The sequence below is a fragment of the Nymphaea colorata genome, chromosome 10 (assembly GCF_008831285.2).
Source record: "Nymphaea colorata isolate Beijing-Zhang1983 chromosome 10, ASM883128v2, whole genome shotgun sequence".
Taxonomy (NCBI): Eukaryota; Viridiplantae; Streptophyta; class Magnoliopsida; order Nymphaeales; family Nymphaeaceae; genus Nymphaea; species Nymphaea colorata.
Window position 1 is genome coordinate 17,576,766 of NC_045147.1, and position 144,179 is coordinate 17,720,944.

The following is a 144,179-nucleotide window of genomic DNA, read 5'->3' on the forward strand; positions in this document are numbered from 1 at the left end:
CCAAAGCTAATTCTCTCAAAAAAGAAGTTGATCGTGCCGTGAATGTGAGCAACAAGATTATAAGAATTTGTAAGCGGGCACAAGACATTGTCGGCATCTAACGAAGCCTTGGGACTTGAAACCGGGGATCTGAAAGCAGGGGCGGAGTCAGACCTCAAATGGAAGGTGGGTTTTGTGGGTTGGATTTGGGTAGAGCCAAACTTAACTCACACTAAAAAAATACATGTAAGCAAAAAAAGAAATTCAATTTTTACACTAGATATGGCAAAAAATTCCACACACACACACATATATATATATATATATATCATTGTACTAAATCATCAACTCTTAGAGAGAGAGAGAGATCCAGAAAAATCAAGGTCCAAGCCCATGTTGCAAGGGCCCAGGTCTTTTTGGACCAACTCCAGCATTAATGGAACGTCAACGGGTCAGATACAAGGACGTTACCTTGTCCAACTAACTGTATGTTGGATAATTGGCCTTGGAGACCGATTCTCATTCGAAACACAAAATACAAAATTCGAGTCTGAATTTTAGATGGCATGTCCATCAAAATCGGACAGCCAATATTACGAAACATGAATATGATTCCATTGACATGACCAGATTTGGATAAGAAACTCATTATATCATATTATATCCAAATGATCCATTCACATTCCTATCCTTCTGATTTTTCTTTAGTTCTATGCTTGACCTTATAGATTAGAACAAAATTGATCTTTCAAATAATGGGTTTAGGCGTTCATTTTCAGGCAAGTAACTCCAATCTACAAACTATAACGTGCAACCGTTCAATGATGCAGAAGCTTGATTTACAAATCTATTGAGATCATTGATTTTTCTTTCATATGTGGGCTTGTGTGGGCAGTTGCCCACATAGTCCCACAAAACCTATTTATATGCAGTTGATTAATGGCCTCAACCATTCTTCTGACTTATATATTCGTGTCGTTCGTACATCATGCACCATAACGATCGTATTTCGTATGGTTAATATTTTGAACAAAGAAATTTTATTGATCAACTTCGACGGAATGGTTTCATTATATTGTGCAAAATTTATGTCAGGTGCATGGCTTTTATGACCGGGTGGTAAGAGGGGAATCTCAAGTGTTAAGTTGAAAAACTTTAATGAATTTCTGACTCCGTTAATTTGATCGGGCTGGCGTTGGAGAAGCCCTACATGGTCAGTTCTCACTTGGGCGCTATATCTTTGTGCTAAAGGAAAAATTTGTTCAAGATATCAATATAAAAAAATACATATATAATTTGTAGCTCTGTGTGGGCAATTGTCCACACGTTGCCCATACCTGCCTACCATCTACACCGTTGCTGTTTGTTGTTAAAATCGGCCTGAATCTACGGGTAATTAGTGTTACAGTTTAGGCCGCAAGAGTAGCAAAACAATAGGGTTGTAAATGAGTTTGTTTCAAGTTGAACACACACTCTTTTTTCATCTTGCTCCCATAGCGAGACCAACATCCACCCAGTTGGAATTGGGTCCAAGTATATAGAATTTAGTTTTTTTTAATACAACTTGCTACCAATTTCCTTCACTTCATCACCAGCACTTTGGATGCTAATGGGCCATGCCCTTGGTTAAATCACATTTATTATTAGGTGCCAAGACTAGACCAAATCTGCCAGCAGTTGAGTCGCATCAAATGCAGATGAACCCTTTGGATTAAGTCGGATAGATGCCGAGGCTGATGCGGAGTCAGCTTGGGCTGGCCCAGAGCTTGTGCCCACGGCCTTGGCAAGAAAAATGAATAAAATATTTATATTTAATATCAAATATGATATTTTTAATAAAATATATTAGACATAATTATATAACCTATGTCAAGCCTTTATTTGAGGGCCCGAGCACAATTGGTTCGGTCGCTCTTGTGGCATACGTTTCTCATATGGAAAAGAAATCACAGTGAAAGAACAAACATGCGGACAAGGAAAGAGACCGAACTTCATTTTCAGCAGCAAAAATGGAAAATGACCACTTCGTAAGAATGGCGAGACCTGTGAAAGAGAAGACAAGCCCATCTTAGTATCAGATCTGCAATTTGAGCAAATGCTAAGTTAACACAAGTTTCCGTGTGATGACTTTTTCTACAGAAGTTGCAGCCGTAATGCTGCAACTTGACTGACTTTCATAAGAAATTTTTCCTTGATTTTCTTTGAGTCATCCACTGTGTAACAATCAACAGCCAAGATAATATTTAATTTTTTGAGGGCCTCGTACCTACCCATTTCTATATATATATATATATATATATATATATATATATATGTATGTAAGTATGTGTGTGTGTGTGTGTGTGTGTGTGAGTGAGTGTGAGAGAGAGAGAGAAAAAGAGAAAGAATATGTTCATGTGAGATTGTGAGCTGTAGACAGCAGCACATGTAGCCACCTCTCAAAGTGAGTTGGAGGGTTGGCAAATCCTGGTGACTTTTCCCAACGCTTCCACACCCACCAATCTATTCTTGTTTGGGGAACAACTGAACAACAGGCCAACAGCACATTTGAAGAGATGGCGTACTGATGGGCTCCATTGAACCCCACTTGCTGCAGATGGACTCCACCTGACATCTTCTCTGTTCGGAATTTAGGGCCTCTGATTAATCCAACCATCTTCCGCAGCGACTCGATGGTTTCTACTTCGGGCCTTCCTGCAGAAGAAATACGCAGATTTTTCCTCAACAAATATGGAACCAAAAGAACTGTTGTTTCCTTCCTTAACAACTTCTATGAACATTGACATCATATTTTTAAAATCTTCATTCCCTTCTCGAAAGAAGACCAGGTCATAATGGGCAGTTGGCAAAGGTAGGAAACGGAGGACTGGACGAACGATGACGCCCGTGAACACTTAGATTTCTACCAATGGCGGAAAAACGCGTCCCCGCAGAGAGCGCCCCCCTCAAAAAAATTTTAGAGTTCCAGAGGAAACACAAAAAGCTTGCTCCTTTATAAAAGTGAAAGGCCAACAGAAAGCAAGAAGAGTGAATGGTGCAATGGCTCCCGAACGATCAAAAAGGGGAACAAAATTTTTGCTCGTTTGGACGACAACCCAAAATTCAGAAGGCCTCAGAAAAGAAAAATCTCTAGGCGCATTATTGCTGTATATACGCACCGAGCCCTATGGCCCCTCTTCCTTTTCAAATTTAAAAACCATACGAGCCCCACATAAACGTTTTAGGTTTTAAAAGGAAAGACTATTTTTTTCTCTCTGAACCAACAGCACATGGCGAAGGCACATGCCACCAATCTTAATCTCTCCCTGCCATGGAGGTGAATACTGTAACGTCAAAAAAAGCATGATTCCATTAAAGGAGAAGGGGAGAATATTTAAAAGAAGTCACAGAGGAGGAGGGAGAGAGAGACGGCAAAGAAAAAAGGCAAATGGGAGGAGAGAAGGGAAAAAAATAAAAACGGAAGCAGACGGCCATGTGAAGCTTTGTCCACACATTGAGGGCCCCTGAGGAATACACACTCATACTTCATATCACATGACTCCAGCTGTCCACCACCACGCTAGGAGACAAGGCCCCGAAACCACCCTGTCCCCCACAGATAAATCGGGGAAAGAAATTGTATCTTAACATAAAAATTACAGATCTTTCTAGATCCTTTTTTATGTTTTTCCTTTTGGTTTCTTGTTTGGTGTTTTTGTTTTCCCTTCTTCTTTGTCCAAGTTCAAACCCTACCATCGTCACCACTCCACCAAACGCACCAGTCCCGCTGCAAAGATTCGTTTTCACCACAACCACAAAACGCATAAAGTTTCGATTTTTGCCCTCTGTCATTCAAGATTCTCGTGGGGTTTCCGCCATTACGGAGAAGCGGAGAATTTATTCATCTGCCACAAGGAATAATGGTCGACATGACATTCACTATCAATTACAGAGGAGGTGGTGTGTGAGTCTCACAGACAGTTCAACCATTAATAATAACGCGTGTGAGAGAGAGTTCGGTAAATGAAAGAAAAGAATCCCTGAATAGTAATCGACATGAAAGTCCAGTACAGAAATAAACCATGAACAAGGAGGAGAAGAAGAACAATCCCAAAAGAAAAGGCTAACAAAGAACAGAAGAAGTGAGAAAATGGAAAGGAAAAAATAGCATCAGATACAAAACTCCCGACTCCCAAGGCACAGCCCAACCATCTCCAGCAGGAGATGGTTCACATATATGCATGAGTGGAGCTAGAGGCGACGAGCTCAGAAGAGGAAGACGGCAGCGGCACCGAGCAATGCAGATCCGGCGGCGGCGACCCTGTGGACGGAAAGCAGCTGTCCGGCGGAGGAAGCTGGAGACGATGGTGGGGATGAAGGAGCAGCCGAGCCGGGGGTGGAGCTGGCGGCCGGTGGGCTGGAGCTTGGTGTGCTGGCGGGAGTGGGAGATGATGGTGGGGATGGAGGAGAGCTCACGGAGGGGGAGGAGGCAGGGGCCGCGCTGGAAGGAGATGGGGATGAGGATGAAGGTGCAGGGGAGGATGCAGGAGTTTTGGTGGGTGGGGGGGTGGAAGGCGGGGAAGCAGAAGGTGGGGAGACGGTGGGAGCCTTCGTCGGTGGGGTAGAAGGCGGGGACGAGGAGGATGGTGGAGAGGCGGTTGGCGCAACCTTGGGAGCTGCCGTTGGACCCTGGGCAATGGCTGTCGCAGCAAGCAGAGTCAGCATCAAGAACACAGACATCATAGAGGAAGCCATTTCTTCTCCTCCTCCCCTCTTTCGCTTCTTTCAGACAGACCTCCACACAGAGAGAGGGAAGAGAGAGAGAGAGAGAAATAGAACTCCAACGAGAGAAGAGAAGTGGAGGCCGAGTAAGGGGGAAGAAGGAAGGAGGGGGAATTATAAATGTGAGCAAAGTCGGTTTTGAGAGACTCCACTGATCATCCATCAATAATAAAAGGACAACTAAGCAACCGCTGGATGCCCCTCCATGTCTTACCGAAGGCGGTCCCCACCTCAATTATTTTTTAATTTTTTTATGCTTTTTTTTAATTACAAAATTTTTTTTATAAAAAAAGAAAATATTTAAAAAAATGAAAATATTCAAAAATAAAAAAAAAATAAAGAAAGAGAGAGTTTTCTTGTATCACGCGTTAGGGCAACACAAAGTTTCAGAAAGAAGGAAAGAGTTTTGGTCTCTGATCAACCGCTCTGCTTTTCGTAACACGATGTTTGTTCCATCCATCGTCAGAAGGGCATTTTAAGAAACCCCAACTTTCTAACGTTCACTCACTACTCCCTCTGCTTCGTAAACCGGGTCCTCCTATCCGTTGATCGAATCAAGTTTAAAAAATTAAAGAACTCCAAAAAAAGGACTGAGCTACAAAAGATTCTCCAAAAGGGGGCGTGAACTCGTTGGATAAACATTTCAAGGTTTTGCCTCCGTGGTTGCACCGAATTCGCTTTCTTATGTATTTACGTGATCCGAACTCCTCGAGTTGGTGTACCCAATTTCCAAATGCAGAAGACCCATTTACATTATTATCAGTTTCTGGATCTGAATTCTAAAAAATTGGATTTCGACCATCCAATATATATATATATATATATATATATATATGCATATATAAACTTAATACTGTTATGCCATATAATTATAAATTGACACACCATAAACCTTTACGAAGTCAAAAATTTTATAACTTCAATTTTTGAAAGCATTTATATGTATTTAAAACAAGTGCTGGTGTGAGCACCGGTCCACTCTCACCTTCATGTGACTCCGTCACTCATATAAACCGTAGTTGGTATCAATTGTGTGATTATTTTTTGTGATAATTTTTTAATCATTTGAGACACTAGCAATCTCTCTCTCTCTCTCTCTCTCTCTCTCTCTCTCTATATATATATATATAAAAAGTTAGCGCCATCCATGGGAGCAGCTTCCATTTTGAAATATAAAAAGAAGACAAAAACGTAGGTTTGGTTTGAAATTTATGGGGTGCTAGCATTGAAACATGCACTACCCACCTTCATGGACTTTTATTTTTTGGGGGTCTATAATTTGACCGTTTTCGTTAATTTAATTTCCAACGGGAGTGGGAGCATCGATGTTCCTAATCATTTGACCCATTTTTCTTCTAAAAAAACACAAGTTTTTGAAATTTTTTAAACGTTAGGGAGCGTTGGGGACAGCTCGACAGTAACGTGGCGGTGGCAAGTGGACCATGGATTTAACCAGGGTTACGCCCGAGTTAACCACTGTTGGTTTAATTATTCCGTTTTATGAGGGAGCCATCACCATCAAGGGCTCTTGACCTTGGGTTGGGTCTCTCCACTAGGATTTCCGCAAAAGGCTAACGGCTAGTTATCGTTTTTACTGGACGGAAGCTTCCTGTTCCTCCTTTCCCCTTTTTTTCTTTTCTTACTGCTAGCTTTTCTTCTTTTTTTTTCCTTCTTCTTCTTCTTCTTGGAGTTTCGCCCAAGCAAGGGAAAAAGAAAGGCTGATCGCAGGCTTCACAGAAAGGACGGTTGAACAGAAGCCTTTCCCTTTTCTCTGCATCTCATGTGGTTCTCAGTCTCCATCGTTTTAGAATGATGATAAGTGGAAGCAAGCATCGAGGGCTTGAAGTGATGAAATTGGCCTTTGGCCAAATCGAAACAGAGAGAACAGCGATGCTGCGCTATTGCCAGCTTCTCCTTTTGGGTTTCTTCTTTAAATCTCTGGTTTGTGGCCACAGATGGATTTTGTTGCCAACTTTTAGTTCGAAAAAAAAAAACTCCTCTTGCGAATGTGGACGATTTGAATCGAATCGGTATCAGAGCAATTAGATCCGTTGGCTCGTCATACATTTTATCCTTCTGTTATTTCTAAGGTATTTTGTATTTTCTTTAATTTACGAGATAAAAAATAAACATAATAGTTGTAGTTGGGAGCGTGGACGATTTGATCCAAGCTTTCATTTTCACAACATTGGTTCTAACATTAACTAAATGCGAGTGTACTTGTCATTCATTTACGATGATGAGTATTTCGTTCTACTATTCATACCAGAGCCGAAGCTTTCACTCAACCCCTTATTCTGTTATGATACATCGTTGTTCAACTTTGGTTTTATTTTGTAATGCAAAGAGTTTGCGCCCTAAAAATTTGAATCGAGTTACGGCAAATGTCATCAAGATGCATTGATTTAATTTGTTGCCTTCAAGGGATTGCACATCGAGATAAGACCCTTCTCAATCGGAAGCTTCAAGAAAACTTCACTTGGGAGAACTCAATTGGCTCGGACGTCCAATTCATTGCCAGTTGAGTTATAAAAGTTTATCTTAACAACTTGATCAGAATATCGTGTTCTTATCTAAATAATATTTCTTTGGTTTTGCACCTTCATATTTTCTTTCCTTTTCTTTTTATATTTCAAAAAATGGATTCTTCTTTTATACCTTAAGTATGTGTTGAAATTTTTTCTACAAAAGCAAAAAGACGAATTATCAAGAGATTTTCTATTGTCCGGATGTTTCTTGGAAACTGTGCTGTAATTGCGAACAGCCCTTTAGGTGGACAGGTTTTGCTTGAGGGAGTGGGAAATGTTTTCCTCTCTTGGGCGTGGTGAACAGCGTCTGCATGGATCATCATGACCACCAATTACTTGGGCAATTATTTTTCACAGCCCCAATTGAAAGAAAAGTCTTTCCCGGGAAATGTTTTCTAATTTCTTCTCTTGAATATGGTGGATGGCGTCTATATTCGTCATCAATGCTGCCAACCTGGGGCAATCTTTCCTCACCACCCAATTGAATGAGAAAGCATTTAGTCATGATATTTGCCAAGTATGACGTCTGATTGTTTATTTTATGACAAAAAATGTGCATCCCTCTATTTAATACACCTTCCGAAGTTGTCATTTATGTTCCTTTTTTCCTAGCTCTCATGTGCTTCGCTTTTCCACCGCTGTTCTCGAGGCCCCTCAGATTCCCTCCTCTCTTCCTCACAGGAATCAAACAAGTAATTTGCTGTTTGTCTTATGCAAGGAAGTTTCCTGGGAAACCACAACAACTCTACGTCATAAAAGATCAGTGGTTGGATGCAGTGGAAACTGCTGTGAATGTCTTAACTCTGCAGCTTCCGAGAGGGCTCATGTCAATAGGCAGTCGTGATAAAGAAATTAAGATTTGATTAGAAATCTGATCTGAGATTTAATTTTTATCCTTTCATTTATGGATGTCGAAAAATTTCAAATCGGATGTGCCCTTCACCATATCTAATTCATTAGATGTTCATATTTGAATGTGCCTTCGAATTGGAACGAAGAAAAGTCCATGCATACCTGAAACTGATTTAAATTCAGAATCTGAATATGGCCCAATCTCAAGACTTTATCCTACTTTTAGATATACAATTGAATGTGAACTACGTTATCATATGTTAAAGCTGACTTTCTAAATATATGGATATTGGAAATGGAATGTTTATTTAAAGTTGAATTTGAATGTGAATCCAATTAATCCAGGCATAACTGCATGTTTATGTAAAACCAAGTCTTATTCCTATCAGACTTCACTTATTAAATCCCAATGTGATCCAATTTCTCAATTGGATGTTAACTTATTTTCTATATCCCATTCTTTTTTGTTTTTAAGCTGGTTCAAGTAGATATCAGATCTGCATCGGATCCATTGTATTGTTACCTGCTTTCAACGATCCAAATCAAAAATTTAATTGACAAAAAGCCTGACCCATTTACGGTTAAATTGGATCTTGATCTGGTTTGCTTTTAAAAAGCCAAATCCCTAGTCTCAATTGTGTTGGAACCCTATTAGGTCAGATCTGGTGTGGTCATTTTCCCGCAAACCGAGGTCCTGGCCATCCCACGTCCCCTGGCATTTATTTTGCGATGACATGAAAAAAGAATGAAGAATTTAGGTTGCAAGAAGTAAATGTCACAATGACATAAGAAACCGCGGCGTGCAAATGCGGTCCGATTTTTAAGATTGGTATGTGGACCAAGTCTTCTTGGAAATTAATTTCTTTATTGTTTCTAATATTTGAAGCCTCTTTTTAACAAAGTCCGAACCTGACATTTTTATTTCGTCGACTTTTACTTGCTGTTGCACTTTTAGGGCTTATTGATGGTCCATCTTCTGTTACAATAAAATCTTTTTACAGCTAAATATATAATCGTCATGTACCAGTTATGTTCGGGAATTCTATGTACCCATCACAATATCCCACTCGTTTTTCCCCAACATTAATGGTCTGCATCGCAAATAACTGTGAGCATAGTATATATATATATATATATATATATATATATATATATATATATATATATATATATATATATAATCACTATTTAAATGAGATCAGTTAGAGAGATTAAGCTGTAAATATAAAAGTCAAATTGTTTTCAAGAGTTCCAAATACTTTTTTAAAAGAAATGATAACTTTTGTTTTAAAAAACTTAGGGTGCATTTGGATGACACATTTCTCGAAACTAGTTTTGTAACAACTAGGTTTTATGAAAACCAAAATTTTTAATAAGTTCTAAAAGCTTTGTTTTTTTGTTTGGCAAAACCTGGTTTTTGAATAACTTAAAATGAACAAGGTTTTTCACTCCCTTTTTATAAAACCCCAGTTTGGTTGGCACCCAAACACTTCAGAAACCTGGTTTTGAAGTGTCACTCAAACACCCCCTTATTTGTTTCCATCATTTTATTTTATCTTTCATCACTTGAGGGTATTTTAGATTCTTGAAAAAACAACTCACTTTTTGTTTTTGTAATTTAGTCTCCACCATTTTTTTTGTCCCTTTACAATCAACTGCATAGACGATTCTCATCAAAGTCTGGTACTTCTACCTACCTGTTTTTCATTAGTGTTGGGTTATCTAAATGAAGGGATGTTTCGAGGATTCAGCGTCTCAGAGTTTTAAACAGTAAATTTTTTAAAACTAAAAATAAAAGAAAAGTAAAATAAGTGAGAAATTAATAACACAAACATCAAAAGATAAGCACATTTACAACAAATAAAAAATAGAAAGTAAAAAAAAACTGTTTGGCATTAAAAAAACTGAAAAAAGTGAAAAAAAACACATTTTTAACTTATTTTTTGTTCTTAACGTTTTTTTAAAAAATGCGTTTTCTTTTTAGTTTTAAATGACCATCTAACTTATCACGTTTTTTTTCAAGCTTTTTTCCAATATATATATATCACGTAAAAGCCACATTAACTTTGACTAAACAAGTTTACCTTCCGGAAGGAATGATAGCAGCGTTGAAGCTGCATGTGGCCGTCCAATTCCGAACTTAATTCAACACTTTAGTAGCGTACGAGTTAACGATGATTACCGATCGCCATTAAAACATTTGCGGTTCAAATCCTAGCTACCACTCTCGTAAAGAGACTTGCTGGTGCTTCTTGATTGGTACGCAGCTCCCACTTTATCCACCCTACCCTATCTGCTTTTCCTTCATCGCCTATTGGGTGGTGCCTTCTTTCCCCCGAACCTCTTCCCAAAGGAACATCAGTGAAAAAGAAAAAGGTAATTCTGCTTTTTTCCTCTCTCCACGAACTACGAACTGTCGTCAACTTTTCCATAAAATTTTTTATGGTTTGACAATATCTTTCCCCTTAATTTGGCGGTTGCTTGGAATGTGTGGTGTGGCTGATGCCCACCATCAAGAAGCCATTGTGCAAAACAGAACAGCAAGCATGTATTCGGCCATGGAGTTTGTTTTCATGAAAATGTAATCCGAAATGAGCAAAACCAAAAGAGGATCTAATTTAAGTTTAAACGATATAGAAGATCTTTTGTCCGATTTGCAGCTGTGGTCTGTAGACGACGTTGCTACTGTCGGAGAGTACTGTTTCTTCTCCTGTTGCGGTGAAGCGGCATGATCTGCTGCAACTGCTCCTCTTGTCTGCCGCTGTTTGCTGGCTACCTTTCTGGCGCGGATCTTGCTGTGTTGTGTGCTAATTCTGCTTGCTATACGAAGAAGATAATTTCATTTAGCCTTTCGGAAGAGGTGCCTTTAAGAAGCGTTTGCCTTCAATTTGTAGCAACTTTAGAAGAGGTTATACTAAAACATTGAATGGATTGTAGGCGGATGCGAAGCGACGGTGGTGGTGGCAACGGTTGCGCCGTCAGCCCCCAAAGCTGACAGCGTCGGCCACCTTGTCAATGATGGTGGTGGGGGTGCCGAATGATGGGGGAAGTAACAGCGGTGGTGCAGTCACGGTGATGATGCTGATGGTGATTGTGATGGTAGTAAAGACGATATGAACGGCGGCTATAGCATAGTAAACATGCTAAAAAAAAATTTGAATTACAATTAGCAGTTTCTGAAACAAAACCAATATGCATTTCATTTTTTCATTTCCTTGCATATGTACTACTTCGTAAAGAAATCTACCCAATAATGTTGTCAGACTCAAGAAGATTGCAGTCTGAAACTATCTGTGACCAAGACTTGCTACGCGAATAAAGAATTATGTATAGGTCCAGTTTCTTTTTTCTTCTAACCAAGGATGTGTATGAGGTTGGGCACCAACCACAAAAGTGAAATTCAATCAGATTAACGTATCATTGATTATGCATTTGGGTTTACTCAAATACTAAATGAAGTTCCCAAAATATCCGATGCATAGCTTCCCATATTCTAATCTGAGCCGCAGATCAAGATAGGAACGGTAAGATGCAATCCAATTCTGCTGAATCTACTATGCTTTAGCCGCAACAACTTCAAATTGAGTAATTGGAAAATTAAACCATTTTTATCTATGGGATAGTTTACACCCTCACTAGAACAATGTAGGCTTAGATGTGACCCGCCAGCCAAACATGCTCTGCACGCCTAGTTAGCTGGGGGAGTGAATGATGCTGAAAACGTCAAGTAAATATGCTAGATACCCTTTGCTTAAAGCTGAAGAACAGGGTGCGGCACATTAAGTATATATATAGTAGAGAGAGAGAGAGAAAGGGAGAGAGATTCAGAAAAACTGTCCTCATGACCTTGTACATAATCTGGCAGGGTTCTGCTTTAGACCAACTTGACAGAAGCAGGCATCGGCACGGAGGGATTCACATGGCAGCATAGAAGGGGGCGATACTTGAATAGGGACATCACTGGACAGCCTACAGGTACTTCCTCTTTGTTGAGCAGAAGGTCATTTTTCCTGCACAAGTTTACCAACCCCCAATTTGCTGAGTACACAAGAGTCAAGTCGTCCATTAATAGATGAAATTCATTAAAGCAGGTGGCACCACGCGCCACCGTCCTCATGCCTTGGATGCTTCTCTCTGTAACAATCTACCAAATTTTGGAGTTAATTCTGAGTTTTCTGACTCTGTAGCTATTCCGTTTGGATAAACTCTATACCACCTGATCTCTGCTTGTGTTGGCTGCATATTTCTCTATGTTAAATTATTTATTGGCCGCGCTGGCAGACTGGCTCTGGAGATCTTAAGGATGGGTGCATTAAAACTTGGTGAAGCACAGTCCCACGTGGGAAGTGACTATAAATCATCCTGAGCACTGCCAAAAACATGGTGACAGGAGGTTTCCTTGGACCCGATCCATAGTCTCTGAACAAATTAATGCAGAATCCCTTTGCTTGACGGAAAATGCAGATTTGAATATTTTTGTGGGATCATAACCATGGCAACGACCTCCATTTTCTTCCTGTTTCCCCATCAGATTTTTCTTGCACCAAGTCCAGGTGGATAGTGATCAGTCCAACTCGATATGCCTGCTAAGGAGTTTGAGTTAAAGGCCTTCGAGTTCAAGAAGATCAAGAGCTCAAGACCCAGGTTAAGTCTCTGTTCTTGTAATTTACTAAGCGGTCTACCCAACACCAGCCTGTCTATCAAAAAGGGGCCCTCTATTTAACTACAGTTTGGCTTTTCTATATCAAGCCTAGATTTGGTCTGTTACGACGGGCTGTGGTGAGAAAGATCAGGGCAGAGTTCTGCGGTATGATGGCGCGCGTTAACCAACTTTGCATAAACCACCTGGGCGTAGGTTTTCATTGAAGGTCAGAAGTAAATGCATGTTTTACTGCCGCGGGGTTAATTGCAGTAGCCCTGGCTTACCATGGAGTAAATAAGAAGAAAGATGTGACAGAAAATTCCAGACACCGTTCTTAAGACAGTGAGCTGATACATGCTCAGCTTTTTCACTATGTAAAGAAGACGGGCAAGCCTACAATAATGCAAGCGATAGAGGAGGGTTATGGAAGGGAACATAGTGGGATCATATCTGCCACTTTAAGGCAAAACTCATAAAATGGTAGTGCAAAATAGTGAATTGCTAATCTGTTGAGGCAAATGAAGATTGACTGATGGCAACAAGCATAGTCACAGTTGTGTACTATCCTCCATGACAGTCCTGCTCTATTGCAGCCTATGAAAGCGTAGCAATGTGCTGCTTTTCTAGTGTAGGTGCTAACAAGCACTTAGGGCACTGTAATTTTGTTTCCTTCTCATCAGCATATGCATAGTTCCTAATGCCAGTGGTACCTGACAGTTTCTAAACCAAGCTTCTTCAATGACTCGCCTAGGTTGTGAGTGGACAAAAGAGATAAGAGGATATAGAACTGGTGATGAGAATAAATGACATAATTTGTATTCGGCAATCTCATATTAATTTGTACCCATAATTCAGTGTTAATGTTATCAATTGTAACAAGTCACCTAAAAGATTAAGGAGACAACATAATTGTCCCTTTTACATCTTCCTTTATCACCATATCTTTGATCTTTTGTCCTTCACTTTGCTCATGCAGTGCCGAAAAGGCATGGCAGTCGTTTGACAATTAATGAAACTTATTTGCTCCTCTTGCTTCTTCTTCATCTTCTTCAATCCTTCACTTTGCTCATACTGTGCGTGAAAGGCACAATAAAACTTCTATCACAAGACCCAATCATTTGAATCTTACTAAACAATATTATGGAATGTGTGTCATAATTAGGAAAATGATTTGCTTACAAAACAGAGGGGTCACGCCAGTAAAACATGAACTTTCAAAACCCAACAGGCCAAAATCATTGTAGACCTAATTCAACCGGATCTTACCTATCCTCATCAACCCTAAGGTATATCTTCTCTCCTTCAGATGTACGACCAGCTTGTTCATGACAGTTGCAATGAGGCTAGCAGATACTCATCTACCTTATCGATCTGCAAAAACTAAATCTATGGTCAGTAGACTCAGTACAGTGAAGCCAAACCAATATTTTATTTTATGTGCTCTTAGTCTCGTGCGCTATCCTCTTTTGCTAAAGTCGCCTATTCAGAACTGAAGGACTCGAGTTGCTGCCAGAGCACCATGAACGAGTTAGCCTTCATTACCAAATGGGCAGGAAGGTTATTGACAATAAATGGATTTCTATGCATAATTAAAGGGTGGTGCTTGCTTAAAAGGTTGAAAGAAGTGTTGCTTTTAATTAAAATTTTGTTGCCCAGTTTCTCGAAATGTTGTGACCAAATGATTAGGACACCAACTCTCTGTGATTTATGTTATGGCCAACATGGCAAATGCCAAATTGGACATTAGAAGTATTTTTTTTATGGATATCTCACTGAAGTTTTACTAGATAACCACTTGCATTGTCATGCTTTTTGGAATGAACTTTGGGTGGAATATAAGTTTAGGGGGCATGATGTGCCAGCTTTGAGGCATTATTGCTTTCAATGAGTTGTTTCTTAGTTAGCACATATGTTCCATCTCTTTATTGGCAAATAACGCTGAAACGACCCAAATGTTTCTAAATGTATACCGCATTATTCTGATTGGAATTAGTCCTTGGTTCAACAGTTCAGATCACCTAACAAATAGTTCAGAGTGAAAGATCTCAGATATCTTCATCAGTTTTGACATAAAGTCCATAAGACCTTTGGAGGTGCATTTCTTAACCAGAAGGCATATGCGAATAAATTCCTTCCTGGTACCCGATATTCTATTGTAATATCAAAACCTATGCAATCAATTCTTACTCCACAGGGATGGTAACCTCTTTTTTAGAAGGAAAGGAACTATAATGTCATAATATTACATGCCTAGGCAGCCATTAACTTTAATTATGTTCATCAAGTTCCTTACTTCTCTTCTAAAAGTTCAACCTCCACAGTTAAGAGCATATGTCCAAATTTAGTATTCCTCTCTGTGCCATCATTTATGTTGGTAGTTTTGACTCACAAGGTTGTGCATCTGAAGCACTTCATGTTCATTCTGCTGCTAACGATACCCCATGGAATGACAAGAAGCGGCAGCAAAATATTACCTTCTGTAGCTCATAGAATTGGCTTCCGTTACACACACACACACACACACCCCTTTTTTTGTAGTTGATATTTTTTCAAAGTAGTTTATGTAGCAGACAGAAGAAAACCAGATCAACAACTCGATTTTACGTGGTTCAGCCAGTTTGGCCTACATCCACGAGAAGGAAAGGAGCAAATTATATTCAGAGTTCACTACATACAAATGCAAGGCTGCATAACAATATGGAGGTCGAAGAAGCAGCCAAGAGACAGTTACCAGAAAAATACTGAACCCACGTCCCAGCAACTGCTCACCATGGCACATAAAGTCTTATAAAATATGTGGACACCCGACCTTCTAAAGAAGCACTCTTTAACGGTAGTGAATGAAAGAGCTGTATGGTTGAGATCCGCCAATCTAACAACACTATTTCTTTTTTTTCTTGTGGTTTTAATTTTACATGTGAAGCAATTTCAGAGAGTATGAAAACAACCTAAAAGAAGAACGATTTTATTGGTCGGAGGCATCTCCATCATTCAAAGTATTAAGTAATAATTGACGCAATCGACACCATATGTTGCATTCCGCCATTTATAATCATGTAGTGCTGCTCGGCCAGTTTGACTAAATTTTGCTTGGTTTTTTAAATCTGGCACCATGGTTACATTTGGGAGATTATAAGCTTTTAAATTGTTTTCTACTTATGAAAATCGGGAGCCCTAAAACTCAAACCATGCATCTGATTCCAGACCTTCTTTATGCTCATAAATTTGAGATTTCTCAGTTGATTGGTAAAGTTGGATTTCCAAAAACCAGCAAAAAACAGTGGGGGTTTTTCAATCCTGTATCCTCTCAAGCAATATCAGCATCAGCTCATAAAACTCCAATCTTCCAGTTGATTGTGAAATGCTAAAATTTATAACTCGTACAAATTCATGCGTTGTGCATCTATCTATTTGCACCTGCCAAGGTGACCCACGGTCTCCCTTTGGCAGGCCAACGTATCGATTTAACATATGCAGCAGTTGGGGTAAGGAATCAACTTGGGAGTAGATGACTTTTTCACTGGTTTTCTTTTTGAGCATTACCATCGGACGCCTGGATGGCGGACCTTTTATTTTAGATGTCTCCCTCCACGTTCTGACCACGAACTTGGCTGACAAAAAAAGAAAACAAAAAAAACACACAGCTGCCATTCATGTATTGGGAGTATCAACAAGATAAACTAAATATGGGACGGTGAATTCTTTAATGCAACTGGGTCTCTTCTGTCCTGTCCTCCCTTTCAAAGTACAAGATGGCTACAGCAATTTATTTTTGAAGAAATTATTATATATTCTGTAAGTTTACTTCTTTGTAAACATTTATTTTCATGTTGATTTCGTACATATATCTTTGTTAATAAAAACATGATTATATATATATATATAAGAGAGAGGGGCGCACCACAAACACCACAACTTAGGTGTACAGTATAGATCTCTCAAGAGAAGTTTTTATAGTTTTTATATATATATATATATATATATAGCTTAAAGTCATCCAAACCTTATGTACCTCTTTACGACGTATGTTGTCATATCAACATATGGCGCTCCTCTCCCCTTCGTTACAAAAAGGTTTGTCAGCTCGTAATGTATATAATTATATTTGTTTATATATGGAGATTAGATTGTGAATTCTAGCGATTTAAACAATCTTGACCTTTGAGTCTCTATTTCGTTTAATGAATGCTTACTGTTGAGCATTCAATAAAAAGAAAAGTAAACACAATTCTCGTAGTACGACATTTGGTGGACTAAATGTCTAGCATCCTTGTTATAGGAAAATTACATCCTATAGCTTCCGAAACCTCTCCGTTTTTCTTCTCATCTACCATGCTTCTTTTAAATTGCAGTGTATTGAAGGGACAAATAGAGAAACAAAGATAAAAAGATTGTTGGAGCTGCTGGTTTGTCAGGATATTATCTCTATTTCTTGATCATTTCTAGTATTTGTGTTATATACATAGTTCAAATCTACCACATGTTGGATGTCGTCAGATCTCTAAAAAAGTTAAAAATTCAATAAAACACTGTCAGAATAAGAAAATTAACATTAGCGACAATCTTTAGTAGAACAACGGTTCATTGTGCCTAATTTTAGCAATGGTTTATGGGGTAAACGCATTATATATATAATGGATTAACCTTTCCTAATGTCGGCTTTCCAACAGTGTAAAAACTTTGGAGGAGGTTTGAACATATAGGCAGCCACCTACACTTAGGGCAGTTCCCGCTGTGCGTCTGGGACTCTCTCTCTCTCTCTCCGGGTACGTTTTAATGCGATATCCTGACTTCTCATTTATGCCGACCCTAGTTTAAATTTTTGGCTCCATCCCTCCTTAACTGTGGCAGTTTGACATTGGAGCATTCTCTTGAGGTACCTTTTAAATTATGAACAGCGCTTTTGACATAGTTGATTTGACCTTACCTAGAAGCCGAAGGTTCATGTCTCAACCCCAGTTTTACCAGAAGTGAAAACAGGGAAGAGGGATGGAAAAATGAAGAATCTATACATGAAACAAGGTTTTAAAAGGCTGACCGTTGCACCTGCCATGCTCCCACAATGGCCGAGTCGGACATCTGTTGCCTGCTTGCGCCAGTCATTGTCTTTGTGCCCCCACAGCCACGTGAACAACGGAGGTCCAAGACATGGCGCCAAATTGACAGGGAGGAGTAGGACAGCTCACCTTATAACTAGAGATCTGTTTCTGTGCTGTGTACCACACACCAAGGTGGCACTGATTTCTGAGTGACTCAGGCGACCAATCTGAGGCAGATGAGACGAGCTGTCTCATCTACCTTGGCCACCCATGAGGCAAGCACAAGAGTTTGGAAGTTCAGGAATCTTTGCGTCTTTTTGTACTCATGGACAACAAACCGCCCCAATTCAGCAGATCAGGTTGAGTTCATTTTATAAAAACTGGAAAAAAATAGAAGAGGTTAGATGAACCTGCCCTCCCTGTGTGTTTGTTTAGTTTCGTTTGACAATGAAAGATGTAAAAGTACTTTGAAAAGGTGCTGCCAAACTGTCTCTATTGTGGAGTGGTTTGTCCTTAGCTGATTGTTATTAGTTATCGATTTTATTTTTATTATGCTTCTAACCAAATAAGCAGGAAACAAACAAAGAAAGACCATTTAGTACGTCTAAATATCTTGGAAAAGCTTCCTTGTAGCGAATGTTAGAAGCACGTTATTACTCGAACAAGATGAAGCCATTTGCTATGGAGAAGTGTTTTTCATCAAATCCAAGCAATTTGTGACTTTTTTATGGATTTAACCAGGAGTGTAAAACAGTTCCTTACCAACCTACAGATGCACCGCAAGACATTTCTGCCCAATCGGATCCAAACACTTGGATACAAATGGTCCAATATGCTTTTGAGCTTGCTAACAGGCCGTGAACATGATCATATGATTGATTTAATAGAAAAAATATATTAAATTATGATTAACCTGGTTTGCTTGTTTGGATGACAAGGCAAAAAACCAGGTTTTCACTTTTCAAAACCTGGTTGTGTTCGGATGACAAAAAGTTTGTGAAGATACTTGTAAAAAAAAATAAAAAATAAAAAATAAGATAAAAACCCAAGTTTATACAGTTATGTTATAACTATAACATTAAGAGCATTCTCAAAAATAAATTTCATTATCTACAGTCTTAACAAATTGGGCATCCTTACACTATGTCATCTTATCTTACCAAAACTGACGTTTGGATGAAAAATCTGAGGGTGTCCAGGTTTTTCATCACCATATCAAAACTCACTTCTGTGAAAACTGGGTTTGCATGTTATCCAAACACCACCAAAACTTTGTTTTGGGGTGCCATCCAAACAGCCCCTTAATGGTTTATAACAAAATTTAGCGATTCTTAAAATCACTTAATTGGGTTGGCTAGACCAGAAAAAAAGCGTAATTCAGCTAGGCCCGATCATTCTGAAACCATGTCCTTTATGAACCAATTGATCTAACAGAATACATAGGCATATCCTTTGCTTTTCATGTATAAAATGTTGCCTTTGATACGTACTAGTATGGCAGCCCGCAATAGAATGTATACCGAAGAAGTGGGGACATCGTAAGCCCATATCACGTGCAAGCAATAGTGCTTTTTAAGACTTTGCAATAAGAAGGATGGAGGAGTATGGTGCGACATTGTAAGTTGCTTTGACGCCAGGAACACCGTCGCGAACAAAGTCATCAGGAGCTGGAAGGTTGGTATCAACCTGCAGTGCATGAGAGAGACAAAAAATTACCAAAAAGAAAAAGAAAACCCAATACCCCATTTATTCAATCCCATACAAAGCGTCCATTGAATTGCACACAGGAAGATTTTGACATTTCCTTGAATTGCCTGTCGAAGTTGGGACGTAAAAATCTCAAAACCCAGCCGAAAGCCTACATAGTTAACCCTTGGTCAATGACAATGACCAATGAAGGCTTACATAGGTTAGGAGTGAGAACCACACAAAAGAAGATGCCAGTTTATCTATCTTCCCTCATTCCAGATGTTGGAGGAAAAAAATGGAACTTTAAAAAATATTAACCAAATCACGAAGCCAAATTCCGGAAGAGGTCAAACGTCAAAAGGAAGTTTATCCTACTGAAACTCCTTGATATAGGACTGTTTGCTACGCAATGGAGGAGAAACACTAACCAATACTAGCCAATAAACCACAAATTCTAAAAGAGCTTCGCTGAATCAGCACAACAGAACGACAAATCAACTTATTATTTCTTCATTTTTACTTTTTAGTTGCTAATCTCCTCGACGAGTGGACAACAGATTGGGCTTGGCCAGACCTGGGCCATGATTCTTGCAACCAGATCTAGGCTCAGTCTACCTGTCAGGTAGGCCAACATAGGGAGCAGGACAACCATCCGCATTTCATGTAAACAGGCTCCAAATAGCCATGGTCCGCATGGAGCCATTAATATTGGCAAAACCAGCAATTTGTTTATAGAAACAATCAATCAGCAAACATATTGACCAAATCACGTAGGTAAGCCAAATTCCGGAAGAGGTCAAACGTCAAAAGGAAGTTTATCCTAGAGAAACACTAGCAAATACTAAGCCAATAAACCACAAATTCTAAAAGAGATTCCAGGTGAATTTGCCAGAACTCATCAGCTGAACCAGCACAACAAAACGACAAATCAACTTATTATTTCTTCATTTTTACTTTTTAGTTGCCAATCTCCTCGATGAGTGGACAATATATCGGGCTTGGCCAGACCTGGGCCATGATTCTTGCAACCAGATCTAGGCTCAGTCTCCATGTCAGGTAGGCCAACATAGGGAGCAGGACAACCATCCGTATTTCATGTAAACAGGCTCCAAATAGCTATGGTCCACATAGAGCCATTATAATTGGCAAAACCAGCAAATTGTTCAGCAAACAATCATCAGCAAATCAACATAACTCAGTCTAAGATATATCACTTCCATTTGCATTATTTCTTCTGAAATTGTTCAGGCAATGCAAAAAAGTAAAAAAGCATTATCAGACAATAGAAGCATACCACGCGGAACCATTTCCTCTTATGAGGCGGCGAAGGGATGGCAGCAGTCACAAAATAATGGTGTGCATTAAATGCCACGTATATGTCGCCTCCAGTACGTGGATGATGTAGCCTAGGAAATTTCCAAATATATCAGCAAGACAGGCAGAAATGAGATAACAGGACAGAATTTAAAAACATGAAATTTCAACTGCAAATTTGCAGCATCAGACTATAACTTAGCAAGGAAGAAGCTTCTAGCAAGGAAGAAGCTTCACAGTGCAGATCACGGTAAAAGGTGACAAGGAATAATACTCATCCATTTTTGAGAGAAAAACTGAGAGTAGGCTTAACAAGCATACAGTCATCGCCTACTCTCTACTACAAGTCTACAAGAGAACAATTACAAGCTAGTTTAAGCGAAAACAGGTAGATCAAAGAAAACAAAAAAATTAAGTCTGAGTAAAGCATTGCACATACGTGAAAGCAAGAAACTTGCTGTCATGGTTGTCCCAGTTATCTTCATGCCAAGTAATATCATTCTGCACACAAATGGAATCAGTTCTTTCTTTTTGTTCCCTTTTCTTAAAGAAAAGGCCAACATAAGCAACTACAAGTTATGCTATAAAAAATTATCTAGAACCTTGGTCGTTCATGTGGGACTTGGTAAAACTATGGAAGGCAGTCAGAATGCAAATAACACACTTTGAATCCACGCACGAGGAAATAAATGGAGTAAAAGCAGTCTCTTTTCTTCTTTCCTTAGTAGATTTTAGGCTTTCAAACAAGAACTTGGCCATAATTAAGATTATAGTTCATGAAAAATTGTCTGGAATATGACGTAACAAAGCCAGTCCAGAAAGGACCAACCATCAGCTGCAGGTCCAGGGAAAGAAAGTATTGCTTCGACCTCCGTCGTAGCTTCAGAGATCGAAATGCAACTGATATTTGTTTAATCAACATTGTTTGTGCTATATTGCTTGGTATGAAAAATAAAAGATGATTTGGATTCTAATGCATCTGGCTTTTGTTTTCTTGATATTTTTATTTGTTATCTTCTTTCTTTTTCTTTTACTATGGTTTTGTTACTAATTGTAATACGAATAATTGATGCTAGATTTCTGATCTTCATGATATTATACTGCTGTGAAGTCTTTGGAGCTGCTTCTTGGTGATGATTAGTAAAGGGCCACAACCTTTACTAATCAAGCCAGTTATGAATCTGCCTTGCTATTTATATGCATATTTTCTCATATATTAAGACTTATCTGAAGATTGTCAATGATTTGAACGTCATAACATATTGATTCCTGATAAGCTACACTGTGTGCCTTCTTATTATTCCTTGGTAGAGCTGGTTAATCTATGCATTTCTCACTTCACTCAGAACTAACCTGCTACTATGGAAGAACCTATGACAGTGAAATTAAATTTCATTGTCGTTTGGATTCTTCCTCTTTTCATAGTCAAACTCATGTACACAAACATCTGTTTCCATGATATCTTGGCAAGTTTTTGCACTTACTAATTGTTTGATCAATTCAGAAAAAATAGGCAATCACACATTCACGTGAAAAAAAAGCAGAAATAATAAGAAGTGCATATATTTAGTAAAAGGAATTTATTAGATAAAATGAAAGAAATGAGTTAAAAGTAGAATAAAGAATGGAAAATATCTAAAAGTATAAAAGGTCCTTCACATGTGTCAAAGATGAATAAAAGAATATCATGAACAGCATTCAAGGACCACACCTTGGTAAGAAAATTCTCACGTCCCAAAAGGTGATGATCTTGACGAAATTTTATCACTTCTGAGAAGAACCGAAAATGACTCTCCTTTCTTGACTCTAGCTGCTCTCATAATCCAAACAAGTCTGTCAAAACTCGGAACGATATAATGATCAGGCAATGGAAGTACAACATTTACGTCACCTTATCCCATTGGAAATGGTTCATAAGAGTATCATGCCCATAGCTGTTGTTATTTCCATAGCGAGTATGACCATATTCATCTCCCATTAGTATCATTGGTGTGCCCTATCAGAAAATCAATGAAAACGAAATGTAAAATACATGCCAGACACATAAATACATAAGCCAGACAACCATATTCCCATATACTTTTTATATGGAACAGCAAAAAAAAAATTCGGTTGGGCATCTTGGCATGCTTACGAAAACAATCTGGGATAAGCAAACCGAAATCTTACAACTACCTTTAATTGAGGCAGTTTCCAGAAGCCTCCAGAAGACGAAAGTTTGAAGACTGCTTCTATTAAAGAACTATGTTATTACAAGAATCAATCCAATTAGATGAGCATGAAACACTGGAGTATGTTACATGGACACTTTTATTAGCATGAAGTGTCCATGCCCGACACATTCAGACACCAACACCCCATTGGTGCTTAATGGTTGTGCCTCTTTTTTCTTTTCTTACTTGACAGAAAAGGAGGCTCTCCCTTTTCTATCAAATTAATTAAAGAAAAGGCAGACATTGAGGTGCTACTCTTTCACTTTTTCCGGACATATAATAGTTGAAAGAAAAGTATGCACACCATTTCTTTTCTTGTAATCTGTAATCTGGTCTTGTATCCAAATGTAGGTACATAAATATATTTATTTACGTATTTATGCTCTTATTTCTATATAGTAACCTAAACAAGGACTAAATATATATATATATAGGAATCAAATATGTCATAATGGATGTTGGTTGGATGACTAAAAATTAAAAATCTGTCGCTAAAAGTACTACAAACTATTGCTAAAAGCACCATGAACCATTGCTGCACCACAAACCAACAGTAATGCTCTTGCAGCAATGGTTTTTCTAGTGGCAGATGTTTATTTTTAGTCATCTGACAGATTTGATTTCTCTCTCTTTTTCTCTCTACATATATATATATATATATAGAGGGAGAGGGAGAGAGAAAGAGAAACTGGTAGGTACATGATGCTTAGGTGCATGACCTGTGGCTATAAGGAATTATCTTGGCCATTCATCTTTTTAAGATGAAAGACCGAGAGAAAATTAAGGAAAAAAAAGGAGTTAGAATATTTTAGTTATCCACCAATAGTTAACTTTTCTCAATTTTTTCTCAACCTTCCATCTTAGAAATATCAACAATCAAGATGATTCCTTATGAATCATGCACCTAAAGGTCACATACCTACCAATTTCTCTCTCTCTCTCTCTCTCTCTCTCCCTCCCTCTCTCTCTCTCTCTATATATATATAGACACACAATTATTTATGCATGTATGTACGTGTGTGTGTATATGTGTATGTGTGTTTGTGTGTGCGTGTGTGTAAAGCAAGGGGGCACTCTTTTATTACCTGGGATACCATTAAAGCCAAATGGAAATTCTTCATTTGCCGTGAACGCAATGAATTAATAGAAGGATCCTTAGTTTCACCTGCAGATTGATATGGCCACCGTAGCATGACAGAGATATCAATATAAGTAGAATTATGTATGAAAACCGAACGTCAACACCTCTTCAAAAAAATTATTGATAACACAGATGAGAAGAAACTCAATCTTTTCAAAATGCTGAGGAAGCAGGAAAGCTTCCATGAAAGAAAGTGCTTAATACTCTTCAGAAAAAAGTAATATGCATCACAATCTTGTCGATCCATGTTCAAGTCAAATTCGTGCTTAAACTGGAAGCCTCAAATTCTAGTACCCTAACTTGACAACAGCTTTTATCCTTGCCTTGTTTTACAAAATTAAAACTGAATTATACTCACAATAGTACCTAACAATTTTCCAACTCATCATTTTGCCATATTTAAATGCTTTTAAATTCAAAAGAATTGCCGTCATCATCCTACGCAAATTTTTTGCATCGCCAGTCTTGCTAACCATAAGCTAATCCCACCAAAATCCAACTTTCAGAAATACATATCCAGCCATTATGGATTCATTGAGAACAAGCTCACACAAGTACGTCAAGAGCCACTTGCATGCAAATCTTGCATAACTTGCATTGGACACATAGTCCCAAAAGGTGATTAAGAAGGGGAATGAGTAACACCAATCTAATGGCAACTACTAAATAATAGGCAGGTAAATTACACATTTGTTTGCTCTCATTTAATTTTCTGTAATAGAACCATTCACAAAGATATGCTACTACAATTAATGTATTTCTTGATTCCAAACAAAGTCCTCCAACTTGGTGGGATGGTACAAGTTTATGAGTGGCTAGGGCTATCCTAATATCCAGATCCCAAAATTATGTCCTTCACACCTTATATAGCCCAACAAATGCCACTCTCACTTCATAAACTTTGCTTCTTTCCTACTCCCAACCAACCTTTGTTAACCATACATTACACTAAAATAGGATAGACTAGCAAATGCCAGATTTACTATCCTGAACCTACCATGAGATCTTTAAATCACCCTCCTAGGCCACATGAGTTGAAAAGCAACTACTTACAGGGATATCTTTAAATCAGCCTCCTAGGCCACGTGAATTGAATAGCAACTACTTCAGTCACCTTCCTCCTGCTCTCAATATGCTGGAGGATATGAATCCATCCTCATGTAGGGAGTGAACAATCTAATTCCAAATGGTCCTAATAAAAAGAAACATGTCAGACAAATAGTAGCACGGTCATCTTAGATGCTCAAGTGAGTTTACGTCTTCAAACTTTGGCATTAAGTTCTAGAAGAAGCTTTTATATTGCTAACAACTTCATCTAGTCATTAGTCCATAATAACAACAAACCAAAACGGATATTTTTCATATTGCTCTGCCTTCGAGAAAGTGCAAAAAGATACAGCAAGAATGAACAAAAAGGCAAGTGCAAAAATATGCCAACAAGGACAGCATTGGTTGACATTGAGAAAAAGATACATAAAGGACAATCATTCAAAACACTACCTTCACAGCCACAATTCCAACTAAAATTGTCATTGGTTCCATCAAGTCCACCTTCTCCATTTGCCTCGTTATGCTACAAAAGCATTAGCATGAGATCAAAAAACCATTGGAAAGATGTAATAAAGTCTTAATTTCAAGTTCCAACCTTTTGCTCGTACCTTTGAATTGTAGGAAACAAGGTCATAAAGTGTGAACCCATCATGTGCAATCACAAAGTTGATACTGTGATAAGGTTTACGCTTATTAATCTACAAAGAAAGCAGAGATATTACATAAGATGACCATGGAAACAACAATAAAAAAAAAAAAAACTAAGAAAATATTCATATCTTCATAGGTGCAAGTGCAACACATCTTCTTATTGACCATGCTGACCAACTCATAACAGACCATGCAAATCAGCTCAACTCAGTAACTAGAGCATTTCTATTGCAAGACCTTCAAACAAGTTGCAAATTAGCCACTCAAGCTGGTAGTGGAAATTAGTTATCAAAATCAGGATTTAGTTGGCCAAGTTGCTGATCGACCGACTTGTCTACAGTCACTAGCAATATAATTTCTTTGCTGTTTTTATTCCCTTTTAATCTCGTCTCTCTCTCTCTCTCTCTCTCTCTCTCTATATATATATATATATATATATATATATATATATATATATATATATATATATATATATATATATATATATATATATATATATATATATATATATATATATATATATATATATATATATATATATATATATGTTATCCCTCGCATACTTCTGACCCTTGAGTGAGAGCCCTTCCACACAGGACTCTAGTATCACTATGACTGGACTTTATCAGAATTTTCTTTCATTCACATTTTTTTCCAATACTGCCTGTGTGGTTTCATTTTTTAGATTTTCCCTTGATCACTTTTCAGTCTCAGTATGTGTAATAGTGCATGTCTATATGTGTACTTTCTGATATTTTTCCTTTCCTGTACAGCATTTATTTTCCTGCTCACTGTTGAATCTTACTAAATTTATATCACAGCTGAAAGATTTCAAGAGAAGAAAGGACAAGAGTATTTACCAAATAAAAAAATACTAAAAAGTTAAAAACAGGATATTTAAAAAAATGAACTATCCAAATTGCAGAAAATATGGCATAGGGTGCATTGGCTGATTTATCTCATGCACACGTATGTTTGAACTTTAAAGTAATGACAAGGGTCTGGCTCCCTTTTGGCCATGTCAACATGATGTAGGTATGCAAAATTGCAAACATCAGGGCCTTCCCAGTGGAACTATATTAGCCCAACACTTTTAAGTATATAAACTTTTGTTAGATGATCTCACATAAGAGATGGTAAGCTGAAGTAAATTTTCACGTAGACCTAAAAATTTCATGTGAAGTTGGTCCACAAAAACCAAGACCTTCCCATCATAGCTATGTTAGCCCAACAAGCCTTTTTAAGTATATAGACCTTTGTTAGATGACTTCAGGTAAAAGATGGTAAGCTTAAGGGAAATCCAAAATACGCCCAAAATTTTTGACAAAAATAAAAAAACGCCTTTGTTTCCAACTTTCCAATAACGTTAGAAAAACCTAAGTTTTGCATTGTTAATATTAGATCATAGGTTATCATTAATTTCTGGATTAGTAAAATAATTAAAACACTCTCAATGCAGAAAATTTTCATGTTATTAATTTACATTGCCCTTTTTATGATACCTACTAATATTATTAGCTCAATTACTTGTTTATATATTCCCTAGTCAGAATTGAATGCCTTTTCTAGATTACTTGAGAAATTTTAGTCATATTCACAAAGATAAGTTTATTTTTCTTTGTTAGAGGCCAAAACGGTAAATCTCACTTATTTAACAAGGGACTTGACAGAAACAAATTTGTGGGCCTTTTTAGTAAAGTGTGTTTTTAAGAATATAAAAAACTAAGGTGCATTGTGTTATTAAAAAGTCTTTAGGAGCTATGTTACAAAGACACTTCCAAAAGCATGAAACATCCATATCTGTCACTTTGACGCACTGACACTACTTCAACGCATGCTAATGGATGTGCCTCTTTTTTATTTTTTTTTTGTGATTTTGGTAGAAAAGGAGGCTGACCCTTTTCTATTAAATCAGAAAAATGAGAAGGCAGGGATTAGGAGCTTTAGAAAGCATTTATTATCAGAAAGCCCAAGGAAATTCGAGAATAGTCCCATTTAATTAGCCATTTTTCATATTCATGTTTTCCGAAGTCTATAAATTCAGCAAATGAACTTTTTTTATTGAAGAAGAGAAAGACAGCATTCGGCATAGGAGGAAAAAAAAAAGAAAAGAAACCTATCGGTTGAATGCTTTAAAGCATAATGAAAGATATCTTCCATAATGCAAGCCTCTTTAGTGAGTTATCAAAATAAAATAAAAAATCACAATCAAAATTTACAGATTCTAAGGGCTGCTGCAAATAAAACCAGATGCATGTTGGCCTACTTCCAATTCCAACAAAAATGATGAAAAACATTGAAACATTTTAGTCTTAATTGCCTCCCACGCATATAAATATAATGTAATATACTATACACCCTTATTGAAATTAAAAAAGAAAATCAGATCAACATGATAACTTCCTTTTTGGTTTGAGATTAGGTATAAGATGAGGATCAAATATAACAATATCCTGAATGAACAAGTTCAGATCGGATCATAATTTGGATTGGTGAGAGGGTCTTGTTTAGTAGAACCTATGCCTGAGAAACCATACAACTTTCAGTTAATAAGCCTGATGTAGTAAATCTTGCTTTTGGACAATTCATTTTCTGAAAAATAGACACAATCAAAAGCAATCGAATCCTTTCAGAGTTGCAACACCATACATGCAACCTAATATTCTAAATTGAGAAGATAAAAGTTTATTATATTTTTGGACATGCAAAATTATAGGCATGTAAAATATGGTTGTATTATCTCAATTTGTGACTTTCACCAATCTCTGAATCCTTAAAAGTTGAGGGCCTTACGCCCAATTAGCCTTTTGAACTTGATAGTTGTTTAGAGTTCAGTCTTCGTCGTGTAAGAGATTAAGAGCATCAGAATAGGGAAAAAAAAACCTTAAAATATTTTCTTTCCAGCTTCATAGAGCCCAATCTCAGGCATAACATTTAGAATCATTACTACTATATGAATTCAAAATATTGGTAACAAAAACTTGGATTAAAGTACATACTATGAATATTAATAAAATTTAGATAAAGTATAGCAAATTCATTAACAAAACCCACTCCTCAACCAATTATACCTGGTATAGAACTATTCTTAAGATATAAGATACTGATACAAAGTGAACTATAGATCTCAATTTGCTGTGACTAATATTTTGATAAGTTGTATTCGATGAAATATAACCAAATTGAATTCAAAATATGTGAATATTGATTTGAATATGCAAACAATGTATTTTTATCCAAATGTAGATCGATTATGAACTACAAAAATAAACCAAAGTAAATTTTAATTTGCACACGCGAGCATCATCTCTTGTCCAAATCAACTTGATTATGAACTATAAAATCTAATTACACTTCAGACTCCAAACTGTACAATTACCAAAATTAAATGTGGTTCAGAATTTTTACAATGGTATTTTTTTCAAGGCAAAGGCAGGCAACCTAACTTGTCAGCTTTTTGTTCATGTCATAGTACATGCACATGTACCTGAATGCCAAGACACTGTGTGTGCGTGAATACCTGATACAGATCCGAAGAGCCTGATATACGGGTTGCGAATTTTCCCTTCATGCCAGAGTCACCCTGAAATGTTGACACCAAGAAAAAAATTGAAAAATAGCTCAAAGTACATAAATAAGTCTAAGGGTGAACTATTTTAGTTTTGTGCATTCAATTGCTTTACTAATTCCTTACAAGACATATTTAGATGCAGTTGAGCATCTACAAGGGATTTTGACAAATTACAACAAAGTTAAGAACATGCTAAACAGGACAAGAAATCACAGTAAGACGTGCTTAAGGAGAATGATATAAGTAGAGTTTCCTGAAGAGCAAACTGGCCACTACAAACAAAATAACATAGAATTTCGTGCAAGCCAGCTAATATTGACAAGGACATGAGTAAATAACTTAGTTCTTGCTTCTTTACTCATATGAGTTTGATCCAAGAATAAAAGGTGAAACTTTTTTAGTCATATTGCTATGGACTCATATGCACTACTATGAAGGTAAACCACAAAAATCAGTACAAAGCTGTCATTTTCATGTTTGCATCTACCATTCTGCGAGTGTGCATGTGTGTTCTTTCGATATGAATGTGAACATAAGCATTTTATTAACACTTTTCACCTTAATAAATCTTCTCACATCATCACGATATTTTCCATTCCATTCTGCCCATCTGCAAAATTAAATTAGATAGTCAATTGTTATTAATTGCATCAAAACAAAAAAATATCTTTAAAAGTTCAGCAGTAAAATTAATAAAAAAAATTCACATATAGAAATGTACAAAATCAGACATACTTATGATAAAGCAAGAAAGTTTGATTTAAAAGAGGAACACATATAGTATGTCATCACCAACATAGCTGTGATGTAGGCCAATCCTAAGCCTTAGCCACTAAAAATTGCAATACAAAAACACAAACAGACGTCTATCTTAGCTGAAGAACATTTAAATCCCCATGAACAGCCATCATATCAGCAACAACTTGCAGCAGCAGCAGCAGTTCTACCAATAGCAGCATCCATAAAAGCCACTCAATAAATCTATTTGTCATTCAATATAAAACTTCCAAGAAAATAAACAGCAGTGTTACTCTCAGAGTTTGACATGGAAAAGGACTGGTCCCATCTCAATATTGTTTCCATTCAGGTCAGTTAGCATAACTTCTGGTACCTTTCTCATAAAAAAGTTTTTAACCTCATAGAAACATTGTTTAGGAAAATTTACTATATTTCAAAGAAACATTCATGTCATCCACAAAGGCCAGAATGGTGTGCTTCCATAACATAGTCTTAGATTGACCATCCAATTATGCATTATGTACCCAAGCACTTCAGAAGTTGTGTTCTAATGCTTCTCATTATACTTTATAGCTATAGCTGTTCGCACAAGTGACATTGGCACTACAGTTAAAGCTGGGCATTGGGCCATGTACCCGACGGGCTTTTGGGTACCTGGCCCAGGTCAGGCTGGGCCCGGGCCATTAAAGAAGGCCTCGAGCTGGCCAGGTAACTTTTCGAGCCAGGCGGGGACCAACTTGGCCCCATAATAGTATATAATATTGACCATCCAATTATGCATTATGTACCCAAGCACTTCAGAAGTTGTGTTCTAATGCTTCTCATTATACTTTATAGCTATAGCTGTTCACACAAGTGACATTGGCACTACAGTTAAAGCTGGGCATTGGGCCATGTACCCGACGGGCTTTTGGGTACCTGGGCCAGGTCAGGCTGGGCCCGGGCCATTAAAGAAGGCCTCGAGCTGGCCAGGTAACTTTTCGAGCCAGGCGGGGACCAACTTGGCCCCATAATAGTATATAATATATATATATATATATATATATATATATATATATATATATATATATATATATATATATATATATATATATATTTTTTATTATAATCAGGTCGAGCCTGGGCCTTGATGGTTGGGCACGGGCCGCAGCACATGCTTTGGCTGGCCGGAGCCTGACTTTGAATCAGGCCGAGCCCAGGCTGGCACAATGCCGACATCCAATGTTCACAAGATGAAAGAATCAGTTCTTGAATTTCTGTATTCACCTTTATTGCTGGTTGTCTAAGCCAATGTTCTAGTCCTACATAATGTACCATATTGTATGACACATTATGCTACATAATCTAACTATTGTCAGAACCAAGACAAAATACCACTAAAACTAGTTTTAAAGGTATAACAAAGGAGTAATTGGAAGAATGAACTCCATCTTCACTATAATAAAGGCGAAAGACTTGAAGATCTCTCAAAATAATTTTTTCTCAGATTCCACACACAAATGCAACTGAAAGACTCAAACAAATTCCAAACTTAAAAAGCACAAGTGCCCTGTCAGCTGTCGGACAAACATAGAAAAATACTGCTTTATTGTTCAGCTCTCTGCTTAGCAAAAACATAATAAACAAGAAGGTCATCCCTCCTCATATGCAAAAGACAGGTTGAACGTAGCCGTTGGAAAGGTCCCCAACTGATAGAATTCTAAATTTTGGGACTGGTCAATGGTCCAAGCCAAATTGTCAAAGCACAATTTTGACTATACAGCAGAAAATTGCAAGGACCTACGAAGGAAAATACACAAAAGGAATATAGAGAAAAGATCAACTGAATATGAAATACAAGAATACCATTACAGAAATACCTATATACAGTATGTATAGGACCTAGGTGTCAGACCCTTAGGTGCTAGTCTGCTAGATCAATCAGGAGTTATCTTAGCCATTGATTTAGTTCAATTTAACAGTTGAGAGACAAAAAGGAGAAAAGAAGACATGGCGTATATATGCATATTAATTAATATTTACACATATAAATAAAATATATAGGTATTTACATATAAAAATCCAACAATAATGCCTATATCACACGACAAGATATGGTTTATATTGTAAGTTATGAAGCTGGCAAGGAAAGTGGGGGTCTGAACTCCCTTTTTCTCAACTTTGGGCTTTACACCTGAGTCCAACAAACTCTTAACGAGTTGTATGTGAGGGTAACCTTGCATATTTGGAGAGAACACCATGGGATAATTTTTTGCATGGGAGACTGGTCTTGTGTTAAATGTAGAGGTCTTTCATTAAAGGTATAAAATCTTCAATTTTTACCATAGAATTTCTATTTGAGAAAATATTGCTCACTAAAATCTTTTCTCTTTTGTTAATCTTTATCTTAGATTTAACAGTAGTTGAATTCACTATACGATCTAATGGTCTTGTACATCAATATGGTCAGTTGACATGTTCAGAAGAACTACAACATGCTTTTTTGTAGTTGGCATCTGCGAGGTGGACTCCATGTTTAAATTGCACCTGGTTGGCTGACAAACTCATGGTCCATGTGTTGTGTCATCATACTTTACATGAAAAGGCACCTGAGCTGTGTAAATAATTTATAAGAGTTCACCTAAAGAATAACAAGGACTGCAGTTGCCGACCCATGTCCACCCCTGCCAAATATGTTCCCAACTATGGCGATCAAAATGGTACAGTAGAAATTGTTTGTTTCTAATTTTGAAGATGAGGACATTGTATCACCAACATCAGCAGCATTAGCTATACGATCACCACAGGGAAAGGAACTTAGAGAAGAAGGAAAAAAATAGTGGAATAGGATAACCTAGTGAAGCAGAAGAATAAAATGAAGCCACTGAGTCTTTACTGTGGATACCTTTTCCTTCTTATTTTGAGTAGTTCTGTAATCGGCCACATCAAGTATTGCATTAACATTGATTTTTTGTGATCCACATATCTTGATCTTGTCCCATTGCCACATATTCATGCAATGAGACACAAAGTAAAAGTGGAAAACCTGAATTCATTTTAGAGAAGAATGTAGACAAGAATGAACTTGAAATATATATATATATATATATATATATATATATACACATATATATACAAATGTAACAACTTACTTAACTTTCCAATTTGAAACTCTTATAGTAGGAATCATATTCTGGTCTAGATATAAGTACCTATCCCAATTAGGGAAACTTCCAACAAGATAAAGTCCGCCACAGTCCCATGGTTCAGCAATTATTTTGCACCTTGACAAGACACTGTCTTTAGCAATTGCCTAGAAAAACAAACAAATAACCAAGTCAAAGTACCTTGACCACAAGACTAGACAAATTGATGCAGACTCGAAAGACAATTCAAATCTTACACACAACTTTACAACCTTAAAAAGACAACACAGACACACAGATGGTGCATATATTAGGCCTTATGTCAAAACACGGACCATTGTGAATACTTGTGCAACTCCTGTACGAGCTTATTATTTTAGTGGTAACATGCTCAAACTTTTGTCCCGACTGTCTGTCAGAACATAATGGCCTCCAATATTAGTTATTGCCAACAATGGTAGATAAGCAATTATGAAAGGTTAATGGGATTTTTCCCAGGGAAGTCGGAAAATCATCAAAGTCAAGCAGTGATGGGCCTGATCTCCCAATATCGATATCTGATCCCAGTGCAGGATCTGCATTAATCAATTTCCGGAATGTGATTGTGCTTTTACAAATAAAGGAACCTTTTAACATCTTTATGCAAATAAATTGGAACCTTCCCAACAGTGAATTAACTCTGACCTGGAATGCATGGAAACCCAAAAATTTATGCTCGTTTACATGCACCTCACCTCAGTCCAAGGTGTCAGCCAAACACAAAATGTGGTGCATAGGTAGTAATGACCTTATAACAACACTAGAAAATGTAGAATAAGAGAAATGGTGAAAAAAAAAATCAAGTGAAGACAGGCCAAAGGAAAAAGTAACAACTCAAAGTAGACTTCTCAATCACACAAAGTTGCATCAGAAGCATGTGGACAATGTCCATAATACTCTTAACAACCAACTAGTGGCCTCAAGAACTTGAAGATTAAGAGAGAGTTTTTAGTTTCTTTGTTTATTTAGAAGGAAAAAAAGGCAAAACCTAGGGGAAAACATTGTTTTCATCAATATGGCTCGCTCTCTCTCTCTCTCTCTCTACACGTGGACATAATGACAAATTTCAGAACTTCCCTCTTCTCATCTACAACTTAACTCACCCCAATCCCCCACTCCCTCCTCCTCCAACACAAATGACTAGTTGGTCAACAATTCGTTGTAATCCAGCTTTTAAGACTTAGCGTAAAAAATAAAGAGTTTGAATGATTCAGAGCATAATAAGAGGTTCAAGTAATTGTAAGTGAAGATGACCAGCTTCCACCACAATTAGAAACATTTCTCCAATCAAGATGTACCATAAGTGATATCTTTCAAAAACCTCAGAAGTTGTTGTCTATAAAAGTTTCAAGTTAAAAATAACAATAGCAGTTAAGCACAACTAAAATGCTTGGAAAGTAAATAATTACAACTTAGTAAATGGACATATTGTAGAATATAGGATTAATCACAAGGACTTGACATGCTACAAAAAACATGTTATTGAGAACAAAAACAGGAGAAGTATAGTAACATTGAAAAGTACAACAGAAATTTGCACCAATGCAAAGAAATACCTTGACTATAGGAGGTGAATCTAGTGGAGTGCCATCTGTGCCTCGGCACAGAATACTTGCTAGATCAAAACGGAAACCATCCACATGATATTCATTCACCCTTTAATTAAGAGAACAAGAGGAGCATTACATCAATGAATGACCCTCTAAATGTGGGTTCATGAATTAAAACCTAACAATTACAAAGAACAGGAAAGAAGACCCAATAAATATTGGTATATGAATTACAGACATGAACATGCTGTGATACAGAATGAAAAACATAACCAAATCTTAAAATTGGATCTAGTTAGATTTTGGTACTTGTAAATGGATCAAGATCCGCAATCCATCCCTTTCTCTACATAAAGGGACATTGGTTCATTTTGTAAGGGCAGTTAATCAGTTGAAAGAAATGAAATGCAAGTCAAGTTTTTGTTAGTTTTCTTCTGTTCTTCTTGTTCGCTTAATCTTTGCTTGAGTTTTAGTTAGTTTTAGTTTAGTTTTAGTCTAGTTGTGAATGCAGTTGGATTAAGATCGGTTAATCTTGATCTTTCTTGCATCATGCTGTTACATAAATACATAGGTAAAGAACTGCACGTGTACATCATGCATGCTGCAAGTATGAAGAATTGAAGAACTCCAAGTGTGCATCTGTTTGCATGATTCCATATATTTAACATTCTTAATTTAAGTTAGCAAAACACACATATAATCTCGGATTCTAAACTATAAAAGCTTGACCAGAAACTTTGAAATGTTGTATTTGACATCATCATATGCTCATGTAAACTTGAAAATTAAAGTGGACTATTATAATTAACAACACAACTGTGCATATTATATATCACATGGTTATTTTTATCGCATGATATAGGCCGTATAAGTTTGAAAAACCTATACGATATGCCTAAAATACACGATACGCCTATGTATTGTAGGTGTATCCCATGTATCGCGAACAATACTGGAGACACGCTCCCTATTACATAATACGAGGACACGGTAAAAAAGAGGCTCAAGGTGCTTTTTTTTTTTAAACAGTCTCTCCATTTCGCTTTCTAAAAATCTCTAAGAGTTGTCAGTAGGGGAGGTTTTGCTAGTTTCTAGAAAACTAGATCATATGTTGGTGAGGACATTCCACTTGAAAGCACTGAAACAATTTAACAAAGAAAATGAGGATGAACATGAAGATGATGATGATTATTGTTGATTGACGATAATCATGATATTTGGCATTTAGTAGTGAACAATTATATGTCGCGAACTTGGGATATAATCTAAAACATTTTAGTTTAAACTTGTGTTTTGAATCTATGATTTCTCATTTTTGAATGTGTCGTTGACTAAGTCACATGGGTACTTCAGTAAAGTCCACGTACCCGTGTCGCCGTACCCATACTCAAGATGGGTACTTTGACACTTGGGTACCTATAGATCAAAACTGCTTAATTTTACTTTGATTTAATTTCTTCCACCTTACTTTGTATTATATTCCTTAGATGTGAAAATTCGATTGATGTTCATATTTGACTAGGGGGTTGCTTGATTGTCCATATGTTTAAAGTTTTTCATAGGTTTCTTAAACACACTGCTGCAAGTTCCGTTGATAACTTGATATATATTTTCTATGTTATTTATTTGTTTATGTTGATGTATATTCTTAATTTTGATACATATTTTTCTAAGTATTTCTTATTGTTTATATATATATATATATATATATATATATATATATGGCCGTACCCCCGCACCCAAGTTTTTTGAAAATGGTCAGTACCCGCACCGGCACCGACACCGGCACCCATACCCGTACCTATGTGACATAGGTCGTTGATATATTATGCCTTATAAATGATGAATCATCAACGTTCTTTATGTGTAATGAGTTTTTTATAGAATACATTTTTCCATATTTTTTCTGCTTTTTTTATTTTTTTAATTAAAAATTTAATTTTACGACATGTTATATTACAATTACGATACATTATGATATGGCGTACGGGTTGGCCAGACCGATATGCGTTACAATATGCCTTTTATACTTTTGATATAAAATGCTTTAAGAATGCAAAGCATAAAAAAGATCAAGAACATGAGAGAATATGAAACAAAAGGAATATGATTTGGGCACAAAAGCAATGAAATACTGAACATCTGGCAATTGTATGCACCTCAGCATTTAGAAGGGCTTAAGCATGTCAAATGGTGAGCCTTTGTTTCCACTTTTTTAGGACTAGCTACTGTCAAGTTTGTATGCATTTATAAGAGTTTTAATTATAACCAGCACAAGTACCAACAAAGACAACAAGCTGCTAAACAGACAACCCTAAAGATGCTGGCAAGGCATAAATCACGGTGCCATATGGACACTTATAAAATGCACAAAATGAAGACAAATCATTGATAAAGTCATGCATAATCACTGATCCAGATCCAAACGGTACCATACAACTACAATGAAAGAAAAAAATGCAAGTACTAGAAGACATGATTCTATGAAGCAACAAACCAGTGTCTCAAACTTTCAAGTATGAGCTCCATGACAACTTGGTGATTGCAGTTGAATGTGTTTCCTGTAGTGAGTAACAATATGAGAGAAAAATGTTGCACAATATGCAAATTTTGGAACTAGAGATTGAGAATTTTCATCAAATATTAGAATCTTCTACCAATAAGAAGACAATGAATTAGAAAACAAAATTATCACAAGCAAGGTGTAAATGTTGTAATGTTGGTATCAGCACCATATCAGTTTGATCACTGATATGCATATTGGCCAATATTCAGTGTTGCATATTGGCCTGTTCCTCTATTTTTTTTATTTTTCAATTAAAAACAAATTTAAATTGATCTAAAAATAAAATACAAAAAGGAATATAAATCTGCATCCACCTGCATCATATTGGCTAGCAGCCAATACGTTGTGCATCAGCCGTACAGGCTGACAAGAAACGATATTAACAACACTAGTAGCAAGTGATAAGCAGGAAAAGATCGCAAAAAAATCTAGTATGTACACAAATCAGTTCCAAATTCCAATAATTAAGAAGTAAATTGTAATTAATGAAGGCCATATTATCAAATTCATGCAATCCTGAATCCTGTTTTCAAAGTGTTGCCATCATTAGGCTAAATCTAACAAGTATTCATGGTTAAAAATGCATATATAAGGCACTGGAGAACAACAATCAATTATGGCAGTTGACAAATAACCTCTGACAGTAGGCAAAAGAAGAGTAGAACTATATCTAAAGAAGCTGGAAATGAAAGGATCGTTCATATACATTGATGCACCACCATGTAAAGACACATAAATATATAAGGCACCGGAGAACAACAATCAATTATGGCAGTTGACAAATAACCTCTGACAGTAGGCAAAAGAAGAGTAGAACTATATCTAAAGAAGCTGGAGATGAAAGGATCGTTCATATACATTGATGCACCACCATGTAAAGACACATAGCCATAAAATTGTTACAAAAAATTCTAAATGCATGTGAGGCTTCCATTTCAAATCATTTCCGAAATAGGAACTTTTCTCAACTGTGAAAATGCAACAGGAACAGACTTTTTAGTAAGCAAGAAATCCATAGCACATTACAGGCAGACATGTGAAACATGTTTCTAGGTGGTCCATGTTCCATCTTGTTAGCAAAAAGAAAAGAATAAGGAAAAAGAAAGTTAAACTGTGGAAAAATGTTTTGCCTTATGAAAGAAGCCTATAACTTGTTTTATGTAGTCATTATCTCCAAAAGGATGCACTCATAAAGTTTTTAAAGGAAGGTGCATGTTACCACATCCAGATAGATTAAGCAACTGACCACCATTATTAACATCCACCATGTAATAAACCTGCCAAACAGAAAGAAATGCACAATGATATTTGATGAAAACTTGAAATGGATTAGAGAAGATACAAGATACAGCAACAGCAATATCAGAGACAAATGAAACGCCCATCTCATATGCAAAAGAGAAACAACTTCTTAAAGAACACTGAAACAGATCATGTAAAAGGTTCCATTTCAGAAAACTTAAAATTAGAAATACAATAAAAATGGAAAGCAAGTTAATCAAAATACAATAAAAATGGAAAGCAAGTTAATCAACTGATTCTCAGTAAAATTGCTACAAAGAGCTTGTGTTTGGTAGTTAAGGTAATTACATTAGGCTAAGTATTGCTTATTCAGTTCATTCCCAAGGGTTTTTTATTACTATTATGTGCTCACAATGCTTCACCTTGCAAAGAGAATTTTCTTTTCCAATTTGACCAAGGAATAAGAGATTCAATTTCTTAGTCTTTACTTGCTAAATACAATGAAATATCCAGACAGTTAAGTCACATGGCTACACCACTTGGGTCCAAGTACATGCCAATATGTCAGGTAGAGGACATGGGTACTTTTCTACTTGAACATGCGTGGGCACCTATGTCACATGGACTCTTCAAAAAAGGGGTAGCACCCATGTCTGCGTGACACAGGTGTGGGTGTGGCTCCTACTCGCAACCCAACCACACCCTATTCTATTCTTCTCTTTATTTATTTACAATAATAAAAGAAAAAAGACAAATTAAGCTAAGAAACAACCATATAATTATATATATACTATGAAACATATATATATATATATATATATATATATATATATATATATATAACTCTCGCCGTACCACCGCACCCAATTTTTTTGGGATGTGCCACACCGGCACCTACATCCGCACCAGCCCCTGCACCCATTGTGACATAAGTGGTACCTTTAGATCAGATTAGGGTCAGAGCAATACCAGTCCAATAAATTTAGTGAAAAATCAAAATGTTGAAAAGAATCCTTTTGAATCTTCATAATTTTGATGCTACCCGCATCTGCAGCTCTACCTGTACTTGCCGCTATGTGACTTAGCCATATGGGATCCTTCCATCAAACAATTCTCCTCCAGAAGCGGGGGAAGCTTCTGCCATTGGCAATTGGTAAACTGTAGAGGACCTATCCAATGCTGTCCTAGTTTGAGAACTTCAACCAATGAACTAGTAGATCCCCTTGATCAGGGACCAAGCATCTCCAAGCTTCCAACCAAAAACAACTTAATACAAACCACTATGCAAGGCTTGTATAAAGTACACAATACACACTTGAGTAAAAAGCTGTCACAATGTGTACGAAAACAATCAAGAGATATAAAAATATTTTGTGTTTACTTTCAATACATGCTCATCAAAACCATAATGCACAATGAGCCCTCAATATCTACAGCAACAGAGCCACAGCTGGCCATTGCTCCAATAGTACTTAGAACTGTTGAAGCTAGTCAACAACCTCAGCTCTCGATCAAAGGCCATTCTTGGCCAAAAAAAAAAACAGATAACAAAGAAACCTATGTCACATAGGTACGGGTGCGGGTACGGGTGCCGGTGTGGGTACGGGTACGGACCATTTTTAAAAAACTTGGGTGTGGGGGTACGGCCGTACACACACATGCACATACATATATAAAAGTTAAAATGAAGAAAAAAGAGGGAAGTGGGACATTAAAATGAGGGTTTCGAAAATTTTAACGTTAAAATGGTTTAAAAAGTTAAAATGTAAAAATCGTTAACATTAAAATTGGACAAATTTGGACTCAGTCAACATTGATCGAGTCTGAAAAAGGTCAAAAATGACCTTGGGTGCGTTGACAGCACCCGGTACAGTCAACGCAGTACCTTGCCGTACCCGTACCCGTGCCATGCGAGTACTCCTCCTTAGGAGGAGTACCCGTGTGACAGAGAAAGAAACAAAAGACAAATACTGAACAAAAGAGAAGTACATAACAACAAATATGCAATAAAATATCTACACATATTCTGGTGAATTGGTTATGAACCCGAAAAAATTATTATGATACATGTTTAAGAAAATAAAAGGAAAACATAAAAAGTAAATAAAAATAAAAAATATTTAAAAACTGTAAATCAAGCTAGTTCAGATTGGCTAATTATCTATCTCACATGGGTGTGGGTGTCAGTACAGGTATGGTAAACATATGTGGATATATATAACAAGCTATGTCACATAGGTACGGGTGCGGGTGCCGGTACGGGTACCGGTACGAATCATTTTCCAAAAACTTGGGTGTGGGGGTACGGCCGTATACACACACATGTATATATATATATATATATATATATATATATATATATATATCAAAAAAATTACAAACAAAATGGCATATTCATAAATCATTAAATCATGATCCAAAATTTGTAAATACTAAGAATTTCAAGACAAAAAATCTGTCCTTTGGGAGTTCCAAGGGGCAAAAAGGCGAGGAACGAGAGGGGCAAGGTGGGGACAGGTGAGAGGATGAAAAAAGCAAGAGGGGTGAAAGGGGCGAGAGGGCAAGGGACGAGAGGGGCGAGGCAAGAGGGCAAAGGCATCGTGCGAGAGAGAGGGAAAAAATGGTTTTTTAAAACGTGCAATGGACGATTTTGGACTCGGTCAACTTTGACCGAGTCTGAAAATAGTCGGATTCGACCTCGGGTACTTTGACCGTACCCGACACAGTCAACGCCGCACCCAGGCAGTACCCATACCGGTGTCGTACCGGTACAGTACTGGTACTGCTCCTTTGGAGCAGTACCCGTGTTACATAGATAACAAGTGAATGAAACCAGCCCCATTTTCGGACTGTTTTTTCCATGTCTCCAATGCTCCCTAGGATCCACCAATTCCACCGCAAGAAGGATGACATAGGAACAAAGAAAGAGAAAAAAGGGAGAGGGGAAAGAAAAAGTAGGGTAAGAGAGTGAATATCAAACCCTATATATATATAGCATGCCGCACCTGCATCGAGGAAAAAAAAAGCAGAAGAGGATGGGTGAGGAGGAAGGAGACAGAGAGGTGAAGAGAACATACCTGCCAGCAGAATAATGCAAAACTATCTTAACTATTCTTTTACTAAAATAAGAAACAGTTTTCTCTTTACTTTTAACTTTTTCATACACTATATAAGTATTATACACACACACACAAACACATATATATACATACATAAATACATATATACATGCAAATACATACATACATGCATATATATAGACACACACACATGTATGTATGTATGTATGTAAACAGTTGTCATGGGCATGCGAGGGATCCCCTAGATGAATAAGCTACACTCATGAGATGCACCTTGAACATTCCAAACATGCTGCAATAGAAGTGACTATGGCAGATGATTTTTAGGAAAGTATGTACATGACCCTATTTTCCATACCATCAATACTTTTATAAAGTAAGCTGGATGTTTAGAAGTGTCTGACCTTCATTTCTCCTGGGTATGTTATATTTTCCTACAAAAATTTCAACTTCTTGTTCTAGACTAAAGATCACACATGCATAAAATAATCACACTGAAGAGTATGGAGCAGGAGATCAGACACCCCTGTAATTTGTCTTCCCATATTTCCAGATTCAAATAGAAGAGCAATTAAGAATTTGATCAACTTAAACAAGAATAGTGGCAAGAACAATCTAGTTTATTAAGATAACCATCAGATATGTGCATGACCTCAGGCATTCCATAACATTATATATGAAAATATTGGAGTATCAAGTTCACCTTATTATCTATGCCACGAAATGAAGTTGTGTAAGGGTGCTCATCACCAGCTTCATTTGTATGATTATAAACAACATCCAGAATAACCTGCAGTAATGGCATGTGCTATATATCATCAGAAAGAATTCAACAAGTACATGATCTTTGAAACAGCTCTGCTGTTATTAAAATACCTCAATCCCAGCATTATGCAAGGCCTTGACCATTTTCTTGAACTCAAGTGCTGCAGCAAAAGGGCCTCCACCAGCACTAGCATATCGGCTCATTGGGGAGAAAAAATTCATAGTGGAATAGCCCCATGAATTTATCTTTCAGATATGAATTCAAAGCACATCAGTGACATCATTAGCTTTTAATATGACTATCTTCACTTTCTCATAGGCATGAAAGGGGAAACACAAACATAACATATGTTTCCTTTGACAATATCATCATAAAAAAAACAGTTGTGTCTGAGCTTGGATTCATTAACCAAAACATTCCAAGAGAAAACCTTATTAATATCTTATTCACTTACTTTGTCAGTATAAAACATAGAGAACACCATGTCAAGAACAAAAGATACAGAAGCAATCAGATTACCATGTGATCTCTAGGATTTGGGTGCCGCTGAAACTCAAATTCATCAAACTCAAAAACCGGTAGCAATTCCACAGCATTAACACCAAGCTCCAAAAGATGTGGAATCTGCTAATATCATTAAGCATATCACGTCAAAGAAGCCAAAGAAAGATGAACAAGCTTTTATTGCAGGAAATGAAAAAAATGAAGCTGAAGTATTGAGAGTGAATTCAGTCCTAAGAATGGGATTTACATCTAATGATCCAAGAAAATAGTTAAAGGCCAGTTGGCACCTAAAGCCAGATTTAAGACTTTGTCGTGGGTGTAAAACCAGGTTCTCTATCCAGCCTTTCTAAAACCAGGTTTTCTTTCACAGACCTGGCTCAACAAACCTGGGGAATTCCTTATGCCAATTGCCAAGCCTTCACTGATCATTTTCATATGCAGGCCGGCCAGGAATTGTCAGACTCGCACCACCCAGGCCACGTGACATTGGTCAGGCCATTCTCAATGAGCTATTGACTGGAAATCGCTAAAAAAAGATTGCAAGAAAGGCTTTTCTTCTATTTATGTATTTCTTGGTTGACTGTTCTGGCCATGTCAGGGATACATACCTATGTAAACCAACCCCAGCCAGGCCATTTCTTGGCAGGTGTATAGCTAGGCAATTATCTGGTATACCTTTTCTGTTTTTCCTTTGTCAAAAACTTTGCACTCTGGCTAATTTTTTCAGCAACCTAACAACTGGGAATGGAGTCCTTAGAGTCACATGACATGAAAAATCCTCAGTATTCCATCTCCCAAATGTGGGAGGCTGAAAAATTGTTTGACATTGTTATTTCCTTTCCTGTCTTGGTTTTTGCACTCCAGCTGATTTCAGGCTGCCTAGCAATCAACACATGGGCATGGTCAAGGTCCCCAATCCCCATCTCAAGTCCAAGCCATTTCATCACCAGTAGATGGCCATGAAAAGTCTTTCCACCTTTTCTTCCTTTACCAAAACCACATTACCTGGCTTAGGGACAAAAATCTGCCTCTTTAAAACCAAGTTTTGGCCCATTGTCATCCAAACAGGAACTTGATGGCTTTCATACCAGTAGTTTCACTGAATCAATGTCCTTATATTGTTTTGATCACATTTATTTTCATCAAATTCAGACATAAACATCAAAGTTACATCCAGAAGCAACAGAAAAAGAAGGTCACATTGATTCAAAGCCCTTCACCTTGTGCCCATACTTTTTCAGCATGATAACTGGGAATAGCATACCTTTTCAATGACACCCAAGTAGCTTCCACGTATATGTGGACCTAATCCACTGGATGCATCGGCAGTAAATGCCCGAACATTCATCTCATAGATAATGAGATCCTTCTGCAGGAGAAATAAAAAATAAAAACAACAACATTAACAAAAACAACAACAAAACCATAACAATACAAATCCAGGAACTACACCTCTATGGAACCTTCTTTTTACTCTCACGTACCTCTGGTATGTTTGGGGGCCTATACTCTTCTCCCCAATCAAATGGCAAAGATTCAAAATCAAAAGTTCCAAGAAACTTGGGCATCTTTTTTGAGGCATCCCCGAAGAATCTGCGGCCATCAACTAATTTTGCATAAGGATCGATAAGGACAACACTGCTGTCAAAACGATGGCCTTGCTGCTTCCCTTTGGGCCCATCAACACGATAGCCATAAAGAACGCCAAGACGTGGCAAATCCTAAATTTAGAAAATAAAATAACTTGAATAAAAGTTAAGTTTCAGAGCACTGAAATCCAAAATAACCTTTCCAATTTGTCAACTCAACCTGATGTAAATGCAAAATAACCAGAGAATGATCTATATATGTTTATAAGTTGATAACCACCGTAGGTCATGGGCTTAGTCTGCTATCGGGTTTTGCATCTTGGCTGAACTAGGCCTGGTCCAAATATCCCCTAATGTAATTGGGTTCATACATGCTTAAACCCCTGATATCAAAACGAATGCTCAACCTCCGTATTACCATGATGAATTGGTGTATATACTCTGCTACAATATCTAACAAAAAAAAAATTAACATAATAGGATATAAGATGAAATTACCTCAATACATATATGCCACACATCTCCAGTTTTATTAACATAAGGATCCAATTCTATCTCGGTCATCATCAGGTTCTTCTCATCCAGGTCCATCCTATAAAAACAAGTGATAACACAAGGTCATGAATTAATCAATCACTTTCTGTGACATCTAAATAAAAAACACATTAGAACTAAAAAAAAAAATGGACTATATATCAAATATAGGAAATATGAAGGACAAAGTGAGGATGTCTGCACCACATTTTTCTGACATCTAAAGAAGACAAACTACACTCATCTTAGATGGCTTGATATCTGAAGAGTCCAACTGGTGGCTTCTATACATATAACATTCCAATTTCCATCATTGTCATAAATATTGGTTCTCGAGTTTCTATGGACGATGTTTTCCTCTGGTATCAATTGGAAAATTTGTTTTTCTCGGAAAAATCTCAGGAATCCAAGAAATTAAAAGAACAAATATGATAAATTTATGAGTTTCTACAAATTTTCTTGCAATAATATTGATAAAAATCAAGAAATAGTAACTGTAATGTGAAAAGAAAAAATTCTACAAATATTAAAAATTGTTTCTAAATTTATTGTGACATTTGTTTTGGCCATTATGTTCACATATTTCACTAATTTTTTTCTCTTATATATATATATATATATATATATATATATATATATATATATATATAGAGAGAGAGAGAGAGAGAGAGAGAGAACCAGAGAACTCCTATCATTCTTCATTCAGAGCTCAAAATAAGCAGAGACGGAAGAAAATAAAAACAATATGTAAAAGCTTTCAAATTGTGATTTTCTTTAAAGCATGATCGTTTTCAAATATGTTAAAATTTAAAGACACAAAAAAAAAGCTTAAGAAACATTAAAAAATGTCTCCTTAAAAGGAAAATCATGATAATAATGGGAGAATTTTTTACCAATATTTACAACATAATGAAATACTGCAATATTTTGGTGTTTCTTCAGTCTTTCTTTATTATTTTGATTTTTCAACAATACTTTTGAAAACATCATGGTACTTGTCACTATAATATGCATATAGGGAAATTGGATTCTGACGACTAGTAAATCTGAATATAGTCTCTCACCTCTTCCACTCATCCAATTAAATCACATTTAACAAGAATGGATTGGGAAGTTAGTGTTGCCGGATTATTGGCAGTCAGTATCTACAGTCCCTATTGAAATGAAGTAGAACAGAAAAGTCAGAATCAATGCTCAGTAATAGTTTCACAAGAACCTAGGGACACATATCTTCACACCCCTCCCCCTCCCTTCACAAACTCACAGTTAAAATTTTGTTAAGAAGAGAAACAAAATGACAGATTTCCAAAACTTTGATTCCCACCAACTGGCATTTAGACGATACAAATGATAGAATAATGGTTTTCCTTTAGTTTTCATCTCAAGTATAATGGTAATCAATTTTAATATGCTTTGTTTTTTAACAGAAAAATATGATTGCTAGTATAATATATTGCACTCTTTTTAACATAACAAAGTTTTTGAAGGCCCTCTAATATGCACGCCCCTGTACATGAAGAGACTTCTCAACTAGACAAGCTTCGTAGAGATAGACATCAAGGCACAATAACAATAAAATATTTCGTTATTTTTTACACCCATAAAATGAGAAATGATCCTAAAACCCACAAAAAAAACCAGTGGTGGGGTAGTGATGTTTTGTGTTACCCTCAGTTTACATCATGTGAGCAATTAAATCAACAAAAATTATAAGAATAATGCATTAGAGGTTGTATTCTTGATGTTTAAAAATATTACTGCACCTATGTGAACAATAGTCGGAGAATGTTGAAATTGACTTGTTATATGAACAGTTGCAATATCAGGTTACATAATAGTAAAGATAAATACTTCTCCACTAAGGTAGCTTGCTCATGAATTAGGTTTTGATTTCTTGAAGTCATTGAGAACTAAAGCAGAATTTACCTTTGTTCAATAGATAAGCAAAGTATGACTGATCTTGCATGTTGCGAAAAAAGTGCAAAATTTATTCCATTCTCAACCGTTGATGCTCCTAATGGAACTGGACGACCAGGAGAAGTGTTCAATGACGTAGACATTTGAGGAATCTCTTCCTGACAGCAAAATGCAAAACCAAAAAAAAAAATGATACCAAACGTACTATCCATTTAATGAATGTGAATGTCAATTCAAGAGATAATAGTCAAGATGTTCAAGGAAAAGGCAGTATCTAGCACTACAATCGGAGACTTTTAACTTCTGAATAGATTCCTTACAATCGGCATTCTCAATGATGCAATTTAATCCATCAGATAAGAGAGCAGCAGCCTCAAATTAGACACATTAAATTTATGATAGCAACTGTGCCTATGATCAGTTCTTTGACAAAACTCTGAATGGGCAGAAAAAATCCCAAGAAAGGGAAACAGAGATATTGATGTTGGCATCCACATAGTCCATTAGCAATTTAGCAGCTAACTAGTTTACATTCTAAGTACTGTTCAATTGATTGTGTTTTAGCCCTTTAATGTTTCTTGTCTCTTATTTGCAGTGATGAAACAATCATTTTTTTAGTCATCCAATAAAAGGTACATACTTTGGCATATCAAAGTTCCCTATTCAGATGGTATTAGGAGTTCAAATGAAAAATATATACTTTAGCATTTCAACATTCCTTATTCTCGTTGGACATACAATCTGGCCATTGAAAATAACCTGAGGTTTTATTATATGCATTCTCTATGCCGACCCATTAATTGTCATTTAATGATCTTAGCTTTCTTAGCTTATAAAATCCAATTTACCCTCAGATTTTCATGATTTATGTACTACAGTTTCATGTTGTTTGCCTCCATACCTATAGTTGAACTATGAAAAACAAAAAAAATTGTCAAAAAACTGGAAGGCACATCTGGTGACATACTTGGAAGCATAAACTAAGGATCCTATATACACACACACACACACACACACATATATATATATATATATATAGACCATGTTAAAACACAAGAGGAGAATCCTATTTCAGGCTATCCTCCAGAGCTTGAAAAAGACAATAAATTCAAGAAGTTTTGTTTGGCTTACTGTGCCTCCTATTATACTTGAGGTAGGAGAAAGCTGAAAAAAGTTCGGACTTATACTGGACCTATATCGAAGCTATCCATGTCATAAGTTAGGATAACAGCTACCGTTTGCAGGCTTTCAGTCATGAAGAGTCGAGGCATGGATGTTTCAATTTTTATAGCCTGAAGCACTGTGTATCATTTTTACAAGATTTAGAGTGAGGTTCAAAATTCAGTTGAATTTGACAAGATCCCATGGTATAGGATACTTAGAAACCATCAGAAACGGATACTTAAGAATCCATAAAGTTGTTGATACAATGATACTTTATGTTTGACAGTGCCCTACGTAAAAACAAACTGAAGCGTTTTCATTTGAAAAGGTACACTAATCATGTTAAAGTCAATACTGTTTTGCAGCCTCAAAGTTATTTAACATCAAACTCTCAACAACTCAAAGCCCCTTGAGCTGACCAGAGTTTAACATCATTATAGTCATGATATTATGCTAGGAATAAGTAGGACATTCAACTAAACTCCAGCTAATAAATGAGAATTCGTGTGTTAACTGTTACCTCTAGGAGAGTTTCTTGTGATGGATGGTCGTAAGTGTTAGCAGCACTGCACCTGAAGTGGAATACCTGAAATGCATACACAATTGGACAGATTATTCAATTACACAACTGGAAAAAGAGCAAATGCAGTTGCATTTAAATGACGCACTGTGATGAATGCACATGCCTTCTTATTGATGCTCAATTGTCTCTCATCAGGACATATTATGTCTGACTTCAACCTGTATTGTACATGCCAAAACATAAAAATTATTCACTAGCAGCCTTAGTTCCTGCCAGGGTTTACCAATGTAGCAAGGAAATGTCATACCAGAGTTGACGTATAGCATAGAGCCATAGACATCTGAAGTGCACTGTAGCTAAAAATTGATTTCACTTGACATGCATGGCAGGTAAAAACTCATCTAACCCTTGTTCAATTTGCCAAAGAATTTTGGCTTCACAACAGCAGAAGAAACACCATAATTCAGGCTCGAATTTGTTATCTGAAGGTTCCATACAGTATCGAAAGAATTAAGCTCTCTTAATGCATGCAGTACAAGGAATCTGCCTGCAGAACAAAAGCAAAGGTTGCCTAACCTCTAAATAAAGCTTCGGACCAAGTAGGTTAGAGTTCAAAGTCTTGGTTCTGTAAAACGCTGAATACATCTTTCCATCCCTTTCTATGCAACCAATTGACATACTGGATCATATCAACCTTTTGAAACAAAACTCTCAAACTGTCATGTCAATTTGCATTTTGAACCATTGATCTTTCACTTCCATAAAAACTTTGGTCTGAAAGGACTAAATAATCTATGACAAACACATTCAATGGTTAGAACAGTAGAAAAACCGTACAACAGAGAAAAGTCTATTACACTTTCTGAATGCAACAAACTGATTAAATAGTTTCATCTAAGTATGTTTTCTGTAAAATAAATTGTATTCTTTGTGATTAAAAACCTAGGATTCCAAAACGAATGTCATGTCTTTTAGCATAAAGATGGGGTCTTATAAGCCAAGAAGGCTCGAACCATCCATTTTCATATCTATATAAAATAAGATGTGTATATAAAAAAAAGAGTTATTTTTTCCCTTAGGCTTTCGAATTCAAACATGTCGATTGCATTTGTATTGTGAGTTTCAAGAAAAACGTACTAACAGCTTTACTAGAAAGAGAAGGAGAAAGAGTGTGCGTGTGTGTATGTATGTGCATATATGACCAATATTTGTCATCTGGGTGCGTCTCGCCTTATGCGAATGTGGAGACAGAGACTTTGAAATTCAATACAAGAACCATGAAAATCTATGTCAAGGTGGAATTCTATGAGCCAAGAAAAATAAGACCGTTAATCTGAAAAGTGATAACTCTTATTAAATTCGATCTGCATAAAAATTTTGTTGATTCCCTTTTTTTTTTCAAAATATCGCATTTGATATTGCAGGTCCAATCCATCCGTGTAGTTGGATTTGCAAGCCCAACCAAGAATTGAACTATCCCGTCTTAGATGGTAAACGGCATCAAGTAAGAACCCTATATATCTCTAGGGCAAAAAGTTTGGACGTGCAATTAATCAACAAAGGAATCAGGATTTATGAAATAGGAATTAGGAGTCCAAAACCAACGTAGAATCCCAAGCAAAAAAAAGATACAACCTGCAGGTCGAAATCCAGATATTTATAATCCGCGACTTCATCTGATTAACAGTCCTTTTTATTTATGAACCGCAATAAGAAGAAACAACATGTGATTGCAATCGTGGATGAATGAAACAATATTGATCCACTAGCCGTTTGCTAAACGGCTGTCACTAAGAAGACTACAATTGTACACTGTGGTCGGGGACTTCAGAATCAACGAAGGGCGTGACGTTTGATGGATTATGATTGTCTATTCCAGAATCGTCTGGACTACTGCTTTCTCGAATGGAAGTTCCATGTTGGCCGTTCATAAATTCATAAAGATCGCGTAAAATTCAATCACCGGACGGATTCAGTGCGCAATCCAAATCGTATGCACAGCCGAAGAAGCGAAAGCATTCTTCCTCTCGGACAAGCAAACTTACGGACTTCCAACAATACGTTAGATTCTCCTTGAAACGAAGCAAGGAAAAGAAAGACAAAGGAAGACAACCCCAACAAATAACAACAGAAGGAAGCCAGTGAAGTAGCAATAATCACTCACGTCGTCGAACCACGGCGGCCACCATGAGCGCCAACTCTGGGGCTGCTGCGAGCGAACGATGAAGGAAGAGGAGAAGGTGATAATGAACGGAAAATTCGTTCCGCTTCGCGAAAAGAAGCAGAAGGAAGGATCAAAGCGTCCATTGCGCAACAAAAGCAGATTTACGTCGGATGGGATTCTTCTCGGGGAATCGGAATTTGCTTGCTTTCTGCAGCCACCTTCTTCTTGAAGCTCCCGTCCCGTTCCCCCGTCACCGCCGGTGGGGCCTCACGTCGCACGTGGTCGGGGGAATCACGGAGACACCTTCTCTGAAAGACGCGTGGGCAAACCCATCGTCTTCTCTTTGGATATTTTTCGCGGGCTTTTGGCTCCTCTTTCCGCGCAACCTTTCTCTTCTTCCCTCCTTTCTTGAGAGCGCTGATGGCTCGCGAAGCTTCTTGAGCATGAACTCTTGTGCAACAAGCTGTCGTCTTAAAATTAAGGCTCCCGCCGATTCCTCACTCCCCAAGTACTGATGGACGCCTGGAATGGCTGCACGAGTTCCCCGCATGTTGCAACGGTTTCCACAGTTCAGCGAACATATTAGCAAAATGGGCTGATTTTCTAATAAAAATAGTATAAGCATGTTCAATTTACTAAATTTTCTGAGGACGTTTGTTTTCCTCAAATTTGAGATATGATGTGACCAAGATTTAAAAAATTAAGTGAGACTCTTTTCCTAGGACCTCAAATCTTAGATTTTGGTCACACAATAGGATTTTATATCTTCATTTTTTTAATAGGTTGGAAAGCCCCAGAAGTTTATGTACGGCACATAAAAAGGATTTCAGATCAGCTTAGGATCTATGACTTGTTCTATGAAACCCACCTATGATAAGTTGATAACTTTTCATTCTATAGAACGGCTTGCTTTTTGGGTGCTTACCTCTATGGAATTTGGGTCTCCTTTTTACATCAAATGGGGGTTTTTGTATTTTTTGAACCCAAACACCAGCGGTGAATTATAAAATTTTCAGAAATTAAGCTTTCTTTTCAATGATTCTGCGTCCAAAACCTTAGCATTCTTTTGTTGTAATAGCAAAGCAGTAAAGAGACCTTTCGATTGGATATTCGATAGATGACACTCTTTTCTGAGTTGCTCTTTATTCCAAACTCATATTCGATTCAAGAACAGTAGGCATATTTCTGCGTTGCACTTACACTCCTTTAAGTCGAATTTAATTCTTTTGTTGCTCCACAGTAAGGCTTTTGTTATCTTCTTAAAAGTACAACTTATCAATTAAATGAATCCAATTTCTAACACTCATTAAAAGTACCCAAATGGAAACACAGAGGTCAATGTGTCAATAAGGTCTACAAATATAGTTATTTGCTTCATGAATATGTCACCACAATACATTTCATTTGTCATATTATGTTGCACAACATATGGATGGCAACATTTAAAAATACTTGAAATTATTTTCAGAAGCTTTTGGTACACGAAGAAACTAGTCGTTCATCTGTTCAAGCTCAAAATATCAGCTCTTACAGACAAATCTTTGAGTTAAGCACGAGCTACCATTTCAGAAAGACCGGTCACCCTGAATGATGCCCGCGTTATTGGCACTTTTATATGGGCAAGAAGCTTGCACATAAGAAAACCAAGCTCGCGATCAGCAGCGAAGGCTTGTTTATTTGATGCTCTCAGGCTTCATTAAATGTTATGAGGCAGATTTTTTTATGTGCATTGAGTTTGTGGGTCCGTGCGGAGGGCCAGGTGCTCCTTTGTCTTGTAAGGCAGGACGCAGGGCCACTTGTAGAGAGCTAGTGGCGGAATATACCTCATTTTTTTAAGACCAAAGATAAAAAGCTTTAGAAGAGTACTCGAGAACCTGTTCGCAATCATCCATACTTCTTTGTGTTATTTGTAAGGAACAAAGTATCGCAAAAAAGCAAGCTTTCATAAAAAAAGATAACCTGTTGAAACCGACGTTTACAAAAGCTCAATTGTCCCACCAGTGCTCTGTACTTCTATCTTTTGGCAAATGACTTTTTCTCGAAAATTGCTTGGTAGAGGATGGTAGGCCTCGAGAAACATCTGATTCGAGTCCATAGGGTTAGATTTGGGTAGACGTAGCTTTCCATCGAGCTTGGCGGCAGGCCTGGACGTGCCTGCCCCGATCCGAAAATATCCACATACGGAAATTCAGATGAGGTCGCACAGTGGTTATCCTGACCCTGACATCTCTCTCTCTCTCTCTCTCTATATATATATATATATATATGTGTGTGTGTGTGTGTGTGTGTGTGTGAGTGCGTGTGTGTGAAAAGAGACAAAGATCAACCATAGAAAAAAAAAAAGACATGGAATTACATTCTGAATCAAGAAAAAGCCACATGAAGAGATCTTTCTGGACATCTATTTCATGTGAAGCTCAATGAACAAATTGGTTGTGTGAGCCATAAATTGACCGCTTTTCCGCCAAATATATCATTCTCAACGTGGCCAAGTGCAGCATATTAGCTACAAAATTTATGCTGCGAAAGGGAAATTCTCCCAGGTCCTATACCATTTCACCAAGCTGGAAGGCGAAGGTTGAAAGAAACAAAAATATGAGGCTGTTAACTAGTCCTAGGAACAGAATGGTGCACAACATTCAGAGATATCTATGCCAGCAACTTCCATGGCATTGCAAACCCACTCCGGCACATCACCCTTTGGGAACTGCAAGCATGCACGTATGAGAAACTGTTACTTCAGCAGCTTACCTTTTAGGAGCTACCAATAAGCATGAGAATGGCCAACTGAACCATCAATCCCTACAACAGCGGAAATTGAAGAATACACAACTAATGGAGAGGAAAGCTAAAAGTAATACCTGCAATTTCAGAAAATTGCAAACAAACCTGCAAAGAAGTTTAAGAAAAACAGGACAAGCTGTCATTTATCCATATAAGTTCACAGTGAATAGAAAGAATAAAACGAAAAAAAAAAAGAAAACAGGTATACATACTCTGGAAACCAGCCTTCAATAATTGATGTATGCAAGTCACTGCTGAGCTGCAAAGCAGGACTTGCTATCAGCACAAGAAGTAGCATACTAAAATGTCAACTTAAAAAGTTAATCCTGGAATAATTCATACCCTCATCATATATGCCAGGTTATGGTATGTTAGAAGCTGAGATCCCATAGCGTCCTTTGTTACAAGGTTATGAATGTAAGCTCTTGTGTAGTTCTGGCAGACCTGCATAGAAATCAATAAAGAAGATGCTTAGCATCCTAGATACAGTTTATGTCAGCAGCAATTGCTATGAAAATTATACCAAGCCTTCATTTAAATATCAATTAGGACACACCATACAAGTGCATGTTGGATCAATGGGGCGAATATCATCAGCCATTGCTGCATGCTTCAGCTTCAGAAGACCCTACATGACTCAAAAATGCATCTGATGGTTAAAATGCATAAGAGCAACCATATAAAAGAACAGTAAAGCTGCATGAATGTTGAAACTCTTCTCATGTCTGATCATTCACAAACTCTTGACATTGCCTTTGAGGACAGGCCAAAAGATTGCTGACTTAACTCTTCTGCAGAATAATATGGACAATTGAAGAACCTTCCAACAGGTTTGATCCAAGATGAACTAAAAAGCTCAGCCAACTGAATAGATTAGAATGGCAATAGCTCATGATAAGGACTTGATGTTTCCTGTCAGTTTCCAAAAAGAGCCAAGTAATTGGAGAACATGCTATCAACATATGGCCACAACATTGACCCATATTAAATTTGCACATATTTCCATGCTGCAGTGGCAACACAAGCACCACAAACTTTATGCAACTTAAGACTGCCACCATGTCCAATCACTGACATAACTGCACAACCGAAGCCAAAGATTTATCCGGAGAGCTAAAGATTCTCACCTCAGGCACTAGTGCTGTGCCAAATCGTGCAGTACGTGTAGGATAAACACAGTCATACATGTCTGCACCTAAAGCACTGCAAACCACAATGTCAAGTGGATAACCAACACCCTGCAAGGCAATTTATATATAATGTTATGCGACTGAATAATGCACAGTGAACATTCACGGTATAGAAGTATAGAACTTTTAAGTGTTACAAAACACTATGTACAGGTTCCTGCTTCTAGAATTGCTACTGATCAATTCAATTAATAGATAAGAATGGAACTGACCATAACATAGCGTGGTTTGTCCTCAGGCAATGCAGCAGTGCATTGAGCAACAACACGCCAAAAGGAATCTTTCTCTTCACCTCCTGCAAGACCACCAATAGCATAGCTGTCACAAAAAGAATAAGTAAATAAGTGATTTCATTTCAATGTCTAATACGCAGAGTTTAAATACCTAGAGAGAGTTATGACTTATGAATTATGCTAAAGGCCACTCCACTCTACGCTGCACTAATTTTGCTCTAGTCAAGCACTAAAAAGCAAAACCCTATCTAATATATAAAATATCCTGAAAATTTACATGCAACGATGGTTAGCATACACAGCAAAATGATGGTGCAGGTTGAACCGTTGAAGGCAGATATTTTAGGAGAAATATGCCAGGCAATCGGCCCCAGGGCACTTTTCATAGATTGTAATTCTAGGTGATAATAAAGGGTGGTTCACAATCGTATATGATAATGTAAGTTGAAGGCAGATATTCCAGGAGAAATATGCATGGTAATTGGTCCCAGGAAATTCTTCATTGATCTTAATCCTAGGTGATAATTAAGGGTGGTTCACAATCATTATAGTTTTCTTGTGTGGTTTATATACAAAAATTATTACTTGTCAAGGTCATCTTTGTCTGTCAACATCTTGTACACAAAAGTCTAGCCATAAAGCAGCACAAAATACCGCAACATTGAAACACAAAATTTCAAGAGCACTTAGCAAATCAAAATAATTTGATGCATCACTTATCACGCTATGCAATCATGATAATAAACGTAGCTCAGCACCTTCTATAGAGTGCAAAGATTGAAAGTCTACATAGTTCTCAGGCAACCACATCAAACTGTTTAAGTAATTAGGTTTCAGTAAGCATCACCATGTGAGGATGTTTTCCATGTCCTCCAAAATAATGGACTTTTTTTTTTCTTATCTGCAACTCTTTGGAAAGATCTTAAAACAGCTTCAGGAGAAAAAGGCACAGCTAACTAGAAGACTTGCTCTACTAACTTTCTGTCAAAACAGAAGGGTATAGGCATATTCTGAGATATCAACCCCGCAAGGTGTACACTGTACAGTTATTAAAATTCAGGCATATTCAATACACACATGATGAAATAGAAAAGCTAAAGAGAATTTTCCCCAAAAATTACTTCAATTCTTTATATATTCCACCAAAAAAATTATCAGATAAAAATTTAGCAGAAGTTCCTTAGGGAAAAACAATATGGCATGATTGGTTCCAGTATGAACTGAAAACATTCATGTATGCACTTCAACAACAAAGAAACATAGACAACCAACACGAGTTTCTGTTCTAGGACAAGTTCGATTATAAGTTTATGCTCTGCCAAAAGACAATAACAGAGATAAATGTGCAGTATATTGCAGAAAAATAAAGCATTATTTCTTTGGCTTCATTTTAGGCCTTTTGCAACCAAGACTAGAATGCATGAAGCACAAAGAACAAAAAACAGAAGATAACTTATAAAAGCTTTTAATGTCATAAAAATGTGTAACAAGTGATATATTCTTGACAAGTATGGAACTCATCGTTAATCCTATAAAGCAACTACTGGTTGAACTAACTAATAAAATCAAGCAAAAATAAGACATATGATTCAACATGAGATGGTCATACCCAGGCAAGTTACGCTTAACCAAGCCCTTCACACATATATCTCTGCAAATGCATAGAAGAATCAAAGTAAGAAAGAAATGTAAAACCATATATTTGCAAATACTGAGAATTTTGCAGCAAAAAAAAATCCTTGGCCAATCAAACTTAACAGGCAAGTTTCTCATGTGTAATCAAATAACCAAAAAATGATTTTTTTTTTCACCTGAGAACAGGGTCTAGCCCTCCCTGAACAATACCAAATAAGTTCTGCTCATCAGGCCTCTTATGAGCTGCAATCCATGGTAGACAGTAGATATCATGTGTAGGAAAAGAATCTTAGAGTCAGGTTTCCCAGTTCAAAGAGGCAGAGAGAGAGAGATACTATGAATGAAGTGGTAAGCAAAATTATCTACAAGACAGCTTTTAATGAATATTTAGGATCAGTGGTTTCCTTGCAAGCACACTATGAAAGTTCAAGACGGGGAGAATATTTTGCATAAGATTTAGAATTGAGTGCACATGAATTGATAGCCGAAGGACAAGTTACCCAGAAACACAGGAAGTAAACCAGATTGATATTTGAAATACAAGGTAATTTTATTTAATTTCTAACTACTAAAAGCTGCCATAGAAAAGGGTTTCAAACTTTCTGCAAATTCATCCAAGTATCTCCATGCATATGCACATACAGGCATCCATTTAACCAAAGCCACAAACAAATTACAGACCCACTTTATGAAAATGAGTCAGTTACTCAAAATCTAGAAAAGTTGTAATTTTGGCGGTTTGATCTTATAGCTTAGCTTTGGTTATCAAGAAAGAAAGAATTTCATCTAAAATAGAAAAAAGGAAAAAGTTAAGCAAAAAAATTAAAGAATCCTCTCTCTCTCTCTCTCTGAGCAAGCATACAAAGACCATCCATGGAAAGGAGAAAGAAACAACAGCAATGCCATCTCTAATATGTTTTCATACCATTTGAAATCCTACAGAAACGACTCAGATCTGCAGTAAACCACAAAATGCCCCCTCTCCAAGCACACAAAGGAAAAGGAAGGAAAAAAACTACTTTGATCCATTGTCACAAATATTGTTCGGGTATATTTCAGTAAACTGTTTTTTCTTGGAAAAATATAAGGAGAATCTCGGCGATTTTTAAAAAAATAAAAAGTCATCAAAATTAAGTAAAAATAAAATAAATGAGAAACTAATATAAAAACATCAAAAAACTAACTAGATAAGCAAGACATGAAAATTAGAAAATGGAAACTGGCACTCTAATACATACGAAAAAGGCAAACACACAAGTTACCTAATGGCTGAAGCGCCGGATGGAATGCTTTTCTGGGTTTCCAGCAAGCCTCACCATCGACGCAGGTTATCACTCGCCACTCCTCAAACCCTCACACACCAAACGCAGCTTCCTCACTTCTCAAACCCTCACCGAAGAGGCAAACACTTGGTAAAAGGTTAGGCGCAACTGGAAGACACAGCTTCCACTCTCACGTCTCACACGAAAGGTAAAGTTAATAAACCCTATTCACTAAAAGTTAGAGTTAAGTACCTTTTTAAACATTAAAAGGAAATTTCAGTTCAAAAAATACCCTTCGTTTCTTTACTTTTAACACGTGATACCCTTCTTTAGCAAAAGAATTCATCAGGTGCAGTTTTTATGAGTTAAAAATTTAAAACCATACGCAAGAACATACAAACAGCACAAAAATTCAGTGGCGAAAAAAATGTGATTTTATCGTGATAAAATTGCATTAATATCACGATAATATCGCAATAAATATTTTTTGCCGATATTTTCAAAATATCGTGATTTTTTGTCATTTTTTTTCTTTTTCCTCATTTTTAATGTTTATATTGTGATATTTTCAAAAATATTGCAATATCTGTGACACAAATTGATCTACATATCTACATGCATACAAATCTAGAAAATGGTCCAACCTGACCCATCAACTATCTAAGCCCAGTATCCCTGTAAAAATGCATTACCAAAAACTAGGTCCACAAACAGGCCACAAACACAGGCTGCACAGCGCTGCCACTTTAGTGCATTCTTACAAACAGCACATTAGGTGGACACAAGCACATATAAGGTTGAAGAATGATAGCATGATGCACATCCCATTAGAAGCCCAAATAAGATCATTTGAAAAATCAATGATGTGACAAAAAGTTAGAAACCAACACATCACAATATAAAGGTCGTCCAAATTCAACAAGAAGAAGAGAATGAAATAATACAGCAGTTGTCTTTGAACAAAAATGAAGAAGCCTTTGTTTAAGTAAATAATTAACAGAATCACCTACCAGCAATACATCTATCTATCCAACGAAGTGTTCGGTACATTGCCTCCTCGACTCTAGGACCTGTAATAGTTGTTCTTACAACATCATCAAGGGCCATAATAATGTCCGCCCCAATTTTATTCTGCAAAGACATGACAGAGATTGTGACACTGAAAATAAAGTATAATTATCAAAACACAGGAGAAGTCATTCCTTAATATATTCCAAGACAAATTACATGACCTTCTGCGAGTATATGAATAGCGGTTGGCAATACCATCAATTGCACAATCCCCCCAATCAGACATTAAATATGGCTTAAGCATTATATGACTCAATTTATGTTAAGCATGAACTGCATGCTACTTATGCTCCAAAAATCATTACGGTGTCCAAGTAGCAGCATATGCACTATTCCTGTTCTCTATTCTTCCCTTCCACTACACTTGTTGAAGGTATATTATCTGCTTCATAAAGGTTATCTTACTATAGATCCGTAATTAAAAAATTGCTGCTTTTATCATAAAGGTCAATTTTGAAACATGTATATAATACTTCCTCACTTCCCCTTATCAAGGTAATGCTTTTTGCAAAGAATCCTATAAACAGCTTCCAAATGTGACCTCCAGGGTGCATGCACGAGCTGGCTTACCACCCTGATTGCACATGAAAGATCTGATCTGGGGATGGTCAATAGTTAAGTCAGCCTACAATTCAGAAAGACACCTTAGATCTTCCAACAGTTCATCATCTGGACTTGAATGATGATGAAGATCCACTGGAGAAGCATTGCTTCCATTCCCAATTTCCTAGCTTCTTCCAGCAACTCAAATGTATGTTTCCATTGGGAAATGAAGATCCCTTTTTGTGAACAAGCTCCTTCAATCCCCATGATGTGCTTTGGATTAAAAGGACTTTCACGTTAATGAAAAATAAAAAGTTCTGCAGGGACAAGGTTGAAATATATCAATTAATCTTCTAGGTCATTGATCCTAACATGTTGAAACCAAATAAAGATATTAAGGTATATAATTTCACAAGTATGGAGTATCTAAATAAAAATTAAAAAAAAAAAAAACTGCAAGAAGGTACTCTAAGCTGAAAAAAACTTAATAGTACGATCACATACTTGAATTTGAATTGATTCTTCAGGTGTCAGCAGCATTGGTTTCCCATCCACAGGTGACTGAGATTAACTCAAAAGAAAGAAGTTAATTTCATCAAGATGATTGTTCTATCAAATATACTGATTAAAAAAATATAAAATTTGTCTGCTAGTAGTCATGTTTCACGTTTCACATAGGAATTCAGAAATATCTCTCATATCACATTTCATCTACATAGAAAGCAGCATATATCTCTCACATCTCATTTCATCTACATAGAAAGCATGCTTAGGTACTCCAGAGTCCAGAGACAGTAGACAAAAGAGAAGAATAAATCTATACTTGCCAGGAAAAATTCATACGAGCATCTTTAGTTGACAGATAAGCTTTGTAAATTTACTGCACCATGTAAAAAAGGAAAACTTCAGAATATGAGATGAGAAAAATACCTGGAATGTTACACCTTTTTCTGTTATATCAGCTAAATGCAACAGAGAAACCTAGTGGCCGAAACAAAAGAAAGCATGTTAATACACTTGGTTGACATGAAGAAAACTATCTAGACCCAGAGATATAGAAATCACAAAAAAGGGAAGAAAAGGAAGAAAACAATTATCAATGAACTAGGTGATCAGTCTTTTAGTGAAAAGGTGCAGTTCAATATTCCAAAGACTGCAAGAGACAGCAATTTACAGCAAAGATCAGCAACTAAGTTTTGTGCTTTAAGTGTCCACACTAAAGTATAAAAATCTAGCTTACAGCTTAACTGCTCACTGCTTAGACAATTCAGTGTTGATGGTCCCATATTCATGTCAGATAATTTTCCTCATAAGAAAGCACAACACAGGCATCATGAGAAGGAACCACACTCAACATTCTCTCATTTCACTGTTATAAAAAGAAAAATCTCCTTTGTTGTAGCTTGTCACTTGTCAGTTATCTTTCATTCACTTTCTAAAACGGATCTGCTTCCCACATAATCTCACTGTTCATAGGTTGACAAAACCATACTCTCAATGTATTCAATTTTTCAATCCAGGCTACTTAAACCATTATGCTTAGAAGCAGAGTGTATATAGTCTTGCATTTAATTACCTAGTTTCAGTAGTCAAGTATTTCAAGGATTCTCATATACCTGGAAAAGAAACTAAAGCATGAAGGCTTTTCCTTTTAATGTCTTAGGAAATAGGAATAGATGATAAAAACTTGAACTTGTTTATGTTTACATAGCCAATTTCCATTTTCAGATATGCATACAGCTACATGGGAGCCTAAGTACCAGCATCCATAGTTTCTGAGATTAAAATGTTCCTAGCCAATCATGTCAGATCTCAGATATCTTAGTGTGACCCATGGATTATAATCTTCTACCCACTTGACAATCACTATGATTACATCAAATGGGTACAGGGGCACCATAGCATATATATCACAAAAAACCTTGTCGCGTTTTAAATGCCAGGATTTTCTCAAGCATAATACGGCAAGCTTGAAAAAAAGGGGAAAATATGGCCAATTTTTAAAAATTAAAAAGAACTAAAAATTAGAAACTTTTAAAAAAAATGAGAAATAACACAAACATCAAAAAATAAATCGATGACTATGAATCTCAACCAGGGGAAAAAGAAGAAAAAGGGAAGTGGGTTTACCATTTGAAAGCCACCAGAATCAGTAAGCAATGCCCTTGGCCAGTTCATAAATTTGTGAAGCCCATTCATTTCATCAATTAGGTCAGCACCTGGACGAAGCGCCAAATGGTATGTGTTTCCAAGTATAATTTGGCAACCAATATCTTCCAGTTGGCAACTAGTCAAACCCTTGATAGTACCTGAAAATAAACTTCTTTTGTCAACAAACTGGAAGTCTTCTGATAAACACATGAAGCCTTCAGTCCAAGACTTTCCATTTTCCAACATACAAACAGTTGTCTGCCAAAATCAAGAAAAACTGCAACTGAAATCTTGTAGTGCAAACATCATAAAGCTGTGAAATGAAAAAAGAAAAGAAGTGTTAAAAGCATTTTTTTGGTCAAGTACTTGAACATCATGAAAGAATAAGAAAAATGAAAAGCATTATGTTGGTCAAGTATCTATACGCCAACTGCTCAAATTATGACTAGCATCCTACCATACCCTAAAACACCATAAATAGTAAAAAAACCTGGAAATGGATAAAAAGTATCCTTATGTATAAGAAATAACTTCCTGAGTCCTGATAGGAGAGAGCACTGACAGGCAACATCAAACAACAAATCCATGACCCATCATCATTGAGGACCCATACCAGCAGAAGACTATGAACCAGTCAAAATCTACTTCATAACCAAGTACACCAATCAACATAACCTAAGCAAAGGCAAGAATAACTAAAGCAACAACAGCAAAGCAGAAAATGCAAGCAATGAAGGAGTTAGCCAATAAGAAAAAGAGAACCAATACCTCCAACGGAAGGCATTACTAGGGGACGATTAACAATATGTACTGTATAAGTATCTTACATCCAAAAGTATACAAAATTATACCACAGCAAAGAGAATGACCAAATCTTTAAAATGTGCAAACGAAATAGAGGACATGGCAACCAACTTTTTGTTTTACTTTTGCACAGAAGAGCACCCATAGCATGACTACAGCAAGAAACTCAGACAGATACCACAAGTGCTCGTCTAATTTTCCATTTCGGTTCAGGCAGTCTACCTGTTGAAGTGGAAGGTTTACATTCTTCAATATCATTTTTTGCTGTAGAAAAATGAAATTCAGTAGCCAAATTTTGAAGCCAAAATTGATAGTTGATGCTTAAAGATGTGGATTACCACATTAAGTATAAAATTAGTAACTGATAATCTGATATAAACTATTAAACTTCTTCGTTCTGATATTATTTCAATTTTCAAGGGTTTCTCCACTTATTTACAATTTTCCCATGCATGCAACATTCTGCTCTCAAGCACATCCAGAACTCCACTACCTCATTCAAAAACACGCTTCAATTTGAGTGTAATCTGATCTTACTTGGGCACTAAAATAAAAGGACAATTATGTTGAAGTAAATCCAAAGGACAACTCTATTGTTATAGCAATCTTTCCCTCTTCACTCCCGCAGCTTCCAGAATCCACCCACCCGTATCTTGCATCCTTAAAGCAATGACTTGTGCACAAATCCAAAGAGGGGTTCTCCCATTTCTCTAGCAGCACCAGCAGATTCCTTTTCTTCTGTTCGTTAACATTTTAAACCTAAGCGTGGAAGTCACTGGAGGATATATACATCGTATAGTTTGGATTCTCTTAATATACCCATATAACACAATGATGCGCTTGTCCTAATGCTATGAAGCCACCATCTACAACGACCAACGCTACTTTCTTACATATACCTCTACTTCCAAAAAGCATCCCAATCGATCCATAGCCATCAACAGTAAGCCTAAACATGGCACGTGCAGCTTACAACAGAGACAATGACAACAAAGCAATACAGAACGGAAAACAATACACGCTAACCTTGTGTCCCTACGGGCATAAAGAGCGGAGTGTGGCAAACAAAATGCGGTAAAGTCAGCTGCGCAGCACGAGCACGATTGAACTTACCTAACACCTAAAAAAGAACACGGGTGAGATGAAATCAACCCCAAATTTTCCTCAGAAAGCTTTAAGACGTAGGACGAAATGAAACTGAAGGGTGGAACCGCCATCGGAATGAAACCAACCTCGAAACACAGCGCCATTATGGAGCGCCCTCGCCTGCTCGCCAGCGAGAAAGAGGGAGAGTCTAGAGTGGCCGGCGGAGGGGGGCGCTCTGGTTAGGGGGCGGAGGAAGAAGAGGAACAAAGTGGACGAGGGCGGCGTACCCCTTTTCAAACGACGGGGTTGGACCGCGGAGAGACAAAGAGCAGATGCGATTTCAATGATGGTTGGCGCCCGAAACGAGTGGGGCCGAAACGGCGCCCTTCTTTCCGCGCCCCCGCTCTTTTTGCATTGGTGGAGACGGCTCGATTTGGCCAACTAGTAAAGAGTAAGAGGTGAGCGGGATTTTGTTGGATTCGGGATCCGAATCAGAAACCCTATTAATTTGATACTCAGTTGATCTGAACTCGAGTTCGGATCCAAATATGATCTATACTGCATGTCGGTTGATTACAAGCCGGATCTAAATCAACTCTAAGTTAAAACGTTGACCCAAATCTTTTATGTATCTGAATTGACTTGGATACCACGAGAGCAATGGTAGAACACCTAAAGTGACTGAATATGCAAAGAGTAACAAGCAAGGAAGGAATTTGAATCATGCTTGTGCCATGAAAGCTAGGGTCCCGCCCTCCGCCAAGTTCCAACTGATTCGGGTCTAACATACTCCTACTTAGATCCAAGTGGGCCTGAAATCTCTGCTCGAATCCATGGTTGTAAACTGAAACTTTTTTTTTTTTTTGTGGACGTGGCCTGGATTCAAGTGAGCCCGAAGTTTTTGATCTCGTCCATCGTTGTTTGTAAATGAGACATTCTTTTAGGACCTGACTCCACCAAACTTTGTGTAGATTTGGTGGAAAACTGAGATTCGGAATCACTTGCACTCTATTTTTCAGTAAAGTCGCCTGCTTCTTAGTTTTTTGAGGCAATTCAAAGCCTGAAGTGCTTCATGAATCCCTTTTTGTTCCAAGAATGAAGAAACTATGTTTGAAGTGGGAGACCTGACCATGTTGATTTTCCTGTGACATGTAAAAACTCGAAAGAGGAAGCCTCTTCAGCTTTATGAACTTTTTCTCGGATGAAGGCATCATGGGTCTTGAATGATAAATCTCGCATTCTTTTTATTAATTTGACAAACCCTTGCATGGACCACAATCTAACAACATTATGTCCAAACATGTTGGTTCTACGTACTTGTCAAGAATTCCACAACCACCGTCCCCACTCGGTCTTGTGGAGGACTTGCTCACAGCAAATATTCGTTTGAGAGCTCGGTTTTCAGAGCTGCAGATCAGCTGACTTTATAGAGAGAAGGAACGCCATCAATGTTCACGTACAAGGTCCAGTCAAGCACAAACATGTTCCATCTATGCACACATATAAATCATTTTGTCCAGAATGTCTATGTGCATCCGCAGTTTATGCCTATAATTCACGTTCATGTATGTAATCACTTGCTGACAAGAGCTTGCTCAGGCACTTCCCTATCCTGCACTTAGTTTTTATGCAGTATGCGTTGTAGACGTTACATTATCGATCAACCCTCTATAGAACTCAGATTCGAATCAGATGACCATCAACTCCTCATTCTTGAATCTTGCGGACACAGCCATGACGAGATGGGGTGGCATCTGCACCAATCATTGGGTACACACGACAGCCTTTGAAATGACACTTGACTGCAAACATGTGCTTCTACCTGCATTAGGTATGCCGTTTAATGGGTCTTCAAGTTCCCAACAAGAAACTCTAATATAGGCGCTTGCCTGCAGGGTTGGAAACTGTTTTTTTGAAAAGCGGAAGTTCGTAGTCAACGTCATAACTGGTTTCTTCAGCTGCAACTGCATTCTTCAAGCAGAGGAAATTGATTCAGCCGTTTGACAGCCATCGTCAATTCCGCTTTCTGAAAAAGTGAAAAGATACAGCATATTTGGCATCGGTGAAACTCTTTCTGTTATCCCATTCAGCAGGCTCTTCCGTACAAGAGATGCTTTTGATTTCTTGGTTTGGCTTTGATTCAACAACTGAAACCAGCTATCATTTGAAGTTTTGAACTGTCAATCACCATGGCACGCTTATGTATTTCCATTTATCCATTCGTTGAATCGGAGAAAATCAATGTTTCTTTGCCAATAAGAAACTCACAGATATTCATGAAACGTAACCGTTCGTTTTCCGTTTTGATGATGGTCCACAGATCTTTGACATTGGAATTACATAAAAAGTCGGTCCTTTTTACCACAGCCCAGCTGACAAATGAAATTCCTCCTCGTTGGCAACATTTATTTGAGTAAGTTCTTTTCCAGTGCTAAATTCTTTTACCAGCCGTACTCTCATTATCATTTTATTCAACCAACTTTATGGGAAACCTCATGTTTAACAGATTCTGTAAAAAAAAAAATTAACTTGCCAAAATCAACCATCTAGTAAGCTCTTGCGTTTCACCAGAAATCCTTGCAACTGCAGTCACCATTCCTGAAATGGTGGAAGCGAGTGGCGTCCCTGACGACAATCTCCCGTTCAACAACCTTTGACATAAACTTTATTGCAGTGTGGCAATCAATGCATACTCGCAGATTCTTGATGACAAGAACTCTTGTTCCAGGCTCTGAATTCATAAGCCCAAAAGCAATTGCCAGCCTCTCGCTGTGAACTGCCAGCATCTCATACTCTGAATCTTTGTCATCATAGAGAGCTTCACTCATGTCCGCTACATATCCAGCTTCCTTTAATAATTCCTCTAACCTATCCAGCATTTTGTATATTGCTTCAGCCTGGGGATGAGACCTATCGCCTGCCAAGAATATGTGAACCCTCTGCTGCAACTCTATGTAGCTGCAACCTGGCGGTTTTCTCAACCCCCTCTCTCTCATCATGCATCTAACTGTTGCCATCCCTTCATAATTTCGCAAGCCAGCATATATGTTTGATAGCAATACGTAGTACCCAACATTGGTTGGTTCAAGCTGGAAAACATTTGCAGCAGCAATCTCTGCAATCTCAACATTGCGATGGATTTTGCAAGCACCAAGCAATGCTCCCCAGACTGCACCGTCCGGTTTCATTGGCATTGCATCAATTAAGTTCCTAGCCTCGTTTATCTGACCTGCACGTCCAAGAACATCGACCATGCATGCATAATGTTCCAGCCGAGGCTCTAATCCATGGTTCTTCTTCATGCATTTGAGATAGTCCCAAGCTTTATCAACTAATCCTGCATGACTACAAGCTGATAAAACACTCACGAATGCTATAGAATCAGCTTGAATACCACTAGCTATCATTCTATCGAAAAGATCAACTGCCATGTCTCCTAAACCATGCATACCATAACCATTGATTATTGCAGTCCATGAAACAATATTTTTCTGGGGCATTTCATCAAACAACTTGAGCGCTAACTCCAAATTGCCACATCTAGCATACATGTTGATGAAGGCATTCATTAGGAAAACGTTGAACTGGAAACCTTTCTGGATGACATGTTCATGAATCCCACGCCCAATACTCTGAGCTCCAAGAGATGCACAAGCAGAAAGTATGCAGACGAGGCTAACCGCATCAGCTTCAGCACCAACTTTCTCCATTTCACGGTACAGGCGGAGTACATCATCAGCATGCCCGTTCTGTGAATATCCGGAAATCAGTGCATTCCAAGTGATTATATTTTTTTCAGGCAACGCATCAAACAGCCGACGGGCATCATGCATGTCACCGCATCTCGCGTACATTGTTATGAAGCAATTAGCGACAGATTCGTCCAAATCAGCCCCGTTCTTGATATTAATACCGTGGAGGCATCTACCGGTTTCCAGATCCTGAAGCCTAGCACAAGCAGGGACCAAACCCAGCATTGTGATCGAATTAAACTCGATACCCAGGACGTGCATTTGACGGAACAAGACCAGAGCTTCCAAGGGTTGCTTGTTGAGGTTGTACCCCGCAATCAAAGCGTTCCAAGAGACGAGATTCTGCCGTCGGGGCATTTCGTCAAAAACTTCGCGTGCATCTCGGATTCGTGAAAACCTCGCATACATCGCAATCAGTGCAGTGCGGACGAACAACTCCGCGCCACATCCAATCCTGATTACGCAGGAGTGGAGCTGCTCGCCGGTTTTCGGCAGTTGCAGGGCTGCGCATGATTTAATGGCAAAAGGGAAAGTGAACCCATCAGGTGGGACACCAGAAAGCTGCATTTGACAGTAGAGCTGGAGGGCCTGGAAGAAGCGGCCCTCCTGCGCGTACAATTTCAGCCGGGAGTTCCACGCGGCAGAACACTTCCCCAGCATAGGCTTGAGGAGGAGCAACCAAGTTGCCCATGAGCATTAAACCGCCTCGCTCTCGTTCTTCGAGCAATGACCGCCAATGCTGCCTGTTGCAATGATTCAATTCAGGGAGAAACCATTGTTTGGGAGTGAGTGATTCTCCAATCACCTCTAGATCGGTGTAAAACTTACCGAAAGAATTGAACCTCCAACTTTTTTTATCCTAAACCCCAAATCTTTCATGCAAGTACGGCGCGGAAGAAGCTTGAATGAGTTGTGCTGATCCCTCTCTCTCGTAAAACCAAGCATAAATGAGATTGGATTTTTCCTCTTCCTCCTCAAACCCAATTTGACTTCCACGAAATAAAATCGGATGAAGATCCAAGAGATGAAATTCGCGCGATGGTTTTTCACCTTTGTGTGATGGCTATGAAATAAAATTTCTAAAAATAAAATCCAAAGAGGAAAATGAGATTGAAATCTGTCAAATGCCGATGGTGGAGGACAGAGTTCTTCGAGAATCCATCGTTAAAAACCTCAAAAACCGCTGGTGAACGTCTTTACAAATGGTTTAACGAAAACCGTCGCTAATGTATCTATTGTGACGGTTTTTAGCAACGGGAATTTTATAAAATCCATCCAGCAATGTCCGGCAGCTACAGGAATCCGGTAGCTTTTAACCAACTCAGATAGTTAGCAATCTATTTCAGAGATTGCAGCAGATAATGTAAAAAAACCAACAACCCGACAGAATTTAACTCACATGAAGATGCTGCTGACAGATTTTGCTTGAGGCGCTCCACTGCATCCAATAAAAATCAAATGAAGATCTCAACAGTTCTTCTGTAAATTGATACGAAACACACGGTTTATGCTTAACAGCTCGTTTGTAAGCCTCTGCACCCAATAAGCCCAAACCATCAGACTATGTGCAGACTACCAACATAGGAACAACATGGAGAGGATTGAGTTCGACGACTCTGTAAATTATTCTCTACTTAGCTTGTGATGTTCAAGTGACTGAGTATGACAGTGATTGTACCTGGCAATCAACCAGCTAGAGCTGAGCCAGAATAGGGTTACCAGACAAGTGGGTTTGCACAGGAACTACTCACAGTTATTAGATATCAAAGTAACTTCATGTTGGTAATTTTCTCAATAGGGCAACAGAGAAACACAATGCTTCATGCTATCATTTACAGTAGGGTGTAGACGGAATTCCACTATTGGAACAATTTGACATGTCACCGTAACCAGATACTGAAAGCAAGAGGCATCCAAAAAAGAGAAAAACAATTTTTTTTATGTAAAAAAGTTGAAAAACTCTCTACCTATATATATATATATATATATAACAATTTTGTCACTAAGTACACCTTAAAAATTGAATCTTTTGAAAATTCCATGATTTAACTGTTATACAATATGGTTTGCACATTCGAATAAACTAATTTAAAAACCGAATGTGAATGTCTTGAACCACGGAGATGGCATCCATAAAGTTTGAATTCTGAAACAACAAATCCACAGACAATGATTTCTAAAATTTCTTGGGCGATTACTCTGACCTCGTTTAAGAAAAGGTCAGGCCTAGCCACTGAGGAAGAGGAGCCCACCATCCTCATATCGGCCAGCCCCACATGAGATGAGCTTTCAAGTATCTGACTGTTTCTACCTAATTTGTATCAGTTGAAGTCCGAATTTAAATTCGTTTGGTTGAATAAAGATCGAAGAGAATTTTTTTTTTTTTTAGACAACCACCATTTGGCTATATCCTCTCAAAATTGGACTCCAAATTTCTGATTAGTTCAAGCCCCAGTTTTGCTGATAATTCTTCATTATTCGTCACCGACCCACAATTTTAGTGAAAATTTTAGTCAAGAAGAAAAGAAATACCCTCTCATTTCATGGGTTTTTGATATGATTTGACTTGAGATTTCTTTTGGGCGGTAGTCAGTAAATGAAAAATGTGAGTTCCATTTCCAGATTATGGCACAAAGTTTGTCGTTCAAACCATGTCACGCTCCCTGCGAACAATGAGACAGTGAAGCATTTCTGAACCCACTGAACGTACTATTTTTGACAACGAGATGCCACACTGATCACTTACTGCCAATAAAGTGTCTCTATGTCTGTGTGTCATCAGTATCTCCTGTGGATGCAGTAGTACTGCACCATTCAGCTTCAGAATGTAGGAGCTCGCTCTTCCCCGCACATCAAACAGCTATTAGTATCACTGTTGGAGGTGAACAGTGCATCCACATGGGAAGCTGCCGTCCAGGACAACGTCGCAAGGCCTGCACATTGCCAGGGCTGGGACCATTTTCAGCTCATCACAAGATCAAAGGCCCATTGCACGCTCGAGTACAATACAGCTATTCAGCTATTGTCTTTGTCTCTCTTGTTCAATCACTGCATGAGTTGCTTGAAAATATTAAAAATTCCATGAAGAAGCTATATATATATATATATGTATATATAAAGGCGGAGCGAAGATTTTTTTCAGGAACGGGCCAAACGGTTCAACGAACTTATTTGAGTATGGCTAAACTAAACCCGAATCCAAAAAATACATTACCCAACTAAAAATTTTCAATTTTTGTAATGTAATTTTTTTTTCAATTAGTTGGTTGGGGTGGGGCCATGACCTAGGTATATATATATATATATATGTTGTCAGCTATTTGGTAACATATCGTTATGATTGAAAGTAACCAGCTGAATGAGATTCTGAAGCCCATCAACAATGTGGGTGATAGGTGACAATAACTGGATAAGTTAAGATTTGTACTTATGTTAACATTTATTAGAACAAGTCATTGGTCGTTGCTGATGCGAGGCCAATTGCCTCTATTGGTTTAGAAGGGCAATTTTCAGCGGAATTTGAAGTACGTTATTCTTATTATTCTTATGTTTGTACTTCCTAATAACAAAACACGAAAACCGCTGTTTACTTATGCTATCGTTTAATTAATTTATTCAAGATTTTAAAACACCAAAAGCACTGTCGTACCTAAGACAAAGTGTTATAGTTGTTGCATGGATAAAAGAAAACGCTACAAAATTTGAAAGTTATGAACGTAATAGTTCATTGCAATTTCAAAACGAATGAATGTGCGCATCGTGTCACCAATCATTTGCTCACTGAAATGCCAAACCACCATATTCGCTATCTTCGATCTGTACAAGTGCATAGGTTTGGTACTAAAACAAGGAAGAATGAACTCAAGTTAACGTGTACGAAAAACACCAAGTTTGCTGCTTTTGCACATGTGCTGTCTTCTCATGTTATTTGTTTAAAATTCAAAATTCTAATACAACATTAGTATGAAAACCTCTCCGACATTCTAATAAATGGTTATACGAAATTAAAAGAATTAGCCAGTAACATAATGACTACTATTTTCTACTATGAGAAAGCACTAGCACTAATGTTCCTCTCTTTTACTTTACCAATAGGCAAGACAATAATAACTGACGCCTGCCAGTCCATTTCATCAACAAACAAAGGTTATGGACTCCACGCGGCAAATGTAACAGACAAGTATTGCAGCAAGTACTCCATCCACTTAAAGTTGAAGACCGACATCTTGAAGTTCAAGGCGTTCAAGAGCTCACCTGACCAAATAACCATACAATATGGTGGTGTGCAGAATTCCCACTTTTATAAAAGGAAAACCTACCTCTCTCTCTCTCACTCTCTCTCTCTTCCATGTGTCGGTAATTTAGTCTAAAACACGTGAATTCCACTATTTCTCATAATATGAACGCAAGTCAAAGCTTGTAATAAATTCCAAATTTTCTCCACTTCAACTACAAGCGTGCCATTTAGGGATGGATAGGAATACCCAGTGTTATAACAGACCGGCTACACTGGAAAACATTAATCTAATCTAAGAAACGAGCAAAAAGTGCTCAAAAGATACCATCGACTTGGGCACCAAGGAGTTTATTTTTCCTGCGTCGGACTAACCTATCACCTTGGAGAGAAAAATAGACAAAAATAAAAAAGAACAATCAAGAACTTGCATGATAAAGGAGGTTTCTTAGCGTCGTACTTCGTAAAACCCTGATATGCCCAAAAGCAACATCGCAAACATCACATGTACCAAGACACGTCACCTACATAAACTTGAGGGACACATCAGACGTGTTGGGGCCAAGAAAGAGACAAGACTAGCATTGTCGTAGGGCACTTCTTTCACCCCTGACAAGAATGGATTTCTTATATTCATGCTATGTGAACATAACCAACTATTTTCTGTGCAAGGATAAAGCCACTAACATCATAAAAAAAAATGACAGAGAGAGCCCCACCCATCCCTCGAAGGGAAAAAACTTGCACCGCACTCCACAATGTAGAAGCTCTCACTTGGGGCAGATCAGAAAAGGGTCCCCCTTGCCCCCGCCTATTGCGATCAAAACAAAAGCCACACACCAAAGGGCGGGAAGACCCCGGTTATATCAATCAATCAAGCAGCTGCTGATCAACCACCACTTGACCAAATATGTCGGGACAGGACTCCCACCGACCGCTTTCCCTGGCTTCCCAGTAACCACCCACGTACCTATAGGTGTCGCTGCCCTTGTCTTTTGCGAACCACCTTGGCTTCCAACCTCTTTCCTGCATCTTCCTTGCCTGCAATTCACAGCTCACCAAAGTAAGAACTGGCCCATTAGGATCCATAAATCCGCCAAAAAGAAAGTGTCAACATAAGAAAGAACAACACAGTTGCTCAAAGATGAGGGCCTCCTGGCTTTAAAGGCAAGCCATAAGCAGGCTGGTGAAAAATTAAGAACCTTTCAGCCTTGCAAAGTATTGACGTATCAATCCCAGTGTATGCTCCACGTGAGAGATGGTTGGATACAGGAAACGTGTGCAATCAACAGTGGCATAGCTAGAAATCTATAGAGGGAACACAATCGTGTAACGGGGAAACCAAAAGCTAGAGGTGTCTCACTTGCCACAACAATATGCATAGAGATGAGACCTAGAGTTTCTTTTCCCTCTTTTCTAGGTTGATGAGTAGATTAGTCAAAACTCTCTCTCTCTCTCTCTCTCTGTGTGTGTGTGTGTGTGTGTGTGCACGAACAATGCTATTTGAAAGTTTCAGGATCCCACTGTCAACCATGGACACAATGCTATTTAAAGTTTCGGGCTTAGGGCATGCACATGCTTGCCCCTAGCCCATATGTGGCTTTACTACAGACAATCAGCCACTCCAAAGTAGTGACTGCTCAGAGGATAGCTGCACGAGAATCAGAGCTTTTGCTACCAAATCATCCAAATTACTACTTACCTGCCGCTGTCGTTGCTCTAATCTAAGTTTCTCTGCATTAGCTAGTTCATACTCGCCATTCTCCAAACACCTCTGGTCTGGCCTGAGTCTTGAATCAGTCAGAGGCAACTTTTCCTGCTCAAAGAACGAAGGAATACATTTACGCTTGATCAAATGTCCATCTCTTTAGTGGAACATAGCCGAAGTAGTGATTAGGAAATCACAAGCACCTTTAATCCAGGAGTAAGTTCATTCGTTGTGATGGCAAAACGAGTCAGGTTGTATCTAGTAGTAAACTTGGCTGAATTGTTCCTTCTCCATAATAGGTGTGCTTCAGAAAAAGCATCTTTGTCTTTCCCAGAGCAATCTCCTTTCACATAGTGCATACTTTCATCCCACTTCCCAAAGAGCGTGGCTACAGTTTTCCCATGCCTGTCTTGAACAATGCCTTGGACCTGTCATTCAGATCAAGAAACTAAGGCTTAGACTTCCATACGAGGAAAATCCTGACATGGCAAGAAGAGTGGATATGTGAAATTCGTGATGGAAAGAAGTTTCCCTGATCTGTCAATGAAATCAAACAGGTTCAAGCTCTCGGCTCTCGCATAAGCATAATGACAGGCAGTGGCAAAACATTGAACAAAATATAGTTGCACAGGCAAGGCTGTTAGAAGCATTTGAAAAAGGAATCCTATAGAATCAGCCTTCTTGTAAATATAGATACAAGACCATTTTAGATGGTTCTCTTGATCTCTTCCAAAAATAGGTTACAGATGGAAGGCACCACTCACCTGGTGAGGGTTCCGATCTATGATGGACTGCTCCTTGAATTTGAGCTTACATGAGTACTCCCGGTTCCCCTGTATCCGCATGGTACCATAATGGTCACAGTACAGCTTCCCCAAAATCAGGTTATAAATGGATGTCGTGACCTAAAATAACAAACCATAAAATCTGAGCCACATACTTCCTATCTGAGGAGACATGTTTTCTTATTGCAGATCACATACCTTGCTCCACTGAAAAATCTCACCGTCATCAAACTCTAATGTTAATACACCAACAGGGTCAAGCTGAATCGAGCGACCCCAAAATTTACTCTTAAGGTTACTGTCTCCCCAAAATTTCCAACCTTGACCTTCACAATGGCACGCAACAATCATGGGATGATGACTTACCTGCAGAGAAAGTTGACGTGACAAATTTCATCATAAAAGAGGTAAAGAACAGAATCATCAGCGGCTACGTTCACCCAAAAGGAGACAAAGCAGACCATAAATATGGATATAATTCAAAATATATTTGTGGCAATTTCAAAATTCATCAAGCTTCTGTCAGCCATAGACTTGGCTTCACACAGTGGACACTATGTAGGAAAATGTGTAAAACTGGATCAATTCACAAGTTCTGGTTTCCGTTTTCCCCGTCTTATAAGCATAGCAGAAGCGTGAAATGAAATGGTTTCTCAGACTTCCAGTGGAAAAGCTCTAGTACTAAAAATTTCAGGATAATCTTTTGTGGATGAAGAAATGTCACATGTACAAGTTTGTACTATCACCATAATAACACATAGACCTCATCCACCTCTCACAATAAAACAGATCTACGAGATTTCCAGAGAGATTACAAGAATATTTGTCAAAAAGAACACCCCTATAAACCACAATAAATGGGATATGAAAGTGCTTCCAAATTGTATATAATGGTAGGTACATGGATGGACTTGAGACATGAGAATAATGATCGTTTATGCTAAATGCCATAACTTTCAATCAAATAAGTCAAGTATGACATGCTACTATACTGTCGTAGGACAGCATGTGACATCTATGCTCGTGAAACCAACGGCAACATTTGCATGACGAAATTCTGTGTGTGTGTGTGTGCACATGCATGTGCAGTTACTTGCTCGTACATATACAGGCACAGCGTGTATGGAGCTTTCAATCTCAGATATCATCAGACCTGTTTGTTCCATTTCCCTTTTACTAGAAATATGAATTTACTAATGCACATGCAATAATTGGCTTTTATCATGTCAAATGTGCAGCGTCAACCCAGTGGTGGAGCCAAAAATTTTTTTGCTAAGGGGCATTAATTAAAAATATTAAGGGGCCACCAATATATTATAAATATAGCACCAATACCTAAACAAAGAAAAGTTGTGGGACTGTGTAGGCAACTTCCCACACATGCCCCCATGTGGCTCCGCCACTGCATCAACCTAAGTGAGATGAAAAATGAAATCCATTGGAGGAAGAAAGGGCAGCCAGGAGCAAGACGAGCACAAATTATAGAACTCTTGCAGCTTCTCTCTATCCACTGGACGAGGGTTTACCACAAAATGGTCTACTCCATAAGTTCACAGTTTTATTTGCCTGAAGCACAGTAGATAAGAGATTTGCCAGAGCCATCCTCTTAAGTCAAAAGAGAGCCATTAACACATACAGCATAACTCAATAGAAAAAACTTCATGTTCCATCTTGCTTCTTAGATAAATAACAGAAAGCCTGATGAGCGTCATGACCATTTAAACATGAAATAACAATCAAAACTTATATTTTCTTCCCTTTCTTCAAATCAAACACTTCTTGACATTTTATTTTCCACTTGTTTTAACGACACATCAACCTAGGCATCATGCAGTCAATCTGACTATTATCTGCAAAGGCATTTTGGAATCATTTCAAAGATAAAACGTATGGCGACTGCAACAGCAATCAATTGCATCAAAAAAGATAGAGAAGAAACAAAGAAATCTTTTGCCCTACAACCATGTACTGTTGCAGGATAGTATCAAGTAGTAGACAAACAAATTTCTGCAGAAGCCAGCAGACAGCTATGAGCATGAGCATATGAAACTTGGCAACAAAATCAATGGTGAACAATATACATTTTTATGTCACACTCTGTAACTGCTGAAGAAATGATACTCCAGATACCAGAACAAAATCTAAATGGAAAGAATTAGTAGCAGATGCATTTACAACTAGACACATCTTTGTAAGTGAGGGAGCCCATTATATTTCCACTAAAAAGCACATCCAGTGTGACATAATCAACCATTCAGACTCTGCAATAATGTGCATAAGGAATATATTCACAAAAGCAATCGTCATTCTCTCAGATCAAAAGGCATATCGGATCAGATTTCTGCATTCAAGATCCTACAGATGATTATACCTTCTCAGAGAAGAAGCGAAGTCCTTTGTCAGGATAGTCAGCTTCATATGTCTCTCCCAAAAGGGGATTAAATGGTTTGCAATTTCTTCCTTCTGTAGAAGCATAACCTGAAACTGCAAATGCTGCCACATTCAGGACTCTCATCAAATTATTTCCCTGCAGAAAACCATCAATACAAGAAGTCATTAATTTCCAGTCACTATCCATTGAGAAAGGAAGACAAAATGATCTGTGCCAACAACAGAACAGGAAAATAACAATTATCCACACTAAAACAGCTGATATCTGTACAACTTATTACTTGAACCAATTATGCTTATGTGGATAAACAGGACTGCTTATATTATGTCAGATCCACGGAATGATTTGTACAGAGATACTGTAGCACACCTTCCCAGAAAAAGGAAAAAGAAAAAGAAATTAAAACTTCTAACTTAAATATCCTCTCTGTATAAGTAAATAAAAAATATTCATGTGATACATTTTAACTTACCCTCTTACCCCATTCATAAGCTCGATCAATAAGATAAGAATACTCCAGATCTTCAAAACATTTCTGCAGAGAAGAAAGTGGCTCATTGAAATACACAGGAAGACAGACCTTCGTAAGATCTTTTCCAATGTTGTCTTTGATGATTGACCAAAGGCTAACTCCCTTCTCCTTCTCAATAGGATCTGGAAGTTTTTTTCGCCTCCTGACATATGGGTAATTGAATCCAACAGAATGCATGCTGGCATCAACATGGTCATCACAATCAACTGGGCAAATTTCATCTTCATCTGAATCAAACGATGACCTTCGTAAATCAGACCCATTACTCTTAAAAGAACTTGACGACAAAAAGTCACGCGTGTCAAAGAATGCACTATCTTCTTCATCTGTTTCTTCCTCTGCTGCGTCCTGCCTTTCGTTATCATCATCTGATTCAGTAACACTGCCCTCTGAAAAAACATTAAAAGTAAGATCCTAAATACCTAACAAGTTCTCAAAACTATATGCCTTTCATTTTTTTTTTAAAAAAAAAACACATAACCTGCATTAATAGTTTAGTATCTTAAAAACAAACATTGATTTTGCTACAAAAGCACAATCTATGATTTTGTACAACTAGTCCTAGAATGAAAGGTTGCGAGGCACAACCAAAATCAGATGTAAAAACAACATGTTAGTAAGATTGCAGTAAAGAGGAATTGGAAAAAAAGAGGGAAAAGGAAAACAACATCAAAACAAGAAGAGGAATGCTCAACTTTCACCTAAAACAGCTGGAGTGAAAGGCAAGGTCAAGGTGACAGCAGTTAAGCAGCCATTACCAAGGCCAGCCTCATAACTTTGTTTGACATCAAACATGCAAGGTACTGAAATAGGTTGTTATCCCTATAGCTATGGTGGAAAAAAGAAGATAATAACTACACAAAACTGACTTGTAGCAAGAAAATAAACAGAAAACTAACATGCTTATAATGATAATCAACGTTAAAATAGAAGATAGAAGAGGAAACCTAACCTCTACAAAACCATCCAGTTATTCACGAATTATTGTATTGCAGAGTCAGTATAGGTTTTCACTTAATTCTGTAAATGTCTGACACTACCAGATTCTCTTTCTCAGCATACTTACTAGCGAAGCCAGCTCCTATCAGTTTTTGCGGACAAGACTGCATGTGTATATTATTATTTAACAACTTGCTGATGTTTGGGAAGATGTGAGTGGTGGTCATGGAGAGGCAGGAAGATGGTGGGTTCTGAGCACATTTTCATGACTTAGGGATGGCTGGTGGTGGGACAAGTAGAACTGCAGGAAGAGATATCCTTGTAGGCAACCCCTCACATTTGGCATCCTATCCTTTCAAGGATACTTACTTCTACTGCTTAAAAATGTGATGAAATGTGCCTTGGTTGTGGCCTGGCTTCCGCATTGTCAACCGACATGACTAGTCAACCAGCTGACCAAATCAATAGCCAACCAATTAATCATTACCACATAGCTAATAGGGCTGTGGATCATGGGAATACCTGAATACTAGACTATGAACCATTAGCAGGTGCATGCGTAAGTCCTACATGGCTACCCATATAGGGTGCAGTATGTGGTAGATTTGATTCATCACAATAATTTTATGTTTTTCAGTACTTTTGGCATTTTAAATGTTGTGCTTTATATTTTCTATATATTTTATTTTAGTTCACTGACTTGGACTGACTCAGACTGACAAGTCAGCATTTCTGGAAGGATTAAACAACTTGTGCCTGATGTCCAATTTTGACAAGTTAATCTGGATTGGCTTTTGGATAAGTGTTCTAAAGTTAGTGATCATCAAAAGCACACATTTCTTAATTTGCTATAGAGACATGTCAATTTGAGAGTAGCACGTAGGAGTATGTTTATAGCCTTTCAAACTTTTTCCAAAATTCTCTCAATATTTTTGGAATGCTTCAAACTGAACAAAACTAGATATATAGTTCCTTCGTTGTTTAAAAAGGCCGTCCTGCCAATTCAGTACCTTACATCTGCCTGAGACGCACTATAGACATATCATAAATAACAGAAGGAACCGAACATGGAAGCTTCATAGAGTTAAGAATTCAGTTAATTTCTCTAGCCAGAATGACTCAGGTAATCAAGGTGCTTTTCCAGTTTCAATTTAGGATCCTTTTGCGGCTCTAATCTCTGAGTATTATGAAAGAATAACTCAGTAAACCAACAAATACAAGGCAGAAAAGCCATGTGAAAGCACAGCCAAGCATTATCTAGTAGTCATATAAAGACTAAACTATTGGAACACAACCAAAATCAAGACAGTGGTTTCCAAAAGCAAATGGAACATATACCAAAAGAGAAAACTCCCATTACACCATCATACATTAAAGAACCATCAGTTCGATGCTTTAACAAAAGTACTTTATAAGTACAAATGAAAAGTTAATATCAACACGTGTGACCCATGGCTGATTAAAACACTATTTCTTTCTCAGGACATCTATATAGATCCCGGCATCACATAATTCAATTGCCAAGCTAAATATTATTCATTAGAATCATGCTTGTCCAATTGAAGAAGATTCAACAGAGAAATACAACTCAAATTGATTGATATATAATCGTGTGCAGAAAAAGAGTTATCAACCAGGCTTTTAAAAATTTATCCCTATCGATGCAAGCAGAAATTACGGAATACAATCTTTTTGCTATCAGAAATTTGCAACAGAATGACAAGAACAAACAAGACTTGAAAGAAATTTGTTCATAAGAAAACGCACCGCTATATTTGTCATTTGCAGATATGAGAGAAGACTCATGCTCCATCAACTGTCTTTGACTCTCATCAACAAGTGTATTTTCCAAATCAACTTTTTCTGTCTACATGACATAATTTCATCTTTTAGACAAGTCTGTGGCATGACTAAAAGTTTCCAGAAATGGAGAAAGCAAGAACATATAAAAGCAGAACACTGAAGTAAGATTTTATCACAATACCAAATAAATGGAATATGACAACAGTGCAGAAAATGATGCTCGTTAAGCAGAATCTTGTACTTTATGGTAAAATTGGAGTCAACTAGGAAGATGATGTGTTGCATGTGATTCTTTACAGGTTTTACAGCAGACAAACTTCTTTCTCCCCTCCAATTTTTTAATCCAATTTTTTTCTAGTACTTAGTCTCTTTCTAGCAGAAATAATTGAAGTTAATTATACAACTAAAATCAGGGAGTTAGTGATAAACTGAGTTGCAAGAAATTCAATATTAACTGGTATATAGAAAGCAAGATAGACCATGCACAGGTCAAAAGTGAGTACACACTGTTTTCTGGACATTGCCTGTAAACTATTCAAGGAAAATTTCAGTTTAGGAAAATTAATTATTCAACCATGTTTTCAGCACTTACCTGCTGGATTTCCAAATTAATGACAGATAGTTGCCACAAATCATGGATTAAACTCTATACCCTTCGAAAATCACAAATTGGAAAACTGGAATATATATAGAACAGTGACGCCTTTGAATTCAATGTCCCAGAATAGGAAAGTATCACATGCAAAAAGAAATTCAGTATTAAATAATATGGGATACCAAGAATCCTGTTTCGTTGTACTTGGTCCATGATCCAAGAAGCCATCGTAAAGACATGAATAGTCTACGTATACACTTAAGGAGTAGCATTTCCAAGCTAAACAGATATCAAAGAAATCTCAATGGAAGAATCCAGCGTAATAATGTCCACAAATTTAACAGCATGAGAATACCGTGAGAACAAGTCACTTTAGCTCTTTTGATGGATAAGCTGTTGCCCAGAAGCAAAGTTAAAGGAACATCATAAATTCATAATCAGATAACCTTCTTAAGTTATCCCTTTCTGAGCCAAAAAGGAAAAGAAAAAAACAAACCTCTAGCTGTCGCAGAGTATCAAGAAGTAGGGAAGATTTCTGTTGTAGAAAAATCAGCTGATTTTGCAAAGTTGAAAATTCAGTCCTCATAATTTGTTCACAATCCATAATGGCAGTGTCGTTAACTCTTTCTTCCTGTAACCTCTGCCTAAGCTTGTCTGTGGAAACTGCAATACCATCCATAGATGCCATAAGTTCACTGTTTGATACTCGTGGAAACATTTCCTTTACTGCCAGCAAAGCCTCAACCCATGTAGCCCGGTCTTCGCGTGTCTCAGCCCTCAAGTGCAGCCTCTTTGTTCCAGTAAATATTGAGAATCTTTTGTCGTCCGATTTGCTCTCTCTGATGGAGGAAACCTGGTGAAAACTCATTGGTTTAACAGAGGGATAAGAAAAGAATAAAAAAAGGGAGAAAAAGAAGACGATTGTAGCACCTTCGAGCACACCTGAACAACAAATCCCCAAGAGGCTCGTTCCACTCAATCAGTTAAATGAAAAGGAATATGCTAGAAAAACATAAACTCTAGTTCAGGATTCTCTAGTTAAATGTAGATCTTACTTGAAGATCATTGTCCTTAGCAACTTAAGGTATTCCGTAAACACAGATGTTTGAATTAGCAACTAACGCTAAGATCCAACATCCAAAGTTAGAAACAAAAAAACAAAAAAGGAAACGAAGAGTAAAAAACGTACAGCTTTAATTAATATATATTTCGTTCTTTATTGGTCCTAATTAAAAGCCTGTAAACGAGCAGTAGGAACAGTCCGACTCCTCATGTTGAAAAAAAAAAGGAAAAAGGACCAAAGTACAAAGATAAAAAAAATAGGAAATCCAAGGAAGATTTAAGCAATCAGTCTGCTTCACTGTTTTCCGGTTTAAAATTCCATAATCGTTGATCTGAGTTTACAAGTTCGTAATATCAATCGCAGATTCTTTATCTGTCCGAACAAGAGAAGAAAAAGGAGAACCAAGAAGGTCCAATAAACAAAGAAGGTGACCTTTAGTACGTCATAAACAACATAAGAAGTTATCGCCTTCATTCCGGATGCTTTCTCTCCAGCTTAACGGTTTTCTAAAGTTGATCTAAATCAAATCAAAGATCCCCAAAATTCATTTTACAGAACTGACGATGGCAGCAGCAACATTTCCTCTGCCATCAGTCTACAATTTCGATTTATCACAGCCAGAACAACAACCGTAACGCTCAAGAAGGGAATGAGAAAGAAAAAAAAAATCACAAAGGCCATACCTTAAGATGAATTTCTCCAATGGGCTTTCTCCGTGACTGCCAATCCCCATTCTGGCTATGATTATTTTGATGATGATGGTGGTGGTGATTGTTTCGATTCTTGTGTTTGCACATCCAACGCTGCGATTCCTCTCCGATCACCTTGGACCCTTTCTCCGTCTCCTGATTCACCTGGATCTTGTCCGGCCCATGGATCTTGTAATACGAGACAACTCCATCCTGAAGAACGAACCATCGGGGTCTCCATCCTTTCCCGTAATTCACCCACTTCTGGAGGATCCCACAGATGCCATTTCCGACAATGTTATTGAGCTTCAGCTCGCGGTGATCGGAATTCTCCTGGACCGAACCTCTAATGGAGAAATCAGCCAGCCGGAGCCGGCCATGGTCGCTCGTGGACGACATCCGCAGCCCATTGCCGATCTCTCCAGCAGCAGCAGCAGCACACGAGATGGAAGGCGACTGAGACGCTTCCCTGCTCATAGTCCCCCGTTCCCCGCCGGCGTCCGCCGGCATCTCGAGAATATCCGTCACGGAATTGCGGTGACCGTCAGGACAGGACGAGACACAGCAAAACGGATGCATTCATCCACCGGATCAGTGCCGGCCACGTGATCGACCGGATCCCGCGAACCGCAACTGTCCAATTCTCAGGACGGCCAGAACCAGCAGCAAGCGAAGCAGAAAGAAGAAAGAGAAGGAAAAATGGATTCCCGGCGGCTTGTTGATCACTGGAGACCACGTTCGCCGCCGTACCAGCCGGAAAGACCAGCCGGCACTCCAAAATGACAGAGCGATTGCGTGACGAAGAGGGTCCAACGAAGGAAGGAAGGGCCTTTACATGTATATACACATGTTTCAGCCGACGAGGGAGACTTAAACCGCGCAGGGACGAAAGCGACGGTAGGTTCGCCCAAATTCCGGCCGGCAGACGGTTAAGAGGCGGTTCCGAAAGTTTCCAAACTTTTTCGCGGAAAGAACAAAAGCGGAAGACGCAGGAGCAGAGGGCTTTTCACCTTCCTTTCCCTTTTCTCCTCCTGATTAATATTTTCTCCTCTCCTCTCTTGGAGTCAAAGCAAAGCTCACCCCACTCGTAAGACGACGGCGTACTTCCCGCGTTCAGGCACAAGCGTAGTAGACTGAGAGGGAGAGAGAAGTGGAGGGACGGCAGAGCCACCCCCTCTTTTCTTCTCTTCCAAACACCTGCACTATCTCCCCTGTTCGCCAGCTGGACCTGTCACACAGCGCCACGTCCCACACAAGATCATCACGGCTCCTTCATCTCGGCTCGGCTCGGCTTCACCGAGCCGCTGCTGTACTCTTGTCTTGATTCGTTTTAGTGAACTGTGGACGCCGGAGGGGCCTTTGACTTCTCGATGTGACGCAAATGCCCCTGCCGATGTAAAGCGCGTCACAGGTAAGACGATCCAGGTGAGTCGTTCAAAACGTCTGGGCCGCCCGATTCACCAACTCATGGAATGGTTTTTCCGTGACGCCATCATATTCTGCACTATGAATGATGCTCGTCGGTTTGAAAGGCTGTTCGTTAGATGACCAGATTTCCGCCTTTGGATGAAAGGGAAAGCTGACAAATTGGATGTTTAAAGCAAGTGCCCAACTCGATGACTAGTTTCGACTTATTGGCTTTAGTTTGGAGTATCTTTGTTTCATCTAGACTAGTGTTTTTGTTATGCCAAATGGTCAAATCTAACCATTTGATTTCAAAAGTTAGAGAGAAGTTCTATCAATGCCTAACATACCAAAATATTTCATTCCCTGAGGCGGGTGTAACGACTGTGTTAATGTTTTATAAATCTGTCTTAAATATTGAGATCAATTCATGACACATTCATGGAATATTAATATAGTTTCCTAAGGTAAGGTAGTGTTTGCACTCTTGATCTCAAACTTGAGATACTCACTTTGGTAATGTGGGTTCTAAAGCATTCATATAAAAGTGTGATAATGCTAGGCATCTCCTTTGTCACCGTCCACCCATACTCAAGTAGTTCCTTGGGTCCTACCCTCTATGAAGCAAGCATGGTTAGTAGGGCCCTAACATTAAAGTGATCAAGATGATTAAAAGAGGACATAACCACAGCTGGGATTAAGTACTCCATTGCCAGTACTTTTGGAAGTGGGTCCAAATCATGATCCTTTGCTGTTGTCTGGGGCACCGTGCCTTACGGAACCCATGTGAAGTGACATGCGGCGCCTTACGGAGGTGTAATACGATCGGCAATGAACAATTTGTGAATGTCCGATGAACCAATGTTTCATAAATCTGCCTTAACTTAGGGAGTAGATTCACTTCTCCAAATTTTACAAGAGCAAAGCTCGTAACATCTGGTTAACTAGTCATTTCCAATAATAGTTTTCATTGTTTCATGCAGAGTAGTTGAAGATCGAGACATCCGGAGGATGATGTGCTTTAATGCTTCATTCATGTTGGCCTTTCATTTCATTTCAGTCCTTTAAAAGCCTTTAGAACGGTTGTGGTCATGTTCGACGGCTTAAAAAGAAAAGGGCATTACCAGAATTTTATGACGTAGGTTTTGCTTCCGTCCATAGCAAGCAAGACAGGAATATGTCTAATGAAAAGAAGTCCTTTACTTCATTGAGCATAAATTTTCCAACTCAAATTTGCAATGTAGGTCCCCCCAAATATATCAAAATCAGTTGTAAGTCCAAATTTAGATTTCATACTTGTGCTCCATTACCAACCACCCGCTTCCCAATTTAACAATATTAGTGAACTTTTCTAGTAGTCCATACTAATGTTGGCAGAATCATTTTTTTTGGAATAAGACCCATTAATCTGTTGGTCCGGTGAATCGGCCGAATCAATTGTGAATGGACAAAAATACATAAACAAAGTATATAAATATGATGATGATTAATTAAAAATTAAAGTTCTGATAAATAATTTAAAGGGAAGACGTAAAAGCTTTTAAGTTAGGAGATTATAAAAAAGCAAGCAAAAAGGACTTACTCACTTAATATGACACGCTCGCGCGTAAACTTTTCTAATAGGCAAGGGAAGAGAAAGGCACTGGAGAATCTTAGTCTCAAGGTTAGCTTTAGCTTTAGCTTCAAGGACAAGTAAACCCTTCTGGTAGCTTAAAAGACAAGCAAAACAGGGCACCATAAACGCCTACCTCCTAATTCATCAACTGATGACTACGTAATATGCCACCAAACATGGCCGCAAGTGGCTATTTGCTTGGCCAGGTGGACCACGAGGGCCCGAGCCCACTGAGCGTTGACTGGTCCGGGTCAGAGTGACGTTGACCGGGACCGCACGTGCCTGCAATGTCCGGGACATGTCCCGAATCTCCGGTTATGGTACAGTTCGGGTCCAGTTCAAAGGATCTCTATCGAGAGGAGCGCGAGTCCCTAGGTGGAGACCTTTACTCGACTCGGCTGGAAGCTTAATCGGCTCGAACCGGCTCGGCTACGCGACAAAGCCGAACCGGACGACCACTTCCAGTCGATCTGGCGAGCGATCTAGGTGCCTACCCTAGGGGCTAGCCCTAGCTAGGGATTATGTGGGACCCGCGAAGCTGGGACGGCAATGAATAACGAACGACTCGGTCCGTTTAGCGATTCTCGACCCGAATTGAAATCGATCATCCGGGTTCGGTGAATAGAGTGGGGTCCGACTGTTCGGATTCAATCTCCACTTGGATCCGACAAGTGTATTAATTGTATGTGTGATAGTAAACATTGGTGGTGCTCTGGATTGGTAAATAGCTCCAACAGACCAAGGCATTTTTTTTTGTTTGCTTTTGCATGCTTATCTAGTTCAGTTGAAAACGAAAATATGATTTCATAGCTAAGTTGATAGATAAAAGCATGTTGAACCGTCCATTTTCATGATCAGAGACTAAAAGTTCACAGTTCGCATCAAATGCGCCCCTTATGCATGAAATTTATGGATCTTATGTGGTATGTTTTTGCTAATGTGGTAAAAGATCCAAGATAAAATTAATGGGACTTTGAATGAGCAAAGATATATTCTCATAGAAAGAAAAGTGTGTGTGTGTGTTGCTTGCAACATCTTCTCTTCTCTTCTCTGCCGTTGGATGGTGGTGTAAGGTAGGAGGTGACGGGAGGCACATGGACACGGAAAGGAAAGAGAGGACCATTGTTGGTTGGGCGCAGAAAGAAAGGCTTCTAGAAGGCAATACATGTTGAGGACAACTGGTGTTTGCCAAACACAAAAGAGAAGTGTCAACTCAAACAACTCACTTGCGCTTGTCTTACTACCTTTTTCCATTCCCCCCGGACCCTCCGTTTCCCCCTTTTCATAGTGAAACTAAATTATTGAAACGCGTGGTGTTGGCCAAGCCACTGCATCAGGATTCTCCAGGGAATCTGTGCTTAGCTATCGTCTCGGCCGTATGCTGAACATCCATCCTGGCTTCAATGTGACGTATTTGAAGCCTGGTTCTTTGTATCACTTGCAAAATGATTCATCTCCACCACCGATTCTGAAAGAGGCTTAAGCAACTCTCGTAATTGCATACCATTGTTACCTTGGTTTCTGTAGAAAATTACCTGAGCAATGTTCGGCAGGACACTGCCGGATCGGAAAATTTAGCAGACAGCAGATGGTGGATCTACGGAGCCAAGTCACATATTCACTGAGATCATAAAAGCGGGTCCTGATTTCAGACCTTTTTTTTTTTTTTTTTTTTTTTGAGTACACGAATAAATAGATGAACTTGGTGATCTTCCAACGGAGCAGTCTGCAGAGTTTAACTGTAGAACTACAGTGTTCTCCAGAAAAAAGGAAATTGATTCTCTTGGTCTTGGTTTCAAGTGTTCAGTTTTTTGCTTCACTATCTCTGATCAGTTATTTAACAGACTTGTGTCATGAATGATCTGCACGGTGGTTCCTTGGTGGGTAATTAAATGATGCAAGCTTTTAGGGATGGTAAATGAGCAGGGCGAGCCAAACAGATTATTTATGAACTTGGGTCACGCTTGTGGTTAACCAGATTGAAATCCGAGTTTATAGCATGCATGGGGGGAAGAAGCCGAGTTTGAATTTGGCTTCTCCAGTGAAAACAAAAGGTTCTTCAATTCTAAAAGTTCTGAAAAATTGGTTCCATACCGGTTAGGTGAAACTTGAAGGTAAGATACTTACATTACTTCAAACTCTAGCTAGCTCTAAGAAATATGTGTTTCAACCATGGACTCTACTTGCAAGCCATAACATTTCAACTGATAGAATGTGTGATATAAAACATATATGATATGGAATGCATTTCTGCGACAGTTTCTGCATTACATTCCAAATCCCAGTCAGACACCTTTGGAAGTATGGTACAAATCAATTTTTTATTCAAATGATCAACCCTCCATGTGATAGTGAGATGTAGCTCAGTAGGTGGGTCACCTTACAAGGGCGGAGCTGAAATGTTGCTCATGCATTTGTACAAATACTGGTGGATGTAGTAATTCTATGGCTCAGCTGGATCCAAGAGGGCCGAGAAATGGTCCACACCCTGCAAGCAATAAAAGAAGGGATGGAAAAGCAATTGCTTCTTATCTCTTTAATGATAGAAGCAAGCTACATGTTGGTGACATATTGGCTTTTTTAAATTTCGCAGAATTCTCACGTAGATTGATTCTCTAAACAAGAAAACACATATGACCGTCTGCCATTGTATCCAATTGTGGGGATGGATTGTCACATCTTGCCAACGCCTTCTTTTGTCACATGTTACCATCAAAGCCAACTGCTATGTGTCTCTCCTTTCCCTCTTTTTTCCCTTCCTGTCAATAATTTAAACAGTTTAGCAGGTGCAGAGTCATACAGGTTTCCTCCAACCTTAAGTAGACTCAGTTTTGGCTTGCGTATTGAGAGACTAACGTCAAGATTGGACCAACATAGCAGCCACACAGCTGGTGCCATTATATCAACCCTCCTTCCTTTTTCTCATTTTTAACATGAGACTTCCCAGAATGTGAGACTCAGGTGCATTCCCGGCAGTGTAAAACCGCAAAGCTAGTACCTAACCCCGGTGCTATTCCTCATTGCTTTCAGAATGGCTTTCAGGAAATTAGATAAGAATTACTTCCCTTAAAAGTTTGAATTCTAAAATATAGGATTTCCTCAGTTGAAACTACTGCACTGCAGCGGTAAGTGGAGACGTGAAAAACTTTTTCTTTGGAAAAATAGATGCCATACAGTATGCGAAATGGTCAATGGACGCAAACTCCGGGTTCCCGGGTATGATGTAAATGAAATTTATTACACATGAGTAATGCACATCTGTCAATAGGAGGAAGAAAACTAACACCCATCAAATTATTTTTCTAAACAGTCAAGCCGGCGATCGGAATGAAGCTTCATGCCTCTTTCTTTCTTCACGTTTACGTTTCTTTTTCTCCCTTTGTTAAAGGCGGAAGTGTAGAAGAGTTTTGACAGTCAAAGGCTTCTAGAAGTTGTCGGGTGTCTACAGTTTGTATTTAAAAGATTGAACCGGAGCGCCAGGCTGAGCTGCCCTGACGCTTGCAGGATTGAGAACTATTGCATCTGAGTGACACCAACGATTGCAGAATTTGCAGTTGAACGGGAACAAAACGACCACGCAGTTGCGTCCGGAATCCGTATGAGCAGTGATCATCATATTTGCCGTATGCTGCAATGAAAATGAGAGATAGAGGATAAAAAATGCATGAATTCTTCCTGAAGCATTGCAGCTAGAAATTGATGAAGGTGACAGACGAAGATACGTGCAGGGCAGGGCAGTCGGAAAAAAATAACAAACAAACAAAAGAATCGATGTAAGAAAAGTGCACGGACGCGGATGCGCTTGCAAGTTCTCCAAATCTCATTAAAATTTTTCATACTAACACAAGCGTAAACGCATTTGCTGGTTAAACGATGAAGTCGAATGCAAATTGATAAATTGGATTGACTAAAACGTTTTATTTTTGGCGATCAAGTTTTTTTCATCATATGAGCCACTGATTTTCTGAAAAGATGTGGAAGGCTATTAAAAGAAGGTGGTGGTAGTGGTTCTCTCTCTCTCTCTCTCTCCGTCAAAAATGTCTGCTGAACCAGCTTGCGAGAGCAAGTTGAATTTCACTGTTCCTCTCAATTGCCTTCGTTTTTAATTACTAGGACTGGATTTTATGGGAATTACCGCGACATCTTGGTAAATATCTGGGTTTTTTTCCTTACGGCAGGCTACTCTCTGCAACAACCGTAATACCAAAAGCTTACCCAGCTTTGTAATTAGATTGTCGGGAGAGCATGCTCCGTTGCTTACCAAGCGAAAAATACGAAGATCCAAAATTAAATGGGCCCAGGCCGACTGGGTTCCAAGAAACATAACTACTATAGGCGCGTGACAACCTCTGTTACGTAAGTATGGGTGCTTGTACGAAGTAAGATGTTGCAATTGTACACAGAAATTAGGGGAAGGAGCACGAATATGCAATGAAATATGTACACAAACTATTCGAACAAGGTATATTGCACTCTGTTGCCAATACATACTTTTTAGTCTAAGCATGAGACTGAATAACTTACGTGAAGGCGATTGATAAGAACAATATGTCATTGAAATTCACGATTTTCATACACATTGTTCAACAAAACCATTTTCTTATGTCACGAAACATAATATGACTGTGTTCACTGTTTGACTATTGAATTTAAGAACATCTATAATCATACTATATTTTCTAAAATTAAAGCGTAATGTAATGTTCTTAGAACATGTGTTTCAAGAACATGTATTTCAAATTACAATTTTCTCTTACTAAAATGTCCTATAAGAAAAGCATTTAAAAGCCAACGTCCATTACCGGAGACTGCAAGCACCTCTGATCACTTTACTCAAATCAAGGTCATCCACTCTATTAGCCAGGACAGGAGAAGGAAAACAGATGCCTTAATTGCTGACGGACAAGCGGAGATGCAAAAGAAATCTAGATCCGACTTTGTCCTTGGTAAATCAAGAGTTGGCACTTGAATTCAAGTTGGCAGAGTCCGAAACCATATTCTTGTGTGGACCTTGGATCACACGCGAAGGACTTGCAAGCAACCATGTTCAACATGGCCAAGGAGAAATGGAAGCCGAAACTAGATCCTGAACCCGTTCATTCTTTTCCTTTTCCGATGGTGTTTCGAGAGAGAAAGGCACGTATATGATGCTTAAGACAAGTTGGAGAATTCCCAAACCATATCTTCGTACGAGTCCTGGATCTCATGAGAAGATGGATTTCCATGTAACTATGTTCAACAGGCCAAGAAACAATGAAGCTCGAAACTGAAGCAAAGACTCCCTTCTAAGAAACTGACGGTGGAGGGAGGAGAAACACCAAGTGAAGCAAAGTATTCCCTTATTAGAAGACCATGTACATGCTAGAATTGGAGCCACAACCCGTTTATTCTTTTCTTTAGTGGTGTCTTTTTAGAGAGAGAGAAAGAGAGAGGGCATGTATTTGAAGCTGGAAACCCCGGTTATTGGTTCAATGTTTTCCTTCCCTTAAACCGGTTTCCGCCAAAATCACATCCATGAAAATAACACAAGGCTAGGAAGATATCATGGTTCTAACAGCATCGCTTGTTCTTGGAGTTCCATTCGAATGCCTATTGTCAGCATCAACCGAAAGATGGATTGTAGGTGCCAATAGGCCCAATACCAGATGCTTGTTCTGCCATCACAAAAAGATGAATTAGAAGACAATAAATTGAATAATGGCGTGATACCTCCGGATGCTAAGTACGGGGGCCCATTGGCGGCAGGAGTTGACATCATCACCAAATCGGTGATTCCTGACAGTGGCGGAAATAGTTTTTAATCCATTGTTGAGATTGGAAATCCCATAGACATTGATACGGTAGAGGTGAAAATAACGATCCTTGACTAGGACATATAACCAACGAATTTGGTAACAAGACACCAAAGAGTTGCTAAAGAAGCGGACAAAAGGACTTTATTGAAGAGACTTACACTGGAGTCATAATCAACAATCATATCGATTAGCTTTAATTCCTGCTTGTTATCATCAGATAAACAGCTGCTCCACATAAAGTTTCGCGCTAAAGTTCAGCATTGCTAAGTAGGAAAGTAAAACAGTGCCCAAGAAGCAACAGCTGCTAAACTGATGCACAATAACAAGGAACTAAAAGAGAACAGCAGCATCAAGACTCCATCTTCTTCTTGATTAGCCCCTTGAAGAAATCAAAGCTATACAAAACACAAACATTAAGTTAATCTTCAGTTAAGTCGCTAAATTGTTCTCTACAACAGCTGATAAATGGGAAGTGTTAGTCTAGAAAGAGGAAAGGAAGAAGACTAGTGTACCATGTCACACAGGTGCAAGGTGTGGTATTTTTCATAAAAACAATAAATTGTCCACAATCAATAAAATTTGCAATTAACAAATAACAAGCTATAATTTTATCAATGATTCAAAGAAAAAGAAAGCAATTCGTTCATTGCCGCACCCAAGCAGCACTGGCACCAGAGTGGTGTCAACTTGGGCGCAGGCAATTTTTCAAGACCATGTTACTTATCTAGCGAATCATCAAATATGTGTAGACGCTATGTGGACCATTCATTAAAGCACTTAATATGACCAATCACCAGAATATTTAAGAGGTGAAATAACAAAGAATTACATAAAAAACAAATTAGTTCTCATAACATTTTATTATGCAATTATCAATAATGGAGCAGCCTAAGAGCAGGATCTGCTCAAGGACACTGAAGTTCAACCATGAAATCCCAAGATATTTCTTGCTAATGTTGGTATTCAAGTTATCACAAACATAATAAGGCAAACTTTCACCAGTTCGCATTTCATACACAAAAGCAGATAGACATACATATGAACATGCACATATACATACATCATCAACAAACACAGACACTCTCTCTATCTCACTCTCTTTGTTTATCTATCTTTAAGGAGCTCGAATTTGCATACATGGAAATACCATTTCTACCTGTTCCCATCAGGATGAAGTTCATATTTCTTGTTATCATCATCAATGGCCAAAAGGTAACCAGAAGAAGTCAAACCCTGAAATGATGCATGTAATTAGAAAAGTCGAAAATAGGCAAAAAACATATAAGTTTAGCCAGTTTTTGAAAACATGCTTCTGACCTGAATGGCAACCACACTATTTTCTGGACTTGGGTTGCCATGCTTTTCCTCTATGACAACTTTCTGCCCACTGCAAAGTTCAAACATGGTACAAAGAGTAAGCAAATTATGTTATCTGAACGGTGTAAAATTTAATAAGCTAACAGCTAGGCTAGTCTTCCATAGCTTCAAAAGTGTGAGGAAAGGTAAATGAGATAATATCGCGTGTCTTTTATTGAGGTTGAAGTGTATTCCTTTTTTGTCTTTCTGTACATTTTTGAGAAGTGAATTATTCATTATTCAGTGTATTTTCATAATGGTTTCTTCCTTTGCATGGACAAATCTTTTTCATCATTTCTGACTAGCAAAAAGGTAACGAATTTTAGCCATTGCAAAAAATCAATGTCTACAAATTGGCATTCTTTAGAACAAGACAGGGGCAAGCTTTTGGAAGGCATACATTCCTTTATATCTGATACCCTGGCAAAGTCTCATGATATTGTCTCCTCCATCTCATCAAGCCTCTTCTCTGAACCCAATCTATCTCATTTTCCTGTATATGTTCTATTGTGTCTAGAAAAGCCGTTATGATCAAGGAACCGGCAAGTATTTTCATCACTAGAAAAAACAATTTAAAAGAAGAAACAGCCAAGCTGAAGGCATGTATAATCTTATTGATAAATAAGATTGATAATATTACAGTCTAAAGGCAAGGAACAGTCAATTGCCCAAATGGCTGAATTGGGCGTTGCAAATTCTTGACATGAACAGACTCTTTGAGTTAAAAAAATTCTACGTGAAGCAAACAAGTATGAATTCAGTGACAAAAAATAAAAATACAAATATAACATGAATAAGGCTTCTTGCAACTAGAAAAATGCATTAAGCATGCCAGGGCCATTTCCTGAAAGTACACAATATCAGCAGGAGCTTCAGAAAAGGATTGGTAGAAGGAATCTCTGGATCTGAATCAGAGAGACTCGAAGGGTAATTTTAGGTGTTCCAAGACGGCAGCTGAATTTCAAGTTTCCAAGTTCAAAAGAACATATAAACGAAGTTTTGCAAGAGTCAATCCCAACAACAAACATAACATGTGAACAATGAAATTCTACAAAAATAGGAGAATCATAACCTAAATAAGGAAAGAAGAATGGAAAAAGTATTAGTAGTATGCCTAGCCATAGAAAACCCTTCTTAAAAAAAAAAACAATAAAAACATTAAAAACAATGAGAACAAAAAAGCTTGTCTTTTTCTTGTTTTTCTGAGAAAAACTCCAAAATGAATCTTTCGTGTTTTTACCGTGTTAGCTTCTTATTATTTTTGCCTTAAAGTTAAAACTTAAATTATTTATCTTCATTTCTATCATTACTAAAACATAATTTTTATCATTTTATCAAGCTATTTTTTATGTTTTGTTGTTAATTTTTCATTTATTTAAATTTTTCTTAACTTTTATGTTTTTTTCTTTTCTAAAAAAAATGCTAAATTTTTCCTGAGATTTTCAGCTATGTCAAAAAGTAACAAAAAAAAAACCTTGACATATAGTACCTATTCTCATCAGGAATATGAAACAATTTTGGGTTCTTCATTTCATTGCCATCTATTGATCCTACATTTTAGTTGTCTCCTGAGCCCTTTCTTAATTTCAACTTGGCAATGGCTTGACAGCAGTTTCATTTTTTTTTTCTTAGTTTACCTTTCAAACTTAGACATTATCTAAATTCACCAGGAATATGAAAATGATTTTAGGTTCACTTCTTTACAACCATAACTTGTAAGCAAGTTGACTTTACGAAGGTTCACAGATGCATACAATTGCAGCATGCACTATGTATATGTAGCCAATCTTTGCATGTACAATTGCTTGTACATAACTACATATTCAATCATGTGTAGCTAACTGGTAGTAGAAAAGAAACCAAACCATAAAGGAACTAATATTTCACAACTGAAACATTACTATGTGGCTGCCACATGTCAATGTGTTATTGATTGTTTTCACATACTGAATTTTCTGGTGCCTAGACAAGCAAGACAGGAATACAGAATTCAGACATGTTTCAGATTTAAGTGGAAAGCATAAACCAAGGCTCAAAAACAAATACCTGTGCATCCAATATTTGTAGTACAAACTTTCAAGGGCTTGGAATCCTGCAGAAACATACGAAGACAAGCTCATCAGTGTCAATCACTGTACCAAAAAGAAGCTCAAAGCAAAGGAATACATTATTGGCAAGCATGTGTATGTTTGACAGAGCTTGTTCTTATAAAATCCAGCTCAGAATTGGTGTCTGACCACTTGCATTAGTTGCAGTATGCTTGCAACATCATGCATTTACAAGATGGAAGTTTGTCATTTCAAAAAAAAAAAACACAAGCAGCAGTTGTAACACAGGTAAACATGGTGTAGACTATAAATTTGTATGCAGCCACAGCTATGGCACTCATCTGAAGTGTAGAAATGCGTCTAGACATGAAATCACTAGGCATAACAAACTCATACTGTTTCTTCCATCATCCAATGCAGTGTGGTGCAATCCATAAAAAAAGGCTCTGCCAGAATGAAGCAATGTTTATGAGGGTAAATTTCTTTACGTTGTGACTGGACATATATCCAAAACTACAGAGGAAATAAATTCAAGATTGCTCTCAATAGAAATGAATGAAAATATTCCACAACGCTTAATAGATAAGTGGTGTTATTTCTCCCTTTTCATCTTTTCTTTCTTCACTGCTACAATAAATATTACAGTGCCTTGTACTTCATTCATGATGAGGTTACAAGATCAGCATGCACTAGTCAATTAACTATGTGCTAGGAATAATTATTTTGATATTCAGCTAATTCATCTTGATATTACAAATGCTTCTGCACATATTTGAAGCCATATGCAAATAAATGTTCCAGCAATTAACTTCATGATTAGCAATATATGATCATCATACAAAAAGTAAACATGCCAGACTAGGATCTGCACATGTGCGAGGGCTTTAAATCAACAATAAGAGAAAAAACGATCACCTTGATTAATAAAAGCTTCATACAGAGATTCAAATCTTGAGAAGAAGGATGCAAGAATTTCTTCCCTTGTTAGACGTAGGGAGCCAGATGTTAACTTCTGTAATGCTGTATTTAAGCAAGTTGTTGGCATATCATTATTCAAGTTCAACCCGATGCCTGCAGATGATCACCCTTTCAGAGGATATAATAAAGGAAGTAAAAAGGTAACCCAAGGAACCTGAGATAAAGTAGAACACGATGTGAATAACTCGAACCAACACAAAAAGGATCAGCTGTTAAAACCACAGATCACAGATGTAGATCTCCTATTATGGCAAAATACCAATGAGGCAAACGTTAACACATTTTGAAAATAATATTTTACCAGAAACATTTATGTAAAATTTAAAATCTCAAAATACAAATAAACTACACACAACATGAGATATCATGTTGGCACTGCACAAATGTTGGAAACAAGCATGATGTTTTCAGAATAGACATTCTGAAAATATCACATCTATGAAGTTGGCTGTCACAATTGCAAAAGCAAATTTCCTATTTAGGGAAGACACATAAAAAGATTCTCTTTTACCAGCACTAACATTGAACTTCTTTGATCTATATGCTGATGTGCATAGGACCCCTCCAACCTTAAGCCCATCAAGATAAAGGTCATTAGGCCATTTTATTTTCACATCAAGGCACGGCAGACCCTGCAAAATTGCATGATCAATGTCAAGCACAAACCATACACAGGACATTTGTTTGATTAGAGAATAAAACAAAAAACAAAATTGCAAGTGCAAACATATAATTCAAGGTCATGCAATGTTTTAAAGGAATAGAATGCCATTGAAATGAATGCTGGAAAGTTGAAGTCCAATGACAGTAGCGATGTAACGAGTTTTAAGATTTTTAATTCAAAATCACTGAAATTTATCACAAGCTGCTACAACCGGATGAGTCAGGAAAGCAACAATATTGAAAGTTTTCTGTCCTCGCATGTGCGTATGCTGCTATTTCACACAGAAGGTTTTGTCTAATGTATATCCTGCAGCAACATCTACATCTAATAGAGTACTCAGATGGCATGTATGTTCCCTCTGATGTCCAAAATCTCAACCTTCATCTAGGTGTAACCTTTTTTTTACAAATCTAACTATAATAAATAGATTGTACATGCCAAAAAATAAAATAAAAAAGGAAACCACATATACATATTTTCTGATGTCTATTTTGAACTCTACAAGCAACAAAAATTCAGAATGTCAAATTGAATGCTTACAAAATGTTGTCTACACACCAATAAATTACATATAGTATGTTGGTCACAAATACAGTTCTCGGATTTCAATGAGGTTTTCCTTAGGTAGTAACTCAAAAGTTTGTTTTTCTCAGGAAAATCTTGGAAATTCAAGAAATAAAAAACATACAACAACAAATAAAAAACATGAAATTATGAATTTTCTACTGATTTTCTTACAAAAAATTGATAAAAAATAAAAAATAGTTATTAAAATATTAAGGGAAAAAAATAAAATACTGCAAGCAATAGTCCGATATTTTTAACTCCAAACTATAAGGTGATATTTTCAAATATTTGCAACAATTTTCATTTTTACTAATTTCTCTTTTTCAGGTGATATTATCAACATATTTTGAAATGTTACCTATATTTGTGACTATGGTTGATTCCCTTATTCTAGGATATGTGGATTGCGTCTGTATGGTTAGATTTGCAAAAAAAAACTCATAAAGTGCAGGGCCTGGAGGCTGTTAATTTGAGACATCTTTGGTAGCTGACACTATACGAATGCACACTCATATACACAGAAAGGAGTATGTGGACTAGGAAATATTAGGAGTTTGAGCACTACAGTGAGCCATTTGATTTAGATTGAATAAGTTGTCACATCTAACACATGAAACAACTTTCAGTGTCAATTGATATCCACCTTCTAAGAAGTAGCCTTACCCATGAAAATTTCCAGACTGTCCCATTATATTCATTGAACAGCTAGAAGTCCATAGACCTCATACTTATTAGTTCATATGCATACACACACAAACTACATTTACAGCACCATCACAAATACTGTTTTGGGCTATGTCACATAGGTACGGGTATGGGTGCTGGCACGGGTACGAGAAAGCGGGAAAGGGTATGGCGTTTTCGCCAATCTTGGTACAACGGTACAGCGATAATACTACATTTTTAATTCTAAAAAACAAATTGAAATCATCACATCATTAAGACAATGTTCCTTTCATAGTTCCTACATATAATCTCACAAAAAAACATAAACAAACCAAAACAATGTTTTTTTGGGGTTTGGATCGGTTCCGACCCAAAACCGATCCAAACATACCTGGTCCCGGTACGGGCACGCCGGTACGGGTATGTGGGCTTCCCCAACTACTATTGTGACTTAGGTTTTGGGGTTTTTATTGGCAAGATTTGTCTAGGGTGTTAAATCAACTTCAATGTGAATTTTTTTTTTTTTGAAAAATCTCAAGAATACAAAAAAATTATAGAAAAGTAAAAAATATGAAAAAAATAGGTTCTAATTTTCGTACATCATCATCATTCAAAATCCAAAAATAGTTATTAAAATATTAAAAGAAACATCAAACAAAAAAATTTAAAATAACTTTCCAGAAAAAACAAATGAAAAACAAAAACATGAAAATGTCATTTTGGGACCTTCAAAATATCACAATTTTCTTGTTTTTCTTTGTTGGCCAAAAAATGGCTATACTATAATGATATCATTGTCACACGCACCAAGTATTTTAAGATTTTGAAAATTAATAGCTCCATTGTACAAAGTGATTTAAAAAATCATATTTTTATGTGCAAGAATTGTGACGATACCGCCAAGAAAATTATGCTAAATGCATTTATTGAGCCTGATTTGAAAATTCAAGGTACACTTAGTATAGATGGGATCGGATATCTGCAATGCCTTATGATCTCAATGCAAAATTTTTGAATGGCCAGTGGTGTCTACTCCAAATGATGAACCCTATCATCTTACAGGTTTCCCGTTTCATTTACAGAAGAGTATTTTCGTCATAATAAGGTTACACATTTTTGAGAAATGAGGTTGTAGGTTCAAATCCATCCTTAGCTGCTCCTTAATGTTCACAAGGTTTTCATGATAAACACATGCTTTCTCCAACACAAACTTGACCTAGAGCACAATTCATCTCAGGCATCCAACTTAAACACCTAGTGATTAAGTGATAATTGAGCTTCATTTGACCCCAAGTCCTTTAATACTTGTGTTAGAAGAACCCTTTAATACTTATGTTAAAAACCAACTTGGTCTCCAACTGCCTTATAGAGAATAAATCTCAGCTAGAGAATACAAACCACCGCAAAATCAGTTAGGCCCAGCTACAGTATTATCAATAGCTCTTTTAAACCAGCTTTGCTACGAGCCATGTCCTTGACATTGCATAAGAGAGCCTTATTATAAAAGTTATTCTCAAAGAAAAAGTATACTACATTTTTTCATCGAAACAATACCACACGATTTAAGCTGCTTATCCATGAAATTTGGCTGTCCATAGTGGTGAACCCAAAACCAAAAAGTGTCAATTCAATCTGTATTTTCAATTAAATATGAGCAGATTCATTTACCTTTGCTTCACATGCAACCCTTATTGCCTCAACTATTGCAAGAGATACAACATATTGCAGAAGAGGTAGAATGTGCCCATTGTCCATTTCCAATGTAAATGAGAACAACAGGCAACCATGTGGTGATTCCCATACATTTTTAGAACGCCCTAAGGTTGTCATGGTCAAAACAAGAGAATTAGAAACTCAAGGTGACATGGAGACATGCTCTATTTAGTTCAATAGACACCAACCTCTTCCTTTAAACTGGATATCCGTGATGCAAACAGTTCCTAAAGGAAGCTCACAAAAATTCCTGCTTGTTTCCAAATTTTCAGTGGCAAGAAGAAATCAGAACGGGAAATAACCAAACTAATTGAGAACGCAAGTCTAATAGAGTGCAAGCTCTCTTTAACATGACAAAATAATAAAAGCACACACAAAACGAAAAGACAAGGAGACGACAAATTTGCAATACCCACTGCGAAACAAGATCATGAGTTGAAGGCAGCCGTGGAGACCACATCAGAAATCTACCAAAGACGCAAGTTGAAAGATTATTCATGTATAAGTTAGTCTGAAATGTCTGTAAGCCACATGGATTTTGTAGCTCAGAGTGAACAAGTATCTGGATTTCTTCTTCGCCCTCAGCAAGCTTCAAGCTTTTCTTGTGCTTTAGGGAGAAGGCAAACTCATTATCAGAAGAAGACTTTCCAGTTATGACGATAAGATATGAATTTTTTGAGCCTGAAATGTAAAGAATACATGAGCAATTAGCACATGCCTTTGGTTTCAATTAATGAGAATGCAAGTACCAAATTACGTTATCTCCTAACGTGCCCTCTTGCAACCCCATAAACCTCTATACTGGACAAAACCTTCATAGTGATGAAGGCACAAAATTGGAAATGATCGATGCTCAACACCACTAAACAAACACGAACGGAAAACATCCTATCTCCAAAGGACAAATGTGGAGAAAAATTGATGTATTACATTGACCGAGAAAATAAATACCCAGCTACATGTTTGTATTGACTAATTTAATGCCCAATCCCATTGAAATTTTTTCCAAGCCACGGAAAATATTTCCCAAGCTTTCAATTTCCCAAAACCCTAGTTGACTAAATTTTAGCATTCCGCAAACATGTAAAAGCCAAATAGAGTTGATAAACCTGATTCAACGAAAGCAAACGTCGTGCCAACTGAAACACTCCAAATCCGCTCCATGAGCTCAAAAGACGAGCAACACATTGTGCAAAACCCTAGACACAAACTTTGAAGCAGTTTACCAAAACATAAAGAGCGAACACATTAAATTTAATTCCAGACACAAATTTTTGAAGCAGTTTACCCAAACATAAAGAGCGATCTCATTAAATTTGATTCCAGCACAGGTTCGATCAGCAGAAACGAGAGAAAAGAAGGCGATTCATCGGTCTAGCACACTCATTAACAGCAAAGACGCGGCCAAGACGAGTCGTTGCTTTGAACAACACGAACTAGATCCAGCAAACGCAAACACGGCTATGGCGAGACGCGCACCTGTAGGGGCGGCATCGGGGCCACTTCCCGTGTCGTCCCTATGAGCCATTTCTCGCAGGAATGGAGGTAAGGAAGCGGCACAGCGAGGTCTCTGGTTGGAGGGAGGCGACCGCAGATTCGGGCGAACGGGAAAAGGTTGCGGACGGAGAAGGAGGAGACGGTACGCGGGGGAAAACCTGGAGCCGTTGAAGACCAACCGCATGCTCTTCCTGGTTGGTTCCTGCGCGGGGGAAGTGAGAAGCGCGGGCGCGCCATGGATATCTCCGCATACAGTAAGATATTTTCAATTGCTTTCTCCATTTTGGTGCCAACTTTCTCTCTAATGCCTCAGACAGGTCTCCCATTTCAGAGTTTTCGTGTATTTTCTTATATGCGATAGGAGAGAAGGTGCTTGAAACACGCTTCAAGGGCGTCTGACAATAGGAACACTGGAACGTAGTTGGAAACGTAGTGTTCCAAGAATCAGACCTAGATTCGTGGAACACCAATTTCTAACCTGTTGCAAACGCCCTCCGCCCCCCAAAAGCGCATTTGAAGGAATTTATCGAGGACGCCTCATGCCATACAGGTATACAACTTCTTCATGATGGGAAAGGTCGACAGATTACATTTCTCACTTTTTAGCTTCTTTTTCATTCAGAAGGTCATCCAACTTTTCTTTTATTTGAAAATGAGTAGTTAACTCGCATATTTAGAAGAGTACAGAACCTTCAAGATCCGGTGATTAACAACACATAAAGTTGATATTATCAAACTAACCATGCCAAGACTGCATTGAGACCTAAAAGAACACTTGCACTATCTTCTTCGTGGGCTTCCTCGATTCCGCTAGGGACTGGAGGTCCACATGTAAGGTGAGACAGTTGAAGACGTGAAAAGGGACGAGAAAAAATACTTAGTGCTGTCCAAATATTTATTGTTAAGATATTCTAGTAGACTAGTACGATTCAGAAATGATCAGACACATTCCAATATACAGTAGGATTGATTAGAAGGTAGAGGCCGCGAGGGCTCTCTTTAGGAAAGGACAAACAAGGAAGGGGCAAGCCATGGACACTTAGCCGTGGAATCAGATACAAAGAGGGTAGTGTAAGAGAGAGAGAGAGAGACAGACAGAGAAAGCACAAATACGTATTCTTAGTCCAGTAAGTTATTGCTTCTATCATGTAGTGTTGGATTTAATTGTAATAGAAAATTGCTAATGTGAATGTGGTTCTTATTTGTCAACTTAATTCTTGACTTATGTTATTTTTTCGCAATTTAAAGCCTCTTAGCCACAGAAGCCAAAGTTCTAGCAAATTATAGCACAACAAAACAATCGGAAGAATACATATCAAATTTTCACAAGAACAAGTACACCGGCTGCTCCTTTTATCACTCTATTACAGAGAGCCTTGCGTGTCTCTGCTGAAACCAACAATCAGCTGCTTTAATTGGCTACAGAGTACAGAAACTTCTGGGACAACACTATATTCCTCAGAAATCTGCATAAGAAGCCCACATTGCTGATCCAAGGAAGATGGTAAATAGGAAGGTACTGGAGGTGCAAGAAAAGGGTGGTTCAGTAGCTGAGGTATCCGCCACCGTTCATTCCGGTCCCATGCAAGACATTTCTTCATGAGATCAACCAACCATGGGTTTGATACTGGACCATAAGTGATCTTATGATTTTTGTCCGTGATTACTTTGTACTTGGCCCACAATGTCTTCTGTTCAGCAAAGGGTGTCCTTCCATAAACCATCTGATAGAGAATACATCCAAGTGACCAAATATCTGATGGTCGACCGCATTTGATAGTGTTTCCCTCTGAGTCTTGGTCATTGCACATGAAAGCTTCAGGTGACATGTAATTCAGTGTGCCCACCTGCAATGAAACATATAACGAGCATCTATGTGTCATTCATTTCATATAATAGATAGAGAAACAAAACACGTACCTGCAAATCTCTTTGGATATTGGTTGTATCACTTTGTATTGCCTTTGCGATCCCAAAGTCAATCAACTTCAGGGAGCCTTTCACTAGAAGGAAATTAGCAGGCTTCAAGTCTGAGTGCACAATGCGATCTTCATGTATTGTATTCACAGCCTCGAGTATTTGCTGCAAGAAAAGAGCAGTTTTATGATGTACAAATTGGAGTGGAGACTCGTCATCCATTACATGTACAACTATAGAGACTACAAACAGCATCATCATGGGACAGAAAAAAATTGTCACAAATTCATGAATCTCCAGAGAGAAATTAAGCTCATGCTTGCATGCCTAGGATCTCGGATCTGGGGTGATTTGGGATTTTAAGATCTTGGATCTCAGCTGTATGGCATTCAACAGGGATCTTAGATATTAAAAATTTAAAAGATCCATGCAGATGTGGGGGATAAAAGAAAATGTTTAATCTGTAAATTCCGCAATTTGAAGAGCCTTGGATTTGAGGTTCCCATGTCAGATCTGGTCCATGTATCTGAGACACATAGTGATCAAACAACCCCTAAAAGCATTTAGTTTTTTCATTTTTAATTGGAACATGTTTGACAGAAGTAAGGACATGAATGACTGGAAAAATAAAATGAGTTCAAGTCATAAAATGCTTTAGATCAAACAATTAATTTTCAATGATAACATGCCACAATAAAATCGCATAATAACCTGTTGCTTTTGATGATAAAACTAGAATGCTTTTACTTGATTTTAGATCTTCATTATAACACATCTCTGTAATGATTTTGTCAATACCATGAACCATTCCAGAAGGGATGTGCAGATCCTGAACTTCAACAGGGAACTAAAGTTAAATCGCATCATGCAGCAATGGAGATGTACCTGCCAATAGAAGCGGAGCCAATTCTCATCCATTTGCATGTTGGGTCTATCTGTTTCTTTGAATTCTTTCCACTTTTGAGACAGCATGTGTGCCAAATCAATTTCTCCATATTCAAGTACCATATAAATGCAAACATCATCAGTTATTCTTCCATCCTTCATAGTGGTTGAGACATTATTGGCCTCTTCTAGCAGCCGTTTATCAGTGACCTATGCAGTTAAACAGACAGTGTTCATGAAGACAAAAACTTAGAAAATTGGATGTCCCAAAGCCATACTTTGTATATAATAGTCCACTTCAAGCTATCAAATACTTTTCCATTGGCACCTCAAAAAGCCAAACGCTAGTACAAATTGATAAACATAAAACAAGAAGACTACAGGTTTTTCCCAAAAGACAAAGACATACCAAAAAGTAAACAAGTATCAGCATGAAAACAATGATAAGGAGCTTTCTAAAAGAAATATATTAAAACATCTGTACCTCATAGTCAATGAGTTGTATGATATTCTTTTTTCCTCGAAGACGATTCAAATACTTGATTTCCTGACAAAATCCATAGGCTGTAGAATAATCACGACCCTTTAGTTTGATCTTTTTGAGAGCATAAATGGTACAATCAGAGGATATGACTTTGTAGACCTCACTGCTGCCACCACTCCCTATCTTTCCAAGTTTTTGATAATGTTTTCCATTGACCTTAAAGAACACATCAGGATCATAATTTCGTTTACGTGAAACACCTGTTTCTTTGCTACTAGTAACTTTTCCTGCATTGACTACATTAGAATGTTCAGTGTTGATATTTGAAGAAGAGCTTGTTTTTGAAGGCTTGGATTTCATGTCACCATTTATAACAGCATTATCAGAGTCTGAAACCTCTTTTCCGATACCTAGATCCTGTTTAGCTTTGGGATTCTGATGGTTTGGACACCCATAAGATGGACGGATAGTCTCCTTTTTAGACTGGTACAACTGCTCTAAAGGGCCCTGATCTTGAACTGTTGATGAAGTATGTGGGATAGAAGATAATGACATTTGCATTGATTCTGCTCTCTCTGGAGCCAAAGAGTTGGATACAGGCCGTGATGAAGAATTTGACAAAAGGTTCAACTTGTCAAAGTGAGGCACCTCAGTCGGCTCGTTTTTGGCTTTCACATTTCCATCAGACTTCTCTTGTGGTTGGCCTTCGACCTTGAAATTGATGTCATCATAGAAAGATGGATTGTATGTTACGGAATTTAAAGGAGCTGCAGAAGTCCACTGAAGAGAGGTTGCAGCTGAAGACACCGTCAATGAATTAATTGCTTCCTTCCCAGCAAATGATATAAGCTTCTGATTTAATATGTCTGCATTCAGTTTTGCTGAAGACCCTATAGTACCCATATAGACCTCTTTTGAAGCAGTCCTATGCACAATCATGTCCCCACACTCCTTTATATCCTGATTTTCAAATGCAGGTTGCTTTGGCTGACTTTCATTGTTATCATTCTTCGTGAATGCAAGAGATGTGAAGTATGATGACAAGCCATCCGTTCCAGTGCTAGTGGCTATTTTCGAGTCTGCCCCTATAAAGACAAATAGAAGACAAACAAGCCATACACATTACAAAAATGGATAGTTAAAGTCAATTGGACCATGCAGAGAAATCTGCAAGAAAGAGAGAGAGAGAGAGCAACTTACACTGTGGATTCGATCGACTTGTGGAGGCAACTGTATCCATAGCGTCAACTTTAGCCTCGATTGTAGGCATCAACAAGCTATTAGATAGGCCAGGATGCTGTTTTTCACAAGAATAAGCATAAGGATTCACACTAACAGATGAAGATGACAAAACCTTTTGTGAGGTATCAGCTAACAATGATTTGCAAGGCTGTTCGCTTGGATGTGAAGTTACAAAAACCTCTCGTGCGACTGCTCCATGAGATGGACACACCTGCAAATCCTTGCTAACACTAGCGTAGATATTCATCAACCTACTCCCTTCATCAACAGAGTTACGAGCGTTTGGCACTGGTTGCGGAAGCCATGGATATTGTTCACTGGAGCCGATCCCACCCATATTTCCAATCTCGCTGCTTAGATCCTTCATATTGCTTGCTGAACTAAACAAGGTATCATCGGGTGACGATACCTTTGAATCTCCCTTTCTCTTCCTGCAATCAATTTTTGTTTCCTGTACCATGGATGTAAGATTCATACCAGTTCCAGAAGCCAAATCCGTCCATGGTTTCTCTGACACAAAATTGTATAAAGAATCGCTTATGTTGCCCACGTCACTGTTAACGCTACTTTCAACGCTCACAGAACAATCCTTCAATGGATCGGCTTGAGCAACCAAAACTCGTCTAGCTCGTCCAGAAATAGAAGCTGATGGGCCTACTATCCCAAATAAAACCATGTAAAAAAGTAAGTATTCCTTAACTTCAATAACAAGGAAGAACTCTCTGCATTAAAAAAGGTTATTCGTTCATATAAATTCCTCATTTCTGGTTTCCTGCACTCTATCAATGTGCTCCACGTTTATGAACAAACTGAGCTCCAAAACAATAAGAGAACCCAAAAATAGGCGGATCCCAGGCGACGCGTACAAATTTAAATTAGACTACGTCGCATGATAAGGTATGAAAAAGGAACATCTGAACAGAGAAAAAGTAGTTCCATTTAATTGAACAGACCAACTAACCTAGGGATCCTTTAGATCCACAAACTCTTAACAATTTCATCAGTGATATTTACCCGCATTTGAAGAAGATAATACAATTCCCCATTTTTCAAAAACAATATTGCCAATTTCTTAACCTAATCTAGAAATTTCAGCAACAGAAAGGCCAAATTGGATGAGAAGAGCAACTATATAAGAAGGAAAAACGGAAACCCTCACCAGGCTGCTGCGAGCGCTGCAAGGCCGCCCGAGCATGTAGAAGGAAATCCTTGATCTTCACCGGTGGGGCAGCACTGCCCCGGCTATCCGAGAAAGGAGGGAGCTTCCTCTCACCAACCGGCTGCGACGGCCGAAGGTCAGCTTCCTTCTCCATTGCGGACGCAAACCCTGAACCCTAACGGCATCGCTAACACGTGTAGCCGATGACGAGACCGGAAGGAAGAAGGGGGCGACAAGCTGAGAAGGGTCGAGAAACACCGCGCCGTTGTTCAGAGAGTTAAAAATTGGCTACCACATACTCGAGGGCACCACCAAGAAGAAGAGAAAGACGCTGACGAGCCACTCCGCCATGGAGGCTCCGAGAGAACGAGAGGGAGGGGGAAACGGAGAGGAAGAGAGGGAAAGGGAAGTTTTCAAACGGGTTAGATTGAAGGCGCCCATGCTTTGGGGACTCGTCTTTTAAGCTTTTAAAAACTTTTGCAAAGTGACCACTAATTTATGAACATATTGTAAAATAGCATCTAAATTTACGTGGTTTTATAAATGAGCGCGCATCCCTTGCAGACTCTGCACTCGGTAAAAGATTGTTACGACCGTAGAAGAGGAGCCCTCCATCTAAATTTACGTGATTTCGAGCAACCTTCTCTATCCTTAAATGTAAAATTACATTTTCCCAGCATTAACTTTCAGGTTGAATCTCCTTCTCTTTTCTACCCAAAGAAAGAGGCATCACCATCATTTCTTTCAATTGAGCTAGTCAATGGCAAAGGCCAGTAATTGACACTCGATCTCAGAATTACGGTCAAAGAATGAGACTCTAAGTGAAATTTTTCAAGAGAAAAAGTCTCACTGCCATCATAGTTGTCGTGAAAAGCGAGTCTTTACTTAGAAATGTGATGCCTTTTAATGCAATATATAAAAAATACATGCACCTAAATAATAATGTGCTTGGAAGAAGGGAGGCTACATGTTGATTTCCTTTATCATTGATTTTCATCTTGTTTCTTGTGAAAATTGCTCATTTCCAAAATATTTGGTTTCGCATAACCGCAGTTTGGATGAGCCTATGCGCCCAGTGCCAACTTAAATTTTAACATAAAATTGTTGGAAAAATTCAATCTGTTAGGTATACTTTTTCTCATTAAATGCTCAACCATGACATTCAATAGTGACAGAATTGAACTTACTAGTTAAACTGTTAGAATTAATAATAGTCAAACTTCTCTCTCTCTCTCTACACACACACACACACACACACACATATATATATATATATATATATATATATATATATATATATATATATATATATATATAGACCAACTAATATGAGTATTTGTCCGATCGATTTTTTTAATATAACCTTATGAATGAATTCAAATTATCTAATTCTGTAGGTTAAAAAAACGAATGTAAGACGAACATTGGAGCTTGATGTACAGACAGAATTTTATGACCACAACTTTTGAATCAAACTAGAGTTAATGGCTGTAAAACCATTATAAAACTCTATTCATACGTCAGAATCATTTGTTTTTTTTTCATATTTAATTATTCTGAATCCATTCTTGAAGTTATGAGCCATCAAAAATTAGCTCGAATCTGATTGGGTTCCTTAAATACCGAATTTATCTATTTATTAATTGAATACTTACTGTTGAACATTTAACATAAAGAGAAATATAATAAACATAAGAATTAATTATGATGTCATTTTTTTTGTAAAAGTACGAAACAATTAGCAGAAACCTCCTATGATACATCATGTAAGGTTGGGCGTTGGGTCGAGTACCCATGGGTACTTGGTACTAGGGCCCCAAAAAAAAGCACTTGACAAACTAGATATATTATCAGGTTGGCCGGCTTAAGCCTAGTTTGGTCCAATAAAAATTTTTAACACATATTTTATTAATTATATATATAATTATAATATTTTATTATAATTAATTATATTTATATACTATTTTATAAAAAATATATTTTTAATTTAATTGGGCCGGGTCGAGCTTGAATTTTTAGGTGTCAGGCCAGGCTCGAACGTGGGTTTTGGGTGTCGGACCAGCCCAAGCCTGACTCCTTATGCCCACGGTTAACATCATGTCAAAATACAAACATCTACACAGCTATATTAAAATGATATTTGACCCCACCAGGCCAAAAAATTAATTTGGTGGCATTTCTAAAACAACTCACATAAAGTCATTAGTTTAGGTTAGATGTTATTACATTTAGCTTTAGGTTATATGACATATATAAATGTGTTATATACTGAAAAATGACCGAAATACTCCTGCTGGTTAAATGGAAGACTCCACTCTATAAGGGCAACAATGGAACCAAAACGTCTTCCTTAATGAAATACAAAACCTCTCTAAATTGCACACATAATTGTATATATCAAGGGGCGTTTGATGGAGACCAAGAAGAGAATAAGAAGAATAATATGCCAAGTGTATGGAAGACAAAATATTTTCAGGAAAAAGGGTCAGGAGTTTCCATGGGGACAGAAAATTAAATTAAAACAACAGTATAATTATCACTGTGAAAAAAAAATATTTCTCAGTCATATATATATATATATATATATATATATATATATATATATATATATATATACACAAAAAGAAACTGATTAGATAAATTTCAAAGGACATAAGAAAATTTGATTCTTGTGCATGCTACTTTCTACTATAACGATAGGATCATGACATTTCTTGAAAGGTGTATTGTATTCTATTTAGATCCTTGATGTAGCGCAGGACCTAAAAGTAAGAAGGGCTTTGAGGACTCTTTTTAGAACAGTGAATTGTTAATTTTCGCTTACTTAAAAAACTAATCACATACCAAAATAAATAAATAAGTACAAGATTTTTAAGCTGTGTTTAACCTCAACATCTTCACCGAGCAGGCGAAGATTACGTGGTATGCTTTTCCATTTTGACTTGGATGCAAAGGCACTAAAGGTAAAAGGAGTTGTTACCACGTACCATGGTAGTGGACGCAAGTGCCATTATTGGGAGGCAAAAGCCTACACTTTTCGGGATCCGATGCCCATTGAAATGCTCCAAAGTTGGGGGAATCTTACGGTCCATCATTTCTTCCAGATGCCCCCCACGCCAACATCCATCAATCCTAATTTTCCACAATACCGTTTCTACTGCTTAGGGAGGGAATTTCACTACTTCTTCACAAACTGTGTTCTAACAATCAAAAAAAGAAAAACTGAACTCTCTCTCTCTCTCTCTCTCTATCTCTATCTCTCTCTCTCTCTCTCTCTCTCTCTCTCTCTCTCTCTCTATATATATATATATATATATATATATATATATATATATTCCTTTTAAAAACTGGTATTGTTCTTTTTTCAGGCTGAGAGTGCGAGTCCGGAAGAGTTGGCATCATGAGCCATCATGAGGCTCAGAGATGGTAGCTACACTTTGATTTCTCTTAAGGACACTGCTTTTGAAAACCATTGATTCCAAAATTTCAGACTTGCTCTTGTCTCACTCTGAGTCGGAGAGTATCAGTAGATTCATCATCGTTTACATTTACTTAAGATGAGTATTCCAGTAAATGATGTTCGATTCATGGGAGTGTCAAAACAAATATATGGCCAGCTGTGAAGTTTTTAATCTACAATGTCAACTAATTTGTAGGAAACATATTGTATAAAATATGATTTAAAAGTCAGTTTGTGGGAAATAGACTGATGCTTCGGCAAGTCCATCCATATATTTTCATTTGCTTGAAACTATACATGCAGATGCAAGATGTTCGAACAAAAGTAAAAAGATATAAATGATGTTACTTTTGGTCCAATTTTCTATAAATAAAGCCCAAAAAACCAACATATTCAAACCATTTACATCTAACAACAGACAAATTTGAGTTTTGCATCGTGCAAACTTAAGTTTAATTATGAGTGATGTCTACTCAAAATCAGAGTGCCTCACGGCATTGAAGGGGAAAATGTTATGAGTTAAGAGTTGTTTCTGTCAAGGCTGAGAGAAAGAGATAGAGAGAGGGAGATTATTTCCAATCCTAACAGGTAGTTAGGAGCTAAAATATAGAAACAATACAAGACAGACGAGCTAATACACAGAATTGCTAATAGCAGGAAGAAGCAGCCTTACAATGGATGCCACATTACAAGATACGTCAGTAACCTTGTCACCTCAATATCTAGCACCTTTTGTGCACACACCACTGTCCACCACGAATAACCAGATTCACCGTGACTTGCATCCATAGTTTGATGATCAGCAATAGAGTACTGGCCCCTGATGACATCCCTCATGGACCTCACCACAGATTGACTACTAGTTACCATAACCATGCAATGGCGAGTTCCATATATACCAACTGATATATATGCTAAATATATAATGTGGCAGTACCAAAATAACTGTTGTATGCTCTCCTCTAGTTGGCTGCAACAAAGTTCACATTGGCTGGTAATACTAAGAAAGCCCCACCTCTTCAATCTGTCATGTGTTCATATCTTTCCCTGCACAATCAGCCATGCTAATGATTTTGCTCTAGAAGGATTAACTTTTCCCTGTAAGCAATCTAATGTTGAGAACCATTCCACGCTGAAAGAGGGAGGGGGAGAGAAGATTAAAATTAGGGTAAACTCAATTAGCTCAGTTACCCTTTGGAAGTGAGGTACATGTCTGCATTTCCGTATGGTGCATATGTCAAAGGTTTCTAACTGAAGACGTCTTCCAACATCAGATGCCAGTTTGTCTCATTTTTGCAGCTGGAGAAATTACAGCTATGTGAACTGAGAAATTACAGTTTGTCTCATTTTTGCAGCTGGAGAAATCAAGTGATCATTTGTGGGCTAAAAAGACTACAGCTGCAATTTCTCCGGCTACGGAATAATTAAAAGCTAAATTACCCGATCGATTCAGTGAAGAATCAAAGTATACACTATTTTGCTTGCATATTATAACCAAGAATCATAAAAACTTGTGAGAGTTTCAACCTAAGAAGAGATGTTAATACAAACGCTCGCTCGCGAGGAAGCACTTGTCTGCAAAAAAAAAAAAAAAGGTCTACAAAATAATCATCAAATGAAGAATCAAAGTACACACATTTTTTCTTGTATGTTATAACCAAGAATCATATGCATGTGAGAGTTTCAACCTAAGAAGATGAGATGTTAATACGAACGCTCGCCAGGAAGCACTTATCTGCAAAAAGGACAATGATATACAAAATAATCACCAAATATTTATGCACAACTTGGTTGAGGATGACAGTGTGTTGCAATGGCAGCTTCCCAAGACTACGCAGAAAGGAAGGAAGGGAACGTTTGCCTTGGGATTCAGCCTTTATCACTTCGATGGAATGTCCCCATATAGCTGCCTTGTCATTATTCTAGAAAATGTATTCAGATTCAACGACATCAGGCTTTTACAAAATATTATATTCAACATCACATGCATAGTCATCATGGCAGTAACCTAGTTGTTTGCTGCATGCCCATTTCTTAAATAACTTGTACATATTAGGCCAAGCATTACTAAATCATACAGAAATAAAAATCCGAATTCTGAAACACCAATCTTTTTTCATTGATGAGGCGAACCTTGATCTAGTGGTTTGGACATTACTTTAATGCTTACCATTCCTTCTTCTGGTTGTCAACATTTGTACAAAACTCTGCCGTGTCTCTTCTTCCCCTATCAAGGGAGACTCCTCATTGCGCTCACGATATGGCAATGGAAGCACGCACCCCGGCGCTACAAAACCATTCTTTTGCTCGTGAGTCTAAGTGTGCAGTTGACAATTGAACAGCCACTTATAAGTAAAAGATTTTAGAAGCAACACTGCGTAGCTTCTGTGAACTAGTCCAGAGCGTATCAGCACTGCAGAGAAGAATAATGTTAGAAACTGCTGAAGCAAAGGAAAGTTGCAGTGGAGTTGCCGTTAGCAGCAGGAACATTGCCGCGGTATGACCAACGCCATGATCGCATGAGCTTCACATAGAGAAACTTGCAGAGCTGTCTTGGCATGCTGGTCGCCTCCAAGTTCAGAGAAGTTGGTGTTGGTGCACACAAACGACAGTTGGAGGCGGACAGAATGCCAATGGTCTCTGCAAGCAAGTCCCATGAGAAGCTCCATGGATGAAACTCAGCGAAATGAGAAGATCAGAGAAAGGGAGATGTAGATGGTACAAGGGTTTATGACTGGCTTGTGTTTAAGAAGGGTGAAAAAGAGGTGAAATAGAAAGAGAGGTGAAATAACAGGCTGTGCTTTATTGCTTTTCTGACTTGTCCTTAAAGGAGGAGGCAAGGATGTCGCCCACTTGACTTATTACCATGGCTGCAATGACAGCTTTCATGATTTAGGTGACCGCTTGTGACGGTCAAGCGAAGGATGTGGAGTTGTACGAGGGGCCACACGATGGTCCCATCTCGAGAGATCCAACGGAGAGACGGAGAGCGTCCGCCATTATCATCGTTCTTCAAGGCACAGGGATTTTTAGCGGTTCCATTCTTTGGTAACGACGAGCTTTGTCGTTGGGGACAAGCAGAACAGCCCGAGAGGCACGGTCTGCTGCTGCCGCAGGCCGCGGGCGCTCATCTCGGCTCGAAGCCCGGAAGGAGGAGTGCTTTTCGGCAGATGCAGCAGTTTAAGGCGATCATACGAAGGCTTCCGTCGTTGTCGCAAGAACGTGACTGCAAATTAATTCGCACTGAAATGAGACGATTGCTGCCGCAAATGTTATGTATCGATCGATCGCGAATGAACCAACAGCTGCCACAAAATGAATTCGATCAGTCTATCATATTAATGCAGCAGGAGATGATGTGTGACTGATCAGCTTCCATGATGCGTAATCTTCTTCAAATTAATTGATTAACATCATGGGTTGGTGGTTGCTTTCAATGAAATTAATGTTGGACTCCATGAATGCAACTTAGTTTTACGTTTCTATATGAAAACTGTCGATTTTTTTGGACTTTTCAGACAAATATTCCAAGATATACACATTGGCGGTGCACGTACGCCCTGTTTCTGATTGTTCCTTCCTCCATTATTTTGTCCTTATGTTAAGGGATCCACCCTGCGGGAATTGCACTCAACTTATTTCGGGGATTCACTGTAATTGCTTAGTGACCAGGGTGAGATGTGACTACCAAACCTCAAGCAGACAGCAACAGAAGAAACCACGACTAAAGATTGCGTCACTATAGTGCAAGGGCTTGCCATTTTACAAAAACTGATGTAGCTTTCAAACAGTTTTTTTTTTTTTGTTTCATAAAACAAAGTGGTTCCAGTTTTATTTTCAACGAACAAGTCATAAGAAACACATCTGTTACTGTAAGATTGGCAAGAAAAATTTCAGACATTTGATAAACTTAGTATGCTATATTAGATTTCAGCAATTACATATTTTCTCATAATTAAAAATATGGTCAACGGTCTCTTCAACAAATATCGTTGAACCATAACAAGCACATCTATGTGTGAGATATTCGTGAATTTTAATACCCATATCTGTTATCCATGTTTCACCAGTTTTCTCTCTCTCTCTCTCTCTCTTTTTTTTTTTTGTACACACGAGTTGGGGTTTGGCTGGGCATCTGGCGGTCTATATGCAGGGATATGAGTATTTTAAGCGCCGAAAACTACAGAGTGTATAAATAGCGAATCTTCCTTCTTTTTCACTCCTTTTCACAAATTTGACCTTGTAGCCATGTTGAACGTCATGGTCAATTTGATCTGAATTGAAACTAAAAACGTTGCTTTACGGTTCTTCCACATAAGGAGAAGGACATTTTTGTAGCTTGATTGGCACCAATTTTTGTGCCATACAAGTAGTTCACATTTTTTATTATTTATTTTCTTTCAACCATTCATCTACAAATAAAATTGTTCCATATCTATATAACATTTTAAGTGTAAGTATATAGAATTGAAATATAAAAATTAAGTTTGAGGATCGATCTTAGGACTGTTTGTCTCCTCCCTGAGTTGATTCAGTTGAGCATGTGCCCACCAAAAAATCCCTGCCTAATTCATAAGAGTTTGCAACATAGGTAATTTTCATGACGAGGCCCTAGATTTAATGCTTGCCCATGCCCAGTGGGACCTCGATAAGGATGGCTGCCGGTGGGTACCCGGTACTCACTCGATATAGGCCGGATTTAGGCTAAAAAAAACCCGGCTTGGGCCTGAGATAGGACTGATCCCTGATAACTTTAAAAGAATATTTTTTATTAGTAACAATAGTTCAATTATTACTAAAACTTTCGTTATTTACATATCGACGGTCTCTTTTTGATGTATCAATAGTGTCCCTCAGCCAAAATTTTTTGGCTCTCCTACTAACTTGCACCGGAGTTGACACTTACGAAAATTGAAGCAAGACACTGGCATTGGTGACTCTATGAGATAAGCCAAATTCCTTGGAAAAGACCGAAACTGTTTCATCAAAACCTCCATGAAAGCTCCCCTTTTCCGAGTTATTTTTCCCAATAAATTAAATGCAATATCTTGGTGTTCAAAACTATGGTAATCAATAGCAGAAAGGTTATGTAGTATGAACTGTATCTTGAAAACCATATATATCCTTTATGGTGATCCCGATGTTATTAATATTGCAGTGTATTGTCTGATGCGTGTTACATGGGCTCTTTGCTGATAAAATGCAGAGCTGCTACGGGTTTTTATATATTTTATATTTAGATCAATCCAAACTCGCTCCTATGAAATTGAAATTACCTGAGGTTGTGTTTGATAGCCTTGGATCCAAAATCTCATGCGGAATTTAAATCCACATTAGGTTAAACAAACAATGAATTTCTCAAGTACTGATCTCAAATGTGTGCTACCTTGCGGTTTTATTTGGGGAGGGTCTGACTAAGTATCCATGGTTTTAAAATCTGTGGTAGCTTTGCACACAAGATCTGAGACTATCAAACACAGCTTGAGGTTTTTGGAGGTCCAACGAGGCATGTGTTACAGTTTCGGGTCGGGGAAGAAAGCGGTTTCGACTCTGATAGCTAAATTCAGGGGAATACTTGGGAAGAAGTTAATGAAGAAGCCAAATATATGATCAATGGTAAAATGTCCATAATGAGATAAGATATTGGTGTTGATCTGACACTCTAATAGTAAGTGGACAGAAGCATGCATCGCTATATAAAACATTTCTAGTTAGGTTTCTGATCATGACTTGGGTCAAACTAAGTCTAAATGGAGATACTGACCCAAATCAAACGGGAGACCAAACGGTGAATCAAGATTTGATCCTTTTTTTTTACGCTAATTCACATGACATTGAAGAAAACAGATCAGATTCAAATTGGGCATCTTCATTTGGAGTCCAAAGTTTTCTTCTGCTGTTATGTATCCAGGTCAATAATTGTGAAACGCTTCATTCCTCAACTGCATCAACATGTTATATACAATCAAATTGCATTGGCTCAACGAGCATAGTATAGTTGGTCGGTTTTTTACTGCATGTTGATGAAGTATCTATGTTTTGATTTTCATAGGCGCTATTCCTTTCAACTGTAAAAGGTGAGATTGCTCCGTCGAGCTGAAAGTAGCCTACTGCCCACACAGGCTCCAACACAACCCAAGACCTTAGAGACAAGCCCAGGACCTTAGGGGCAAGAGGAATGGAAGGGCCGAAGGACCTCTTTTCTGGGCGATAGATTGTTAACTTCCTACTTACAAGAATCATACGAAGCATGTGACCTTGATCACCTTCCAGAGGTTATGGGCCTTTGAACTAATGTTCCAACTCAGCTACTGAGGCAGTCCAAGTACTCTAACCCACTAGACATTAGTCACTATCCTTTAGGAAGTACACATATATAAAGTGGACATGGCAAAATGTGTCAGACACCAACCAGCAGCATCAAACGTTAGATTTTTTATCCGAGTGGTTTTCCAGCACAGAGGAACAGTACATCCCACTTTTGACTCAACTGGCCTCGCTTTTGAGGCAATGGTTCGTGGTGCGGAGACTTTGATTCATTATTGGCACTGAGTTTTATATGACCACCAGTGGGATCATTTTCAACTCTTCCAACGTGGTTTCTGACCATCAGTGGCGCTTCCATTTGGAAGCATCACATCAGGGTTGCTCATCATCCATGTCCATGCTCGAGTTTGCATAGAGTTTGCCCCTTTAATAACACAAAGCTTCTTGACCCGTAGAGGGTGTTTGGCAACCGTACATTAGAAGGTTCACATTTTATTTAAAATAACTATGTAGCACGAATTAAGAGGTCTGGCTTTTATCTCTTACTGGTCTCTCTCTCTTTCTCTTGTCCAGAGGATGTCCATTTTGCCATTAGATTGATGCACCGCTGTACGTCTGCGGCTACGTGACTGTGTCGCCTCGTCTTTCTTCTCTCTTCTTGCCTCTCTTCTTCTTATGTGCATTGTATTGTATATTTCATCTTTTGCACTTGTTTTTGCGGTTTGTTTTTGTATCTAGAGGACCTCTTGTCCTCGAATTTTGTTATATATTCCCATTTTATCGACTCTTTCTCTCTCTTTTTCTCTCTCTCTATATATATATATAGAGGTTAGAGATGAAAACCATACCTATATATATATATATATATATATATATATATATATATAGAGAGAGAGAGAGAGAGAGAGAGAGAGAGAACTTTCTAAAATATTCTAGTAACATGCAAAGCAAATCAAGTTCATCAAGGAACGTAAATCCTCATTTGCTAAAAGGAGGGAGGGCCACTCGACCAAAAGAAGGCCGTGAAACACACTCTTCTAAAAGATAATATTCCCTTTAGATTTCAGCCATCACTGCCTAACTTTAGAAAAGTCGTATTCCTTGGAAGAAATCTTGCGTTTGGGATCACGCAAAACACAACCAAATTCTAAAACTCCAACGTCATAGCTGTCAGCAGGAACAGCAAAATCAAGAAATTTGTGCTCCCACGCGAAACGATGAAATGGAAAATTGCACTCTACGTTCAGGCATTCCCCACTTATTGCCTTTGTCCAACCTTTGCTTTCCAAGTCGGACAAAGGCATGGATGCGTGGAAGGGATAAATGTAAATGGATTGATATATTTAATTGTATCCAAATCTTGTACGTATTTAATTGAATTCCACTACTAATTGAATTTCAAAATGTGCAGTTTCATAATTTTTTAAATTTGAGTTTGAGTCCAATATTTGATGGGTATTTGATAAATATTTAACAAGTAAGCAGGGTGTGTATTTCATCCTAGAGAGACGAAGCACACACCCTTTCCCCATTTCACATGATACCAAGATTCAACCTGATTAATATATATATATATATATATATATATATATAATATATTTGTTGGATCTTTTGTTACTGGAGTCTGAATTCGGCTTTAAAAAAAGGAATATGGTCTGAGTTTGAATCCAATTACAGGGACACCGATTAGTCAGATTCCTTAAAAGGCAGAGCTGGCTCCAATCCAAGCCCTTTGGTAATCAGTTCATTACCAAAACTGAAACTCAAAAGCTTGAGTCAATGACCTAAGGGGCAGTTTAGCGATAGGAAAAGTTTGTTCTTATTTTATAAATCTTCTCTAATCACAAAAATTAAAGCAGATTCATACAACAGTAACAAACCGTTAGGGTTGTTAATCAAACCCTAAAGTATGGTAACTTAAATGGCCTTCGGCTTATGAGGAATCAACACCGCAAATGAGTCCGAACTAATAGAACGTTCTTCTCATTTTCGCTTGTATCGGATTCAGTTTCGATCCAAATTCTAATGCATTTATTAGGCTCAAATATACTTTTTAGACATCCCATCATAAAGATACAACATCACATTCACGAAACACTGCATTTCAAGCAACATAACATTTATTTTACTGAATGAATGCCTTCTTAAGAGTTGTTTGGTAGCATGGACACTATGTGAGTGTTTCATGAACCTGCGTTGCCTTGAAGATAGAAAATCCATTGGCCACGCCTATAATTATAGAAAAGAGACATTGGCCACGCCTATAATTAAAACTGAGCATCATGCCTTGTTTGGTAACAAGGATAATGTGTTTTTTAAGGTCAAGGACATGCATCATTGAGTTGATCATTGAGTTCCGATCCAAAAAATCGACCCTCAAACCTATTACAATCTGTATCTGACCCAGTAGTTGACTAAAAAGGTCAGGCCGTGGTGAGGTCACGGGCCCTGACAGGGGCCGGACTTAAACATAACTTCTTGAATAAGATCTATTTCATTTTGTTAAGATCGTAAGATTTAGATGATCGATTAAAAATTAAGTCATGGTAGAGAGGAGACTTCTTTTTGACGAATTAATGAAAACAAAGTTGCTTTTGTGAGCTGGATCTAACACGGCCCATTTCAATTGAATCGAGGTAATTCCAGGGCCAGCCTGCCGGACAGGTTTTAGTCGGTCCCATATAGCTGTGTGAGGCCTTTGCGAGTTGGCTAAGCGGCCGGTGAGGTTTGGCCCGACGCCAAGCCATAGATAAACATTCAACCATGTTTCATTGACTTCGTGTCCTTCTTGAAATCGTTGGATGCACAAAGGACAGCATCACAACTTAGCTGAGGTAACTCTCGGGCAAAGTGTCATCTTTGCTAAGAACGTTGAAATAACAAAAATGTGGTTTCTATTGGCAAAATCACGAGCTTGGTGGAGCAGTGGAGATTTATCTTTTTCATGAAGAGAGAAACCAAAGAAGCTTTTTTTGGGCGCTTTGGAATGTCAGAGGCACATGCCATGCATTTTTCGAAAATGGAGCAGAAAATGTCACTAGAACTGTCCTCACGCACTTATTTCAAACTTTTTCATGATCACTCTAAGAACCATCAATTTGTCTTCGTCACCTGCTTCCTGAAGATGGGGCAGCAAAACTTGAAATGTTTGCTTATTTGGATGGCGTCCCCTTGCCAATGATTCGTAAAGACATTCAAGAGCCCTGTCTGTCTTACCCCTAGCGCATAGGCTCGTTACCAACAGATCAAGTACATGTGCATGAGGACAACAACCTTTTCGAATTAGATAATCCCACAATTCAATTCCTAAATCACATCGATCATTCTGACAGAAAGACTTCATCAACAGAATGACTGTCTGCATTTTTGGTAGAAATTCTTTTTCAATCATCTTCTGGTAGAGCTTAGAGAGTACATCTATCGAATCTAAAGTCCTCAGACCACGGAATAAAGTGTTGTAAGTGACATCATCATGCTGAAGTCCTCTTCCCACCATTTCATCCATCAAGTCTACAGCTGATTTCAAATCCCCAAATCTAACATAACAACTTATCAATGCATTATATACTACAGAATCATGCTTCAGATTATGATTCTCCATTTCATAAAATATCTGACGAGCCCTAACTGGATCTCGAGCAATGCAAAAACCATGAATTAATGTAGTGTAAGTCTCAATGGTAGGACAACAGTTTTTTTCTTCCATCTCGCTTAGCAGTCTTAGGGCATCATCAACACAACCTTTCTTGCAAAAGGAATCGATTCTGATATTATAGGTTACTGTGTTGGGAACACAACCCCTGCGTACCAAGTCATGATAGAACAGCTCCACAGCAATAAGATTTCTGGATTCTTTGAACCCCATGAGCAAGATGTTCAAGGTCTGCGTATTCGGCATGAACCGCCTGTGTATCTTGCGAAAGATGGCTCGAGCTTCCATCATGGGCTTCTGTGTGCAAAATGCGTAGAGAAGCACGTTGTAGGTATCAACAGTGTGCTCGCCGACATAGCGTTCCATCCTACTGAAAGCTTCAAGTGTTTCTTCAAACGATAGGTGCCGACAGTAACGTGTTAAGACAATGCTCATTGACTTGAGACTTATCATAGACGGATACTTCACGTGTATCTCATCAAATAACTCCCACACTTCATCAAACTTCCGCATTCGTGAAAGGATGTGAACCATCTTCTCAAACAAATCTGAAGTGAGCCTGAACTCAGAGTGTCGCCTTGCGAAATTCAAGAGCTCCAAAGCCCTGAACCCATCCGCGTGACCAGCAAACAGGCGTCCAAGTACGTTCTCGATGGAGGAGGATGAGATGGGTCTTCCAATTCGACGAAGGGTTGGCTCTTAGGGCTCTTCTGGAAATGGGTGGTCATTGATCAGCTTGCAAAATTCATCAATATCGATAAATTTGTTATCAGTAATAGCAGTCATCTCCACTCATTGGTGGCTATGGATTTGCTTCTCCATTTTATGGTGGCTGGGGATGGTCTCCTTTCTTATTTTTCGTGATTGGGCCGAGCGTGACGGTTGGAATCGGAGGTGGGTTCGAGCTTTTCGCACTGTTCGTGCTGTTGGGAGTGATAGGAACCATAGTTAGAAAATTCACTCGAGGAAGAAATGATGAGGATGATGACTGCTATTAAGCAGGAGATTACTCTCCTTTTACTGTCAATGACTTTGTGTATAAGAGTTCCGTGTATATATATGTTGAATTTTGTATTCATTTTTTGTTACTTTTATACTGATCAACTATCTCATGGAGTAGCTCTTGTTGCCACAAACATGGACCGAGCAGCTGACCTAGGAAACTCGATGAACTTCTTGTGTTTGGCTTATAAAAAACTCATTAATTTGAAGTCCTAAAAGTAGGGCTTATTTGCTAGACAAATGAAGTGTTTGGTTTACTTAGGCTCATTAACCTAGTAAATGTCATAGTTCAATATTGCGTTCATGATCATTTAAAATGTTTGCATGGCCATGTAGGGTTATAGGTTAGCCTGTGTCATCTTAATTTCTTTTTTTAATAAAATTTGATAAAAAAACGTTTTATATTCACATTTAAAAACATAAAAACAAACATAAACCCGTTTCAGCTTAGTACCTTATTTTCTAAACAGCCTTCTACAAAAGGACTGACTTGCTTCGAAGCGAGTGAACCTACGGTACATCATTCATCTTAGGGATCGAGCTACCTCATTTTATGGCTTAGATGAGTAGCACACTAGAATGTGATAGTAACTATAAGATTTGAACCTCAATTCTATTAAGTACGAGCGGCTTTGCTACGCCCCTTGAGGCATAACACTGCTCAAATTCCACTTGCTGTTCACAACTCGGAACAAAACCATTCAGCCGTCAGCAGTAGAAGTGATGTGCGATTACTTTTCCAAATTAAGTTCGAATTGTAGGCACCAGGAAAGTCCTAATCACATAAGTTTTTTCATATTTCATAACATGAGTCGTTCCAATAAGCCGATAAACTGAGTTAAAACGATAAATTTTTTTTTTCCTTTCCTTTTAACATGCTAATATCATTTATGCGTTGTTATAACGCTTTTAAGTGTGTTTTCTAAAATGCTAGTATTCGTTTAATCTCTTACATTTATTTTTGCCTTCCAATATTATCCGTAACACAATAACTAATTTTTTTTCTTAGTAGATACTTTATTGACCAATAACTCTATGAAAATGGGCATGACAACGTTGTTGCAACTTTGTTCGGGTTTGGGTTGATGACCAGAACCGATCCGTGGCTATAAAATAATCCGATTGAATTTGAAAACGTGTTTGCACGGGTGGACAACATATCTCACCTGAAAAGCACATCGTCCAAGTCAGACACTAAACGGGAGACAAGACACACTTGCAGACGTGAGACCGGAGAGAAGGGAGTCTGATTGATAGAATGGAGCCCCATTCAAGACCGCATGTATAAGATTGTTTGTCTCCCAAAATCGAGCCATACAGAAATCAAACGGCCCACTAGAAGTTTTTGTACGGCTACTTTTTATATCGTTATTTAAACCCATACGACTTTTGAACAATTAAGTGAAGATGCGATTCGTTCACATCCTTAATAAGGAGGTCAAACAAATTAGGCTCGAGATTAATTGAAACAAATCAAATGGGTCCGAAGGCTTGGTTTGGTCTTGAACTGGATCCAAAAGGATTAGGAACAAGCAAAGCCTGTTCAAACCCGCCTCGAAAAGCAGGTCCGTAACTGGATCTCATTCAAAATGTCAAATCAGGCAAATGATCTAAATGGGATCCAACAAGTAAAATTCGGATCTCTCATCGGGTAAGTTGCAGACGATCCGTGGTCGACCAATTGCATATTAGAAAAGGAATGAAAGCACCATCGGAAAATACAAAGCCTTGCAATAAAAATCGTAGAATATTCGAATTGATCCGCAGTTCAAGTACTCTAACCCACTAGTATCCTCTAGGAAGTACACATATATAAAGTGGACATGAGAAAATGTGTCAGACACCAACCAGCACAGCATCAAACGTTAGATTTTTTATCCGAATGGATTTCCAGCACAGAGGAACAGTACATCCCACCATTGACTCAACTGGCCTCGCTTTTCGGGCAATGGTTCGTGGTGCGGAGACTTTGATTCATTATTGGCACTGAGTTTTACATGACCATCAGTGGGATCATTTTCAACTCTTCCAATGTGGTTTCTGACCATCAGTGGCGCTTTCATTTGGCAGCATCACATCAGGGTTGCTCGTCATTCATGTCCATGCTCGAGTGATCCGTCTGTTAACATAAATACCAAGAAGACTTTCAAAGTGAATTACTTGAGAGATCAAAAGTCATGTCTCTTAAGGGATGACAAGTCATCTATGTTGAGAGATGAAAAATCATGTCTTTTGAGAGACGAAAAGTCATGTTTGTTGAAAGACGAAAAGTCATGTCTGTTGAAAGACGAAAAGTCATGTCTGTTGAAAGATGAAAAGTCATGTCTGTTGAAAGATGAAAAGTCATGTTTCTTGGAAATTAAAGTCTGTAACTCTTCTATATAAAGGAGTCTCTCCATCAAAGAAATGCAAGCAAGAAATGATAGGTAGGCCTATTGATTGAACCACTTTAAAAATTCATGTACTTTTAAATATTTCTTCACTTTAATTTCTAACACCATCTATTTAGAGGGTGTTTGGCAACAGTAACAATATGTCATCGCTTCATGTATGTATCAGAACAATTTTAAATGCATGGAACAAAAATATATTGCAACTCCGTTGCCAAATGGCTCCTTAAGTGCCCAATACCGGAGACAGAAACCTTGTGCTAAGGGCACAAATACATAATAGCTTAACTTTAAACCATTCATCTGCTTATATTTTTGGCTTTGGCTCCCTTTTTCATCAGCCACATTTGTTTTTTTCAACTAGTATGAGGGTAGCGGACCCTACCACTTAAATGCTGTCGGTCCGAACAATTCCTTTTTTCACATGAGGGGTCAGGTCGAGAATCATCTCTCTTTGTCGAATTGAATTGCACAAGACTCAATAACAAGAGGCATAAATTTTAAAAGTCAAGTTCATATAATGTAGAGATGTATACGTGTGTGTATAGACTAAGCATTTTAGCTGCTCGTGGGATTTGGGAATCACTTTATCTGTTTGTTTCAACACCACAGATCTCAGATCTGTGGATTGAAGGTCTGACAACTCCCATCCGACCTTAAATCCACGACTTTTTATATATGACATGGATTTAATATCCACACTATTACGATCTTCAATGGAAGCTAAACTTTCAAAGCACTCTCATGAGTGAGTACTTTTACTGCATGAAACTCTCTGCGGCTCTGCATGTTAGAAAACCTAAGACTCAATATCAAACATGCATTGTCAATGTGGAATAAGAAGTTATGAAAAATACTTAAAATTAAAAGATCCAACTTTTCTAACTCTTCAAAATCTTATGTTTAAAGAAAATATTTTCTTATTAGTAAACTTTTGGGCTTGAAGTTTAGAACCATCCACTTAGTTTGAGAAAGAATACTTGCACACATATGAAGAAGTCATTTCTTTTCTATGCAGATATGGTTAAGCGGGGAAATATACTATACCAACCTGATCAGTTAATTAACCATCTCTTGTTACGTTACCTGGACCATGCCAAATATGGAGATCCCATTAAAAAAAAAAAGTTTGAAAAACTTAAAATGAAAAGCGATGATTTTGAGAAATAAATAGCCAGAGGACTTTTATTTTAAAAAATTTCACCATTAAAAAGACCTACCTGGGATCAAATTAGGGAGGCAAAGACAATGCCTACGCAATAAAAATCCGTTGCTAAAAAACATTCATTATATGAGTGGTTTATGGTGCACCAATTGTTTATGATAATCTTATCACGGTTTTAGTTTTCAAGCGTGAAACGAAGACCAGACCCATTACAATTAATTATTAACATTTTTTTTACAATGTAACCTCATAAATATGATCTTAAGTGTGATTTATTGAGAAACATATATTAAATTAATCAATTTCTTACATAAACAGTCCTTTTTAATAATAAAAAACATGAACATCTCCATAATATTAAAATTTTGAAAGAAGAAACATCAATTTTTTTTTTCAAAAATGAGTTGAACTAAAGTGTGATTCGTGTTAAATTAGTGTTTATAAATACATTAGAAGGTTTACATTTTATTTAAAGCAAATGTTTAACACGACTTAAGAGGTCTCGCTTTTATCTTTTACTAAACTGGTCTGGTCTCTGTCTCTCTCTCTTTCATATATATATATATATATATATATATAAGCCAAATATCTCATCCTAAGAGTGGCTTCTCCGTTTTCAAAATGAAAAAAAAAACATGGAAAAGATGTATTCTCAAGTGAGACCTGAGCTCGCTTAAGTGTGCCCCCTCTCACTAAGTTTGGCAATCTGGAATACAGAGTAAATGCTGGGTCTCCATGAACAAGAAATTTTCATAAAGTAAAGCGATAAAGAAAAACTTGGAAGATTTGTCCAACTTGATTGTGCCCGTGCCCATGTAGCGGGTAAAATTGACTGAGGTTGACGTATCAAACACTTTAAATATCTATCGAGAATTCGGCAATCGCTTTTCCTCTTCTCTTTTGTTTCTTTCCAAGGCAAGTGTGGAGCATTGAAACCATTAAATATATCCCTTTTGCTCAAGGGGTTGCCACTTACTTCTACCATCTTTATGTCATTCCACTATCAGATGATCTCCATCTCCTCTCCTTCTTGTAATGAAATCTCTCATTTTATATATATATATATATATATATATATATATATATATATAGAGAGAGAGAGAGAGAGAGAGAGAGAGGATAAGCTTCCTACTTTCGAATCCATAAAGGCATGCAAGTAATCACTAAATTAGTTATTTTAGGAGCTCCGGATTCGCCCGTAGAGAAAACATATGGAATATATTTTGCAGTCAATATTCTGAATTGCACATAAAACAAAGTAATTAATTGAATATTCCCATGGATCTATGCTGCATATCGAGAATATGGGATATGGCAAAAGGATGTGTCTAAAAAAAAAAGAAAAGGCCCACACTTTCGAAAATATTCTAGTAACATGCAAAGCAAATCAAGTTCATCAAGGAACGTAAATCCTCATTTGCTAAAAGGAGGGAGGGCCACTCGACCAAAAGAAGGCCGTGAAACACACTCTTCTAAAAGATAATATTCCCTTTAGATTTCAGCCATCACTGCCTAACTTTAGAAAAGTCGTATTCCTGAGAAGAAATCTTGCGTTTGGGATCACGCAAAACACAACCAAATTCTAAAACTCCAACGTCATAGCTGTCAGCAGCAACAGCAAAATCAAGAAATCTGTGCTCCCACGCGAAACGATGAAATGGAAAATTCTGAAAACAAGAAAAAAAAAAAACGCAAGGACAAGTATCACATGGTGGCACTAGCAGAAGAACAGTGACAGTTTCAAGCCCCTATACAGAGTAAACTATTCTATGCTGGCTTCACTTTCTGCTATGCAATGCCAATGATGATAATTCAGTGAGATGGATTGGTATCAGCTTACACTAATACAAGATCGCCCATAGTTTGTGATCAACAGAAAAGGAGTACCGTGTTCAGTTTGAAACTCGTCTTTTTAGGTGAACAGAAGAAGTCCACATCAGTTGAGATATAGAAACACATATAAAAGAGGAACATGGAAACCAGCAGTCGGCACAAGGCAAATAAGTTGAAAGAAATTCATGGCATCCAAACTCATTGGCCATGGAAAATATAAAGCTTTTGATTATTCCAGGTGAAGTTACAGTGCTGCTGGTTGGTAATGGCTGTTGTCAACCCGGAAAAATGACATAAGAAGTTGCAGACTCTGTAATCGATCAACACCGACCCGGAAGTTCTAGTCCAGAGGTGGTGTGGCGGGGTGACACAACTCAAAAACTGTGTCTTGGGTCCTAACTCAAATATATCACAAAGCCAAAGCAAAGGCCACCATTCTTTGGATCCGCCAATTGCTTTGGGCAGGACGATCATCTCCCTGATGAACCTAACAAGAGTGGCTGTGCTCGCGCTCCATGAGCCATTTCAGGTGGAGGAAGTCGTCGACGGAGCAGGGGATCCGCAGGGGGCCGGGGGTGCGGAAGCCGTAGACCTCTTGCGCCTCCTCCAGGAGCCGCCGGAACCGGGGATCGGAGAGGTAAGTGATGGGAATGACGAAGCGGCGCTGACCTTCCTCTTCGAGGCCGACCTTGACGGCCAAGCAGCCCTTGGGGACGGCCTTGCTCTGCTTCGATGATCTCCTGTCGAAGTCCATGGAGGGGAGTGCGATGTACCTCCCCATTCTCGGGAAATAAATAGTGAGAAAAGGAAGGAGGAATTTGGTAGTGCTAATGCAGTTGGTGTTGGAGAAGAAGGTGAGTTAATTATTTATAGGGTGGGGACGGGGCCACTGCTGTGCTGGTGGTCTTTCTTGGTCTTTCTGTACGTTTGTACTGGAGGAGGAAGAAGAAGAATCTCTCCCCTTCTCTCTCTTCCTCATTGGAGTACGTTGTAGCAGTTATTGGTATGAGTAAGAAGACCGCATCTTTTCAAAATGTACTGCGGGGCCCTTCATATATTAATGTACCTGGAATAATTCATGTGTGTGCGCATGTACATCCTCGTGCGACAGATTTCATGGAAATTATTTGAACCATTCAGTGATTTAAGGAGATGTTATTATGAAATTTAAGTTGGTACAAATATCCCTCGAATAACAATACAAAATAGTTTTCTTAATCGAAATCTTTTAATTTGAGGGGTATTGTAGTTTTTTGAAACTACAATTATGTTTTTATTTTTTTCAACTTAATCTCCACCATCTTAATTTTTTTAAATCATTGATCCACATTAAGTTTGGCATATGAAAGTTTAGTAGCTACTGATCTTCCTATGTATAAAATATCCCAAACCACTAGGTCAGGTCTACCATCTTAATTTTTTTAAATCATTGATCCACAACAAGTTTGGCATATGAAAGTTTAGTAGCTACTTGTCTTCGTGTATATATATATATGAAATATCCCAAACCACTAGGTCAGGTACAAAAACGAGACAACTCAAAATCTGTTGGTAAAAAATTGTTTATATAATCTAACATATAGCTATGATCTTAAAGATGTCTTGATGAAAACCATCTCCTATAATAATAAAAAAATGGATGGCTCTTATGACATCAAACAATAGTAGGAAAATCAATATTTTTCTTAAAAATAACCTGAACTAAGACATATTTTTTGTTCAGACAGTATCTACAAACACATTAAAACGTTCGCATACTGTTTCAAATATCGTTTAGCAAAACAAAAGTACCCACTATGACGGTAGTTGAAAACTAAATGGCCAGAAAACCATGTTGTTGGTCTCAACTTCTTGAAAAATGATCACAAACATTAACAAAATGACCCAAATGTTACTTTTCCCTTTCGAAAGTTGTTTCGGGATAGCCCTTGAGTTCGGCTCCATAGGTTGTGCATATAATACATATATATATATAAAACGCATACAAAGGTTCATTTACTGTTGATGCAGTGCTGTGGGATTGGAGTCAGACAGCAACGAACTGTGTGACACATACCCTTTTGTACAGAAGCCACAAGGCAATCAGCAAAACATGCGGACTAGTTTATTAGTCCCGCACGCGATCATGGAAGTCGGAGTCAGAAAAGAGAGACACGCGCCATATCTTCAATGGTACGTCTACTTAGAAAAGCACCCATATCTCTTTTATAAAAGATACCAATAATCTACCTATGATAGAGATAGTTAGCACCAATAAAACCTACAAGTAACTTGCATTTTTATCATCAACCACATCATCATACTGCAATATATATATATATATATATATATATATCATTACAGCTCTAATCCAGTTCACTTTTAATTATTTAAGATGGTTGTATGCGGACGCTGGTGGCGTCCGACCTTTAGAGCTGGATGGCGTACGGAAGCAGGTGGATGTGCAGACATGTTTGAGTCGTGAGGATGGACTCATGCTTGGTTCGCAGTACCCCACTCATGGAGACGACAAATTATCCAGAAATGCTGCGAGGGGCTTGCTGCCTCCACGTAGCAGTGGGGATGAGTTAGGCACATGGGGGCAACTGCTTCGGACATTCTCTCCTCCACATGACATTCTCTTTAACTTTGGAAGATTGCGAGCGTTAGTTGGCAGCAATCGTTGCTGTGGCGACAAAAAATGGCTGCCCGATCGACAATGGCTGCCACTCTTGGAACACGAGACCTGGCCCCTGCTGGTTTAACCTATAGTACCTGCTACGTAGTTCTTATTATATTTGACTCTTTCGGCTTTTGAATCTAAAAAGCTTTCAATTATGATGAACACGATGATTCTCTGCCGGGAGAATGTCACCCTTTCTTTTGTTTATTTTACTCGAGGAAACCACACCTAAAATCCTTAGTTCAGCCAAGTGTTACCTTGTCGGAATCTTTATATAGAATTGTTCTTGAATGCGTAAGGTAAATTTTTACTTTTTAAAACAGTTTGTGAGCTCAAGTTAGGGATGTTAACAGATTCTCGAAATTGAATCGGGTTATGTATTATTAGCTTATCTGTTTCTTTGGATGTTCACGGATTTGACTACGAATAATAAGGTGTCTATAAATACCATATTTGAATTTGATTTTAATCTGTTTTTGACATTTCACATCCTTATCTGACTTTTAGACTGAATCTAAACTAAATTATGATATATTAAGAACCGACTTTCAAAATGTGTGGACATCGGAAATAGAGTTTTTGTGATAATCACACACAACTAAAGAACACCGTTCGTGCAAGAAAAAAATCACCATTAATCGTTTTTAAGGGAGAAGAAAGCAGATGCCGTTGTACCATCTCCAAGTCTTGATTCATTGTTCATCGGACTCAATTTCATGTTTATTTAAAAGGCTGGCACAAACTGTCTATACAAATGATTTTTGAGCTATCTTCATCTCAACTAATGTTAGAAAACAATCTCTTCGATAACTAGATGAGCCCTGATCTTCTGCAGACAACTCAAAGAGACCTGATACTTCCTCAGCTACCAACTATATATATAAATATGTATATGCCAAATTCTGTGTTGGAAGACGTAACAAATGTGAGATGGGATTGGAATGTTCGGTCCAGTGGCGTGCATATTCGTGAACTTTTAATGGCGTGCTATCTTTGCCAGATTCTGTGTTGGATATGGAGTGCAGTTATTCATTTTATATATCTTTTCTCTTAAAAGGCAGTAGCAATACTAATCTGATAGTTATTCCTCTTTGTCCAATCCATCTTTTGCTAGTCGTCGTCGCCGGCGGCGGTGGTGGTGGGGTTGTTCCGCTTCTGCGCCGCCCAAGCGTGGCTCTTCCCTGCCTTTGCTTCTTCTTCGGTCGGCACCGGCATGCGGCCGTCCACGCACACACACAAACAAAGGTGTGGAATATGCAGCATCGGATCTTTCAGTGGTCCACTGCGACGGATGCAAGAAAATGGCGGAAAGGGCAAATAAGAATTGATGGTCTCTTCGTGATCGTCTCTTGGATTTCGTGGTGGTGAGTTGTTGGTGATCAAACTGAACCACACAGGTGTGATCTGTGTCGTCTGGTCGAGTAAAAAATCAGCATTCGGATTGTTAGAACCCGACATGTGTGCTTTGCAGGAAAGCATATTTGATTCAAGTGCAAAAAAATAATAGGCTTCTTGGTGTATGAAGATAGGGATGATCAACAGTTCGTTGAAAGAAACACTCACTTAGAGTTGTAAGCCTTTGCTTAAGAAAATTGTTTTGTTTAGGGGCCGTTGTTATGTATCCGACTCATTTTTTTGGAACAAATTTATGAAACAGTAATGTCGTGTTTGTACCTAAAAATCCAACTTAATTTAGTTATTGGTTCATGTTTGGCACTTGGATTGGACTCGAGGATCAAATGAAAAACTAAATAAGATGAATTTAAACTTATACAATGAAGGATCCGACCCAGAGAGAGAGAGAGAGAGAGAGGAGAAAAATAGGAATAGCATTAGCAGAACTTATTATGAAGCAGTCACCAGCAAGAAAATGATCACTCTGGAGCATAGAGTAGCGAAGAGAAAGAAGGAAAAATGTGGCCACCAGGCATAGGGCGGCACTGCACTACATTGCCCACATTCTATGGTAGGGAGAGAGAGAGAGAAACATGTGAGAAAATGCACCTGGGCTCATATCTATCAAATGATTGACACTAAGCCGAAAGATGGGCTGCCGTGTTTGGCACCACACGACCGGCTTCATGAAATCGACGGAAGTGGGACCAAGAGCACGATATTTGGAGTTCGTGAACTTGTCACATCACATCCCATATGAAGTACGACTTTAACACCAGACGCACCTTGGTCTCATTTGACCGGGACCCACTCGGCACATCCGGCGCAACCCCATGTGCTCGGCCACGGCGAGCCACAAGCGCAGTGCCTTGTTAGGGTCAACAAAGCAGCGATGCCCTCTAGCTAGCTAGGGCTGGCCGTGCATCCCATGTGTGGTGCGTGGAAAGGCCGAAAATTATGGCGTGGAGGAACGTTTGACCAGGGTGGGGGCTTCAGGTTTTGCACCATTATTGCGTCTATGGTGGAGCCACAATGTAGAATTAACCAAAACTCATATGTTGTTGGATGACATATTGTTGGTCATTTAATTATAAGAAAAGAAGAGTTTGGCAGCATTAGCATGGGCTGGTTCCAGTTGGGTGTCGGGACAAAAGCTAAGTTGGCTAATACTTATCCAATCAATGTCGGTTGGACCAGGTTTGAGGATACCAGATTTTTTGTTTTTTTCTTATTAAATTTAAAGCTGTGCTGGAGTGTTAATGGAGTTCTATTAACTATTAATTTGAAGCTTTGTGTGTGTGTGTGTGTTTTACTGATGTCAATTCTTTCTATTGTACCAAATTGATTGGATCCAATAACTACATCATCCAAATAGATCTTGACTGTTCGCATTGTTAAGTTGAAAAATGACTCTGGATATAGAGTAGTCTCTGCCACCTGTTGCAGCCCAAAGAAATAAAGTTTACGAGAATCAAATTGACGATGGAGATTTAACTGACCTGAAGGCCAAACCATCTACACGATCTCTATGGGGAAAGTCCTTTTATATATCTATGTTACTTGAGTGCGGGGTGCGGGTGCTGGCGTGGTACATCTTAAAAAATTTAGGTGCGGCGATGCGGTGAGAGTATTTTATTATTATTATTATTAATTTATTATTATTATTATCTTTTATAGTTTTACCTCAAAGTTCAAAATAAAAATTTCAAATATAACAAATTAAAGAATAGATAGTTTGTATAGTTCACTTTCAGTCATAGACGAACAAATGCACTTGAATAACACAATTAGACCGACTCTTGTTTGACCACTTTGGGTGCGCTACGGGAGGCACACCCGCACCCGCATCATGGGGTGAGAAGCCAAAAAAGGTGCACCCAGGTGACTTAGCTATATATCTAAATAATTAACTTATCTCTAGTGCTCACTCATATTTTCCCCAAGGAAAGCCAAATGAAGACTGGAAAACTGTCATGACCTCCACTATTTAGATTTTCTTCCATGGCATTAGCTCCACTTGTTGGTCCATGACAAGCCTTTCAAATTTCTTCTTATTTTATCACTTGTTCTTTTTTTTCTTCTGCATGACAGGTGGATTAGAGCCATTCTTTTGAGAAAGAAAGTTACTCTCTTTTGGTCCTAATGGAGCAATTTTCATTAGAGCTTTGATGGGGGATGACGATCATAAAAGGGTGACAATAGAGAGTAAATTATAGCTGCACGGTCTTTGGTCGAAGCAACATGATGTTCCACGGAGAGCAGACACCTTTTCTTTCCCCTTTCATAAGTCGTGATTCTGGTTGAAGATTATTATTGGAGCCTCCCATTGCAGGAACCAGAACAAACGAGAACAGAAAGATTAAAGAAAGAGAGAGCGAGGCAAAGGAGAAGAAAAAGGTGGAGCTCGCACTATAGATGGATTGAATCTCGACATATTGAGTGAACCAAAACGGGCCTGCGGACAGCTAAGGATCCCCCACAAAATTTTCAGAGTGATTCCTTCTTTGTCTTTGATCGTTGGAGGCATCTTTCATTAACCACTGGTTCCCTGAAATGCTTTTTCTTCATTAGATAACGATAAGAAAGATCGCTGACTGGTGGACACACGCGAAGCGATATATATATATATATGTCATCTAGTTTTCTTAAAATCAATGGCTCAAACAATTCCTGTTAAGTTTGGTATATGAAGTATCTATGAAAACCGGTAGCTACTGGACCTCAATACACCAACCTTAATAGGAATTGTTTGAGCCGTTGTTTTTAAGAAAACTAGATGATGATGAAGATTAAATTGATAAAAAAATAAGTTTGTATTTTCATATGAAAACTGATAGCTAGTAAACATTTCAAACACCACACTTAATTAGAATTGTTTGAGTCGCTGATTTTAAGAAAACTAGAAGGTGAATATTAAATGATAAAACATAAAAGCCCAGTTGTTATTTAAAGTAAGTAAAATACTCATCAAAGAAAAAAAAAGGCTTTGGTGTTCAAAAATGTTTACCTCCTTTGAAGAGTATTTTTAGTCTTTTGGAAATAAAACCAAGGGTGTTTACTCATGGAAATGAAAAAACTTGATCTCTATTACATATTTCGCAAATTTATGAAGTGGCATGGGAGGTATGATCGTCCCTCGAATGGTACCGCGGTGCATATGCGCATCTGTTGCACTCACACATATGCGCACACAAAAGAACATAATGCTTTAATCATGCTACATTAACATCCATGCGTAGAAACCTAATATTATCATATAAATCATGGTTCATTATTATCATATAATCATTACCATCACCACCGGCCTTGCCCACAAGCCCGAAATATATATATAAATATTTACTGCCAAGGAAGTAAGTCATTGTACATGGAACAGAACTCATCAATCTCGTTAGATGGCAACTCTCATCATTATATATAATCATAAAAACGAAAAATACATGCTTCAATGAAGCTCATCTCTCTCATACATAAGAAACCAGGCAACAAAAGCAGGTGTCACTTGAAGAGATGACAAAGAAAAATATTAGACACGACACATACACAACATGAATTTAGGTGGGTTGGTTTTTATTCATTGTCTAAGTGGTCGGCGACACACATGTTCATACGAACACACACATATATATATATAAAGAGAAAGAAAGAGGAATGTATCAGTATATAATTATATATAGGCTGGTATGGGCAGTTGTCCTTGCCAACCCAAATTCTAGGCCTGGGTATCGGGCCTGCCCAGGCCGCAAAGGAGTCGGGCTAGGGCTGGCCCGACACCCGAAACATGAGCTCGACCTTGGTGAGACACTTAAAACCTGAGCCCGGGCCTGGGTCCAGCCTGTATAAAATTTTAAAAAATATATATTAATATAAAATAATATATAAAGATAATTAATTATTATAATATATTACAATTATATAAAAATAAAAATAATATTAATATTAAAAAAATCTTACCGGGTCGAACTAGACTTAGTCGAGTCCACCCGAGCCAGCCCGCTGCCTTTTTCCAAGTTCGAGTCATGTCGGGTACTCATCAGGTACCCGACCCGACACCCAGGCTTACCAAATTCTATGCTTATGTTTATGTAGATACCTTAAAATTATTTGGTTATTTATATTATACTGTGTGCCCGGGACTCTTATGAATGAGGATTCCTAAAATAGTACTCCTTAGCTTAAAAAATGATTTCTTTAAGACACTTAAATTCTTGTTAGAAGATTTTGTTTAGTAAAAGAACAATTTGCTAATATAATGTTGTGATTACTAGTTCAATACATTTGGAGATTTAAATTATTTTAATGTAAATTATGATTGCCAACTAGCAAAATGTTTAGTATTCTAGGAGCTGTTAAATTTTTTACAATTAAACTAACACATTTAAAACCCAAAAAAATAATTGACTCACATACATATTTTCTATCATCATTCATAAAAAAAAAAATTATAATTAAAGTTAGATTCCACAAAACATACATCAGTATATGGCCTACGTTAGGTGTGTCATTGATCAAAGTTGTTGGGGATACCTCTCTCTCTCTCTCTCTCTCTCTCATCTCGAAGTTCTAAGGCACCACAAAGCCGTAAAGTTCACTGCTTTTGCTGAGTCCGATACAAGAAAGATTATCTTACACGGCCATTCCAGGTAATTTTCTTTTATAATTGAGAGAAACCACTCTTGAGTAGGAGACCTAACTAACCGCACTCATTTAATTTACGCTCTTATGATCGACACTTCGATATGCGAAGACGACCACCATCAACAGACATGGCCAATCAGGAGATGGACTGAAAGGTATGGTTAGATCTGCCTTACTAATTCAACTAATTAATTAGTTTTATCGGATCAGGTATGGATTAGAGCACAAATATAATTTCAAAACTTTCCTGTTGTCCTAAAGCATGAAAATCGGCGAATTAATTCTGATAGCTTTCTTTCCCATTAATTCTAGCAGCACATTTGATAAGGAAGGAGAAGCTTCGGACTCTTCGATGTATCTCCTCCTCACACAATTAGACTGCAAGAGAAATATTTCTGGTATTTTGACAAAATCATGAGGAATATTTTCAGGCTGTTTTGGGACTTGGGTGTGAAGTTTAGAGTGAAAATTTGCTATAGTGAAAAAAGTTTAGAGTGCAGAAAATAAATATGAATACTCCAATTAGGAAACAAATGTAGATAAGATAAAGAGGGAAGGTGCCTTTCTCAAGCTGCAGTTAAGACAAAACATATTTGCATATTATGCAGATTTAAAAGCCAAACCGCTTCTACCGGTACTGCCTATAGGGCAAATTGCCTTCTTATTTACACTATAAATGTGGTCACCTTGACAATGATCTTATGCTCAATTATCTATTTCACACACACACACACACACACACATATATATATATATATACACACTCATGATGTAGAAAGTCATGAAAGATATACTAGATAAGTGATTTTCCAATAATTTGCCCAATCAAATGTTTCATCATGGATTTGTTTGTGTAATTATATTTTTCTTGCTTATAAATTAATTTCCTATTTCTAGCATGGCATTCAGATCTTCTACTTTACAGTAATTTGGTCTGTGGAACTGTAAATGCAACAGGAATTTAGCCTGCAAAACTGTAAATGCAAAACACACTTTTAAGAGTAAAAATCAACACTAACCTGATGCTTGTCTGAAAAACTATGATTAAAATTAAGATTGCTATAGCAGGACAATTTTTGCTCTTTGTGATCTGGAACTCTTAGCTAAGCTACATTAGATCTCGTTTCATGTGAAACGTCAAGATAAGGAGACCATTCCATTGGACCCATGAACAGTGAACGATTCTACAAGATCAACAATGTTATGGCTTCACAACTGATCACATTGTGCAGGCGTGAAAGTGACCATGTTCTTGTGAAGATCATAAAGGATGTGAAAATTCTGCTGTTGGATGTTGCCCAAGATGGACATCCCTGATGAAGGCATCATGGCTAAACAAAACAATCCAGTGCTGTCATCAAGAATAAAATAGTTGTTTCCTGGTAAATCCAGATGGCCTCCCTGAAAATGGAAGGTTAGAGCCGGAACCTCTACCGTCTTCGCCGTGGAGGGTGATGTGAAGCAAAGATCAAGCCCGACGGCAGAGCTGTCGGCAACCGGCAAGTCTATGCCCTTGATGAATGCCTTCCTCATTTGCCTGCAACAACCGATGCAATTGGGTTAGATGCTAATTAAGAACAGATTAGATGAATTGTCAACCTAAAAGCCTATCATCTTACCAAAATGTTAGCTTTAATGTATAGACTAAAATACAAAGTTCGGGGATGAATCCTAATGAAAAACATTTCATAGGAGTACAGTGATATCTTTTTTTTTTTTTGTATAAAAACAAATCTACTTATCTTGAATAATCCACATCAAGTTTGCTTCTATTCTAACAGAAGCTTCACTTTTTATGCAAAAAAGATGTGTATTGATCATTATATTACATATGGACAATTCCTCCATATCTCGTTCATCTGAAACAAGACACTTTCTTTGTGCATCGGTAAAAGAAAAAATAGCAAAACCTGGTCAATCACCATGCAGTATCTTAAAAGCAGCTAGGTTCTTAACATGTCATAATGCAATTTGGATCCAATTTCATGTCCAAATGTTGAATTCAGATGTGAAAATAAAAGTTGGATTCGGACTGTGGCCTTTAAGAATAAGACTTGGATATGGTACATAAACTTTTCTGGTTTCATCTTCGAATTCGAATTTGACTTTGAATATTAGAACATTCGATTAATCGATATGCTAAAGGGCCAGGTATTTTGATTGAAATCTGGTCTGATTTAAAATGATTACAGAACTGTACCTGTATGCTGCTGCTTCCAAATATGTCATGGTCGTGCCGGAGTCGATAATGAGACCGCCGGTTCCGTCAGGATTCAACCTGAAAACCGATCTCGGAATCCGGAGACGCTTGCCTCCGACGCTGATCCCCTTCAGCTCGAGGTAATAAAAAGATGGGTGCGCGTCGTTCACCACCATCGGCGTCGTGACGGCCACTTTCGAGTCGTTCAGATTCTTCGGAACAGCGGCCGAGCCAAATATCAAGCGACTCGTTTTCATGTCCGCGTCGTCGATTGAAGTCAGGCAGTAAGAGAATTGTTTATACAGGGAAGAACCCACTTGCGAGATAAGCGAAAGCGGGCCTCGTCCAAGCCCAACTAGCCCCGCAGCTTGCTTGAACCCGTTCCCCTCGTTGTCCTCGCCGCACCCAAATCCAATTTTATCAACCGATACGGTTTTGTTGTCCGAGCCAAAGGTGAAGGTTTCCGAGCCGAGAATTCCCTGGGTCGTCGAGGAATCGCCATAGGTGTAGAGATACGCGCAGTCTGGAGTGCAGGTGGACGAAGGAAGAGCACTGCACAGAGGGCTGGAGCAAGGTAGCTTGCTGAAGGATGAGGAATTGGAGGGATCAAAAATTGGCGAGGACTGAGTGAAACAGTTGGTGCAAGGGGAGCACTGGGTCCAGATGAGGTCGCTGCCGGTGTCGACTATGGCCAGGAACGGCAAGGGAGGAGTTCCGATGGCGAGGTTCATCAAGAACTCGCCGCTTCCGGTGTGGACAGGGCTCTGTATGTTGCTCTGATTCATGCCGGTGCCGTTGATACCTTTGGTGCTGCCCTGTCGCAGGCTCATGAATCGATTGCTCCCTCGATGAATGGCTCTCTGCAGTCGCTCCAAGAGAGTTAGATTTCGATGGGCATCGACGTGAATGAGGTCGACCCGGATGTCGAGGTCGGTGGTGGCGCCGGCGGCGGAGGTGCTGAGGAGGACGAGGAGATTGGTGGTGCAAAGGAGGAAGAGTAATCGATTAGCTGCCGTTGCCATACTGCAGATATTGGGTGTATGGCCGGCTTACAAATGAATACATGGTTTTGTGTTTATAAAGTAAATCAAAGGATGCCCATGATCTTCATTAGAAAGTATTGAGAGAGAGAGAGAGAGAGATGGTTTGGTAATCTACTTTGATGAATAAGCTGGCCTTGTTGGTGTCAAGTCGAATCTGGTAGGTGTAGAGTTTTACCCACATATATAGCAACTTCACCATTCTTTAATCATCTTACTCTTTCCCGTGGGAAAGGAACCTCTTACCCTTTTATATATATACACACACAAAAGATTTGTAGATTTCTCTATCCCGATTTGAATGAACTCACAGCACATTGCATTGGACGGTGTGTTTATTCACGCGTACCTAATGTAATGCATCGGACTACGTGATCGGACAGATTTCAAGATAACTTGAAGATTTCAGCTCATATATATATATATCAATTGTTCTCATTTTGGAACCCTTGTTATTTTTCTTCTCTCACATGCCTATTTTTCCATTTTATCTCCTTTTTTGCATTTCCTTTGATAAGCTTATCTTCTTCTCTTCAAAATAGTTGGATCTGAAAAAGAGAAAGATACTTAAATCCCATTTGAATGTTCGTTCGTTTGTGAAATATGAGCGTGCAGATGTGTTCGTCACTTCTCTTTGTCATCAACCAATGGTTTAGTTCGACGCGACTTTTATAAGATCAACAAGAAAATTTGACTTTGGCTGTCAATCTTTCGCTGTTATAAGTACCCGTAATTTATTTTTATTACTTAAGAAACACGCTAGGAATTTAAGACACCTCACCCACATAGTTTCTTTCGTCTCATTAAACTTAAGTTTACATTTACAAGTTTAACTTTACTTGTCGCTTACACATGTATACGACTATACGTATATGAATTGATATTCTTTCGAATAAGATAACAAAATGCTGAATATCAACTGTTCATAAAGAAAAAGACTTTTTGATGTTTATCGAATTCTGTAGTTCAAATTAAAGAAATTATATTTATATGGGCAGACCAATATTTACCCCATCTGGTATCCATACGTGGGTTCCATGTCCTGACTGCAACTAAGGCTGCTTACGGCAGCTAGAGTACCATAAGGGGGGGTGTTTAATGTCTTAGAATTTTGGTTCTGAAATCAAAATATTATAATCAAATATCCACTTTAACTATGAATTAGAATGAAATTTCCAGTTTCAATTTTCTTTTGAGTTTGATTGTAGAATTAAAAATAGCTTGTTTGATGAAAAGAGAATTAAAGTTCTATAATTCATAAATTAAGGCAATGTCTTGTGTCTCAAAGGGAGACGAAAAGATTCCAGAATTCTGGAATCATATATAGTTCCACCCTTTAGGGTGAGATCATAATTCCAGAATTTTGATTCCAGAATTATTCCAATTTTCATTTTTAAAAGAATGATACTGGCGATCATTCTAAATTTCTATTGATTCGAAGTGAATCAATACAATATTGTGGTCAGGTCGTCTCCACTCAAGTCGAGCTAGATCTGGCACGTTTAAGATTACTAGGCTCTAACTCGGCTCAGGTAAGGTTGAGTCTCATGCGGACCCGAGTATAGAAATTAAATATTTCTTTCTTTTGAAGAAAATAGTGGCTATGTATATGAATTTCAAGGAATTTATTTTTTAACTTGAATTAACTAAACAAGTTAAATTCCGGTTGAGCTAGAGCTAATTGCTCCACCTGGCCGCTTTGCACGTAGTAATGTCCTCTAAGCACTGCGATCGAGTGAGGTTGCACATGCGCCTGCAGACACACACACACATGTGATTAAAAGAGAGTCACTCAGCCATCTGATCTGAACCGTCTGATCCAACATGATGGATGGTTAAGAAAGAAAGAAAAGTCATAAACATTTTTATCATATAATATTAGTTCACACAGTTTTTTTCTTGACCATCCATTTAATTCAGATGAACAACCCTAATTTCATATATATATATATATATATATAGAGAGAGAGAGAGAGAGAGAGAGAGAAAGAGAGAGAAAGAGAGAGAAACAAAACAATCAAGTGGACAAAACGATTCCCTGCAACTGCCATTCATTTGTCCATTCCTTTCTTGTCATGAGATTTATGAATTACTTGTTTCTCAGCATCTACACTGACTCGCTACATAAAGAAAAGTTCAGTGTATTCTAAGGAAAGACTTCTTTTGTCCGCTGATAATCACTTGTTAGATGACTAACATTTTCTTAAGGAAAATGTCACTCAGTCTCCTTTTTTAACAGAAAAAATTGACAATATACAGTAAAGGGTCACCTAACCTCTATCGCATCAAATTTGGTTGACCCAACAGCTGAGTTAGGAAGGACTATTTGTTGTTTTCAACCTATTTCTTTGGCTAGGATTGAATGATTTAATTGTTGGATCGTCCTCATGTGGAGAGTCTTCCAAACTATTCACGCTTAAAGAATTTGCAAATTCGTCACCGATTTTTGGCATCTTTATAGAGAATTTTTGCCAAATTGCCCATGCAATTGCGTTTTTGTGTGTGTGCATGTAGCTACCAGACCTTCATGTAGCAGAATTTGATGGGTGATCATCTATGTGATCATACAATAAACGTTCAATTGCAAATATAAAAACTAAGTGAATATTTCAATATCTTGAAATATGCTTATATGTGTGTGTGCAAGAAGGGCCGGAGCCAAGATTTTTTTTAGGGGCGAGCCGAATAGTGCAACCTCTGGATCTGGGTAGGGCCAAACTGAATTCGAATCCAAACAATACATTGCACAAATAAATTTTTTTATTCTTTTAATGTAAATTTCTTTTTCAATTTACTGGGGTGAAGTCATGGCCCAGGTGGCCCTCCCCCTCCCTCCACCCCTGTGTGCAAGGCAATATTATCGATCAGCTGGTTAAAATTAAATTGGACCACAATCAATCCAATTCATCTGCCAATAGATGCAGAATTTCTTTGTGTCATACACGATTAAACATTTATTTATTTTTAAATATTTTTACAAAGTTTGTTTTTATTTTTTATATTTTTTTCATGTTTTTTAAACATAAATACTGTTATAAACACAGTTGAAGCACTAAATCAACAGGCAGATGGATTCAATTTTATGTCGTTGCAACTTCTAAGTGATCTCTCTTTTGTCTTCAAGGCAATGGAGAAACGGGAAAGCACTGTAGACAGCAGCCAGTCTCTATTTCAAGTTTTTGTGGTGGCAACTCTAATATTAGTTAGAGTACTGATATTCAAGTTAAAAGGTAGAAAATGCACCATCCGGGGCAGCAAAAACAGGTTAAGTACCATGAGGAAAGGGAGGAAGAGTGAAGACTTCACAGCCGAATGGCAGGATCAAATATTCTTTCTTCTCACCCATATATGATCTCTCTCTCTCTCTCTCTCTCTCTCTCTCTCTCTCTCCTGCGTTTGTTGTGGGGCATTTGCCATTTAAGTTGAAATTATTTTCTTAAGTTCATTACGTTTAACATCATAAACCAACTTAGGATGGTCAAATAAAAGGCAGTTCGGACTTTTACTATTAGATTTGAAATGCTCAACATCATAGACAAATTTATAACGGATATTCTAATCGATCGCTATTAGATCCTGCATGTTACAGATGGAGTTGCCGATCCCAATTGAGCAAGCATAAGCATTTTAATGGCCTTCGTGTTAACGATGTTTATGAGAAACCATATCCTTAATACTTCCCCTTAAAAGAGGAAGTGATCCAGAGAAAGTTAGCACTAAAATGATCTAGTGCTGGCCCATAGATGTAAATGATTACCATTCCTTAGATGGTAATAGAGAAAAACTAGGTATTTTCCCTGTTTTACAGGCTTCTGTACTGAAAGCTATGACATAAGAATGGTCTACACTCATGTTGGCATCGATTTATTCATCAGATTGTTAGTCCGATCACATAATGCTTTTAATGTGGTTTTCTTGCCATGTTGATTAGCATAACCTTTAAGGCATGTGATATTCAAATGTGAAATTTTTACAGAAACATGCTCAGGTTTGAAGGGTAAGGCAAAAACAAAAAAAGAAAGGAAAAACTTGGATTCGAACTTGTATCATTGAAGCCACCTGCTTCACATAACTAAGCAGCAGTCTGCACAAAGAAAATCCCAAACTTGAACATGTTCTGTCGCAGCTCCAAAACTTAATGAATGACATTTTCATCTGATATTTCAACATAGTGAGTTTCGAGGGCTCATGATTCATAACAATGAATCAGGACATTCAAGATTTCTCCAAGAATACTGTTCAATCAGATTTTCAACATCACAAAGTAAAATTAAATTTGCTTCATCGAATATTTTTTTGGGGTGTGTAGGTGAGGATTAATTTGCCAGTCAAGATCCTACGACCTTCTGTTCTCATATGACCACAAGTTGGTATTATCAGCCTGCTGCTTCTGATGTAGTCATTTTCAACGTGTTTTGTTTATTAAACAATGGAAATTTAGATATCACCGGAGCACAAGAATTTCCATGCACGCTGCACCGGGATCACTGAAGCGCTTACCTAGATGTTGGGATCAATAAAAAATCATTTCTAACCATTAAAGAAGATGCATTTCTAAGAATATAACATTACTAAAACGAAGAAACTGATTCCACTTAAAAGGATGTGTAACTTTTAAGAAGTATAATATTTCTTATACACATGTAACATTGACAAGGAGAACTGAATGCTGAAATTTGTTGGTCTCAAATCTAACATTGATGGGTCTTAATGACAAGGAGATTCAATGGTTGAAATGCAAGTTCAGATGAGCCATTGCCTTGAACTTAAATTATGCCACAAAGCTGTATAAACCTTGTCTTGATGACAGCAAGATGTCATGAAACATTAGATTTGTTTGCCTTTCTGTTGATGGCAGTAAACTTGTTAGAACAGCAACGTTCTCCAAAGATCAATTAGCATAATTGGTCTCTCCTCAACAAGGAAATTGGGCAACGGTCACAAACAAACGATCAAATTGTTTATAGAAGTGCCTCACGCTCTCCTCCCTTCCTTAATACTTTCTTGATGTATAAGGGCATGATTGATTGTATTGACAAAATAATGATAAAAAAAAAAAAAAAAAAAACGTGGGCTTTCTCTTGTTCGTGGATTTAGGCTGTAAAGTTGAACCACGTAAAACTGATGTCCCCTTTCTCTCTATCGTCTTCTTCTTTGATTAAATCTTAGTTTATCATAGTATCAGAGCGGTAAAAAGATCATTTGAGGCAAAATCTTTGAGCTTCAAGCAGCGAGTCATTATGGAACAAGAAAGGGAAACCAGGAATGACAATGGTGAAGCCACCATCATTTAAACCAGCGATGGATTGATGCACAAGATTGTCGTTCATGAACAAGGTAACCCCAATCTCAAAATTACTCACATGTTGCTCGATAGCTTCAATTATTTGCCTTGGTCTAAGGCTGTTACCAATTTCTTTGTGGGAAATCCAAATTAGATTATATTGACGGTAGTATCAAGAAACCTCCCATTAATGATCCAAAATACAATGAATGGAGGTCCACCAACGACATTGTAGCATCTTGGCTCATAAATTCTATGGAGCCCAAGATCGCAGCCAGTTTCACATTCTTAGAAACCACCAAAAAAGTTTAACAAGGTGCCAAAGATCTTTACGGTGAGCAGTATAATATTGCCCATATGTATCAACTAGCACAAAAGAAGGGCAGTTTGAAAAAGGAAACGTCATCTATTAGTGAATACCTTGGCACTTTTAAAGCAATTTGGGATGAAATGGATATTTATGCACCATTGACTATAGATCTTACTAAGGCCAAACGATAACGTGAACAAGATCATATCTTTTAAATTGTAACCGGACTGCGTAATGATTATGAGCAACTACGTAGTCAAATACTTATGGCTCATGAACTGCCTTCTCTAGCTTCCGTTTTTTCTTAGCTTATGAGTGAAGAGACTAGGCGTAAGGCTATGGGTACGCTGGCCGATGGTTGTCAAGAGATTCATAATGAAGACAAAATGGCCTTTGCAACAAGCAATAATGCCCACGTCACCAATAATGAGAGGCCCTTTAGACTCGAACGTGAGGACTCTAGAAAAAATAAATATACTCATTGCAAGAGGAATTGTCATTCTCGAGACTCTTGTTGGTTCCTTCATGGAAATCCAGACAAAGGGCAAAATTCAGCCTATAGAAGCATGGGTCGCAGTCAAGACAAAAGGGATAACAACTCTAGCCAAGCGAGTTAGGCCATCTCCTCATCGGAAAACCAAATCACATTGGACAAATTGGCTGAAATGATAAAAGATCTTCAAGTTCAAAGGACAGTCGACATCTCAAT

At 38.0% G+C, this 144,179-nt stretch overlaps 10 protein-coding genes across 20 annotated transcripts; all 10 read right to left on the bottom strand.

The window, feature by feature from the left end:
• Positions 1-4,224: 4,224 nt before the first annotated feature.
• On the bottom strand, positions 4,225-4,713 carry LOC116261933 (arabinogalactan protein 1-like). The gene has a single exon (XM_031640885.2). The coding sequence runs from the start codon at positions 4,711-4,713 to the stop codon at positions 4,225-4,227; it is 489 nt and encodes a 162-aa protein (XP_031496745.1).
• Positions 4,714-19,194: 14,481 nt separating this feature from the next.
• On the bottom strand, positions 19,195-51,385 carry LOC116262963 (isoamylase 3, chloroplastic). 4 transcript variants are annotated; one of them, XM_031642513.2, is made up of 25 exons: positions 50,932-51,375; positions 48,931-48,985; positions 48,765-48,830; positions 47,090-47,238; positions 45,128-45,221; positions 44,525-44,761; positions 44,305-44,409; positions 43,056-43,160; positions 42,647-42,781; positions 42,474-42,560; positions 38,668-38,725; positions 37,380-37,443; positions 34,889-34,988; positions 33,360-33,460; positions 33,053-33,139; positions 29,989-30,040; positions 29,380-29,442; positions 25,817-25,906; positions 25,659-25,731; positions 24,103-24,182; positions 22,696-22,800; positions 22,516-22,614; positions 21,244-21,305; positions 20,785-20,896; positions 19,195-19,487 (listed from the first exon to the last, which is right to left on the bottom strand). In XM_031642513.2, the coding sequence occupies exons 1-25, from the start codon at positions 51,072-51,074 to the stop codon at positions 19,374-19,376; spliced, it is 2,436 nt and encodes an 811-aa protein (XP_031498373.1). In that variant the 5' UTR covers positions 51,075-51,375; the 3' UTR covers positions 19,195-19,373. The 4 variants fall into 4 exon arrangements, 3 of the variants coding, with proteins under 3 accessions (XP_031498373.1, XP_031498374.1, XP_031498376.1); XM_031642514.2 differs by lacking the exon at positions 33,053-33,139 and having other exon boundaries at positions 50,932-51,373; XM_031642516.2 differs by lacking the exons at positions 22,516-22,614; positions 22,696-22,800 and having other exon boundaries at positions 50,932-51,379.
• A 1,877-nt stretch (positions 51,386-53,262) lies between these two features.
• On the bottom strand, positions 53,263-64,065 carry LOC116261731 (uncharacterized). The gene is made up of 15 exons (XM_031640551.2): positions 63,837-64,065; positions 63,631-63,724; positions 61,780-61,958; positions 60,580-60,630; positions 60,154-60,210; positions 59,046-59,166; positions 56,950-57,016; positions 56,748-56,789; positions 55,118-55,223; positions 54,843-54,953; positions 54,272-54,343; positions 54,058-54,159; positions 53,928-53,974; positions 53,793-53,820; positions 53,263-53,638 (listed from the first exon to the last, which is right to left on the bottom strand). Exons 1-15 carry the CDS (start codon positions 63,852-63,854, stop codon positions 53,546-53,548), a joined length of 1,188 nt encoding a protein of 395 aa, XP_031496411.1. The 5' UTR covers positions 63,855-64,065; the 3' UTR covers positions 53,263-53,545.
• A 283-nt stretch (positions 64,066-64,348) lies between these two features.
• Positions 64,349-68,816, bottom strand: LOC116261891 (putative pentatricopeptide repeat-containing protein At3g11460, mitochondrial). Its single transcript, XM_050080057.1, has 2 exons — positions 68,271-68,816; positions 64,349-68,185 (listed from the first exon to the last, which is right to left on the bottom strand). The coding sequence occupies exon 2, from the start codon at positions 68,100-68,102 to the stop codon at positions 66,255-66,257; it is 1,848 nt and encodes a 615-aa protein (XP_049936014.1). The 5' UTR covers positions 68,103-68,185; positions 68,271-68,816; the 3' UTR covers positions 64,349-66,254.
• Positions 68,817-72,082: 3,266 nt separating this feature from the next.
• On the bottom strand, positions 72,083-83,335 carry LOC116261857 (oxysterol-binding protein-related protein 1C-like). The gene is made up of 10 exons (XM_031640760.2): positions 82,177-83,335; positions 80,927-81,283; positions 79,800-79,899; positions 77,034-77,482; positions 76,541-76,696; positions 74,368-74,535; positions 74,149-74,289; positions 73,588-73,812; positions 73,379-73,492; positions 72,083-72,717 (listed from the first exon to the last, which is right to left on the bottom strand). The coding sequence occupies exons 1-10, from the start codon at positions 82,759-82,761 to the stop codon at positions 72,547-72,549; spliced, it is 2,466 nt and encodes an 821-aa protein (XP_031496620.1). The 5' UTR covers positions 82,762-83,335; the 3' UTR covers positions 72,083-72,546.
• Positions 83,336-91,164: 7,829 nt separating this feature from the next.
• LOC116261881 (biotin--protein ligase 1, chloroplastic-like) lies at positions 91,165-100,804 on the bottom strand. 7 transcript variants are annotated; one of them, XM_031640796.2, is made up of 10 exons: positions 100,468-100,804; positions 99,405-99,669; positions 99,177-99,238; positions 98,944-99,092; positions 95,890-96,010; positions 95,316-95,471; positions 94,399-94,444; positions 92,314-92,383; positions 92,153-92,229; positions 91,165-91,391 (listed from the first exon to the last, which is right to left on the bottom strand). In XM_031640796.2, exons 1-10 carry the CDS (start codon positions 100,667-100,669, stop codon positions 91,346-91,348), a joined length of 1,194 nt encoding a protein of 397 aa, XP_031496656.1. In that variant the 5' UTR covers positions 100,670-100,804; the 3' UTR covers positions 91,165-91,345. The 7 variants fall into 7 exon arrangements, 3 of the variants coding, with proteins under 3 accessions (XP_031496656.1, XP_031496663.1, XP_031496662.1); XM_031640803.2 differs by having other exon boundaries at positions 99,401-99,669; positions 100,468-100,715; XM_031640802.2 differs by lacking the exon at positions 100,468-100,804 and adding an exon at positions 100,277-100,457.
• A 983-nt stretch (positions 100,805-101,787) lies between these two features.
• LOC116261880 (serine/threonine-protein kinase MPS1) lies at positions 101,788-106,595 on the bottom strand. 2 transcript variants are annotated; one of them, XM_031640795.2, is made up of 6 exons: positions 106,173-106,595; positions 104,972-105,667; positions 103,772-104,856; positions 103,288-103,497; positions 102,406-102,567; positions 101,788-102,332 (listed from the first exon to the last, which is right to left on the bottom strand). In XM_031640795.2, the coding sequence occupies exons 1-6, from the start codon at positions 106,324-106,326 to the stop codon at positions 101,850-101,852; spliced, it is 2,790 nt and encodes a 929-aa protein (XP_031496655.1). In that variant the 5' UTR covers positions 106,327-106,595; the 3' UTR covers positions 101,788-101,849. The 2 variants fall into 2 exon arrangements, with proteins under 2 accessions (XP_031496655.1, XP_031496654.1); XM_031640794.2 differs by having other exon boundaries at positions 104,972-105,670.
• Positions 106,596-118,842: 12,247 nt separating this feature from the next.
• Positions 118,843-120,337, bottom strand: LOC116262663 (pentatricopeptide repeat-containing protein At3g61360-like). Its single transcript, XM_031642143.1, is given in 1 exon segment — positions 118,843-120,337. A coding segment is annotated over 1 exon segment (1,389 nt). The 3' UTR covers positions 118,843-118,948.
• Positions 120,338-126,033: 5,696 nt separating this feature from the next.
• LOC116262940 (auxin-responsive protein SAUR32-like) lies at positions 126,034-126,963 on the bottom strand. Its single transcript, XM_031642481.2, has one exon. It carries the CDS (start codon positions 126,720-126,722, stop codon positions 126,429-126,431), a length of 294 nt encoding a protein of 97 aa, XP_031498341.1. The 5' UTR covers positions 126,723-126,963; the 3' UTR covers positions 126,034-126,428.
• Positions 126,964-135,677: 8,714 nt separating this feature from the next.
• On the bottom strand, positions 135,678-137,890 carry LOC116262790 (aspartic proteinase nepenthesin-1). Its single transcript, XM_031642289.2, has 2 exons — positions 136,837-137,890; positions 135,678-136,173 (listed from the first exon to the last, which is right to left on the bottom strand). The coding sequence occupies exons 1-2, from the start codon at positions 137,856-137,858 to the stop codon at positions 135,846-135,848; spliced, it is 1,350 nt and encodes a 449-aa protein (XP_031498149.1). The 5' UTR covers positions 137,859-137,890; the 3' UTR covers positions 135,678-135,845.
• Positions 137,891-144,179: the final 6,289 nt, after the last annotated feature.

Excerpts from the sequence above, each read along its gene's own strand:
- LOC116261880 (XM_031640794.2), bottom strand. The coding sequence starts at position 106,326 with ATGGAGAAGGAAGCTGACCTTCGGCCGTCGCAGCCGGTTGGTGAGAGG. Across the intron at positions 104,857-104,971 it reads AAGTCGATCGAATCCACAGT|GGGCAGACTCGAAAATAGCC; the intron begins GTAAGTTGCTCT and ends TTGTCTTTATAG. Across the intron at positions 103,498-103,771 it reads TACAACTCATTGACTATGAG|GTCACTGATAAACGGCTGCT; the intron begins GTACAGATGTTT and ends TTAACTGCATAG.
- LOC116261881 (XM_031640796.2), bottom strand. The coding sequence starts at position 100,669 with ATGCGGTTGGTCTTCAACGGCTCCAGGTTTTCCCCCGCGTACCGTCTC. Across the intron at positions 99,670-100,467 it reads CCCCGATGCCGCCCCTACAG|GCTCAAAAAATTCATATCTT; the intron begins GTGCGCGTCTCG and ends TTTACATTTCAG. Across the intron at positions 96,011-98,943 it reads GGGTTGCATGTGAAGCAAAG|GGTCTGCCGTGCCTTGATGT; the intron begins GTAAATGAATCT and ends GCAATTTTGCAG.
- LOC116262963 (XM_031642513.2), bottom strand. The coding sequence starts at position 51,074 with ATGGACGCTTTGATCCTTCCTTCTGCTTCTTTTCGCGAAGCGGAACGA. Across the intron at positions 48,831-48,930 it reads AATTGAGCATCAATAAGAAG|GTATTCCACTTCAGGTGCAG; the intron begins GCATGTGCATTC and ends TATGCATTTCAG. Across the intron at positions 29,443-29,988 it reads ATGTGAGAAGATTTATTAAG|GGTGACTCTGGCATGAAGGG; the intron begins GTGAAAAGTGTT and ends TCAACATTTCAG.
- LOC116261891 (XM_050080057.1), bottom strand. The coding sequence starts at position 68,102 with ATGCTGGGGAAGTGTTCTGCCGCGTGGAACTCCCGGCTGAAATTGTAC.
- LOC116262790 (XM_031642289.2), bottom strand. The coding sequence starts at position 137,858 with ATGGCAACGGCAGCTAATCGATTACTCTTCCTCCTTTGCACCACCAAT. Across the intron at positions 136,174-136,836 it reads TTGGAAGCAGCAGCATACAG|GCAAATGAGGAAGGCATTCA; the intron begins GTACAGTTCTGT and ends CGGTTGTTGCAG.
- LOC116262940 (XM_031642481.2), bottom strand. The coding sequence starts at position 126,722 with ATGGGGAGGTACATCGCACTCCCCTCCATGGACTTCGACAGGAGATCA.
- LOC116261731 (XM_031640551.2), bottom strand. Across the intron at positions 61,959-63,630 it reads TATGCCCGTAGGGACACAAG|GTACTATCAAGGGTTTGACT; the intron begins GTTAGCGTGTAT and ends GTTTATTTTCAG. Across the intron at positions 60,211-60,579 it reads AAAAAGGTGTAACATTCCAG|TCACCTGTGGATGGGAAACC; the intron begins GTATTTTTCTCA and ends AGTTAATCTCAG.
- LOC116261933 (XM_031640885.2), bottom strand. The coding sequence starts at position 4,713 with ATGGCTTCCTCTATGATGTCTGTGTTCTTGATGCTGACTCTGCTTGCT.
- LOC116261857 (XM_031640760.2), bottom strand. The coding sequence starts at position 82,761 with ATGCATCCGTTTTGCTGTGTCTCGTCCTGTCCTGACGGTCACCGCAAT. Across the intron at positions 76,697-77,033 it reads CTTATGAATGGGGTAAGAGG|GGAAATAATTTGATGAGAGT; the intron begins GTAAGTTAAAAT and ends GGTTTTCTGCAG. Across the intron at positions 73,813-74,148 it reads TAGATCGGAACCCTCACCAG|GTCCAAGGCATTGTTCAAGA; the intron begins GTGAGTGGTGCC and ends TCTGAATGACAG.